General features: G+C 43.6%; 4 protein-coding genes across 4 annotated transcripts; 2 read left to right on the top strand and 2 right to left on the bottom strand.

Moving 5' to 3' along the window:
• Nucleotides 1-8,093: 8,093 nt before the first annotated feature.
• On the bottom strand, nt 8,094-14,006 carry GCM2 (glial cells missing transcription factor 2; the record flags this gene model as incomplete). The annotated part of the gene is made up of 5 exons (XM_083450313.1): nt 8,094-8,978; nt 9,835-9,960; nt 11,143-11,255; nt 12,774-13,026; nt 13,920-14,006. The coding sequence occupies 5 exons, from the start codon at nt 14,004-14,006 to the stop codon at nt 8,094-8,096; spliced, it is 1,464 nt and encodes a 487-aa protein (XP_083306439.1).
• Nucleotides 14,007-20,001: 5,995 nt separating this feature from the next.
• SYCP2L (synaptonemal complex protein 2 like) lies at nt 20,002-51,297 on the top strand (the record flags this gene model as incomplete). Its single annotated transcript, XM_083450312.1, has 31 exons — nt 20,002-20,031; nt 20,422-20,556; nt 20,744-20,867; nt 21,427-21,552; nt 23,993-24,078; nt 24,185-24,273; nt 25,065-25,099; nt 26,134-26,276; nt 26,645-26,697; nt 29,208-29,253; nt 30,063-30,155; nt 30,244-30,304; nt 30,777-30,929; nt 35,826-35,934; nt 36,387-36,492; nt 36,916-36,977; nt 38,257-38,308; nt 38,690-38,739; nt 40,109-40,157; nt 40,797-40,956; nt 43,178-43,227; nt 43,816-43,930; nt 46,022-46,095; nt 46,838-46,907; nt 47,502-47,636; nt 48,173-48,297; nt 48,434-48,528; nt 49,041-49,140; nt 49,218-49,288; nt 50,530-50,599; nt 51,238-51,297. The coding sequence occupies 31 exons, from the start codon at nt 20,002-20,004 to the stop codon at nt 51,295-51,297; spliced, it is 2,727 nt and encodes a 908-aa protein (XP_083306438.1).
• Nucleotides 51,298-52,610: 1,313 nt separating this feature from the next.
• On the bottom strand, nt 52,611-100,661 carry ELOVL2 (ELOVL fatty acid elongase 2). The gene is made up of 8 exons (XM_083449623.1): nt 100,393-100,661; nt 78,081-78,144; nt 74,935-75,122; nt 66,636-66,713; nt 62,415-62,586; nt 60,492-60,616; nt 58,954-59,088; nt 52,611-55,804 (listed from the first exon to the last, which is right to left on the bottom strand). Exons 1-8 carry the CDS (start codon nt 100,393-100,395, stop codon nt 55,679-55,681), a joined length of 891 nt encoding a protein of 296 aa, XP_083305749.1. The 5' UTR covers nt 100,396-100,661; the 3' UTR covers nt 52,611-55,678.
• Nucleotides 100,662-114,247: 13,586 nt separating this feature from the next.
• On the top strand, nt 114,248-121,092 carry SMIM13 (small integral membrane protein 13). Its single transcript, XM_083449728.1, has 2 exons — nt 114,248-114,919; nt 120,435-121,092. The coding sequence occupies exons 1-2, from the start codon at nt 114,844-114,846 to the stop codon at nt 120,617-120,619; spliced, it is 261 nt and encodes an 86-aa protein (XP_083305854.1). The 5' UTR covers nt 114,248-114,843; the 3' UTR covers nt 120,620-121,092.
• The last annotated feature ends 5,653 nt before the right edge of the window (nt 121,093-126,745 follow it).

The raw sequence follows: 126,745 nt of genomic DNA, 5'->3' as shown, positions 1-126,745 counted from the left end.
CACGGGGATTCGAACTGCCGACCTTTCGATCGGCAAGCCCTAGGCACTGAGGCTTTAACCCACAGCGCCACCCGCGTCCCTCTGATGAAAATAGGAACGTCCTATTTCATAATACAGTCAAACCTCGGTTCCCAAACGCCTCCATTTGGCATGTTTTGGCTCCTGAACTCTGAAAACATGGAAGTAACTGCTCGGGTTTTCAAACGATTTCCGGAAGCCGAATGTGCTATGCAGCTTCTGTATTGAGGCTTCCACTTTCAGTTTTCAGTTGTCAAACATTTTGCAAGTCAAACTGTCTTCCAGAATGGATTACGTTCAACAACCGAGGTTTGACTGTAATAATAAGAATAAGAATACCCCGTCCATTTGACTAGATTGCCCCTGCCACTCTGGATAGCTTCCAACATATATAAAAACATAAAACAATAAAGCTTGTCTACTACTACTCTGTGTATTTATATGGATGACGTGTGAGGCTGTGTACACATTCCCCTTTTGCTTTGGCTCAAGTGTACTCCAGCTTTTGGGTAAAAAGGTAAAGGGACCCCTGACCATTAGGTCCAGTTGTGGCCGACTCTGGGGTTGCAGCGCTCATCTTGCTTTATTGGCTGAGGGAACAGGCGTACAGCTTCCGGGTCATGTGACTAGCATGATTAAGCCGCTTCTGGCAAACCAGAGCAGCACACAGAAAAGCCGTTTACCTTCCCGCCGGAGCGGTACCTATTTATCTACTTGCACTTTGATGTGCTTTAGAACTGCTAGGTGGGCAGGAGCAGGGACCGAGCAGCGGGAGCTCACCCCATCATGGGGATTTGAACCGCCGACCTTCTGATCGGCAAGTCCTAGGCTCTGTGGTTTAATCCACAGTACCACCCACAGCTTTTGGGTACCTGAAGCCAAGTGCACACAGCATTAGCCACAAACCACAGGATCCTTCTGTTTATTGGTGCATTTCCCCTCAAACTAGCTTCCATCTGATTTAAAAACGCAAGCTGTTGGTTGTGCTTGTGCAGATGGCAGCTTCCTTGTACAGTTTAGGAGTTCTGGGGCGGGGGGGCTGCAGGGGTGGGAAAACAAAGCAGGTAACGTGCATTGGCTAAAGCGAAGCCACTCCTGCGTCCTCTCTGTACAGCAGATTAGAAGTGAAAATTCACTTGACTTACTTTTATTTTTGCATCCAACTGTAAACCTGATCAGCTTCTTTGCTGCAGATATAGGCTTATGTTGACAGACAAATTGATTCTACAGCAAGTCAACTGGAAAGTCAGGGTAACAGAGTCAGTTTTCTGGAATCCAGAGGATAAACTGTTGAAAACAATATAACTTGCCGTTGAAAAGATGTTCAAAAGAAGTCTTAAAGCTAGTGCCATAAACCAAATTAGGCATGGAGCCCTACTGCTATTGTTTACATTAAATGTGGTAACACTTAATTCCCGGTTTAATGAGCAATTTAAACAAGGAGGAAAAGTTTAAAAATTAGCTATTTGGAGTTCAAATGGCTAAAAATACATTGCCGGTTAAATAGCACTAACAAAATACAGTATCTTCCATACACGAAAATTTCAATCAGAAATCAGACTGCTTTTATATCTCTGGATAAAAACAGGAAGCTTTACTGCTCTGTACATCAACAAGCTAAGAATTCCTAGGAAACAAGCATTTTCAAAGTCTTATCTTACCCTGCAGCCACTGATTATTAGATAGGTTCAGTCATTTGATACCAGGAGCTGGCTCAGTGTTTATGCTTCAATACCATCTCAAGGTAACTCTATTGTGCTACAGATTCAGTACTGCTAGTGTTGTTTCACCTTATGTTTTGCTTTATTGCATTTATAACTATGCATTATTGCATTTATGCCTCATTTTTGCAGGATATCTTTGTGAGAAGAAAAGGCTAAGGAGTAAACAAATCCAGAGTGGAGTCTCTAAGACGGGTGGATGTCACCTTGTACGCCTCCTTCCAGTAACTGCCGCAGCCAAACTGGTGCCAAAAGTATTGCTCTGCTTTCCTTTGGACCATATCAGTGAGGCCGAGAGAAGGGGAGTCTTGTTGTCTGGGCAGCCTGGGACCTCCCTTCGCACTGCCCAGGCTTGTGCCCCATGGAGGTCACTACGGTGCTGCTAACACTGTAATTTGACGTCACCCCTGGAGGTGCACTCCATTGCCTCTTGAGCTTAAGGTGGCATCCATATTTTTCCACCCTTCCCCATTTTATTACCACAACAACCCTATGAGGTAGGTTAGGTTGTGAGTGTGTGACTGACCCAAAGTCACCTAGTGAGCTTCATGGCTGAGTAGGGATTTGAATGTGGGTTTCCTTGGATTAAAGTGTATGCAGAATGTAGATGCATATCCTGTCCTGACAGAAGAAATTATATTTGTTTTGTTAATCCAAATATGAATGGATATGGAATGGAATCCCTGTCTATTGAAATTGGGATTTCCCATAAAGTAACCTTTTTATGGCACAATCCTAATATATGGCTACTCAAGACAAGAACCATTATTTTCAGTGGGTGTAGAATTTCAGCTTTAAAGGTCTTTCCTTTCCTTCTACCACCACCCTCTCTCTCTCCCCGCCCCCCTCACACACATACCACATTTTAACTAATACTTCTTTTTTGTCAGAACTTTACTAACATCTCTATAGGCAGTCTCATTGTAGATTAAAATTACATTCATATTTCTCTTGTTTTTATTGCATTATTCTCCTTTTTTGCATTTTGTTGTGCCACATCATATGTCACATTTTTCATATTTGAAAGCACTTCTGAATAGGAAAAACTGAAACATGGGGCATCTGATGATACAGGGAAACACTGGCCTGTCACAGCTTGCAAGTGACAACAGTGAACTAAATACTTGCATGGCTGTCTCCTACTTTTTGAGCCCTTCAAGCAGCAGGAATAATTATAAATATATTTCTATCAACCAAGTGCCTTAGCTTCAAAGATACTAAACAAGCTTAACGATATCATGTACTCCACCATCAGATCTATAATAGCCAGTCTCTGACAAGAAGAATTACTATTGATGCTTAATCTTTAAGTAGCAAAGGCATTGGGCAGTAGTTCTTTAGCAAGCTTAGCATTAAGAATAAATAAATATGATGTTGGTGTATTTGAGCTTGTGTGATCATGTTTACTGCACATGCCTGTGTTGCTCTTCATGGGTTATCTACCACACAGTTGCTTTTTGATGTTGTTCTTTGATAGCAGTTCTTAGGTTTCATAGATAATAGGTCAGTTTGACCTTAGAAGAACAACCTGCCGATGTTTCCCAAAGCAATGGGATGAACAACATGTGCCGATCAGTTCGCACGTCATTTTGCCCCACAGACATAACAGCAGCAGCGTTCCTTGCTCTTGCTGTGAACCAGGAAATGAAACAAAAGATAATAGGCAAGAGCTAAAAGATCCATGAAGAGCAACACAGTTTGCATTTTTTACAAAAGAAGCTGGAAACACAACATCCAAATGTGCCTGCTCCCTGACTCATTTTACACTTCACCGTGTTCACATTATGGGACACCCAAGTTGGCTCCTATTTTAACCGAATATAACTTTTTGAAATGGACTTCAGGCATATTCCCCAACCAAGTTAATAAATAAAATACGTTGTTTAGTTTGAATTTATTCGCTATCCTACATTTCCTCTAAGGAACTCCAGGAGCTGCATGTGGTTGTGCCCCCTTCCCTTCAGCCTCATGGCAAATTGGCTAGACTGTGTGACTAGCCCAAGCTCACCTAGTGAACTTTGATGTCCGAGGGAGAATTTGAACCTGGGTCTCTCCTAGTCTCTCCTAGTCTAGCACTCTTAGCTCAAGGGTAAGGGAAGGATAAAGGAAGGGAAGAGAGCCAGTGTGGTGTAGTGGTTAAGAGCGGTAGTCTCATAATCTGGGGAACCGGGTTCGCGTCTCCGCTCCTCCACATGCAGCTGCTGGGTGACCTTGGGCCAGTCACACTTCTTTGAAGTCTCTCAGCCCCACTCACCTCACAGAGTGTTTGTTGTGGGGGAGGGAGGGAAAGGAGATTGTTAGCCGCTTTGAAACTCCTTAAAGGGAGTGAAAGGCGGGATATCAAATCCAAACTCCTCCTCCTCTTCTTCTTCTTCTTCTTCTTCTTCTTTAGGCTGAGGGCCACATCCCCTCCGGGGTAACCTGCTGAGGGCCACATGCAAGTGGTGGGGAGGACTAGCAATGTCATGGTCAACACGGGCCAAGTTCTTTACTGTCTTCACGACTGCGTCTAGCTGAGAAATAACGGTTGCAGTAGCAGTGCAGATTCCACAAAGCAAGGAACATTAGACTGCATTCCAGTGCCCACTTCCATAGCACTAAACCGTGTCCTTTAAAAACGGTTTCAAACTGATTTGGGCTACCACATAAAAACGAGACACAATTGAAGATGTTTAATTTTATTTCAGGAGCCTCTTAACTACATAGCAGCTGCTACTGAATAATTCTGATAATGCAATTAGCTGCATTAATTAGAAGGGGAAATAAACAGCAAAGAAAACAAGCTCTCAACAAATACATGAAGGACAAAGGCTGCTCTGATAATCTGTCTGTTGTGAATGTGGTACGGATGAGATCAATATACTGTATTATTTTTCCCAATTTCTATTCCAACCTTTCCTGCAGTGACCTCAGGGTGACACATGCATGAGTGCAATCCCATGTTATCCTTACAATTACCCCTGTGATATAGGCTCAGGGATGGTGTAATAGGCCCAGTGAGCTTTATGGCAAGTGAGGATTTGAGTCCCAGTCTCTCCAGTCCAAGTCTGACTTGCTGCCGAGATGCTAACACTCTGGATCAGTAGATCTTGTAAAAGGAATTTGTTGTAGGGAAATGGCAACCCATAGTGAATCAACAGGTAAATATTTCCAGGCACTCTGCAAAGAAAGACTCTGTCCGTGCCATACTTCATGATGCACGAAAATGAGCCCAAATTCATTTTACTGTTTTGATCTCACCTGCTAAACTGGCTTCCCATTCATGAGCACTGTATGGATCAAGAAGAATGGTTTTCCTGCAACCAAGCTTCCTTAGGAGAAATATGGTCGTGTGAGCTAACCTTACACAACCTGGAGATCTAGATGGCACTTGTATATGTCTTAAAATAGTTCCACTATCACTGTTTCTGTTTTATTGATTCATGAAAAGGTGCTTTTAAAAAGTGCTGGGGATCCTATGAGACTCTGCGTGTTGTTGGACTCAGTGGCGTAGCGTGGGTTGTCAGCACCCGGGGCAAGGCAAGTAATTTGCGCCCCCTAACGCATGGATTTTAGCAGGGGGCAGAGAGCTGCGAGTGCGAGCGCGCGTCCCCCAGATGTTGCGGCTGGTGCGGCCGGCCCCCCCTACACCCCCCACGCTACGCCACTGGTTGGACTATAACTCCTGTAATCCCAGATCACTGGCCATATTGGCTGGGGCTGATGGGAGAGAGTACAGCAACATCTGGAGGACCACAGGCTATTGAAATGGATATTACAAGCCTTGCAAGCTTCCTTTCGCCATTCTGCTTAATTGTCTAATCATAGAATTGTAAAGTTTGAAGGGACCCTGAGCCCAGCCCTGTGCAATGCAGGAACACGCAGCTGTCGTACAGTACCACCAAGTTAATGACTTGTTAAAAGAAGATGAAAGGAAACTGGGATTTGAGGATAAGAAATCTAAGTTCAATATCGATATTGTAGAAGGTAAAAATAAAACGCTATCTAAAATGTATGATTTATTATTGGATTGGTATACGAAAGACGAAGAGGTAAAGGAAGCCATGATCAAATGGGCTATCAATTTTGGACATAATATTGAATTTGAAGAGTGGCAGGAACTATGGAATGTAAATATGAAATTCACGGCTTGTACGGCATTAAAGGAGAACCTATGGAAAATGATTTATAGGTGGTATCTCACGCCGGTGAAATTGGCAAGGATATATAGAACAAAAAATAAGAAATGCTAGAAATGTGGAGAGGTGGAGAGGTGGAGGGTGACCTCTACCACATGTGGTGGACCTGTAGTGAAGTGAAGGGCTTTTGGGAATTAATTTATAACGAACTTTAAAAAAAAATTAAATATACTTTTCCAAAAAAGCCTGAAGCTTTCCTACTGAGATTGATTGGTAAGGAAATTGAAAAAAAAGATAAAAATCTTTTTTTATATGCCACGACGGCAGCTAGAAATATGCTAGCTCAGAATTGGAAAACGGATGTAATACCCCATATAATGGATTGGCAGGTTAAAATGATGAACTATGCTGAGCTGGCTAGACTATCAGGAATTTAAGAGACCAGGACGATCAGAAGTTTCAAGAAAACTGGAGTAAATATTTGATGTATATAAGAAATAATTGTAAATCTTTAAAGACACTGGTAGGGTTGGAATAACTCTTACAGCATGTGGCAGACAAGCGGTATATAGAATACGAGATAAGAGATTTTATTTGATATGAATATATGTATGCTTAATGAAAAATCAAATAAAATTTATTGGGGGGGGGGGAGGAACACACAGCTGTCCTATAAGGGATTAAACCTGCAACCATGGCATTATAAGCACCACACTAGCCAACTGAGCTTTCCAGCCCGTCCAGTGAATGAGGGCTGTTCTTTATGTCTGTTCTTTATGTTAGTTTCATTTTGTAGCTTTCATTGACGAAACTGATTGGAATATTTGTTGTTGCAGTAAAATATAGTTCTCCAGCATTGTTGTTGCTGCAGTGAAATTCAGCCCTCCAGGAACACAAATTCTGTTCCATGAAAATTATAGTGATGTGTGCTTCGAATCAGAGAATTGTAGGGTTGGAAGTGATAAAAAAACTTAAATAAAACTGATTCAATTCATAAAATATCATCATGTATTTGGATGAAGGGCTGTATAAAAATGCAATAACTAAAATAAATAAAATTGTTTGATTTCCATCTTATGTCTTCAAATTAATGTCTGACATAATAGCTTAATAAATTGATTTTTGAAGGTGATTTTGTTTATTACTTGTTAGTTGATGGTTTTTTCAGCCTTTAAAGAGTCACATTTTGATAGAAGAAGAAGAGGAGGAGAAGTTTGGATTTATCACTACCCGAAGGAGTCTCAAAGCAGCTAACATTCTCCTTTCCCTTCCTCCCCCACAACAAACACTCTGTGAGGTGAGTGGGGCTGAGAGACTTCAGAGAAGTGTGACTAGCCCAAGGTCACCCAGCAGCTGCTTGTGGAAGAGCAGGGAATTGAACCAGGGTTCACTAGATTACAAGTCTACCACTCTTAACCACTACACCACACTGGCTCTCAATTGATAGCATTTTATGATCTTTATGATAGCATTTTATGCTGCCATAAAGACTGAATAGGTGCTTTCAACAGGGATGTGGAGCATGTGGTCCTCCAGATTTTGTTGGACTTTGTCTCCCATAAACACAGACCATTGTCCCTGCTGGTTGGGGATGATGGAATTTAAAGTCCAGCAACATCTGAAGAGCCATATAGGTTTCCCATCCTTACTTCAAAACCTAACCATAACCACACAAGGAGCTAATGTGAAATAATATGATTACAAAGGGCACACACATACTGATAATTTATCATATGCATGACAGATTAAAAAGAATAGAGGTTCACATGTGTTTCCATTCAGCATGCACCGCTGATGTTCTCAGTGATCTGCACTCACAATACTTTAAGCTGGAGCGCTTTTGAATAAAATACCAAAATTTACAACAGCATTTTGAGCCTATATAATTCTGGTACTGTATGTATTGTATACGCCAACATCTTAAATTCTTGCAGATCTTCAGATGATATCCAATGAAGTCATTTTGAGATTTCAGTGGACCTCTGGTATGACTGACATTGCATCACCCTTTAACCTAGCCATGACTTAACTGCTGTGTGGTTTCTACATTGTGACTTTAATGTGTATGTTTAGAATGAATAACATGAGCCACAGTGTTGATCAAATCTCCCAAAGCCAACAGATTTCCCACAAAATATTTTATAATCTATTGGTTTAAAAAAAAAACAAAAAACCCTTATCTTCTCTCTCTCTGTGTGTGTGTGTGTGTGTACACAAATCCTGCCACACCTGAGGCTTAGTATTCAGTATTCTCAAATTGGAATGTTTGTCCTTCATATCCAGTATAAACTTTTCCTGCATCAGTACTATCCTGGCATTCATTCACTGATGCTATATGCTCCTCCTTATCAATTGTCAGAAAATGCTCACCAATCTCATTTGGTTTGCCCATTCCCCAGTGGTCTTGAAGGCTTATCTCTCGACAGACATTCCCTGAAATGCTTTCTGCCAAGGAACAACTCATAAGATCTTTTGGATCATATAAACTGTCGCCATACTTTGCCACAGGAGGCTTGTAGGCTTCAAGGAACATCTTGGTAGTTGTGGTTATAACAGTTTGCAAAGGATGACCTTCCAAAGAAGAATGACTGCTATATCTGCAAGCATATTCTTCACTGTAATGGGGATGGTTAACATTGACTTGATTCGATTCATCGCCAATCCTTTCTCCGTAGTTAGTTTCAGCTAAGGCCTGTTTTAGTCCATGATGTTTATGGGTGCCATCAAAGTTCTTTTCATGGGTATCTAGTGAATTTACATGGTACTGAAGTCCATTCAACACAACATGGTCAGCATCCCCTGGATTATCCATTGGATCTTTGTGAAATGTATACAGACTGGAATTGATGTAACCAGGAAATGAGCATTCATAGCCACAAGCTGGTTTAGATGTATAGATTTTGGGGCTCGGACGCTTCTGAAGTGGTGATAACACATCATCTTGAAAGCTGGCTGCATCGTAGGTAATGTTGTAAGGTTCTATATTTTGAAATAAATGGTGAGGCTGAGCTAGGAGTGGCAAGCCGGTATCTGTAATTATGTTGATTTTTTCTGATCCTTCTTCACATCCCAGATGATGAATATAATGAAAGTGACTGCTGTTCTCAAAACACATTCCTGTCTGATGAGAAGATAAATAAAAAGACTTCAGGAGAAATGGCTGCATGCACCCATGAAATATGGCAAATGGCTATTTCAGTTGTTGCCAGTTGTGGTTCAAATTAATTTTGCTGAGGTTTTTCAAATGAAGCATCAGATGATGGCTTCAAATGGCTAATTGACATCAGAAACGCCTGGAACTAGTGCTGATGCTCTGTACACATCTTGGAATCACCATAAACATTTGTTGGATAATTTTCATTTTACAGTGGTACCTTGGGTTACAGATGCTTCAGGTTACATACGCTTCAGGTTACAGACTACGCTAACCCAGAAATAGTACCTCTGGTTAAGAACTTTGCTTCAGGATGAGAACAGAAATTGTGCTCCAGCGGCGTGGCAGCAGCAGGAGGCCCCTTTAGCTAAAGTGGTGCTTCTGGTTAAGAACAGTTTCAGGTTAAGTACAGACCTCCAGAATGAATTAAGTACTTAACCTGAGGTACCACTGTATTGGTTTATTTATTGGTTTATTTCAAGCCTGATTTTGAAGTGGGCTATCTGCACCTCCTACTTCATAAATTATTATGTGATATTCCAGCATCACTGCCTCCACACTAGCGTTGCTCCTCACCCCTGCATATTAGAGAACTCCCCAGCCCTTACAACAGATATTGCTTCTCTTGCTAGCACTGGACACCCCCCCCCCCCCACTTCCCTGCTTTGCCAAAGGTGAGGAGTGAAGCAGAAGGACATAGTGGCTAGGTAACTACCCTTCTATCCCCATGCACTGCAACTCGCAAACACTTATGCCTGGATAAAGTTGTTATAGTCTTTAAGTTACCACAAAGCTCTCTGTGGTTCTACAACCTTATAGTTACCTGAAAATCCAGAAGTCTTTTTTTCTGAGATGAATGAGAAGGTGGTGTTTGCTTTTTAAGGGCACTTCTTCTGATCTCTGTTTCTGATTTACTCTCCGGTCTAGGGTGATCATGTATTCCCTTGGCCTGGAGAAATACGGACACGTGAACAATGTTCTTAGTTACAGGAAACATATGAGCATAGAGACATTCCAACCCATCCATAAACTAGTTAATTTGGAGTGATCTTATAACCAGTTTAATATGGTATGAAGGTCATTTTCTTCTGTTGAAAGCCATGGTCAGGAACATTTATAAGTCTGACCTTGTAACAAGAAATTGCTTTTTTAATCTATCTGGAGTTTTGTTAACATCTGTGGATTGAAGTTTGTATCATTTATAAAAAACGAAGTCAACTTTTGTTGTGCAAGCCTCATTGAAACGAACCAGAGAAACTGATTAAAGTGAGTGTTGGCAGTCTCCCCTGGCTCAGATGGACAGCTTATTTTCACCAGGACTTGTGCATTCAGGTCTAACTCTGTAGTACCGAGCTGAGATCAGACACCCCCCTGTTGAGCCGCAGGCACCTGGGGAAGAGCTTTGCATCCCAGCAGGCATTTTAAGTAAGTTGTATTAGGCCTATGTGGCTTCTATTGATTTAAACACCATATTATTTGATTAGTGCATTGTTCTATTGGTTGATTTGTAAACTGCTTTGAGACCATTCATGGTAAAAAGTGGTCTATAAATATTGAGAATGAATAAATAAATAAATAAATAAATGAAATAAGTAGTGAATGCTGGATCAAACATAGGAAAGAATCCAGAGAGCTGCTTTGGACATGCCAAAGAGTTGAGACATACCCATTGTGCCATAGGATGACAAACTCTTTGAAATGTCCTTCCATTTCAAAAAAGTTTGCCATGAAACCTTGGGGCGACAATTTAGCTTCAAAGTCTTTGGGGCATAAATTGTTCATATAATTAATTGGATTCCGGCCACCATGTTTTTGGACCTTGAAATCCATGGCTTGGAATTATGTCAATATTCAATATATCAAAGAACCAAAAGTTACATGGCCTGCCATCTTATCAATGCCAGCCTATTGTTGCAGACCCTCAGTGAGTGCAACATAATTAATTTCATTCAAAAGCACACAAAAAATGAAAAGGCCGAGTACAGGTGATTATCACAAGCAATTCCAGTACGAATTCCTTCTATGTGGTGCACAAATATGATCACGGATTTTCCATCCACAAATTCCAAATCACTGAAGAGGGAAAAAAACACAAGCTGCTCAAAATCCAAAAGCACTATTTATATTTTACCTGGAAAAATATTGCCTTGCCTTCATGTCTCCAGAAGTTAGTTACTGGGTAGCCACTGTGCCCCCGGCAAGGAATTAATTCAAGTGCTGAATTGCAGTTTGGACAAAGTTTTTCTGTGAAGGATAATAGGTTAAAGTGATGAACAGAAGGGAAGTCAGATTCAATCATTCTGTATTAAAATCTCCAGGCAGAATTATTTTTGAAGTAGATTTGATAAATGGTGGAATTATTAACTTAGAACCTCTAATGTACAAATCTCTTCAGAACTGATGTTGCTTGTAACTTAAAATGATTTATGAATCTGATAGCCTTCCACATTTTATGTACTCTCCAAAATGGAACCCACCACCAACTCCTCCCCTCTGTAGCATTCCAGGAGCTTCCCATTGGTTCATTGTGTGTCAACACTTGCCACTCCAGCAGTATTGCCTACTTTCCCCCAACAACCCAGAAGGGGAAGTCCTACAGGCAGGGTGGAATGACACGATTGTAAATTTACTTTGCAAAGAAATACATTAGTAGGATGGTGTATAATAACAACGGTGACTTGGGTTTAAAGATGTTTAAAAACCCTATTAATTGCAAGTGCTCTCAGTTGCCAGAAAGAAAGGTTGGACACCTAGAGCTGGCTCAGATATCTTTGGCATTTGCAGGATGCTTACAACATGATTTTTGACATCCATGAGGCAAAAGTGATCCTATAAGTACAATGCAGAAAGAAAAGTTACACCTGGAACAGTTATGCCTGCAGTTTTTCTAGGGATAGTATTGAAAGCAGATATTTGATTCCTGTTGGTTGTTACTCACAGATTCAAGATTATTGTTGGGTCTTCCTTGAATTCCTCAGATAAATTCCTTGGAAAGTGATGGAAATTCCAGGGTAATTTTTAAATAGAAAAATGGTTTGCAGTTACAGGATCACTTCAAAACATCATCCAATGAGTGCCAAAAAAATATTCTCTAAGAGGACTCTACAGTTTTATCTTGGATCTCCAATGGCTTAGTTGCCAAATGTTTTGGCTCCGGAATGATCGAAAACCGGAAGTGAGTGTTCTGGTTTTTGAACTTTTTTGGGAAGCTGGACATCCGATGGGGCTTCCGATTGGTTGCAGGAGCTTCCTGCAGCCAATCAGAAGCCGTGCTTTGGCTTCTGAATGTTTTGGAAGTAGAACGGACTTCCAGAATGGATTCCGTTTGACTTCCAAGGCATGACTGTACTTTTAAAAACACTGAGAAAATATTTAACGGAGCTGTGTTGAGGCTTGAAATCTCCTGGACAGATTTTCCTTGACTTTTTACATAAACCACCTTTCATCCCAAAACAGATTCCAAAGTGATACACAAAGAAATTTAAAATGGCAGAAATGTTATAAGAAAAACCAGCACAATAAAATTAAGAGGAATGAAGCCGTCCAACCAGCTAAAAATGCCACCATCTAAAATGCCTCTGTAAATAAGAAGACTTTAATCTGGCATCGATAATGTTATAGCATGGATGCCAGGTGTACCTCCCTGAGGATGCCATTCGACTGAACTCTCTGCTGTAAACTCCACAAAGGTCCCCTATGGCTCCCAAATCAGAGCAAGATACAACAGCCGTTGGGTGGATTCCCCCATCACAATTCTCTCACTTTGCTGCTTCTGGCGAGCCTTGTCGCATATGGCAGGCCGGAGCTGCAGCTTGGCCCCATCCAACAGGGTGCAGTCCCCGGCACATGCCACCACACCGAGGCAGGACTTCTTGAGGATCTGGCAGTTGTGGTTGTTGGTGTTGCGCATGGCCCACCCGCTGAGGTGGCGCTGTGCGTTTTTATCCTCGTTGGAGTAGATGAGCCGCAAATAGCCGTCAGGCCACTCCTGGAAGGAATCAAAGTGCTTGGGCTCCTGCATCAGCGGCAAAGGGATAAGAGAAAGAGGAACGGATGGAGGCTATATTAGCAAAGCATCTCATTAAGGTGAAAACCAGTCTGGGCCTTTATCATTTTTACACACACACACACACACACACACACACACAATGCATTAACAAAATAATGCAAGCAGCGGCTCAAATGCACATGTGAAGATCCACCATGACAGCAACTTCCCAAAACCGTGTCCAGTTCAGCTCCACACTTAGATCCCAGATTAATGCTGCAAGTCTGCACATTCCATTGAAATCAGTTAGATTTATAATTGTGGGCTTGTAATTGTGCAAATGTCACAGGTTCAAGCAGCTAATGCAGTTTCCTTGTGACTTTATTGGTGATGAACAATGCAATTCTCCTCTATGGGCTTTATTATTCAAGTTATGTATTTTTTTCCCAAAAAAAGAGCTTCAGTGGAGAATATTTTTAAATAGAAATGGGCAGTTAATATAACTCCACTGGCACAAGCACACACATATACAATATCATTTTGTAGTCCTCTCCTTTTTTAATTTTCAGGGGTGCTTTGCTCCCCTTCTCTTCTTCTGGAGCACATATCCAGCTGGATCTACAAAGTAAGAGGGAGAACAAGAACAGAAACACCTCTGCACCACTCCTAGCAATTGCCTATAGATCAACCATCATACCATTATTGCTTGTTTGTTGTTACAGGAGCATCCTGCAAAGATACAGTGTAGTTTTGGGTGTGCTTTGTTGGGGTGTACAGGGCCATCCTATGCACACCAACTCAAGAAAAAGCCCCAATGAGCTCAGTCAGGCTGACTTTCAAGTGTGTTTTGCAGCCTTAGAAAACTAGCCCACAAATTCATTCGAGTGGGTTTCTTCCAAACCTCCCTCCTTGAACTGTACCTGTGGTAACTTGGGATCATTGATATCCCAGGTTAACTTCATCCCATAGGAGCAGGTGTAGTCTGAGTCCTTTGACATGTTAACCATGGATCTAGGTAAATAATATAACAAAAAAGATACAGAAAAAGGTAAAGATTAATCTGGAGATAAAGGTTAACCTTAAGCTGTAAATAAGGCTAGAATTATCTTATATTTACTTTATTTTTTATTTACCAGAATTTATATATTTCTTAATCATCAAAACCTCTAAGCTGTTTACCTAACATATAAAATGTGCATTAAAGGCAGATGTTAAAATTAGCCTTCTTTTTTCAAAATAAAATCAGCAGTTTAAAAAACCACTCCAAACTAAAACATCCTATTAAAATACACATCATATTTAGACATCTGGGTAGGCTTGCTTAAATGAAGAAGTATTTAGCAGTGGTAGAGAAGGTGCTTGTCTAATGACAATGGGCAGGGGGGGTGCAAGGGAGGAATGAACATTATGCAGCACTTGAAAAATGTCCCACATATCCAAGTGGTTGAACAGGCATCTGTGGCGTAAGGTGATCCTCATTACCCCAGCTAAGAGGAGGGGAGGGGAATATAAGAGAATCATGCAATTCCTAAGGCCAGGCAGCAAGTTCATGGTTGATGCGGGAGTTGATATAGATGATTTCTGCTCCCAGTTCACCATTTTCACCCATGGCCCAACAGTCCTCAGCAGCTGCTGTGGAGTGGAGGTTAAAGGGCTGCAGTCTCCAAATCCCTACTCAGCCACAAAGCTACTTAAATGCCCCTGGGCCAGTTTCTATTTATCAGACTGGTCTACCTCACAGGACTGCTATTTGCAGCGGGTGGGAGAAATCATGTGAGGGCTCCTTGGAGGAGAGGCAGACATAGATAAATACCCCAGCACTTCCCTTTGTAAGGTGCCCATGTCTCTACGCAGCGGTTCTCAACCTGTGGGTCCCCAGATGTTGTTGGACTACAACTTCCATGATCCCTGAGCTCTGACCTTGCTAGCTAGGGGTGATGGGAGTTGTAGTCCAACAACATATGGGGACCCACAGGTTGAGAAAGGCTGCTCTACAGTGATGGCAAAAGAGAACAAACTGAAAGGGATGAAGGTGAGGACGAGAGGCAGGACAGGGCAGGAGACAGAATCAAGGGTGTTGCACAACCTGCCTTAAACAGCGGCGTCCTCGCCTTGCCTTTGCGCTTGGCCGCTGTCCGTCTCTTGTGGTGCTGAAATGGAACCCGCTGTTGCCCTTACCCTCTCGAGCTCCGCTTCTGATCTGCTGCTCACTCCGGGAAGGGGATCTTTTTTGTCCCCGACCTTCACCCTCCCACATAGCTGTCCTCCGAGGTGTTAAAAGCACGTGGGGGGGGGAGGGCGACTCCTCCTCCTACTTCAGCCTCGGAGCTGAAGGCGCAGGAATCCAGTATTCTCCGCCCCGCACACACAAAAATTAATTAAACAAAAGTACAAAAAAACCAAGCCCCTCAATAGGGTGCCGATCCCCAAGCCAGCAAAGGTGTCCTCTGAATGGGAGGCTGCAGTGCGAAATCCGCTTACTCAGAAGAAGTCCGTTCGCCTGACTGCAGTTTAGTAACTACTACTATAACTTATAATTTATGATGATTATCATTACGCATTTCGGCATTTTAGCACCCTCTTCGGCCAAAAACAGCTTCCAAATGGCGCTCCACGAAACCGCGTTGAGCTTTAGCGTCGGCTCAGAAGTTCTGAATAGATTTCCAGCGCTGAGTGGATTTTAACCCAGCTGCGCGCTCAAGTCGAAGAGGGTGTATGGTTATCTAAGTAGTGCTTAGGCTTGCCAACCTGGCGCCCTCCAGATGTTTTGGACTAGAACGCCAGGTGTTTTGGATGCTGATGGGAGTTGCGGTCCAAAACATCTGAGGGGCACCAGTTTGAGCAAAAGCTGAACTACAGGAAATATTAATTGGAGGTTTTTAAACCGAGGTTGGCTGGCCATCTGTCTGGGATTCTTTAGCTGAGATTCCTGCATTGCAGGCGGTAGGCCCAGATGAGGTCGCTTCCTTGAGGTCCCTTCCAACTCTACAATTCTATTATTCACTGTCCCTGAAATGGTTAGATACAAAGGAGCTTAACAACGACAACGAAGGCAGCTGGAGTTGGAAGCGACCAAGTATAATCCGAATCATGTCTGCTTAGAAGCAAATCCTATTGAATTCCATGGGACTTACTCCCAGTCAGGTAAGTGGAGAAAGGACTGCAGCCTGAATTAGAACATGAATTAGACCATACACCATGTTGGTTCTCTCATATCCAGTGGTAGAAAACCGGAAGGCAAGCTCCCTTTAGTCTTGTAATGCTAATTCTGCAATGTGACAAAATTCCATCACACCGATGGCGGCAGGCAGGCAGGCAGGGAGGGAGAGGGAGCCATTTCCGCACGCTGACAACGAAAAGTATTGTTTCATAACGATTTTGCATTTTTCCTACGATCTTAGTTGGTTCACAGTTTTTAAACCGATAGGCAGGTAACACATCTTTGAGTTAATCAAACAAATCTCTGCTCTGTTCTAAGATACAAAAGCCTAGACTCCTGAGCACACTGAATACTTTCCTGCCTTCTCTTTTTTTACTTTCGATTTTGGGTTTTATTCGCCGATACCATCCTGAAGACATTTAAGCCAGCTCTCTGGCACGTAAAACGACGATCCAATACACAATTACCTGGGAGTAAATCTCATAGAACTCAGTGGGTCTTACCTTTGAGGAGACACGTTAAATAAAGTCAGCATTTGATGCTCAGCATTGTGCAGGGCACTGGCTGCGATCGTATCCGATGCACACTTACGTGGCAGGTAACGTAGGCGTTATTAATTTCAGCCCTCTGAAATTTCAGATTTGCTAAAATACCCTAAAAACTTTACAAGCTTGTGGGGTATTTTAGCAAACCTACAGGGCTGAAATTAATAGCGCATTTATTCCGCCGAGGTCTCGATCCCTAAACACACTTGCTAGGGAGTGAGTCCCAATGAAGAAAATGGGATCTACTTCCAAGGGGAAAAAACGCGCGCAGTATTCCGCTACCGCGCATTCTCAAAAGCAGACGACGCGGCTGCATACAATCAGCGGACTTGGTTCTGCCTAGCACAAACCTCTTGGAAAAGGATCATTCTGTTAATAAAATATATCACGGGGTATATTCTGCCTTTTATATATATTTTTGATTTTTGTCCCCGAAACAAGCATGCTAAATAAACTCAGCGTAATAGTTGCGACAGAGTTTGTTCTAAAATTATGCACTGCTAGGATCTGTTTTGTTGTGGCCGATATTAAAAGAAATCGCCTCCCCTCGACCATTTGGCAAATATAGGACGCGAAACTTTATAGATTTTTGTTCTCCAATAAAAATAATAAAATGCCAGTTATTTTATTTGCGGATTACTGGAAGGAGAATCATATTGACAATGTTCTTCCTTTGTCTTTACTTCCCTCGCTTTGCGTTACGTTCTTTCAATTTTTTGTGAGCAGGATTTATCATAATGCTAGACCCGATTTATGAATGCATATTTTTATTTTATTGTTTTTATTTCATTGGCCGCTTTTCCATCTGTCTGCCTGTCTGTTTAAAGCATGAATAAAATAAAGGCGGGGCCTCCCTCCAGTGACCCTGGAAGCGTGTTTTCTGAAATATGTTCCTAAACATCTTTTAAGGCATAGATTGTTTGTTTAAAATTAACCTCCATAGTTATTGTGAAGCAAAACTAAGTGGCACCTGTTGAACTGGTCACGACGCATCCATAACACCGTTTTACATGCGCCGGTTGGTATTCAACTAAGTTTTACTCAAGAGTCAGAGTAGACTCGTTAATGAACATGCATAAAACTTAGTTGAATACCATCCATTATAGCTACTCTGTAAAAGAGCAGTCCTATACTTCAGTGTAGTTTGCTCCAAGGTAAACGGGTATAGGATTGCTAAACCTAAAGCTCACAAAATGGCTATAATGGGCGAGAAATCCGGTTGCGTTAGGCTTATTTTTTGGCAGGATCCTAAGATCTCCAACACAATGGGACTTCCTTTTGAGCAGACAAGTCTAGACTTGCCCTTAAACTGCGTTCTTGGTAGTGGTGCTCTCAAGGGAGTATGAAATTCCAATTTTCCTTTGTGATTGGAGATTTTAATCTGCCTTGGATACAGAAAATATTAACTTTTGGGCTTCAGTCATATACGGTATAGGCACGCCTTCACTTAGGAGCGTCATTAAATTCAGTAGGTCTGCGTAAACGTACTGCAAAATCTCTTCTGCGTTTACAACACCTCCACCGAAGTGACCCTTTAAATCCACTCGAGAGCCCAGCTCTGTAGGCTCGTCTTCCAAGCAGAATGAAAAGCGCACAACTCTTTCGGGACTCAACGATCCCGCTTCCTTCCTCTCCCTTTTAAGTCGGGGACAGAAGTAAGACTTCCTCTCCGCGGGGTTTATAAGGCGCACCGGATTGCAACCGGGACGCGGAACTCCATCTCTTCTCGTTCCTCCTACTTACAAAATAATGCCCCCATCCTAAACGCATAATTGATAAACCAATCCTAGGGACATATGCGCAGCAGCAGGGAATAAAATCCCCCCTGCACCCCCGGAATCAATGCCTACTAGGAAGGGATGCATAGCTTTCCTTTCAGGAAATCGCCTCTTAGAGTAACCCCTCCGACGCAGTGGGGGGGGGGGGAGTGGATCCTGCTCCGAGCGCGCTCAGCAACCCTTAATTCACGCCCTTGGGCGCAGGTGGCAGCATCAGCTGCGCGTGGAACGCGCGTCAGACGCTGCCCGAACGCTTATTAAGACCGCGCTTGGCGCGCGCGCCACTCATTCCTGGAGGATTTGGAGCCGGCCATGCAGGATCAGGTCGGTGGGCCGCTTGCAGGCCCGCGGGAGGGGCTCTGTTGACTGGTGTAAAGACTGGTTCTCCAGCATAGTGCTCATGACCGTTGGGGTGGCAAGCCTGTTGTGGGCTTTTGTTTGGAGAGTGGGCACCATGGGCCTCCCCGTGGGGGATCCTTCTCAAGTACACATGCGTCTGATTAGGCGTGACCTGAGATTAACCCCTTGGAGATGCATAGGGCCACCTTGCAAAACGCTCAAGGTGGGGGTTACCCAATGAGCCTCAAAGGTCTTTTTTTCTGGGATTTTGGTTGACTTTTTCTTGGCTGCAAATGGGTGGTGATATATTTTTTTGGCTGGGGACACATTGAAAACCTATGCCCCATCTTTTAATCAAATACTACCAGGAGTGGCTTATAGCTGGTGAAATACCCTGCAGGAGGAGGAGCTGCTTCTGAACACCAGCTGCTGGAAATCACAGGAGGGGAGAGAGCTCCTGTGCTCTGGTCCTGTTTCTGGGCTTTCTTTTCTTAGGTAAAGAGACCCCTGACCATTAGGTCCAGTTGTGACCGACTTTGGGGTTGTGGCGCTCATCTTGCTTTACTGGCCGAGGGAGCCGGCGCACAGCTTGACTAAGCTGCTTCTGGCAAACCAGAGCAGCACACGGAAACGCCGTTTACCTACCCGCCAGAGCGGTACCTATTTATCTACTTTCACTTTGATGTGCTTTCAAACTGCTAGGTTGGCAGGAGCAGGGACCGAGCAACAGGAGCTCACCCCGTCGCGGGGATTCGAACCGCGACCTGTTGATCGGCAAGTCCTAGGCTCTGTGGTTTAACCCACAGTGCCACCTGCGTCCCAATCCTTCTTTTCTTATGTTCACTTAAAAACAATTCTGGCACAAGTTCACTGATGCTCTTTGAGGACATCTCCAGTCTTTTTTGCAGTGATCGACATAAGTACTGGAATTACCGAGGTGGTAATTGGGGCATTGGGGAGAGGGCCATCTCCTCTACCTTTCCTAATGGTCTTGGGGTGGGCAAAATTGGTGAGTATGAGCAGCTGGGCAAGTGAGCTTCCATTAAGGGCTCCCCTGCCATTTCTGCCCACCATTTGAGCTCTGGGTAGATATTTCTAATCAAAAATTGTATGTTTGAAATGATTGTGTGTGTGTCCCCCTCACATATAGGGAGAAGAGAGTAGAGAAAATGATGGTGACATGCCGGACAGATCTGAATACTATGTAAATATCACCATGTGCACAACATTGTTCAGTCACCTTAAAATCAATTGTCTTTGTTTTAGAGACACTCATCTTTTCAGCATATTGAGGGCCAAATGAGCCCCACTGGCAGAAGCTCACACAAGATTTGTACCATTGTCCTCCCCTCACATTCTTCCAAATTGGCTTGTGTGTGTTTCAGAAGAAGCGTCAGAGAAGAGTGTGGGGAGAGAAGAGTGGGGAGCTAAAATGCTTGTGCTGATAGAGCCATTTCCATAGCGCTATGTTGAATTTCTCACTCTGTTTTCAAAGTTGGTATGGACCAGGAAGTGGCTAGATCAATGGTGGGAAAGCTACCGTAATCTGTCCATAATTGAGAGGCTATTCAGAAAGTTGTTTGTGCATGTTTTATTCTAGCTAGAGTCATTACTGAGTGATGCCTTCAAGGGAAAAGGATTTCAGAAAATAAAAGAAATACTCCAAGGGAATGATATTTATCCTCAGAAGTACAGCAAGCAACTATTAAACCAACTGGACAAAGTTCTAAAAAAGGCAAGTAGGAAAAAGCTCCATTGTTTCAGCTGCAATTCTGTAGCTTCTTTCTGAAGAGTAAGCCCCATTGAACTCAATGAGGCTCACTTCTGAGTAGACATTTATAGGACTGCACTGTTAATCTCGTAAAATTCAGTCCATTGAATTGCTTGTTTATGCCGTAATGCGGGGTTTCCCTCCATCCTAGGAACTGGACAAAAATGAGTTCACAAACGTATCCCTATTGTTGAAGTGCATTCAGCAGTATTGTAGAAGTGATCCTCGAGATGGTGTAAATTTGCTTCTTCAGGAGGGATTGATAGCAAAGATAAGTATCCCTATGCGTGAATGGCTGTTTAAGTGCTCTGCTGTGTATAAACCATACTAATGCTCCATGAAACAGAAATTTCCTTGTTCTAAGAACTGGTGTTCTTAGCCAAAAGCTGACCAAACCAAACTTCTAAATAGCCCTCCTTTCCATTGCGGATTGATTATCTCCCCCCCCCACCCCCACCCCGCCAAAAAAACCCCAAACCATTTAATTTTTTTGCAGTCAGTTTGTTTGACCTCATTTTGTTACTTGTGGACAAGGATGACAATCTTCCTTTTTTGTTTTATGCAGCTAGGCATGGTTCTGTGAAGATTTGTGTTATTTCATTGGAAGAAGAAATTGGTTTCATAAATTGGGAATAACCCACATAAGATGGGCAGGCAATATCCATGGGCAGCTTTTATCTTACTCTTCAACCCTCCCTGTATAATAAAAACACTTGTGGGTCCCCATAACCATGTAATTGTCTTCTTTCTCCTAGCTGCATTTCTGTAAGTAGAAAACTAGCTTTGAGACATTCCTTTGACGTTGCTTGTGTGCGTCTTGTTTGTTTTACATGGTCATTTGGTTTGAAAGAACCAGAGAATTTCTGAGCCTGATAGAACCAAGTGAAAGTACATTCTTGGTCCACCTTGTTGAAGACTTCTTCGACACTGCCTTGGTAAGTACACAGAGACAAACGTGCTGTGTTGCGGCCTTTTGGCAACCATATTTGTGCGCCACAAAGCGGCTGGTTATGAACCCCACAAATCTCCCTTTTCCCTGTAGCCATGCCCATTTGTGACCTTTATTTTGAAAAAGTGCTTTTTGGACTTGACCTTTCCCCATGTGGATGTAGGGATGGGGGAGCCTGTGACCTGCCGGAATTTGTCAGACTCCAACTCCCATGAGTCCCAACCAGCATGGCCAAAGGTCAGGGATGATGGGAGCTGTAGTCCAACAACATCTGGAGGAACAAGTTCTCCAGCTCAGCGGTAAGCTAATGCTTTCCTTGTATGGACTGTATGGATGCAGCTTTGTGCAATGCTAGGACATCATGGTAATGTGGAAAGCCATCCTGTGAGCCTGTTAAGATGCAAAGAATAATGTGAATGTCCAGACTCTCCAAGTGTTCCTGTTTTCCAGGGACAGTCCTAGATTTACAGAAGCCGTACCAGCTGATTTAATCCCAGATTGTCCCACTTTTTCATTAAGATGTCCTTATTTTAATCAGAGAAATGTTGGAGGGTATGGAGTTTTGTCACACACACCCCTGAGCCAAAGAGATAAGTAACTATACAACCTTTAGAAGGCATCTGTATGTATAGGGACTTTTAAAAAAATGTTTAATTATGTTTCTATATACGTTGGAAGTTGCCCAGAGTGGCTGGGGTAACCCCGTCGGATGTGCGGGGAATAAATATTATTATTGTTGTTGTTGTTGTTATTGTTATTGTTATTGTTATTGAATACGATGTCCCTTTCTTTATTGGAGAAATGTTGGAGGGTGTGGTTGTGCAAGCTAAGGCTGATTTTGATAAATGCTCCCAGTGACAAACTGGACAATGGAAGTTGCTTCTGGGCTTTCAGTGCCCCATGTGCCTGCAGGAACATTCTGTTCACTTCCCATATGGTTCATCTGCATTGTAGCAAGTACCCATGCCAGCGCCACAGGGTGGCAATGCTAGTGAGGCCAGCATCCATGACACCTGTGGGACAAATGTGGGATGCTGCTTCAGATTTTCCTGTGAAGACCCAACCATGCAATTTTTGCTGGAAGCTATGTTGTTCAAAGTACATAGCAGTTGGCCCTAACTTGTCATCGTACCACGTAGTATTTTTTTACAATACCTGCATGGAAAAATGGGAATGTAGAAAATGCATGTGAAAATCTGTACATGGTTGAAATGCACTGCATGAATGACAATGATAATACCGTAATTCAGGACTCTGAATTTGAAATAAAACTCAGTGTTGAGGAGCGGAAACTTGTTCTGTTTGAACCTGGCCGGTATTATGGTTAAGCACACTTTACAATGCTGTGATATATTAGTGCTGGTGTGTAAGTTTTATAAACTGGGCAGTATTTTGAATGTGCTACAGGTAAAGGTATTACCTTTGAGTTATATCTATTCTGTTTCTCTTCCCATCCCCACAACATCTTGCTTTCAGATTATTGGCAAAAGCAACTCTGAAGGTCAGTCGCTAAATACCTTTAAGTATCTGATGTTGATTTATTATCAGAGCAGTCCCAAGGCAACATGACAAAAGACAAATACAAAAATGACATTTTAAAAAAAGAAATGGCGGTTTGAAGTAGAGAGAATTTATGGCTGTTAAATTCATATGATTTGTGACTACAATACCTCTCCAGGAGTAAATCCAATGGAACACATTGAGATTTACTCCTGTATAAACATGCAATGTTTTCGTTGAGCTTTCTAAATTGTTTTGAGTCCTTGTGGAGAATAGGAGTAAACAAAAGGAGTGAGGCCGCCAGGTTTATTTAGACTGAATTAGACAACCAATTAATACTTTGAATCAGTGGTTCCCAATTAGCTAAGTACTGAGGAGCCCCTGTTTTTCAAAAGCCATGGACCCCCTAATTTGGAAAATTTTGATATCTCTGTGGTAGTTTTTGTTATGTGAATGGTGCCACGGACCCCCTGGTGTCTGAGGACCACCAACTGGGAACCACTGTTTAGATCATTCTAGTGGATCCCCTCCAGTAAATCAGACTGAGAGATTAGGATACTGTTGTCTGTTTCTGATGCTTTGCTGTAGTAAGGATTTGGAATGGGGGACACACTAGAAATGGATTTTCCTTCTGTTGTCCTCCGTACTGCGAAACTCTCACACACTTCAGTAATGCACAAATATATTTAATTGACTAAAAACCAAATTATTGATCAGCTAAAAATGATCCAATCTGTGTACAGCTCTAATAAAAATGCAGTAGGTATTTAAACTTCTACAATGAGGGAGCGAAAAGCAAACCTCTTGTACAATATTACAAAAAGCAGGTCACACTGATTTGGGAAGATTGCTATTCCAATAAGAGAGACTGTGGCACTGCTTTGAAACTTAGAGGTCTTGCTGCCTAACTGGTAACAAATGTGTGTTTCTCACCAAATTTCTCTGTTACAGGGAAAAAGCAGTTGCTGGAGTCTTTCATACCATATTTGGGACATGTAGCTGCTGATTCTCATGTGAGCTGTTTCCTGCGACAGGAGGTCAGTTTCAAACAAGGAATATGTGGAATGATTTCTAGGAAGTAAAACAAAGTCGTTAGTTACTTATTCTTGTCTTCCTACATTTCTTACACTTCCTGTATCAAAGGCTTTGAGAACCTTAAACACTCTGCTGGATAACATCGGAAAAGAGGAGAAAAAGAAGTTTGCCGGGTCTGAAGAGATGTGTCTGCTTATGTAAGCATCTTTGTAACGTGGACTTAATCCTTGTGTGTCTTCTGTGCTCTGTTAGGTGCTAGGAGGGAATCTTTCCCCTCTTCTTTTCCAGAATTTCTTATTGGATCTACTTAACAGAAAGTTTGAATTTTTGCTGAAGTAAATGAGGAGACATTTGCATCCAATAATGTCTTGCATTAGTGCAGTGTGGCTAGCCTATGTGGTCCTGCAGCTGTTTTTGGACTACAACTCCCATTATCCCTGACTCGACTAGCCCAAACCCACCACAGGCTACCTAAGAACATAAGACTAGTCTATTGGACCAGGCCTATGGCCCAACTCGTCCAGTTTTCACAGTGTTACTGGGAAACATATGGAGACAGTTTCAGTTTTTGTATACCGCAGCACTGTGCCTGTAGTTGTAGATCCGTATGACTGTTCAAGTGAAGAACTTCCTTTTATGAATGGTGTATTTGAATATGAGGGAGAAAGGCATTTGGTTGCTGTGGCCCTAAACTGCCACATTGCTTCAAAAAGATTAAATTGGACAGTCTTGGCAAAAGTTCCCTTTCAGTCCACTCCTGTTATGCATGTTTTGTTTCTCGATTTTGACCGTTCATACCTTATGCATGTTTTGTTTCTCGGTTTTGCATGTTTTGTTTCTCAGTTATGCATGTTTTGTTTCTCGGTTTTGACTGTTCATATCTTATGTCTACATATTTAATTCCCAATTGTTTCTCTCTCTCTCTCTCTCTCTCTCTCTCTCTCTCTCTCTAAGGCTTAAAGCTCATTAATGGGTTATGTCATTTCAGGAAAGAACTTGCAAAAGCAATTCTGGATGTTGGTGGTAAGAAAAACTTAGCATCTTTGTTGGGGCTGGGAAAAGTCCAGGTACCTGTTTTGACGAGGCCTTAGACATCTGATGCTAAAATCCAAGAATACGGAAACTCCTGTGTAGAGTGGTGCTTTTCAACTGATGTTAGCTGTAAAACTAAGCTGCTGCTTAAGAACTGAGTGAACCACATGTCACCTGATGTCCCAGTGAAATGTCGTTACCAGTTTTTGCCCACTCAGATGATCAGCTGATCATCAGGACTTACAAAGCACTTTTACTTGCCTCACATCGAATGGCACAGATGATGCCAGGTGGGCAAAAACAGCCTCATGGGCCAAATGCAAAGACCTGGTAGGCCTGATTAGTCCCAGGGAATGCTAGGGTGAGATTGCTGTAGCTTCCCTGCCCTCACTAGTTGCTCTAATATCTGATACACCCCATTCTTCTTCTTATTCCTGTATTGTGTTAAAATGTTAAGGGAATACTGACTAGGCGTGGGTTAAACTGCTGTCTCTAAAGAACAAGAATTAATCTGAAACAGCTCTTCTTCAGAAATGCTATGTGCAAACAAGTATTTTGATATGAATAACATTTTAAGCAATAGGTTCTTTGGAAAGGTGAGATCTCTTCCCTACGTGCATTAGTGGCACTAGTTATAATTCCCATGGTTTTTTGTGGGACAAAAGTGGCAAACCTTTGCTGAGTCATAGCCAATGAACCTGTAATGGTTGCACATGAATATTTGACTATTCTCAGAAATGCAAAAGTCATAAGACTGTAGTAATAAATCACATTTTCCTTTAGCAAGATAAATAGTGTAGCAATAGCATCAAACTTCCCAGGGGGGAAGGAGGGAGGGAAAGCATGTTGCATTTTGAAATATTGGAATAATGGACTTGGGCAAAGGCTGAATATAAAGCGGAGTAGTTCTTGATCTAAACTTGTAGTGCAAGGAAGGGTGGAAGGAAGTTTTTCATCACTTGGTAAGATACTTTGCATATGGGATGCTGAATATATTGTTTTCAGTAACTCTTTTCTTTGTGCAGACTATGACATCCAGATTGCTATTGTGGAAGCCCTGTTCAGGATAATGTTGAAAAAGCTGAGAGACGATCTTGTTCACAACTGGTTTGAAGATCAATACCTTGCTAAGGCTTTTAGAGAAATCAAAGAAAGAGATTTTGAGACAGTAAGGGCTTTTGTTTTTTCAGCTTCTTGTTCTTGCTAATCTTCAAATGTATAGCAACAGCGGAATTTTTTGTGCGAAAGAGTATAGCAACTGGTTTCTCTCCCTTTTCACTGAATTAATGGATGTAATCTGCATTCGGTGCATTCTCAGTGAAGAAAATCAAGCATCGCTGGTTGTCTTTAAAACAACTCCGAAGCTGATTGATTTGTGATACTCAGGCCTTCTGAACTCATTTTGCATTTGCACGGTGGCTTATGTGCCACTGGGAAGAGCATGCAATGCTTATTTTTTTTAAAAATGGAATTGGCGTTGGAACAATTTTTGAAAATAATTGTCACATTCTGCTTTCCCTTTTCCCCCTCTTGAAGGATTCCAGGTTATTTCTTAACAAATTGAATGAAAGACTTGGAGATAAAAGAAGGTAAGGACTTGCCACGAACATGCTCACCTGAGAGAGTTTGAGCACCGATTTATCACAGGCTTTTGCAGGTTTTGTTTACCGACTCTATTTCTGGGCTTATCCACAGAAGTAACTGGGCACCCCAGACTCTTTCCTCCCCACCCAATGTAGGCATGTCCCTTCTGAGGTGCTGCTGAGGCAAACTTACTAGGAGCCCAAGTTCTCCCATTCAGGCCAGTAATGCATAAACTCCAGTGTCTAGGCATGTGAAGTTATGTTGCAGAACTACACCAGTCTTGAGCACTGAAAGCACAGAGGTAGAAAGATGTAGCGCTACAGATCATGTCAGAATGGATGGCAGTTTGCTGAGTTGGTCTTAAAAGCTTCAAAAGTTACAGAGCTAAGAATCAGCATGCTGTCACCTTGATACTTAAATGAGAGACAATCTGGATGGTGAGTTTTTCAGTTGCTCTCACTCATGCACACATGGAGGAGACTTTGGGAGTGGAATTTTCCTGTGGAAGGCTTATCCAGTTGAGCCCAAAAGTACAGGGCTTAGTCATGTACAAATATTGGGTCAGCTTAGTGGGGGAAGTCATCTTTGAAGCTGGCCCTGCCAATAATCGGGTTTAGCTAATTATGTAGAAATATTATTTCATGGTTTCAGTATTGGGCATTTTGGAAAGTAAGGTCTTAATACTTAGAATCATAGAATTGCAGAGATGGAAGGGAGTCTGAGATAATCTAGTCCAGCGGTTCTCAACCTGTGGGTCCCCAGATGTTGTTGGACTACAACTCCCATCATCCCTGAGCTCTGGCCTTGCTAGCTAGGGGTGATGGGAGTTGTAGTTCAACAACATCTGGGGACCCACAGGTTGAGAAAGGCTGATCTAGTCTAACTCCCTGCAATGCTGAAATATGCATCCCTCCCATACAGGGATCGAACCTACAACCTTGGCGTTATCAGCACCACACTCTAAGCAACTGCTGTCCTGTTAACTTAGAGGAATCTGTTTTTTAAAAAACAATGATGAATATTCAGGCTATTGAACAGCATTTTCACATTAAGTAGCGCATTTGACATGCTTGGAATGATTTCTGAAATTTGTCGGTAGGCTAAGGCCATAGATGTGAAATAAATTTACTTATGAGTTATGTCTGCTTCCCAACATACAAGTGTCCCTTTGCCCAAGCTTCTAAACATCTTGAAAGGGCAAACTTTCTTTCGGAGGAGATGGGAGATGGTTTATTCATTTGTTTTTCAATGTTTTTTTGCCCTGATTCCATTGTTGTCGAAATCCCCAGCGGCATGGAAAGGGCTATGTGGCCACGTCAGAAGCTGGAAGTCGTGTGTGCATGTCTGCTTCCCATTCTAGTGTTGTCCCCCAGTGCGACGCTGGCTCAGGAAGTATCCATATTGGCAACCTCTTTCACTTGATACGCTGATATGATTGCCTTGGTAGTAGTGTGGAAAGGAAAGGACCTTACTTAATGAAGTGTGAATTGCTGATGGGGCATGGGAAGAGATGCGGGCCCACCTTGTTTGCCATGGCAGATGGTGTTGATGTGAGCTGGTGCTGACCTGCGTTGAAGTTCTCCAAACAGATGGGCTAGCTTAGACTCAATCACCACCTCTCATGTTCAGTCTTGCTGTAGGTCATTGCTAACTTGGAGGCCTGCCACTGCAATTGTACATTAAGCGGCTTCTGATGCTGTGAGAGAACAGCATGGGCACGTAGACCACAGGGAGTCAACGGGTCACCCTCCATACAGTGGTACCTCGGGTTACAAATTCTTCAGGTTACAGACTCTGCTAACCCAGAAGTAGTACCTCAGGTTAAGAACTTTACCTCAGGATGAGAACAGAAATGGCGCGGCGGCAGCGGGAGGCCCCATTAGCTAAAGTGGTACCTCAGGTTAAGAACAGTTTCAGATTAAGAACGGACCTCCGGAACGAATTAAGTTCTTAACCCGAGGTACCACTGTATATTGTTAGATTTCAGGTCCCATCAGCCCCAACCAGCATGCCCTGTGGTCAGGGGTGGCAGCAGTCTTAGTCCAGTAACATTTTTGTAGGACACCAAATTGACTACCCCCTGGCATGCATACGGTTACACATCTGGGACATGTTTGTACTCATCCATTTCCATGCTCAGGCTTGCCAGCGCTGCTTGTCAGGCATTTTCTACCTGTTTGGGCTGTACTTAGCATTGTCTGCTTTAAATAAAAATGTTGCGAAAGTCATTTATTATTATTATTATTATTGAAAGATTTTTCATAGGTAACAAAAGTACATTCGGTGTCTGTGTTTTAAGCATCCTTCATACAAATCAATGACAGTCATTTTGAGACATTTTTTGTTGTAGATAATGTGGGCTGGGGGCGAGGTGGGGAGGCAGAGGGGAAAAGGAGAGAAAGAGGAAGTTTTGAGGGAGACGAGCTATTTCCATAGCTATGAGATGGGGGAAGCAGGGGTCGGAGCAGATTGTATTTGAGACCGATATCCTAGTGGCGAATTTGTTCTTTTGCAGGGTTTACTCAGTTCCATGCAAAGCTGCTGTTGCTGATACGAACATGGTAATGCTTAAAAATCGCTGTGATATTGCATGAAGCTTGATAATGCTTAATAGGGCTCCTATGGCCTTCTTCAGGTGTTTTGCATCTGAGCAATGTAAATACATGAGAGGGAGGTGGTGGGGAGCAGCATGCCACCTCCATTGTTGTCTTGGTTGCTGTCTACAAGTGGGAGGGCAGACTTCTGAAGCTAGAAGCTTCCTGTCCTCTTAGAGGCTCCCTGAGTGTTTTTAGACTTCTCATTTTTCCAGGGACCTAAAATCTACAGGAGGCTCTCCCTTCTATATCACAAAAGACCACAAGAAAAGAGTCCTTGATCCTGCTTGAAATCAGAAAAAAACTATTTGCTGAATTGTCAGTGTCTTTTTTATTCTAAGCAGCTAACTCTTTAACTATATTAAAGCTGGCTAACTTGGAAAAACCTTCATTTTACACTGCAGCTGTCCATGTGCAGCAAAGGCTAAGTGGCCTCGTTTCTCTTGCAAGCCACCTTTGGGGGAGATGTTTTGGGAGAGATGGAGAAAGGAAGGCTTAGCCACTACCCCTGCCAGTTGGTGTTGGGACCCCCATGGTGGTCAAAGCAGTACTCATGCAAGGGAGAGGGGGACAGGCATGGCTTTGTAACGTGTGTGGCTTGTTTCTTGTGTTCCCTAAACCATTAAGCAAGCTATTTACAATTTGTAGAGGGGTATCCATGTTAGTTGCAGCAAAAACATCAGTGTCTTACGACAAATGTGGCTTAAGTCCACAGGTTATCGAGTTTTTCCTTTCTTTCTGAAAACAAGCAGAAAAGTTTCCCATTTCTTTCCAAGTTACAGAAACCAGCTGATGACAAACTAAAGGAGTTTTGGATTGACTTCAATTTTGGAAGTGAGAGCATTACTTTCTACGTGGATAGCCTTGAGGTAAAAAGAAAAGAAAAAGATACTGAGCCCCGCTGCTCTTAGCTGTACTAAAATAACGGACACAATTTTACTTCAAATATCCTTTCAGGGTGGTCTCTGGGAGTCGGTGAGGTTGGCAAAGGAAGCAGTTAGTAGCTATCGTCTGACAGGTGAGACTCTTCATACACTCAAAGGAAACATGTGTGTGTAAACTGAGCTTGTGCGAATGGAGAGAAATCTTAGTTACTGTTGACAGGAAATAGACTTGCTGTATGAATCCAGATGTGAAGCAGGAAGAGTGTTTTAGATTCTTAAAGTGTTTTGTGGGGAAACATGAGTGGCTTCAGATTCAAGAGAGCCTTTTCCTGGAATTTTCTTGCTCTGCTCTCCCTAGTTATCCCACACTGTGTAGATGACAGGAGCGGCCATATTGCCATAGGCAAATAATGGTAACTTTTGACATGTAGGGAGAAGATAGCAGATACGAAAACACCATGAGGTTTTCTTGGGTTTGGAGAAAGGTTAAACCATTCTTGCAGCTGCAATTGTTTTTGTGGTCTGCCTTTGTGGTGCCTTATTTATGCTGTTTGAACAAAGTGTTGGCATCTCCTAGAAAACATGCATTTTTCTTTTTTTCTAAAGAGGAAGGGGGAGAAAAGATTCTTAAAATGGTCTTGAAGGATCCCACGGCCATCAACAAAAAAGAAGTAAAAAAGATACAAATTCACTTTGATAGCCAGTTTGATGTGTTGACACAGCTCTTCAATGTAATGGGAAAGGATAAAGTGATGGCAAGTATTTCTCCCCCTCCCTTCATTTGACCTTTGTTCAGAACCCTTCTGTGGTCTTGAATTTTGTGTGTCGTGTTGGTTCTCTTTATGGACGTTAATATAATAGCCAAGTGCTCAGGTCATTTGTTAAATAAGCACAACTAATACCTGCTCCATTTGCCTCATGTTATAAAGCATTGGCTGGTTGCTTAATAATAACAACAAAATTCAAGATTGGAAAGCTGCAGATTCTGAACTTGGCAGGCATTTTTTTCATTTCCTACAACTTTTATCCATGAGCGAGTGCTTTTCCTGGATTAAACTCTGCTTTTCCAATAACTTAATTGGACAGATAGTGCTTGACCAAGATGATGATAACTGCAGTGGAGATCAGCCACAGCAAAGTACAATAGGTGAGTGTCTTTTGAATGCGCCAGTATTAGTATCCAAGTCAGATGAGATGCTTAATTGTAGCCTTCTTGGGTCCTCCAGTCATTTGATGCTAGATGTCTGGTACCCAAGGAGAGGGTGCTCTTCCTTGTGGCATCTTGTGGTTGTAATTCCAGGTGCATCGCAGTGAGGATTGCCTGGTGGCAACTGTGATTACTTTTTTGCTGCTGTGCAAAGTCGTCTTTATTTGCTTAGGCAATCAGCATGTTTTATAATAGCTGGTCAATTATGTGTGTCTTACAGATTTACTGATTTTAACTGTGGCTGTTGCTTCTGTGATTTGTACTGAATGCTTTTTTTGTTGTTACTCATCTCCCTGAGAGGTTTTGTACTTGAGGGCAGCCTGTAAATTTACTGATAGTCTATTAACTGGTGTCAGCCATGTATGTAATATCCTCAATCTTACCTTTTGCCATATCCTGTATACAAAGATCCCCATCTGTACAAGAGCAGCAATTTTAGCCAAAAAAAGAGGACTCTTTCTAGCCTTTCCCCCTTTTGTGTTGGTTTAATTTCACAACTGTTGCGTGCTTCTTCCTTGCACTTTCTTGGCTATTGCTTCGGGAGACTTGAGTGTGGAAGCATCGCTATTCTTTTTAATATCACACACACTCACACACACTTATTGATGTAAACACATACAGAATACAGCCCTTGTTTTTATTCAGCCCTTGTTTTTTTCCACAACAGGGTTGCATTGCTTCCCCTTCGCCTTTCCACAGCTGGCATTCCAGAAGCATTCCTTTTTAGAGTTATGCCTCCCTATCTTCACAGGGAGAATTAAACAAAGGGTAAATTGAGATTTGGGTTGGGCTTTCCCTTGGTCTTGGCGCCACGCTTCATTTGCAGTAAGAGCCATCTCTCTTCCAGGGTATTGGGGTCAAGGGTGTTTTTTTAAACACATGGCTTGTGCAAATGTTTCTGATGAGAGAAATAGTTTGTGCATCCGAAGCATCCCAACTGAACATGCCCGACTGAGCCGGTTTTCTCAATAAAGAAGTCATTGACAAGTCAAGATGGACCATGGCAAAGAGGGGCCAGAAGTGAGGGGTCTATGTGTGTGGTTGGAGGCTTCATGTCTCTTCTGTTTACATCCTGAGTATGTTTACATCAGGGACTGTATGGGTGGCACCAGAGCTAATCATGGAGAAAAAAAGTCTTAATCTGGAACAAATGCCTCCTTCCTTTAGTTTTCACCAGGCATAGGCAAACTCCGGCCTTCCAGAAGTTTGGGACTATAATTCCCACCATCCCTAGCTAACAGGACCCATGGTCAGGGATGATGGGAATTGTAGTCCCAAACATCTGGAGGGCCAGAGTTTGCCTATGCCTGGTTTTCACCATAGCTGCCTTTTTAGAGCCTCGTTCAAGTCTATTCTGAGTTTGGTGGGGTTCATGTCAAGTATTTTTCTTCCTTACTACAACTAACTAATACAGCTACAGTGCTGGAAAGCAAGTGAAATTAATCATTTGTGACCAGGCTTTTTTTCTATCCAGAATGGAAGCCTCCCCTCCCCTCAGGTGAACAGCCTCAACAAGCCTCTGGCTGGCGAGGAGACACCCAGAGCCCGAAGATGATCCTCTTTGAGCTCTGGGGTGGGTCTGCTGGGGAAAGTGCATTCTGGCACTTTTTCTGGGGGGAAAAGCACTGTTTGAGACTATAGTGTGACATAGAATGTAGAATACACACACATATATGCATTACACTTCATATAAACGGTAGACAGCTGGGGTTGAGGCTTTTTCCTGACCAAACCATACAATTATGAAAAAGCTTATATTGTATCAAATTAAATGTGGCTCCTTCTGATAGTTCTGAAACTGCATAGAAAGAAGGAAACGTTTTTAAAAGCTGGGGAAAAGAAAGAGGAATTTTAAAATGGGAACTCTGGAAGGATGGTAAAATGGGCAGCTTCTGGAGGTATTGGGGTGTGTGGAATAAAATGCATTTGCACCCTTAGGCAACAGCATGCCCATGTTTGGCCTAGAAAATTTGTCTATACTGCTGATTTTTTTATTATCATTTTTTTACAGTGGTAAGCAGACACGTGGAGAGTGGAAAAGATCTTGAGGGTTCAGATTCCTTACTGAACGTTTCAACATTACTGTCGGTTGCAGCTACATCCGTGAGCATATTTGGGGACAACATTTGCCAGATGGGGTTGTTGCAGTTGCTGGGTGCCCAGCTTTCTGTTCTTTCCTTTGCTGCTGAATACAAGTGAATACAAAATTACATAGAGCCATGTGACATCATAGCTCAGTCGGTAGAGCATGAGACTCTTAATCTCAGGGTTGTGGGTTCGAGCTCCTTGTTGGGCAGAAAGATTCCTGCATTGCAGAAGGTTGGACTTAGATGACCCTCATGGTCTCTTCCAACCCTACAATTCTGTTATTCCGTTCCATGAACTACCCATCAAAATCCAGTATCCCCAACCCTCATAATGTCCTCAGCTGACAGCTGCTATAAAATTGTCAACTCAGCAGCCATATATGAACGAGAGAGGTAAAATGGTAGGAACTGAGAAAATAAAGAAGGTGTTGGGAAAAGTTGCTGTGTGTCAGAAGAAGCACTGCAGTAGCTGAAGCAAGGTGGCCTAAATGGGGTTGGGGTGTTACTGTTTGAAGAGTTACTTTAAAAGTTCCCAAAAAAGTACATTGCTGCAAAGAGGGGGGCAAATAAAAACCCCAACAGGATTTGTTGGGACAGATGGGGGAGGGAGGAGGATCTTGATAATTAATTCACTATATACTTCGGAAAGTTGTTTGTTTGATATGCATTTGTATGCCTCAATTTTGCATGATGGTTCCTGAGATCAAGGAACAGGTTTTCATCTATGTTTGGATACAGTGGGAGCCATTTTGAAACAAGTCTATGGCCCGAACCTTTCAAAACAGTGCTGATTTTGGGGGGTTTTCTTAGAATTCCTGAGCAAAGCCAGGTGTGAACCTGCTAGCAGTATAATATTTGTTTATCCTGGATAGCTTTCCCAATAAGTCTATACAAATGCTAGCGCACGTCATTGTTTGGCCCTGTATATATGAAGGAATGTCTCTACCCCCATCGTCTAGTTCTGAGGGCCTTCTGACAGTTCCTTCACTGTGAGAAGGGAAGTTATAGGGAACCAAGCAGAGGGCCTTCTTGGTAGTGGCTCCCGCTCTGGGGAACGCTCTCCTGTCAGATATCAAGGAGATAAACAATGACACAGTTTTCCTAAGAGATCTGAAAGCAGCCCTGTGACAGGAAGTTTTTAATATTTGATTATGTTTTTAAATCTGTTGGAAGCCACCCAGAGTAGCCGGAGTAACCCAGTCAGATGGGCAAGGTACAAATAGTAGTAGTAGTACAGTCATACCTTGGGTTACAGATGCTTCAGGTTGCGTTTTTTCGGTTTACGGACCACCAGAACCCGGAAGTACTGGAACGGGTTACTTCTGGGTTTCGGCGGTCGAGCATGTGCAGAAGCACCTAATCGCAACCTGTGCGTGTGCAGACTCGCCGCTGCGGGTTGCGAATGTGCATCCAGCACGGATCATATTCGCAACCCAAGCGTCCACTGTAATAGTTAATAATAATTAAATGCAAAGGGTAAAGGGACCCTTGACCATTAGGTCCAGTCGTGACCGACTCTGGGGTTGCGGCGCTCATCTCGCTTTATTGGCTGAGGGAGCCAGTGTACAGCTTCCGGGTCATGTGGCCAGCATGACTAAGCCACTTCTGGCAAACCAGAGGAGTGCACGGAAACGCCGTTTACCTTTCTGCCGGAGTGGTACCTATTTATCTACTTGCACTTTGACGTGCTTTCAAACTGCTAGGTTGGCAGGAGCAGGGACCGAGCAGGGGATTCAAACCGCCGACCTTCTGATCGGCAAGTCCTAGGCTCTGTGGTTTAACCCACAGCGCCACCCGCATCCCTTGTATTAGTTATTCATCACCTGAAAGAAGAAGAAAATCTTGTTATGTAGGACTTCCCTGATTTTGCCCAAAGGCAAGTCTGCTTAAAAGCCTGTTTCCATCTCTAGCCTGGAAAAATACATTTCTAACTGGTGTAAATATCTATTTTCTTACATCTCCCAAACAGACGTTTATAAATGTACTCTGTTGATGCTCATCCACCACTCCTCTCTTTCTAGCAGAAAACCATTGCTCCTTCAGATGCCACTGCAACTAGAGAGAGTCAACTGACAGGAAAACAAAATGGCAGTCAAGGTCAGAATGGTTCTTGCTGTTTCCTGTTCCAAGGCCTCAATCCTAACCATGTCTACTCAGAAGCAAGTCCCGCTTAATTCAGTGGGGCTTGCTCCCAGATAAATGAGGTTAAGATTGCAGCCTGTGTATGATTACTTATTATTTAAACCAGTAGGACTTGTTCAGAAACTGAATGAATTTAGGGTTGGGTTTCTAGCCTTGGATGGCATTTTAATGTTTATAAACTCTGCTGATTTAGTTTTCTCTCCCTTTTTCAATTGAAAGCTTCTGGTGATGTAGGTGCAGTTTCTGGAACAAATGCTTTGAAAACTCCTCCGCCATTGAAGACAAGTGCATCGAACACCTCTCCACAGAGACGAAAGGATAGGGCTGTGTAAGTGCGGCCGTAGAGATCTCTATTAAAAGACAGTTTTATTGTGGAATGTTCAGTTGTCTGATGGTCCATTTGACCGCTTTGCAGCTTCATCAGTTTATATAGAAAGTGTCATGGGGGGCCCAATTTTTTTAAACTTGTGCTTTGTACAGGAAAAATTCCAAGGCATCTTAGCATGGTCACTCTCCCTCAGCTAACCTACTTCACGGGGGTTGTAATAAAAAAGAATGTACATTTGTGTGTTGCCCTATTTGGAAGTCAATAACATTGGACCTAAGTATCTTTACTTCAGAGAAAAATCCCACTGAAACTGGCTGGGCTTCCTTCCCAGCAAACTTGTGTTAGGACTGACATTTAAGAGAACTTTCCACAGATGCTATTTGGTTCAGTTGGCCTTGGGATGACAGCTCTGGCATATAATTCTTGCCTGCCATTCTTCCTGCTGCTTTTAGTGAGCCAGGCATTGAAGGCGAATCCCATCTGCAAGGTATACAAGCATTTCCCATAGACGTGGATTTAACCCTTTCGCCCAGTTGCAACAGTACGGATTTAGTGAAGGTAACTTGCATTTTTAAACTTGGTTTTCTTAGCAGGTTCCAAAGGTTTTAATTCTTTGCTTGTGTTCTGTTTCACTTGATTAGCTTATTGATTTTTTTACTTATTTAAGGGACTTGCACCTCACCTTTTGAGAGGTTTGACGGGGGCGGGGCTTAGCACTGTATGTAAATGTGCAGTGGGCTGGAATGGAAGAAATTGTATATAATTGATTTCTGACAGTTAAAACACTGTTATTCCCTTTGATAACTGGCCCTACTTTGCTCGGTAGTATTCTTTTTTCTAAAAAGTAACCCAAGAGACTTACCTTTACCGGTGTGAGGTAATTGCTGTTGTTTCATTATGCCCACTTCTAATTAAAACAAAGCAGACTAGGTTCCCATTCTTGAATCTGTGATTATCTGACTCTCCATGTTTCCTTTCCAGGATGCTCTGCTGGAGAAGACAAATGCCGTCAGAAGTTCAGCCAGACAGATCACAGAGGCAAAGTAAGGAAGTTTTGTTTGGTATGTTTTAAACCCAGGGGTTGACAGCCTAAGGCCCATGGGCCACAAGCAGCCCATGGGGGTCATTTATTCGGCCCATGGACCCCTGCTGCCCGCTCGGTCGGCTCCCATGCACTGTGCTAAACCAGCGCAGAGCAGAGCAGGGACCGCCTTCCGCGACGCTGGCCGGCTTCCCATTGGCTGTAGTAAGCTCCTGCAGCCAATGGGAAGCTGCACATGCCACCTCCGCGCCAGAAGGAGTGAGGGAAATAGCGTTTGCGTGTGTGCGCACACACACACTCTGGCCCACTGTGGCATCTGCGGGACCATGAACCAGCCCAAGCCACAAAAACTTTGCCGACCCCTGTTTTAAACAGACGAGGTGAATATTTTAAGTTAACATCTTATCCACTCATTAAGGTTTCAAACATCCGCAATACTCTGTTCATGGCAGAAGTATAATATTTTTAAAGTAGCTCCTAAGGATCAGAGGTTACCTTAACTTTTTTAATACGTTTCATGAGGTGATTTTTCATGTTCAGTTCTCATGGTGACAAACTATCCATATTCGTTCTCTGTGAAGCGAGAAGAAGTATTTTGCACATCAGAGAAACCCACAGGAATCTGCCATGGCCTGGTATGAATGATACCAAGAAGCACTAAATTGGTATAAATCCCTATGTGACTGGGGTGGACTTTGGTAATCTTTGCTAATATGGTGCCCTAAGGGAGGCCAAAATCTGGCACAAACAAATGGATCTTCTCAGTTATGGATTGTCTCAATTGTGCACCCTCTCAGCTTGGCATCCTATGTGGGCAGTCCGCCCACACCACCCTAAATCTGGTGTTGACCATGTAAAAATGTACCCCAAGAAATGTCAGTCCATCAAGAATCATAAGGGCAGGAAGTGGGAGAGCCCATGCCTTGCAAGCAGACAATTCCAGGTTGAACCCTTGACGCTTCCAGTTAAAACGAACTAGACAGCAGATGCTTTGGAAAACTTCCACCAGAAATCCTGGAGAACCACTTCTGGTCAATCAAAATCAAGCCTGGACTAATAGTCTGCCCAATATGCAGCTTCTTGTTGTCCTAAGAGGCCATCATGCTGGAGGCGGTGTAGGGGGTACCTGAGTTCAGCCATTGATTTGGAAAGCTATGGCTGCAGCTCCGTTGAGCCGCCCATCTTTGAATTTTCATAGCGACTTTGAAAATGCTTCCTGCTTTTAGGTTATTTTCACAGGAGCAAAAAGTTCTGTTTATCTGGAAATGTTCACTTTGCAGGAAGGATGCGTACGAATTTGAATACACGTCTGATCCTGCCACACATGAGATGGTGAGACACTTAAGTTGGAGAAATATTTTGAACAGAGTTTTTGGTGAACAAATTATATCGTGAATAGTTAATATAAATTGTGCCCTTCTCTTCCACCTTCCCCACACACCTAGTAGTTAGTGGTGTTTCTCAGACACCCTGAATTTGGTTGTTGTTTTTTTAAAGAGGAAGATTTTGTGCCCTAGGTTTACTACTTGCTGGCAGTAGTAAATTAGAAATGAATTCATAGCTGAGACTTCAAACGCAGCCTTGGAGGAAATTTGGTGAGATCACTACAGGGCCTAGTAGAAATATTGTGCTGGGGTTGGGAGTGTTTTTCATTTTTAAAAAACCAAACCCCAAAAAAACCTTGAATGTATTTTCAGTTCACTTTGTTTTCAGGTCTCTGAAATGAAGCAAAAAGTATTTGTCCAGAAGGCTGCTTTACCCAGGTATAGTTGGAATCTTGCACTAAAATTCTCTTGGGGCTGTTATACAGATTTAATTATGAAAGTATATCCAGATGAGATGCTGGAAATGAGAAGCAAAATCAGAGAGATGCTGCCTGAGAAATGGAATGAAATGGAAACACTTAAGAGTATTTTAGTTGTGATCCAATTTGAGCAGTGTGGAATCTTCCACTGAGTAGTAAGCCTTTGCTTACTTGAGGAGCTCTTGATCACTGAAATTATGGGAAAGGGTTCTGGGGTGCGAGCCAACGCTGTGTTGTCATGACTGAATTAAATTTTGCTTGTGTTTTGATTTAATGGCCTGCTGGCCAAGAGTGTGGCTCCACCCCTTACAACCCACCACTGCTTAATGAATTCTGCTTGTTTGGGTCAACCCTGGGAGGTAATAGTAACAACAACAACAGCAACATAATATCCGATTAAAGTAGGGGTATCGTATTATTATTATATTATATTATATTATATTATATTATATTATATTATATTATATTATTATAATATTATATTATATTATACCCCGCCCATCTGGCTCGGTTTCCTCAGCCACTCTGGGTGGCTTCAAGCCCATATAAAATCATAAGTTTATAAAAAGATTAGATTATGCAGATCATGGCTAACCCAAGGATGTGAATCTGGGAATCCCAGTCTGATGCTCTAACCTAGTGTTTCCCAAACTTGGGTCTCCAGCTGCTTTCGGACTACAGCCTCCATCATCCCTGGCCATTGGTCTTCTTAACTAGGGTTGATGGGAGTTGTAGTCCAAAACCAGCTAGAGACCCAAGTTTGGGAAGCACTGCTCTAACCTGAGGGCCACGTTTCCCCTTGGCCATCACTGGCAGCCCAAAGTGGGTGTCGCAACCTCACACATTCACGTGCATACCTCCTCATACATAAAGATCTTGCAGCTCACCTTTTCCACTTACGAGTGTGCCGATCAGCTGAGGTGGGGATGCTTGTTTTGATGATGGGAGAGGACAAACCTCTCCACCCACTCAGCACTGGACTGCCTTCTTGGTTTTCTCTTTATTTTTGCTTGGCACTGCCACAGTCAAAGGTGTCTTGTAGGCATACAGGGGGTAGGGGGGAAATTGCTTGGGAGCACAGAATCATATATAAGGCTGTGGCGTTGGCCACCCCTTCCCCCTTTCTGGCTCTCCACCAGGATATTTTACCGCTTGAAGGTAAAGTTGCTGTAATTAGCAGGGAAGTGTGGGCGGGAGCTGAGCTTGGGAGACTTCTAGGACTTCAATATCTAAGCATGTGTAACTCAGGACTCTGTAGAGTCGTCCTAAATCCTTTGGAAGCCTCTTCTGCCATCTCTTTAATATCCTGATTTTTGTGTTGTGCGCAGGAGTTCCAGCAAAGGAGATCTTGATCGGAGCAAGTCTAAGAGAAGACTGGTAACAAGGCCCATTCTTAAGTCTTCATGGGAATAGGGATATCAGAAATGGAAGGGACATAGTTGTCAGGCATCCAGAAAGAAATAGTAGTTCTTGAAATGTGTGATCAGCCATGGGGCTTTTTGAGCACTTACTTGGCTTCTGAGTTGGAATAATTTATCATCATCATCATCATCTGGCTGGGCCTTCCCAGCCACGCTGGGTGGCTCCCAACAATATATTAAAAACAGAACAAAACTTCAAACATTAACACCGTCCCTATACAGGGCTGCCTTTAGATGTCTTCTAAAGTCAGATAGTTGTTTATTTCCTTGACATCTGGTGGGAGGGCGTTCCACAGGGCGGGCGCCACCACCAAGAAGGCCCTCTGCTTGGAAAGGTCCCCCCTCCACCCTGTATTGTGAAACACTGTGTCTGAAACTAGAGTCGCTGGCATAACTTTTTTTTAAAAAGCTAGTTCTGTGTTTAATGTTGATTTTGAGATGATTTATGCATCTAAAATGTTTTGATGTGACATCCCCATTCTTTATTGCATGAATGCAACATTTACTTTAAATGTTTGGATGTGACATCTCCATTCTTTATTGCAAAAGATTGGTAGATTGAACTAACTTCTATCTTCACCTCTGTTTTTACAAGTCTGCCAGCTACAGGAATAATCTCCTTTCAGAGAGCAACCAAGAAACTCCAAGCAACAGTGAGAGTGAGAAAAGCTGGGTCCTTGACTCTCAGAAAAAGCTGGTGTCAAAATCTGCAGACTATACTCGGAAAAAGAAGAGGGTCAGGAGCAGATTAAAAGGTGAAAATGGGGTATGCAGCACAATTTTGAATTAGCCACCTGATGCAGGCTAAATGAGAGATGTAGCCAGATTCTGTTTTGGTTTGGAAATGAGCCCTGAAAAGTTCAGCAGGACTTGCACCCAAGTAAATGTGGATGGGGCTATAGCCAGAGCCTGTAAGGATAGATACTTGTGGCTCTCTAGGCTTCATATTATTCCCTGTCTGGGTGTGGCTAAAATAACTGTATTATTAAGAAAAGCAGGAAGAATGCAAAGTGTGACTTGAGAGTGTGCATAAATGCGACAGTATGTGGATTGGTAGTTCGCGTTCCAGTTAGTGTTAGGGGGTTGGAGTGGGGAGACAGGTCTATTTCCTCTTTTTTTTTTTTTTTTGGTTATAAAGGACTGTTGCATTTTGGGGTGGGTGGAACAGGGCTATCCAATCAATTTTGGGGTATGGAACAGGGCTGCCCAATCAAGGAAACTTCTGAAGCCATGGTTTCTTAAATAAGGTGCTCCCATTAGGCTTTACAGAGCATGCATCTATATAGAGAGTTGACCATAGAATTGTAGAGTTGGAAGGGACCACGAGGGTCATCTAGTCGAACCCCCTGCAATGCAGGAATCTTTTGCCCAGAGTCTCTTGCTCTATACTGGCTGAGCCATATGACGCGCCGAAATAGGAAGATGCCTTAGAGCTAGCCAGGCCATTGAAAATGATAGTAAGAATTATTTTATTTATACCCTGCCTATCTGGCTGGGTTGCTCCAGCCACTCTGGGCAGCTTCCAACACATGTACAAACATAATAAAACATCGAACAGTAACAACCTGATGCAAGATTTTAAAAGTCACAGTAACTTTAAAATAAACAGCTTATATCAAACAAAGCAACATTCAACAATCCATCAGAAACTAATAGTAAACAGTAAAATTAAACATCAGCAAATAATAATGAAACAGCTCAATAATATAGCTCAAGATGTTCTACATTTTAGGGCTTTAAGTCTGGGACCTTGTTATGTACTGAGTTGAATAGGATCCAAAATGCAGCAGTCTGATTGGTCCGAGAACAATAGGATTCAGAATGCAGCAGTCTGATTGGTCTGAGAACAATGCAGCAGTATGATTGGTCTGCAGGAGCCACCCAACCCAGCTCCAGATGGAAGTGAATCTACAACCTGATTGGCCTACAGGAGAATTCCGGAATTAGCCAATCACGTGCAGCCCATTGTGTAAATAATGTATATAAAGCAGATACTTTGGCGGAACTTTCATTCCTCCTCACCACTATGAGCTGAATAAAGAGCATGAAATCCACTCTCGACTCCGAGTATATTTCAGACCTTCTACATGCAAAGCAGGTGCACTCACCACTGAGCTACGGCCCTCTTTTTTTAGTATCCTGCCTGGCTGGTAGATGCCCGTCTCATTTGCAAACGTCCAAGTTTTTCCTTTCTGAAGAAAGATACTGGGCTAACTAGAGCATCTATAGAGCATGGTGGTGATAGCTAGTGAAAGTTCAGTAGCCGGTGTTATACGTGTGCATGTGAGGAGATGTGTCTGCTGCCGTGGAGTTGCAGTCACATGACGGTGGCGCAATGTGCCTTGTGGATTGATGTGAGGCTGGGTTGCTGCATTTTACGTTCTCTTTTGCCAAGGCAACAAAGCATATAACTACCTTGAAGTAAATGTATATTTCAAACTAGCTGAGTGGTTTATATATTTTGTGTGCTGCAAAATGAAGTAACATCCTTTGCTTGTCCATGTGGGGTTGTTTTTTTGCTTATCTCTCACAAAGGTCAACCACTTTTAATCTAACATTATCTCTGAACTTACCCAAGAATGCTGAGGTTCTTCAGTTATTGAAATACAGGTTAAGTACTTAATTCATTCCGGAGGTCCGTTCTTAACCTGAAACTGTTCTTAACCTGAAGCACCACTTTAGCTAATGGGGCTTCCTGCTGCCGCCACGCTGCCGGAGCCCAATTTCTGTTCTCATCCTGAAGCAAAGTTCTTAACCCGAGGTACTATTTCTGGGTTAGCGGAGTCTGCAACCTGAAGCGTATGTAACCTGAAGCGTATGTAACCTGAGGTACCACTGTATATGAAGCCTTACTCAATCAGCAAGAGCCATTCATAAGTATTATTTCTAGTTTTTTAACTTCAGCAGATTAGAAAAGCTATCTTGTGTTTCTGCTGTTCTTAATGAATACCTTTTGTCTGCCCCTCCCTCACTTAGTATTGCCATTGTCTTCTCCAAGTAGTGGCAGTGATCACCATGGAAAGAAGGTAAGGAAATGCTCAATTCTAATATATATATATTGAGACCAGGCTCTTGCAGTGTCAGAAAGCCTAACATTTCTGAATCATCTAGATCTGCTTACGTAAGAAAATCTTCATGTGCCGTTTCCGATTCTTAGAAATAATATGGCTGAATTTTAATCAAACTTAAAGTGATAGCAAAGAGTCTCAGTCACAAGTCTATAACTCAACCATATATCCCAGTGACAGTATGAAACGAGAGATTGCAAAACACTTTCTCACAGTGAGGTTTACGGTAACTTGATTTCTTTCTTACTACTCCAGAAGCTGCCTTTATTCTATGGGTCTGCCTCACTCAATATTGTTTAAGCAGATTATCTCTCTAGAGTTTGAAGGGAATCAATTCCAGCCCTATAGATGATGGTGAATCTGGAACCTTTTGCATAAAAAGTATCTGCTCCACTAGTGAGCTCTGTGACCTTCCCAGTAGAGTATGTTTCATGAGCTACGCGGGTAGATAACTTTTGTTTCTTAAGAGCCTGGGTTGCACATTCACTACTCTGCTGCTAGACCTTTCTCCCATAGTAGACTTGATGCCTTTGCCTTCTCTTCCAGGTGGGGAGTTCACCAAGGGGGGAGCAAAGGATGGAGCCAAGCCCAGAGCTGAAGGACTTTGCTGCAATGCAGCCACCAATGGTTTCCTCAACCCCTATATCGCATGTTAGACACAGTAGGTGGTTCCTCCTAATATACCACATATCTTTGCGATTCTCAGGCTTTTGTTTTGAGAGGAAAAGATAAGCCAGTGGATCTCTGGAAAGCATAAGCTTCACTCTATATCCTCTCTTAGTAGTTCTTGCCTTGACTGAGAGCTGAGTCCTCAGCAGGCATTGCAGTGTCATCGCAACTTGTGGGGGGTCACGTTCTAGGGGTTTGTGCATTACAGCAAAATTGCATTAAGTCAGGACAGCTTCCAGGACTGCCCCCGTGCAACCATCCCTACCTGACTGAAGCCAGTATGCTGAGCAGGCCTTTGCCCTCAGGCCAAAACAATGAGTTTTAAGCCCTCCATCTTGCTTACTGGGCTCTGGCGAGGTCGCGTATGAGCTCTGCAAGGTCTTGGGAGGCTCCCACAAGATCTCGTGGGGCCGTCTGAGATCCCACGAAATCTCTGTGGAGTTCCCCAGAGCCTGGAAAGTGAGGCAAAGGCAGAAAACCCCAGTGCAGAAAGAGCTTTTTAAGCCCTCCGCCTTGATTTACCGGGCTCTGGAGACTTCTGCAGAATCTTGAATGGCCCCTTCCAACATCCCTCCCCCACTTTCCCACTCCCTTTTCATTCATTTATTTTTCAGCCAAGTGCGTAAACATGTGATTGTGTAAGTAAAATCAGCGTAAATTGTGATCGCACTGTACTAAGTGGACAGAGATGTAGCTAGGCTCCCTTGTGTCCTTGGCAAGGAGTTATATTGGCACCCACTCTTTCCCTTGGCAACCACCAGCTCTCTTTGCCTTTCTTCTTGCACCCCCCCCCCCCAGGCTTGGGCCCTTGGCAGGGGCCAACCTGGCTAGTCCCTAGGGATGCTGCTGAGTGTGGAGTGGTAATGACTGAAGGGGGTCTGTATTCACTTGAATGCACTTGGAAGTCTCTCAACAATGGGGAAAGACCATGCCATGGCAACCCCCAGTCGCTGAGAATTGTACCTCCTCCTCCATCTGCATAGCACAATCCTAAAATCTGTTTCTAAGGCCTGTTTCTCAGAACAGATGAGCTGGCAAGCCTATGTCTGGACTGTACCACTTGGGGCTTTACACAGTGGAACAACAACAACAATAATATTTGTATGCCACCCATTTGACTGGACTGCCCCACTCTGGGCGGCTCCCAACAGAATTCTAAAAACATGATAAAACATCAAACATGAAAAACGTCTCTAAACAGGGCTGCCTTCAGATGTCTTCTAAAAGTCAGATAGTTGTTTATTTCCTTGACATCTGAAGGGAGGGAGTTCCACAGGGCGGGCGCCACTACCGAGAAGGCCCTCTGCCTGGTTCCCTGTAACTTTGCTTCTCGCAAGGCCATTTAGAGCTTTAAAGGTCAGCACCAACACTTTGAATTGTGCTTGGAAACGTACTGGGAGCCAATGTAGATCCTTTAAGACCGGTGTTATAGGATCCCAGTGGCCACTTCCAGTCACCAGTCTAGCAGCCACATCCTGGATTAGTTGTAGTTTCTGAGTCACCTTCAAAGGTGGAATACTTTCTCCGTACAAAAATAAAATAAAATCCCTGCAGATAGTAAATAGCATGTCAAGGAGAAGAGTTGTAATCTAACCGTCTTGGCATGCTAGTTTCCTATTATTGTATTGTTTTATTCAGTTGTGGGGGAAACAACATTCCATCCTACAAGTCCCCCCTTGCTCAATTGAACCCTGACTTTCAATCTCTGGTTTGTGGGTTTGAGCCCCACATTGAGCGAAAAGATTCCTGCATTGCAGAGGGGATTAGACTAGTTAAGCCTTGTCATACCTTCTAACTCTACGGTTCTGTGATTATTCTCCCCCCCCCCCCCTCAGTAGTGCAAAGTTCTGCGTGGTTAAAGGTTTGTCACCTCATCTGTGATTTGGGAAGCTGTGGTCACAGTAAAATGTGACTGAATGTGGGGGAACCTTTGGGTAGTGGCTTGTCTGTCCAGATATACAGACTTCTAGGTAGATGGAGCAGCGCTTCTCATTGACGCTTTCATGCTATTGTGTTTTGGCGAGATTCTGTGGACATCAAGGACCTGCAGATGCATCTCACAGATTAATTGCTTCTTTTTTAGATGACTTGGAAATGGCGGACGACACTTTGCCGAGTCACTTTTTGCCCAATAGCTCAGAAGCTGGAGAAAGCAAGGTACAGTTCCCGGATGTGTGGGTGATATATTTGTGGTATTTCACCTGTTTGCACATGAAATATAGATAAAAGTGTGTGTGTGGAAACAGAAACGCTGCACTTGTTATTTGCAAACAGGGAGCCACAGAAACCAGAAAGAATGCAAAAAGAAACTTGATCTCAGAAGTGCTCGCCAGACAGATTTACTGCGGCTCAGCATGTTTCGAAACACAGCTTTCTTCTTTGGGAGCGATCTTAAACTTCATTCAATTCTGTAGGGTAGCTGGAACAACATGAATGGCTGCTGCTGTCTTCCTGGCATCATGGTAGCACTATTTGCCAGATAAGTAATATGCGGACAAGCTGCAGAATTTGCAAAAAGATTTCAGATTGCTCCTGAAGAAGACACCCATGTCCCCAAATGGGTTGTGCTGTGGCAAATGAAAATAAGTTTCTCACTGCTTTGCACTATTTCTTACTTTGTAATTCCCAGTTGTAATACAGTCGTACCTTGGTTTTCGAACAGCTTAGTTCTCAAAGGTTTTGGCTCCCAAATGCCGCAAACCCAGAAGTGAGTGTTCTGGTTTGCAAACTATTTTTGGAAGCTGAACGTCCGACGGAGCTTCTGCAGCTTCCTATTGGCTGCAGGAGCTTTGGAAGTCAAACGTTTGACGTCCAAGGTACGACTGTATGGGGATATCATATGCCTTTTTTTTTATTACATACTGCAGTTGCTGCATTGTCTTGCTTTTGCTCTTCTTAGAAACATGAAGCTGCTTCTAGTACTCTGCCCATGGAAGATGAAGTCTCCAAATCCAAGCGGAAGTTTTCAGGTAAAGAGGAAGGGTCTCCAACCCCCAACCCCCTCATTTACAGTATTCTGAGCCCAGGGATATGAGCAGCCACCACTATTGCAAGGCAAATAATAATAATAATAATTTATTATTTATACCCCGCCCATCTGGCTGGGTTTCCTCAGCCACTCTGGGCAGCTCCCAACAGAACACTAAAAACAGAATAAAACTACAAACATTAAAAACTTCCCTAAACAGGGCTGCCTTCAGATGTCTTCTAAAAGTCGGATAGTTGTTTATTTCTGTGACATCTGGTGGGAGGACGTTCCACAGGGTGGGCGCCACTACCAAGAAGGCCCTCTGCATGGTTCCCTGTAACTTCACTTCTCGCAGTGAGGGAACCGCCAGAAGACCTTCAGAGGTGGACCTCAGTGTCCGGGCTGAACGATGGGGGTGGAGACGCTTCCAGGTGGTGAAAGTTTGGAATCTCATCGTGGTATGGACCTAAGTTCACTGAAGTCCCTTGGGACTTAATTCAAGGAGAATGCATGTTAGCATTCGTCTATCAGCAAGCAATGCCTTATAAGAACCTCCAGCAACAAAGAAATGGGTTTGGGATTCTGTCTTTGATAGATTTGTCAGCTGGTAGCAGTGGAAAGTGCTCAAAGCTCACCAGGAGGCAGCCCAGGGATGAGTGCTCTCCTACCATTCCTTTTGTACCAAGAAAACTCTTCAACTCCCCGGAGATGGAAGAGGAGACTCGGGAAGGTGACTACTTTGAAGCAGAAACCAGCAAGCCTTTGCTGCAGCTGTACTGAATTGAATTCCTTTCACATTTCCTAATTCCCCTACTTCCTGTGTTTTGTTGACAGTGAAGATCTACCTGTGTTTTCCAGAACATTCCACTGCAGAGGTTTCTCCTTTGTTTTTATAGTAACTCTGGCTTCTAGCAGCCATTGATGCTGAGGCTTTTTTAATGTACTCTGTGATTGGCTTTTATTATCAGTTGCTCTCTGGAAAGGTGGCCAAGCTAGATTTGATGTGCCGTGTGGTTTTGCTGTGTGTGTGTGTGTGTGTGTGTGTGTGTGTGTGAGTGAGAGAGATAATTAACTAAATTTATATCTTGCCCTTCCTCCTAAAAAAGCCCAGGACAGCAAAACACATTGTAATGCTTCCAGAGTATTCCTTTAAAAAATGCTGCAGTTTAGTAGTGATTTCCCCAAGATACTGAGCATACACAAAGTTCTTATATAGTGTGTGTGTGTGTGTGTGTGTGTGTGTGTGTGTGTGTGTCTTTCTTGCAGGCCATAATTTAGAAGAGTTAGAGGAAGACGTATTTTTCTCCAAAATACTTGAGGATGGAGCTGGCGATTCGGAGGTCATTGCTGCGTTTGAAAGCTTCACACACATATTGAAGAAAACGTTTTGGGTAACTAATAATTTGCAACATCCTGCTTATTTTAAGTGCACCACGGGTTGCTTACAGACTGGCATGAATATTTCAACATGTATCTTCACCTGCTCCAAGTATTTTCCCCATTCTAATTTGCTGGCATTGTGACTAGTCTAGGTACAAGAGGATGGCGATTTATACCCAAAACGTTCTGAGGACGTCTGAACAGCATATTTTGGCATTATTGAATCAGATTCATCAGGGCCGGTACGTGGCATCCATCGAATAACTGTGTGGCATCTCTTCTGCAGTAATTGCTGTCAAAAGCCTCAAGTCTTATCATGCATGTGACTTGTTATTGGTACAAATGCAGGAGGTTTGCAAGAAGAGACTGCTGGGGAGTGTTGTTCACTGAAGGGAAGATGTCTATTCTTTTGGTACAGAGGTTTTCCTAGGGCTAATGAAGCAGGCTTGGGAGCATTGTTATCTAAGCCGCTTCCTCCCTTATCTCAATCGATGAAAACTGTTTTCCAGCTTGTGTCTTGCATTTTATTAGGCTTGCTTTACTAGTCCAGCCCAAGACGTGTCCATCAGGAAGTCACAATGGCAAAGGACCTAGCTGCAAGCCAGCTGCCTGATGTAGTAGATGGTTCTCCTTATACTGTTTTCCATGTTGTGTTTGCATCTTTCCCCCCAGCTCTGTCAATTCTCATTAGTGAGATGAGTGTCAAATGCTGCTTTCCTGAAGCGGTAAAATGACTTATGTTTGTCCGCAACAGGCTGAATGAACTGGAACACTTCCACAAGACAGTTACCCAGGAACTTGCCAATCTCGAGAAGAGAACTCGGTTTCTTTCAAACCTTGAGAAGGATACTTTGGTGTGTGTATTTCTTTTCCGTTTTATTTGTTGTCTGTGGATTGATTTAACGACTCACGTTGAGAACGTTTGTTTCAGGAATTTTGGACTAAGCAATCCAGCAAACTCAACAGCAAAATGAACAATTTTTGTATTCGTCAAATGCAGAGGTATTTATCATCATGCTGTCTGTCCAATGTGCACTGCTTTAAAAATTCTGCACTGTTTTCCTCCGTCTGTTGGGCTTGCTATCTTCTGGGTACTTTAGCGCATGCATCTCTACATCACTGATGGTGTCTCCAAATGGCACAGCTGGAAGAAGCAAGCCCAGTTGACTGGGCGTTCCTTCTACTGTACTTTTCTTTTCACACAGCCACCCTGGACTGAGTGGGTGGGTGTATATCTGCTCATGCTTTTCCAGATTATTTTATTTGAACAAAGATGTGCCTCTGCTGCCAGGGACATTGGATTCCCCCTGGCAATTCTCAAAGCTGCAATAAATTGTAAGTTTGGGGAAGCTGAATGCCCCTCATGCAACAAGACCACAGCACAACCTGTGTGTAAAATGTAAATGTCAATTTCCTTATCCGTCACCACAATTTCAAAAGCCATTTATGAAAAATAATATAATGACATTAAAAAAAAAAGAACCAACCCATGCAGAACCAGTAATCCACAGAACATTTTACGAATCTCGGCTTCTTGGCTCCTGTTTTTATTTTTAAAAAATGTATAAAAGAGGAATAATAATGGTGATGCTAAGGGCCAAGTTGCGTCTTACATGAAATGCATATTTAGTTTTGCTTGTGCATGTGGTTTGGGGTGTCGTTTTCTTTCTTTTTAAAAGTAATAGCCATGGTACACACCACCACCACCCTGTTTGGATTGAGGCTTGTGTAGGGGTTAGTTCTGTAGTTCCATCCCTATTTCTTTCATGGTTAGGACTTTGTGGCAGGAGGAGAAGGTTAAACCTTCCCTGATCTCCAAAATCCATGTGGCCCACTGTTGAGGATCTCATCCTTGCATTCATGGATATACTGTTGGGAAAGGAGACTCCACCAGAGAAGAAAGTTTAGGGTCAATCAGGCTGAAATGTTTGGGCCACTTTATGTAGTGGGTGCAGCGTTCAACAGCCCGTCACTGTCTTAGATGTCAGGGTTGCCCATCCCAGGATACAGCTGTCATCATACAAAGAGCTGCCTTAATACTATTGGCAACCAACGTCATCAGGCAGCATCATGAGCTGTTCCCCCCCTTTCTTTCTTTCTTCCTTCCTTCCTTCCTTCCTTCCTTTCTTTCCTTCCTCCTCACTTCGGCCTTCACCCTGGGTTTTGACTGCAGCTTGGGGGAGCATGAGCAGTAACTTTAGCTGCACCAAATTCAACTATACCCATTTTGGTTTCTTTCATAGGATACAGTCCATGGATTCAGAGCTGGCGGGAGCAGCAAAGAACCTGGAGGACGTAGCCCCAAATGGAAAGGTAAGGGCTGTCGCTGGGCAGATTGCCACACATTGCATACTGAACAGCAGGTGTGAGTCTTAGGAACTACAAGGAGAAGCAAAGGCTCTTATGGAGCAGGCAAGATGGCAGTTCTTTATCTAACTGTTTAACACCTTCATTTATAGTCAGTACATCTCTGAGCCAAACCATGCCTTGAGACAAATCCACAGGCTCCCTGAGAGGAGGTGGCGGCTGCTTTGGTATAAACTGTGGCTTGCTTTAGCATGCCATCTGAAGCTTGGCTTCAGACTGATCGCGGCCTGTAACCAAGGTTTAGTCCTGGTGTAGTTAATGGGTTGGGTGTAAGTTTGAGAGTACTAATATTTCCTTATCCCTTTCCATAAAGGGTTTGCCGTGGTCATTTTTTGTAGAACGAGGCTTCCCACAGTCATAATGGCTTTTATCTGTTCCTGTGATGTGTTGGTCCCAAATGTATGAAAATACATTTCGTACATTGTAATCAGTGGCAGTGGGACTCAGAGTAGACCTATTGAAGTTAACAAGCCATAGGTTCATTTATTTCAGTTGGTCTCCTCTGAGTAGTACTCGGTGAATATAGGCAAGGACTGTGCTGTAAAGCACTAATAGATTTTGCATGCTTTTTTTCTCCCCCGCAGTTTGAGGAAGGAGAAGATCATGAGGAGAGAAGCAAGACTTCTGTCATTGCCTCCGACTGATTAAAATTAATTTAAGCTGACCCGAAGAGCTCTGATCAATGCTGACGTGTCTGAATCATTTCTTAAAATATGCTGGACAAATGCCTTCAGTCCATAACTATAAACAGTTGTCTGTTAACATGTACTCGATGCTTAAATGAGTTTTGCTCTCTCTCTTTCCCACAAGGGGGTGGTGTTGAGGGGTTTCTGGTGCCAACAATTTGTGAAATGCATAGCGTAGCTGATATTTCAGTTGATATCATTCCTTCCCATCCTTATCTGTCATTTATATTTTATATGCAGCCAATTGTGTTAGAAATCTTGTAAACACAAATTAAAGATAACCTTCTCCTAACAAGAAGCAATTGTTTGAGTGTCCCCGCCCCCCAATTTCTTATTGGATGAAAACTCTTTTTATTATTTTATTATGATTTACCTCTTGCTTGACTTGTCTAAGAAGGGACTAACAGATTGAAAAATGTATTTGAAGAGTGAGGTCTGTTGGACACAAGTGATTCCATCTAGCAGTGTTTGGTGTGGCCCAAATTGTAGCTCAGTTTTGCCTGCCTCAAGTGCCCATGAAAGGGGTTTGTGTAGCACAGAAGATAGGGCAGCACAGTTCTTAATAGCCGTAACTGCCAGGTTTTAATAATACTGGCAACATGGGTAGAAAACAACTAAGGGGGGGTATGACTTCACATTTAATCAGCACCTCAAAAGGAAATGGGTATGAGTTGTCTTGCACTTCTACCTGACAGAGTGCAGTTTCCAAATTACTTTATTAGATTTATATACAGCCCTTCATTGCAAGATCTCAGGACGGTTCACAAGATAAAAATACAAGGTAAAAGCACAAATAGTTAAAACAGAAATAATCAAAATAATAACCCCCGCTCCCACAAACACATTTAAAAGGCTGTAGAATATTAATCAACCAAAGGCCTGGTTGAAGAGGGATGTTTTCGCCTGGCACCTAAAGATATTTAATGAAGGTACCAGACGAACCTCCTCCACTAACAGGGAGCCACTGCAGAAAAGGCCCCTTCTCGTATTGCCACACTCCAGACCCCTTGGGGAGGGGACACATGAAGAGGGGCCTCAGATGATGAGCACAAGAGTTTGGGTCAGTTTATATGGGGAGAGGCAGGATATAATGGGAATATAATAGGGCATGTAATGGGTGATAGAATGTGGCTCCTCCCCACCCCCCAACTTAGTGCTGAAAAAAAACAATTAACACCCTTACCCCACCCCCGTTATGCCAAATCTTGGGTATTTTCATATTCCAAGCTATTGCACTGTCACATAGCAAGAACAGAAGACCGCAAAACGCATTGACTGTAAAACGTGTTTTATTTTCAACAGCAAACACTGATACAGGAAAATAATTTCAGAAGTTGTTATCCTGATGGTTGTTCAGAATAGCAGCATGTTACTAGTTTTTGCGTATTCAGACATAGGTACCTGATTACGATTTTATCAAGTGGTTTTAAATCTACAGTGTATTTTTCAGCCCTTTGAAAGATTGAGTAAGGCAATGTTCCTCCCCTTCCCTGCCCCCCCCCAGCACATCCTTAAAAAATGGAACAAAAACCCTTTAAACCCAGGGGTGAGGTGTGCAGTTGCTAACACTACCAACAGCCTCCAGTGCCTGCCAGCCTGGCCAAGTTGGATGGGAGTTGGGGCTTCAGCAACACCAGCAATGGTTAGCCACCCCTGCTGAATGTTCGCTGCACAGTAAACTCTCATACCTGAACTAACAAATACCAGGAGATCTGAGAGCTCCTCGGAATGGCTTGTCATTTTTGGATGAATTTCACATCCCGATGCAAAGGTTTTCGGGCTCTGTTTGGATTAAAAGTGTGTCTGTCTCAGGTTAAAATTCAAACACCTGTTTGTTCCAAGAGTTGTTTTCAGCAGTCAGCAAGTGTTGGAAGTCAAGTGGAACCATGTCTCCTGGAGATGAAGAAATCAAGCACCCATCACGGCTTCAGCAGGTTACATATCTGCAGGTTGCTCCTCACACAGATGGGGATTGCTGGTGAGAATTTCTATGCTAGAACTCTAAATTCAAGTGGATTTTATTTGAGTAAAATAGAGGCAAGGAATTAGTCACTTCAAGGATCTTTCTGGCAACACTCAAGTGGTCATTTGGTTTCATGTAGTGCTGTGTGGGTACTACCCTCTAGAGGGGAAAATTGTCATTGCTTCCTGGCTTCCACTTGAATTCCTAAAGGTTGATGGTTTCTAAGAATCAAATGCTTAGGGTGCTTTGATGAATCTTATTTTCTTACACCCAATATGATACTGTTTTTACCCATCAGTGGCAACAGTTCACCTTCATAAAGGCATGGTGCATATATTTGCTGCGCCCCCCCCCCGGTCTTCTAGCAAAGCTTTTTTTCTCCCCAGAGTAAGTCCTATTGATTTCAGTGAGAATCATTTGCAAGTAAACATGCTCAGGGTCATAGTCCTTGTGCTAATGCTGAGCTTTTAGGATTCTGTTGTGTCCTCCAGACACAACTATTTTTTCCTTTTCCCAACACTTCTGCCTCCAGGTTTTAATATGCGCCGATTACATTTGGAGCCATCAGTCGTACAAAGTTAGGGTGCCAAATTGTCTAAGGTGGCCAGTCTTGCTTGCACCAACTGGGAGAGGGGTGGCCAACATGGGAATGAAATAATGGATGTGTGGAATGGTAAGTGTTTTTCTTACGCCAACTGCAGGCAGCAAGGCTGAGCTGTCTTAGCTGCAGCGCTGCTTCCTCCTGCTGATGTTTTGTCATAGTACAGAATCAAGCAGCTGCTTGGTAGGCTGAATTTCTTAGGTTCATACTGGGAATAAAAGCTGCATTAAACCAAGCTCTGTCACTACCAATGTCCATCAGCAGCAAATGTTAAGTGTCCCACAATATAAAACTGTTTGAAAGGGGACTGTATGCTTTGATGACACTTACGTGTGGCAGAATCTAGCTTCTTACCACTGTAATGGTAGGCCATAGCATCCGAGTGGCAAACAGGCTTAATCCGCTGGTAACAGGCCACACTTAAAACAGGTATGGTGGCTGCTAGAATAGAGTAGAGAGAGAAGCACTTAAATGTCGGAGAAGGTAGCTCAAGCATGTGGGCTTTGTGGACCCACAGCAAGAAATTAAGAAGGTGCAAAGCTCATGAAGTAGGGGTTCAGCTTTCAGAACAGGGGCTGCTGGTGGTACAAGTGATCCGACTTGTCATATTTTAATGCTAAAACTCTGAGGCTGCAATCCCTCACGCAGGACACTAAGTCCCATTGAAATGGGTAGGATTTATTTCTCAGCAAACCTGTATAGGGTTGCCTTAAAAGTCTTATCAGCTGTGCATTTTTGTGCTGCAGTAATGATGCCTGCCTGCCTGTAAACAAGCCCCTCTTCCTGGTTTCCACCTTATTGCTTCATAGGAAGCATATTATGGTGCATCTAGTGAACTTGTATTCTGCAGTCACACAGATTTAAAACCAGGGGGGTTAGATATAAACCATACCTTTCTTGGTTAACCAAGGAAGCATTATGAAGGGGAAAAAGACAATAGCAAGGTTGCAGTCGGCTCTGTCAGGTGACTGATCGCTGCTTATCATAACGGGTTATGCCCCAACACATTTTCTGCAAGGTGATCTGCAGCTGGTATACCTGTTGCAGCACATTTTTAAAGGGTGGCAGCAGGTACACCAGCATTTGGATGGTTTCAGGGTGGACAATGCAGTTCAGGTGTTCTTAGTTGGCACGTGAAGTTGGAGGAAATTCTGGAGCACCTTACACTGCCCCTTGCTAGAACTTGGAATAGGGGTAATCCTCCTACCTCTCTTTATCCCCATGAAGATAATAACAAAGTTTTTTAGTATACAAGTCACTTTTTTTCCTGGAAGCCAAGGGGGAAACAAATTTAGTGTCACCATGCAACCATACTAAAACACACACTTCTTCCTAAGACAGAGATTATATACTCTCTATGTCTGCACAACTAATACCTGTGAACCTGCCACTGGTTTCAATAGGTAGGATTTTGTTCAAAGCACCACCACCACCCCAAACCTTCATCATCCCAAGGAACAACTCTTGTCAGGCATTCTGCCCATGATTAAAATTTACAAAATGTGGCTTTGTTTTGGCTGGGTGAAAGAGACAGCATGTCCTCACCGTTTCGATGGAGGTATTTATCAAAACACTTGAAACTACGTTGTTAAAAACAAGTCATCAATCGTGAGTTAAACAAGGGAGTAAAAATTGCTAAACGTTAAGGAAACAGAGTCAAATCTCATACTAAAGCTGTGCACAACTGCCTGGTCAACTCGTGTTTTGGGGGGGCTTTAGCAAAAAAAAAAAAAGAGGAAGGATTTTGTACACTACAGTATAATAAAATATATTTCTTATTGTGCTTTTTTGCTCAGAGCACCATTAGCTGCCATTATGTAGTCTTTATGGAACCCGTTCTTGACTTCTGTTACTAGAGAGGCCTCTTTTGTATTGGTTCTTGAAGGTCTTTTCCGATATGTCTGGAAGGAAAAACAGAAGTAATCAAAATTAGGGCCATCCGCTTCTAAGTAGATTTGAATGTTTTTAGCCATAGCCAAAGTTCTTTTTCCTGCAGTTAAAAAGCATACAACAGCATGACTTCTGTTTTAACAGTTTCCACTATTGATAGTGCCTCCTTATTCAGTATTTTTTCCAAAGGCTTTTGTCTAATGTACTATCATCTCTCCTCACAAAATAAACATACTTGGAGCTGTATCCAACTAAGGTTCACATCAAGTAGACCTGTTGAAATCAATGGACCTGAGCCATTAATGAGTCTACCCTGAACAGGACTAACAACTGATGCAACCCCAATTGAATACTAGCCTTCATCAAGCTGGTGTTATGGCAACTGCTATAACATACTGGTGCTGGCTGTAGAATATCATACTCAACAGAATGGAGTAGATTTGTTTTTTCTCTGTTTGCACTTAAAATGTCACACCTAGGGGGAAAATGCATTCATTATCCACAGAGAAATCTCTTCCGGAAGCCCAGAAAACGGATTGACAGTTGAGAAGAACAGAAATGTGCTCCTGGACTTACACAGAGAAACTCATGGCAGATGCATTTGTTTGAAATACATGGTATAATGCTGGAGAAATTCTGGTTTTGTATGCATTTGCTTTTGCCACTACTTAACAACTCTCTTTTAACAAAACCTCTTCCTTATAAGTTACCTAAACAAACTCAATAGACATCCTTTATAGAGGGCTAAAAAGCAATGGATCAGCAAAACCACTAGAGGTCAGCAAGGCAGCAGCAGTTGCCCGACTGCCCGCCACTGACCTTATCAGCCCTGCTGTGGCTTACTGGGAGGAAGAGGTGGAGGGGTGGTGGTGCAGTGCAAACCCATCAAAGGCCACATTGCATTGGCTCAGCCAGTGTGTTTGCAGCAGCCTCACCCCCCTCAGCAAGCTATAGAGATGCTGCTGACCACCCAGCCAACTGCTACGGAGAAGAACACCTACAAACAATCTTAGATGTAGATCTATTGCATCTAGAAGTGATTTTATCTACACCTGACTGCAAGAAGAACTGCTGAGCTGCACTATGCAATAAATTTAGAGCTGTTTTGTAGTGTTTCCCCACCCCAGGCTGTTGCTCCAAGTTTCTTTTCCCATTTAAGCATTGCTGTGCAAGATTTCACAGGAAAGTCCTTTCATTTGATCCTTTCCCACACTGGGATCCAGTGCCGAGGCCCTTCTGACAGTTCCCTCATTGCAAGAAGTGAGGTTACATGGAACCAGGCAGAGGGCCTTCTCGGTAGTGGCGCCCGCTCTGTGGAACACCCTCCCTTCAGATGTGAAGGAAATAAGCAGCTATCTTCTCTTTAAAAGACATCTGAAGGCAGCCCTGTTTAGGGAAGTTTTTAATATTTAATGCTGTATTGTTTTTAACACTTGATTGGAAGCCGCCCAGAGTGGCTGGGGAAACTCAGCCAGATGGGCGGGGTATAAATAATAATATATTATATATAATATTTATTATTATTATTACAAAGGTTGAATAGAGTATGTCACAGTAGTTTCATTCTGTCATTGGTGTGCTATTTTTCTGTGACACAACAGCGTAAAATTCCAACCTAGTATGTAGAGGATAAAAGGGGTTAGCTATGCTGCTGTTCTTTTTTTAAAAAAATAAATAGGCACATAGATACTTAATTGGGAGACCTCTGTATAATGTTCGTGAAATTACTGTGGGCAGAGGAGGGATGTGCTTTGCCACCACCTTTTTTTGAAAATGCAGGGTAAGCACTCGAGCGCTAGATTTGCTGAAATGTGAACAGCGCTGCTCTTACAAGCAGCACTGAATGTGCTACCGTCGCAAAGAATTTAGATAATAAAATAAGTAAATAATATAGTGCAACTTTGAGTACAAGAAGAACGCTGTAACTCTTAGCAGAAGAACAGCCTTGAAAAAGAAAAAAGTGGAGCATGTGAAACAAGTTAATAGCAAAGCAAATTTATTGCACAGAAAAGTGATGTGGAAATGGTGCTTGTGCTCTCTCGCTTAAGAATCTGTGGCTGGAACTAATGTTGCCCTTGATTCTGGCCCATTCTGCACCTGGAGAAGGGATAAGAGCCACTGTAGTGTAGTGGCTAGAGCAGGCATCCCCAAACTCGGCCCTCCAGATGTTTTGGGACTACGACTCCCATCATCCCTAGCTAACAGGACCAGTGGTCAGGAATGATGGGAACTGTAGTCCCAAAACATCTGGAGGGCCGAGTTTGGGGATGCCTAGGCTAGAGTGCTGGACCAGGATGTGGGAGACCAGGGTTCAAATCCCCTCTGAGCCCATGATGCTCACTTGGTGTCCTTCGAGCGGGGGGGGGGGGGAGTCACTGTCCCCTAGCACAACCTGGGAGGGGGGAAATTGGAAGGAGAACCCATGTTACCTTCAGCTCTTGGAGGGAAGGTGGGATGTAAATCTAATAATAAAGATAATACTGGATTAAATATTTCAGCCCTGCTTCACCAAGAAAGGTCTGCCCACAGAAACAGCTTCTACATATGCAGCAGATGAACCTGCACTGCGAAGCTCAGTTGGGTGAAGCGGCCAGATTATTTTCTTTTGATGTGGATGACAAATGCACATTCCTAACTTGGCCTGCCCATCATTTTCCATTAGGACTCCACTGCAGCCATTGAAGCATAATTTTTGCCTGTATTTGCTGCCTACTTGCTGAAGCTTTGTAGTATAGAGTTTGCTGGATTCTGCTGAATTGGTGGACACACTAGTGGACATCTATCTTTTCATTATAAGTGAAGGTTCGGTTTGTTTTTGCTGTCACGTTTCCTTTCCCCCACGTTTCACGGGAACTGAATACCGGCAAGGAGCCTTGCAACAAAGGCTCTTAACATTGCAGAATTGGACACGCCAATAAGAAACATTATATCACACTGCAGTGGATGTTGCATAATTGCTGACGGCATGACTGTGCTTCCTTCACCTCAGTGCCCCCTCTTCAAGTTCAACTCAATGAGCAATTTGAGGAAGATACTTAAAGTTTGTTTTAAAAACCAGCATGGGGCGGAAACCAAGCTTGACACCGTTAAAGCTAGGAATGCCAAGTTTCAAGACACTTTCATTAAGCATATGCAGCTATCCTTTTTCTTTTCAACTTACCTGAACATAGAAGTTAATAAACAGAATGACCAGTGTGGCCATGTATGAAGACTGGAAGATGAGGCAACCAAATGGAAATCCACATGGCTTCACAACTGCACTGAGCGTGTGTGTAATCGTGAGCAAAAACTGGATCTGTTGAAGAAAGAAACATCAATGCCCATCATTTTCAGGATTAGGCCTTCCCCAGGTGAAATTCATACCCCTTTCTCATGGATGATGGTTGTGTTGTCAATCTGCTCTACCGCCGTTCACCTACATTTAATATCCAGGTTGTTAATGAATGTTTAAAAAATGGCAGTTTCCCTTTGGAATGGCTGTTTCGCTGGAGAGAAAAGCCAGGGTAACTCCACATCAATTCTGTTCAGAAAGTTACAGGTCGCACCTTGACACCATAGCGGCAGTGTTTACTACTCATACCTGTTGACGTTTGTGGCAACACCAAAAAAAAAAAAAATAGGCCATTAATGTATTAGGGGTTCTTACATATTCTGTTCACCTGGCCTTAATATCTTGAATAGTTTGCCACAAGGATCCTGCTTAGTGCAGGAGAGCTGTGATGTCTGATGGCACCAGCCTGGAAACTCTCTGGGTAATGAAGTGTCACTTAATGCATGAGTTTTCTACAAGTCAAGACAGGAGCATGGAGCAGCCATGCTCCAAATTGCAACAGCGTCGATGTGACGGGCATAACACTATCCCTCAAGAGCACATCAAAGAACATGCCTATATATCGTCTCAGCACAGAGCAGCTCTGGCTATTACAATGTTGCATAGTGGGGGCAGGATGAACAAGTGCAATGGCCAGTTATATCTGGAATGTGACTTGCATCTGTGCCACACAGGTTGTCCTTCAAATTTGAACCTAGGCAAGGCTCACACTAAAACATGGGGCAGTGTCAATGAGTAGAGGGATCAACTACAATTACACTGGGGCCACTTCTGTTCCTGCCAGCACTTGGTATTGCTCCTGTATAGCATATTCCCCCACCCCACCCACAAAAAACCCCAGTTCTTATAAGATCCTTGTGGCTTTTCAAATTGATTTACTTCCATCACACTTCTCCCAAATACTGGCCTAGAGCAACTCATTGCCTGGCTGTGTGTTCCTTGCTCCCTTCTTCCAAGACATAAGGTCTCTTCATGGTTCTCCTGGTGGAGCAGCTACACTGAGATGGCCCCAAGCCTGATTCTATGTAGAATTAGGCATACACATCTTAGAAGATTTGTGCTGCAGATAAACCCACTACATCACACTGATTCCCACATGCAGCGTGAATGTGTAAATGCATGATGCAGATGTTCATATACATGTTTGGAAGCTGGGATGGGGCTGTGGCTTCTTGCCATTGTGCTAGTGTCCCTGGACAGTGGAAGAAGAAGGAACATAATCTGCCTTGAAGAACTAAAAGCTTCCCCACCCTCCACTTCGTATTCCATTGCAAACTGGCTCATTGCTAGCTTGACCTTGCTACAGGATTTATATATTTATTTTCAGAACTATGGTCAGTACAAGCAACAAAATGTTGTAAGCGTACCAGTTGTGCCTGAGTGAGGTATTTCTTCCACCATAGATATTTGCGCATGGATGGGATGACGGACAGTCCATAGTAGGAGTACATGAGGACGTGGATAAAACTGTTCAGGGTGGGTCCAAAAAAACCTGTGATTGAATTGAACACATTGTTAAGACTTTGCTTCTGAGAATCAATACTATGGTTCACTGGCAATGTAAAGAATTGGCAGGGTTTCCTTTGGCGGCCGAGCTCAGGGCCTCTATTACCATGCCATGGGAGTGTTACATAATGATGGTTCCGTGAGTTTATGCTGTTTTCCTTCTTGTAGCCTATATGGGTTTCTTTCTAACCTTGTTCAAGTGGTGTTGGTTCTGGTGGTGAGTTGGCTCACAACTGCTGCTGGGGTGGCTGAAGCTGCTTGAAGGGACAGATAGTCCAGGCAGCTGGTTCTTGGCGCTGGACTGGGGAGGCGACAGTGAAGCCATATCTCTATGGCGTCAGGTGTGGGATGAGCCTAACCCTACACCTGAGGCCATAGAGATGTGGCTGCACGGAAAGGGGATTTGCAAGCACCACTAAGCAAGTGGTGCCTGCAAAGTTCTGTGCATAGTTCTCTACAAGCACTGGCGATTAGTGGGGCTTCGCAGGCTGTGTATTTGCTAGCATGGTTCAATTCCAAACTGCAGGCAAAAGCATGCAATAGGATGTCATTCGGATGTCAAATGATTGACAGATAGACTGCCCCACCTGTCAAACTTGATCTGTGGGGATGGGGAAGATAGCACCTTGCTCTAGCCTTTGAAAAGTTTCTCACCCCAATATAATTATATGCAAGGAGAATAAAAGGGGGGGATAGAAACCAGGGGGGCAGGGGGAAGTTAATTAATAAAACTTTGGATTATATATGTATATATAAAAAGAAAAAATGTTATTTTCAAAAATGAAAAATATTTTTCTTTTAAAAAAGAAAAGTTTCTCACCCTTGCTCTATCCTTTGAAAACTGCAACCGGTTCCTGTGTTAATAGGTAAAGGTAAAGGGACCCCTGAACATTAGGTCCAGTCGTGACCAACTCTGGGGCTGCGGCGCTCATCTCGCTTTATTGGCCGAGGGAGCCAGAATACAACTTACGGGTCATGTGGCCAGCATGACTAAGCCGCTTCTGGCAAACCAAAGCAGTGCACGGAAACGCCGTTTACCTTTCCGCCGGAGTGGTACCAATTTATCTACTTGCACTTTGACATGCTTTTGAACTGCTAGGTTGGCAGGAGCAGGGACCGAGCAATGGGAGCTCACCCCCTCATGGGGATTCGAACCGCCAACCTTCTGATCGGCAAGTCCTAGGCTCTATGGTTTAACCCACAGCACCACCCGTGGCTAATTAGCTCAGAGTCATTTCCTTTACTTCACCTCACTACAAGGGGAAAATATATCTATGAGTCCCCTCCAACCTTTGCTCTGCCAGAGGACTGCAGAAAATTATTGCATCCTCAGTATTTCTCTTTGCACAAAAGAGACTCAAAAAGGAAGAAGCAGGGGCTTCTGCACAATGCTCACAACCCAAGATCGGGATGGTATGCATGTAAGATTTGAACTAGTGATCTCAATGAATGTGCTGCAGTATTCTAGCTGTTCTGCACACTTTAATCCATCATATCATCTGCAGGATACAGGAGGTGTCTGAGGTAGATTCTACAATATACTAAATGCAGCAGAACATTTCAAAAAAACAAAATGGCAACTGAGTTGCTGCTGTGTGTTTACTTCAGACACAGAGTGTGCCTAACAGCTTACTCAACATTTTGTTCGTTTACTAAATGAGATTCACCTCCACTTTCCCCCAAATGGCAGGACTGCATAGATCTGCTGTTAGATCTAGCACATATAAAGGTACTCTAGGTATGTTGCTTGGTTACATTTTAAGTCCGCGTCTCCGAATACTAACTTTGTCCGCAAGGTATCCAGTTCATGACGCACCACCAGATGTTAAACATAGTGGCGTGATGATAAACGTGAAGGAAAGTAATCTGACTGTTTTTCTTCCGCAGAACAAAGAACATCGTGTCAGCAAATTCAATGACTTTGGAGAAGTAATACCACCACAACACCTTGGCCACCTGCAGGAACAAGACAGATGAATTAATATCTCTCTTCTTGGAGGAGCATGTTCTGCTATCCTTGAATAATCCTTTACTCAGGCAAAACTCAGATTTAAGATATTTTCCTATGGCTTAAAACAGGGGCGATGAACCTGCCCTTCTCAAACTGTTGTTGGGCTTCCACTTCCACCATCCCTGGCCATTGGCTGAGAGTCCATCAACATCTGGACTGCCTCAGATTTCCCATATGTGGCTTACAGTAATCCAAAATTGGGTGCTGCCTGGTCCTATGCAGATGCAAGCCCCCCCCTCCCCCCGTATTCCATGGGGCTTACTCTTTACAGGCACAGGTCTGCACTTAAAGGCTCTGTGTCCTAGCTTTGCTTTTTGCCTTGGCGTTTTCTCCATGAAAATTCGCATTTTAGTGCTCAATCACAGCAAACATCAATTCAGGTTTTCTGCGGGTTGCTGTTCGCTCCAATTGAGCTTCAAAGAGGGGGTTTTAAAGAGCAAACAAAAGGCTTCCCAGACACAGAGCTTTTAAGCATGGACCATGTCTGGAAAGAGCAGTGTGCACAAGCCCAGAGAGTGCAACAGATTCAGACTTCGTTCCTAGAGGTAGTCTTAAACACAAGCCATTGGAAGTAATCCCCGTAGATTCCAGTGGGATTTAATTCTGAGCAACTACAATTCCTGTCTTAGAAAAGGAACCCACTTAGTATGCAATGCTGAGTCCCTGAGCAGCTGTTGTTTATTAATGCCCTCTCTCCTTTGCATTTTCTCAGCAAGGCTTCCAAATTACTCCTCAGAATCACGATCTAGCAGCAGAACTATGCAATTCAGGGTGGGCTTTGCAACAGGGTATCAGGCTCTAATAATGGATAATGAATTGAGCAGAACAAGTAAATTGTGCGAGGCATTTACATATGGCCCTGCATGCCATTGACTGTGGAGAAATTCTTACACACGGTGGGAGTAAATACAATGCTCTCAGCTTACAAAGAACGTGCTTGCTATAATCAGAGGCTCCCTTATGTTGGGGCAAATTGTTTGTGCAGTATTTATTTACTTACTCTCTCCCTGTTCTGCCAGACTAAGTTTCTGTAGTACAAGAGTGCCGCGTACCATATTTTGACAGGTGGCATATCTCCTTGAATCCCAGCTTGGGAGAAAGGAGAGCTATAAGTACATTAAATCTCTACTATGGCATTTAATTGATTTTATATTCCACCTTTCCTCTGAGGAGCTCAAGGTTCTCCCCTTCCTCATTTTATCCTCTCAACAGTCTCATGAGGGAGCTAAGGCCATAGGTGCCAACTCTATGGGGCTGAGGATACCTGAGCCCCCCTGAAATATGTGGGGACGGGGCTGAGCCCTCCCCCCCCCCCCAATATTGAGGATCTTGGCTGCTGCAGGCCTTGTCAGACCTCCCTGCAGTGGCAGAGGGCCCCGCTAGGCCTCCATGTAGTGATGTTGGGCCTCTCTATGGTGATGGAGGCCCTGTCAGCCTCGAGGCCTCCTCCTGACACTTGTGATGTCACACGTGTGTGCTGCACTTGTGACATCACGCGCACGTGACAAAGCTCCCCAACGTCAAGCATAACTTGGCACATATGATTAAGACTAAGAGTCATTGACTAGCCCAAGGTTACCCATGGCTGAGTGGGAATTTGAACTTCTGTCTTCCAAATTCTAGTCCAACACTGTCCACTCTTAAGATTTCATTGGAGATAATAGGGACCGTCCTTTGCATTCACTCATTTGAATGCTGGTGGGGGGGGGGGGAGCAGGGACAACAACCCTGCATGTATTTGCACAATAAGCATCCATCTAGAAGCACCATCACTTCTTCTAGGTACCAAATTCCAGAGTTTAGCTGTGCCCTGAGTGCATAATTCAATTAAGCCAACTGCCTGGGGACCAAGTACTGATATGTTAAGAGCACAGGCAGGCAAGCAAACATCAGAGAGGGTTGTTCGTTTGTTTTTTGTTTTAAGGAGAGCCCTTGCTATGCCAAACACTGCCTTTCATCTGGGTCACCTTAACTTCAACTGAGCTAGTTGCTCAACTTTTGGAGGGGAAACAGCACAGGTCACAGACACTTCCCCGAAACGCAGTGGGCAGAAGATCAGCAGAGATGGTTCTTTAGTGCTTGCGCCACCCAGACCAGCAGTCTGAGCCTACAGCCGCAGCTCCACCACAATACAGTCATAGCATTGCCACCAGCAACACCAGGGGAAGGTACAGAGATACCACAGGCCTCATCACCACCAGCTGCACTCCTGCACTCTGCCCTCAATGAAGCTGAATTGGGGGAGGATGGGAAGCAGAAGGGAGGGTGATCATTTGCCTTCACCTAACGGTAGGGCCAGCCCCGATGCCACTTGTTGCTAGAAAATCCATAGGAAGCTACCTTTACTGAAGCAGACTAGTGGGTTCCTCTAGCTCAGGGTTTCCCAAATTTGGGTCTCCCGTTGTTTCTGGACTACAATTCCCATCATCCCTGACCACTAGTTTTTGCTAGCTAGGGACGATGGGAGCTGTAGTCCAAAAACAGCTGAAGATCCAAGTTTGGGGAGCCCTGCTTTAGCTCAATGTTAGTTACACTAACTGGCGGTGGCTCTCGGGGGTCTCAGGCTGAAGTCTCCAGGCATTGCCTGAAGATGCTGGGGACTGGAGCAGGGTTCTTCTGCATGCATAGCAGATGTGCTACCCACTGACCTATGGCTCTGTTCCTGTCTATGCAACAATCTATGTCTAGCTCCCCCAGCCTCATTTCCCCTCCAACTAATCTCCATAAAAATGCTTCCCCACGCCTCCTACCCCAACAACTGTACTCCCTTTCTTCTTATAAAGTAATTCCCTACAACTTAGTTTGCGTCAAGACGCACACAGGCTCAACCCTGGAGCGTTGTCTTCAATGCCAGTTCTTGAGTCTGTAAATAGGCAGGATTGGAGGTGAAAAACCATGGAGGTTTTTAAGCAGAGGTTGGACAACCATCTCTCACATGTGATCTAGCTGAGATTCCTGCATTGCTAGGGGGGGGGGCTGGACTAGATGACTCTTGGGGGTCCCTTCCAACTCTATGATTCTATGCATGTGAATAGTGGCTTTGAATCTGGAGGAGCAGAAACAGCAAGCCAAGAGTAAAAGCATCTAATGTGAATTCAGCACCAAGGCTTTGGGGAGGAAAGTTCAGAGGGAGGTGAAATCGGCAATTGCAGTTAGAAGAATACCTTTCGTGCCAGTTCTTTTTCTTGTCTCACTTAGAACTCTAAGATTAAAGATATAAAGAGTATACAGAGAGAGATATACACAGACCCACATACATGTACAAGTTTGATAGGCAGTTTCTTTATGGCTACTCTCCGATTCCAGCTTTCGCTACCAGGCATGTAAATAGTGCAAAAAGGGAAAGAGAAGGAAAACATGGCTTCTTTTCTAGAATTGGGTCCTGGCTGAATCCAGACAGCTGCTGAAGAAGGCGCAGCATGAGAAGAGATACATGGAGAGGTAGGAAGCATTTTCTTAATTTTGAAGGGGGGTGGAATAGCCTCTCTTAGCTGCAGAAGGTTGTAAGCTTTTTCCTTTTGAAAAACTATTTTTAGGAAATGCTTGCTTGAATTTTCCCATTAATTTTCCCATTTTTAATTTGCCCGTTAAAAAGCACCAGCGTAAGCTGTACACCAAAGAGATCGTCATGTGAAAAAACAGCCACAAACAAACCCACCCCAAATTGGACAAATGGACAAAATTTAAAAGGCAGAGTTAAAGATTAGCCATAGAATGATAAATGCATTTTTAAAAAAATTCTACCAAGGTATAGAAATGTGGCAATGGTGCAGTCCTCTATATACCTATCCAGAAGGAAGCCCAATTGAGTTCAGTGGGACTTGCCCCTAAGCTAAGTGTGTATACACAAATACAGCCTAAGAAAGAACTGTGAGACATTAAGGTGCGGCTAGCCTAGTCTTTGCCAGCCTGGTGCCTTCAAGATATTTTGGAATATGACTCCTGCCAGCCTCACAGCCACCTTTCAGTTCTTGGGTTGCTTTTTGTTTCTTACCCGGATGTCGGCTTCTCCTGCACTGGTCAGGTTTTGACATTGTAAGTTATAACCTCCTTCCCAAGTGGCAAGAATTAGCTGGAGAAGAAGAAAACAGATTATGTTACTCTGAATAGAATTTCCCATTGTTAATAATTATTAATCACTGCAAGCATGTGGGGTTTTGAAGGGTAAATAGCTTTCAGCTTTACGCATGGTAACCTGTTCTCATAACTAAAGATGTGCAAAATTATAAGTATGGGAGAGGAATTTAAAATCATGAAAGAACAACAACAAAAATCACCAGGAACAAAATGGCAGGTATCTTCAAAAATTTCAAACATAGTCTCACTACTAACACCCTAAATAAATATCTACTTTGTGTCTGATCCAGACTAAGTCAGTCTTAGATCCCAAGGAAATAAATGAGATGACTTCTTCATTACTGAAGTCCCATTGGTTAATTAAAGGTAACTAAGTCTGAATTTTCAGTTTCGGGGGGGGGGGGTAATCACCACTATGAGCTCTGCTCAGATCTAATCCAACCTTCGACCTACAAGCAATGTTTCAAACTATTCGTATTAAGCATTTTACCCATCACTCAAAATAATGGTGCTGATCTAGAGATTCCTGCATGTAACAGTAGACTGAATATGTCTACCTGTATTCAGGAACCATCCCAGTCTCCAGGGGCAGCCTCTGGTACTATGGTGCCCTGAGCTAGGCCAAAATTTGGTGCCCCCCTCCAGGCCTTCTGCTGTTTGGACTTTGGGAAGGAGGTGTGAGGGCTCGGGCAGGGTCCTAGAGCCCTCCCTGCTCCTTCCCAAAGCTAGAAAAAAGCTAAGTAGGTTTTGGGGAGGAGGAAGAACTATAGGACCCTGTCACAGCTTTCATGTCAGGGCCCAATGTGGGGAAAACTGCCTCTGCACTCTTGATTCCCCCCCTTACATGAAGAACTACTTTGCATGTGTGAACCTGATCCCTAAGGAAGTATGTTTCCATGTGTAGTATGCAGGATTAGAAAAAGCAATATTGCTTTGTAAGTTCAGCTTTGTAAGCTCAGAAGAAAATGGGCATTCCTCTAAAAGACAAGCAATAATTATTAAAGGAGCTGAAGAAGCTTTGAAAGACAGGCATGAACCCCTTCCCCCTTGGTGGATTCGTAGTAGTTCTTTACAAACATGTTGCAGGGTTCTTTTTTTTTTTTTTTAAGGCAGCTTGCATAACCATTGACTCTCCCTATATTTCTGTGACAGAGCCATTGTTGCCCACAGTGTTGCCACTCATTTCCTTTGCCTGCCCAGAAAAACTGGAAAAAACATGCTTACAATCAAAGAGCGGGACTAGATTGGAGCAGAAGTGGTGGAAATGTTGAATGCACGTTTAATGCAAAATACCCCCCTGCAAATCAGTTTCAATGGGAATGAGGCACAAAATGGTGAATGCCTGCAGCGTAAGAAGCTCTCTGTCACCTCACACTTAACTGTCTAGAAAAAAGAAAAGGGAAGTATGTGTCTCCAGCCACTACACGACTTCTGAAACTTCTTCATTGGCATTTTATAACATTATGGATGAAATTCTAAATACTGGCCTCTGAAGTAGGGGGTGAGGAACCTTTTTCCAGACTGAAGGGACTCAGCTATGCAGCTGCAAATAAATGTTTTAAGTGTGTTGTAAGGTGCATTATACAAATGTGACACTAGCTGGTGATGGCGAGATGTGGCAAATTCAATATATTTTTCAAAACGGTTTTTTTTAAAAAAGCATTTTCACAGCTTTTTTTATATGTGTCTAGATTCCACTTGGGTCACATTCCTTTCTGGGCAACCTTTGGGGACGGTGGCGGGGCAGGGGTGCCAACTTGAATAAAACAGGGGGGCAGGTAAGCCCCAACCCACATAGTCAATCACAAGATGCAGTGCGCACACACCAATCATAGCTGTCAACCTTCCCCTTTTTTGCGGGAAATTCTCTTATTCAGCGCCGTTTCCCACTGCTTCCCATTGCTATCCCGGATTGTTAGATATCCCGTAGGCTGTCCCCGGGACAGGTGAGGCTGCTGATCCCTTATTTTCAAATCTGAAAGTTGACAGCTATGACAGCAATTGAATGGCAATTTCCATCAGCTTTGGCAGGGCCTGGCCCTCTCAAATATTTTACGGGGGGCAGGAAAGGGACCAAGGCCCCTAGGAGTTGTCACCCGGGACAGGGCATATGCCAGTGGAAGGTGGGGCCAAAGTGAAAAGAGAGCGGAGCAACAGATGTAAATTTTACCTTGGCATAGCAGGCTCACCTATGCACACACTGAGACACCCCTCTCTAGCTTCCATCCAGGCAAGGAAGAAGCATTAGCTAGATAGACTCAAATGACTGAATTCAGTCCCATCAGGGGCTGAGGCTTCCTCATACCTGTTCTAAATATTGGTTTTATTCTGCTGCTGCAGTACCCCTGCCGCCATTACTGCTAAGAAAGCCAACAGAGCCATTTTAACCATAGCATCCTTCTTTTAAGAATGCATGTATGTATAGATGCCTTACTGGCAGCAATCCTGCACATACTTACCTGGGAGTAAGCCCCATTGGAAAGAATGGGACTTCCCGTGTATAGGTGTGCATGTATAGGTGTGCGCTGCCAAACCATGCTTTACTAAAGCAAGGTACTGTATTCCCTTTTTTAAGGCCTGCAGGGCTCTTGAAAGCCAGGTTCTTGATGCTAATTGCAAAGCTCAATGCCAGTTACTAATTGCCAAGGGCTTGCAACTCATTTCCAACTCTCATCACTTTCCACAACAGTGCAATTGGTGAACTCCAGTTGGTAATAGCATGACAAACATAACTGAGCACTGCACTTACTCTGCTGCCAGAGCTGAAACTGATATTGCCCATTAGTAATTCCTTACGCTGGCTATTTGCCTGAGCAGCTTTTCACTTGTCCTCTCTTTGGAAGCAGAAGACAGATATCCTTACTCAAAGGCACACTACGTGCTAACACATTTGAGAAACTTTCACTTAATAAAACAAAGCGGCGACCTTCAACAACTCTATCTCTTTTGCCCTTCATCATCACCTTGTATTGCTGTAGGCATTATTTTATTTTTTAAATCTAACATTTAGTTTATTCTAAATACTGCCTGCTCAGAGCATAGTGGAGGGTGAATAGGTTGTCCCCCCCCCCCCCCAGTGTCTGGGAAAACCCCAAGACTTCTGTTTCAAGAGTTGAAAGGCAAACAACCCTGTTTTCTTTACAAAAGTAACTCACTGATGTTCCAACTTAGAAGATGACAAGTCAAAAGGATCCACTCAGCACTGCAGATGTGGAAACACCATTCATTTCAATGGAGGTTTGCTGAAGTCGAGCTGAGGGTGGACTGGACTGCAGCAATTTTTTTAGGAATTATACCTTTACTCTGCCAATCCAGGGAGTTAATGAAATGGGTCATTATCAAACACAGTTCCTTTAACTCTGAAATGTCACATGTCTGCAGTCAGAATAATCCGGAGAGCAGTGGCTTGCACCCAGCTGAGTGCAGGAGAGGCAGATGGGAAGAGTAACGTGACCACTGCATACCGACAAATATATTTGATGGAAACTGAAGGAGCATAGATTTCTTATTCATTAGAGCAGCCTGCATATCATTTCACTCGCTTGCAGGGTGGTGTGAGGTCACGAAGGCAGGCAAGAAGGCTGGGGACTTTGTCTTCAAAACAGAGCTAGGAGGTCCCAGTTAAGGGCCTGATAAAGCTACAATCCTACTAATTCTACAAAGAAACACCTGCTCTCTCCCCATTTGTTACATTCCACCAGTTTCCTCTATGCTAGGGATGCGTCTTCTGTGGCTGTAAGGAAGCCTTTGCCAACTTGATGGCTGATACTCTCCAGAGGTTTTGGATTGGGGGTTGAAAGAAGTGTAGTCCAAAACACCTGGTTGGTGCCCAGCTGGCAAAGGCTGCAGTATGGAATGTACTGCATCAGAATTTATTTGACAGGGTTAAATAGACAGGCAAGTCTTCACTTCTGAATCGTCTGAGTGTTACCCCTTTTTATTTGGGCAAATTGCTTTTGCATACCACAAAGAGGGGCAAGCTACTTATTCCCCACTAAAACCAGAGACAATACCTACATGCACTAACGAAGTGGGGCAGGCCACCTGCAAAATTCACCATAGGAACTATTGCAAAAATAACCACAGCCCTAGAACACTGCAAAAGTTATGTCTTTTGCAAGCGGTTGGAGAGAGTAATATTTATTTCCCATCATCTAACGCAAGGCTGCATACCTGCGCTGATTCAGCATGCAGTTTATTAAGAATCTGCCAAACTTCAAGCTATACTGGTTGGCTAATTCAGAGAGTGAAAGGAAACTAAAGCTCCCCCAGAAGTGCATCGAACTTGCCACTGTGCATTCCTAAGCTGCACAGGATATAAATGCTTACAGATTAGAGGCTACCTTCTGCCCTTACCTGTGTGGCTGGTTCTCTTGCCTCATTCTCTGCTTGCCTTCCCATCAGTCTTTCTTTCCACTCTTTCCCTGCATCCTAATTTCAACCATCCCAGTCTAAATTTCTTAGTTGTGACCGTGTGGGTGATCTTGTGATCCTGCCAGGTACCCAGAATACCTATACAGTGGTACCTCGGGTTACATACACTTCAGGTTACATACGCTTCAGGTTACAGACTCCGCTAACCCAGAAATAGTACCTCTGGTTAAGAACTTTGCTTCGGGATGAGAACAGAAATCATGCTCCAGCAGCGTGGCAGCAGCAGGAAGCCCCATTAGCTAAAGTGGTGCTTCAGGTTAAGAACAGTTTCAGGTTAAGAACGGACCTCCGGAATGAATTAAGTACTTAACCCGAGGTACCACTGTAGCCCAGTGCTGCAGGAGCAAGTGATATCTGAATGACAGCTTTAGACCTTAGTTTTTAAATCACCAGAAAAGTACATTCAGGGCTGCATCTTAAGTGTCCAGTCCTAAACATTTGTCTGTTTCTAAAAAGCTATCTTAACATCCCTTCAATGGTAGAACAGCGTTTTGTTTTGTGACAACATCCCTTCATAAGTTGTAGTACACAATCCATAATAAATGATTATTATTATTTCCTGAAGGCAGCTCTGTATAGGGAAGCTTTTTAAATGTTTAATGTTTTATTACGTTTTTATGTATGTTGGAAGCCACCCAGAGTGGCTGTGGAAACCCAGTCAGATGGGCAGGGTACAAATAATAATAATTTTTATAAGCATATTTGTAGCATGTTATCTCAGCTATCATGATGTATAGTTATGTTTTGTCATTAGTTCCTGAATAATGAAATACTGCAAAATTCTGCACAACAGCAAAACATCCTGATATTTAATTTTAGGGGACAAATTACCTCCACTCGTATAACCTAATGAACAAATCTCCATTGTAATATGAGTAAATGGCCTCTGTTTGACAATTCAAGTATAAATAGACTCTGCTCACAATAGCAGCTTTGTTCTAAGCATAATTACCCTGCCTGTTTGAATATATGTGGGAATATGGGAAAGAAAACACCCTTAATTTGAAGTCACTTCCGAATATTGACATGGGGAAGTGAAACTATGCTGAAGATGGCAGTATATATACTTTTACTGGCTGGCTTGAAAGAAGACCTGGCAAAGTTATCTGAAGGAGAAGTTCAAGCAAAGTGAACAGGCCCGAAATAGCCACTGCAACCCGGCAAGAACTCCATGACAACAGTCCAAGCATACAACTCAAGTACCACATATGAATACAAACACCCTCAAGTGCAACTGCTTCACAGCTCTCTGAATTTGATGGGAGTGTGTCTGCATATGTAAATGAAGCTCCACATGCAACCACATTGGAGGCCATTGAAATAAAAAATAAGGTCTTATATAATAAATGTTCATAAATGTACCAAGCAAACACGTACATAAATATATAAACCACATGTCTGAAGCAGCACAGGAAAACAGCCCTGAAACCATTTTGACTCCCAAACTGACCAAATGTTTTCTCTGCAAGGTTGAAGGAAAATGGAAAAGCCTGCCCATTGTCTTTTCCTTCACAAATCCTGTCTTACAGGTATGTCTGTGTATGAATAGGATGAGCCTGTGACCTGGCTCAGGAACTAAGTATTTGTCATTACAAAAGACTGGCCAGGCTCCCCAGGGTATCCAATCAAGTGACCATTAACAGGTCTGCTAGACAGGAGATAAACAACGCACTCAGATTTCTGTTGTAGACTGCCCTTTCTGTGATGTAGGTATGAGGTTTCCGGGGTGGGCAATTTAAAATGTCTATATAAGGGCAGGCACACCTTTGCTCAGGGTCCTTCTCCTTTCCTGAGTGTAAGGGGAGCACCCTGTTGTAACACCCTGTTGTATCTGTTGTAACAGATCAGGCTTACGAGCTGCTTTGTTTCTCAAAATTCTCTGGTTGGCCTCTGGAGAACTTACAAAGGCCTCTTGTGTTCCCCATAAGGGAATAAGGACAGGTGTTGGTTTATTACACCATGCACTGCAGGTGTGATCTGAGCTGGCTGAGGACCCAAGAAAGGTTTGGTATAGGCTATTGGGGTTTCCCTGTCAGCTCTATTCCTGTTATGTACTAAGCTTGGATCCTTGTAGGAATTGCCTTAGAACCTGAGGGTGAGGCAAGACTCTTCTGTTTGGCATAAGCAAAGGGTTTATTGAAACCAAAGCCTTGGGTTTTGGCTAAGAGGTGAAGTCTGCTTCTTTTCAGATGGATTAGGAGGGATCCATGGAAAGAACCAGAACAGATCTTGCAAGCAAAAGCTGGAGGTGGAGGGCGGGGAGAGAGACAAGGCCCTACACTTCTCTTTGTTCAGGAAGTTAGAGAAAACCCAGCACTCCAGAGTTCCTGCTTCACTGAAGCCCTGCTTTCTATGTAGGTTGCCTATTTTTAGATGATCTTCGAAGAGCCACTGTTTAATCCGTGGTTTTAGATGGGCTGCTGAGATATAATGCAGCCCGTACTTAAAGACTGCAGCTAGCGTGCCCCAGAGACCTCAAATACTTGAACACAGCGGAAGTTACTCTATATGCTACAGTAAATATCCAAAATAGGGTTGATGCTCCAATACTGACAATGTGGTGACTGTCAAACATGGGCAAACAGTCCCACGCCAAGAAGTGAGGGGGGTGCCTGAAAAAAACCAAATGGAGCTACACAAGTAAATGCGGACAATAAACATGTAGTTGCTCACATTCACTGGCCTGCCTTTATATGTTCAGAAGCTGCCTGAAGGATTTGCAACATCTTGGCATCCAGTGGCACACCTGAGTCAGAGGTATTTGTCTCTGGCAACCTGAATAATGGGATTTATGGAAAGGAGACTCCTGATCCTCCTCATGCGGTCATGGGTTTTCATATGAGAACTGCCACTTCCCACATGTTCTGAAGGCAACCATCACAGTTTAACTGGACTAGTGGTTGACCTGTTAAAAACACTACCACCAGCACAGATGTTCAGTGCAGTCCTAACCCTGACTACACAAATGTAAGCCTTATTGTATTCATTGGGTCTTACTCCACCAGTAAATAAGGTTCAGACTGCAGCCTTAGCTAAACAGGAAGATATTATTACTCTGGCCATGTGTTACCTAATATACGGTAATGACTCTCAGGCTGGGGAGAGGTTCTAGATTCCACCCTCCACCCTGCCTGCCAGAGTCAAATTTAAATGCTTGGAATGCAGGGAGGAAGAAAGCATTGTGTGGGTTTGTTTTTGCTTTTGTTTTGCAGTGTGGAGAAAAAAAGTGAGTGTTTGAGAAAAAGCTCAAAATGATCTTCTCCCAATGCAGAAAAGTGTCCACTGGGGCTGTTTTGTACATAATTTGTGTATCATGTGTGCCCTTCGGCGATAGTGCTTCAGATCCTCCCCCTTTTCCCCTCTTTTGTAAAACAAATGGCTAAAAAATGGTAATGTTAGGCATCTCTTATGTTCATGCTTCAAAATATAGTCCATTACAGACTCATTTCTAGAAGTCACCAGAATGTCACCTAGTCCAGTCCTTGCACATATGTTTCAATAAAGCTTCTATAAGATCACTGAGATCACAGAAGATCAACTATGGAAGCAGGAGCAATAGATGCACCCTGCATGTAGAGCAAGGAATGATTCAAACTGTGCATGTCTGGATGGCTCAGGCAGGTGAGCCATGTTATACTGGCGAAAATAAAGAGCAAAATATAGAAAGTAAAACACTAGGATTCTCAGAAAATATGACCTGTGAAAAGCAATTTTACCAAACTGCCCAATCTGTTCAACTCGGAGACCAACAACAAAACTGGGCCAACACTGAAAAGACTCACCTCTATAAGCATGTAAAACGAAAGCATGGTGACTCCAAGGTTATATACAATGAGAAGACCCCTGAGTGACAGAGCAGGCCTGTTCTTCATAAATGTGGTACCCAGCCATATGAAGAGTAGATACGCAACAGTGAGGGAAAAAGTGGGCAAGTAAGAATCCAGCATGAGCCATCCTCTGACCCTGGGATCTGAAGAAACAAAGCAAAGCAAAAAGCCTCATGAAATCAGCACATATAAATATTTCTTGTTCAATACAGACCAACGCCTTTTCAGTCTCCCAGTAATACCCACCCTCCACTCTTTACAACCTTCTCCTAGGATGCTCTTATAATGTGGGGTTTTTAGTTTGTTCTTGCTCTTGTTTTTATTATGTCCCCTGCCCCTAGTACTTTTATGTTGTGAACCGTCCTGACATCTATGGATGAAGGGTGGTACATACAATTTTTAATAAATAGCAGCTGATTATTCAATTAAGTTTAATGGGTGAGAACTGAAATAGCACAAGCAAGTGCAACAGGGCTTCTCTTGCTTCTCAACCCCCTACAGAACCCATGTGCCCCCAAAATCTGCTCCAGAGGGCTGAAGGACTATCCAGAGCAGAGTTTGGGGGCACAAAAGGGAGTTGGAGGGGGGGAAAGAGAGAATGCACAAGCAGATTTCTGCTGTGGAGGTGGGCAGACATCACTGGATGTCATCCAATATATTTGCACATTACCAAAACCTCAATAAACGATCAGATTGTATAATGCTTATAATATAAGCCTTTGATTTTTTGTTATCATTATTACCATTTGTTAGAAGAAGTCACCTTCTACGTCTTTTTTCACACAGCAGTACACTATCCAGAACCAGAATAGCTTAAAAACCTTAAGAGGCATTCATCATTCCTGGATGCAAACATAAGTATGTCCTAAACTGGCAGTTATGCCTTCCAGTAGGCAGGTTAAGGCCTAATGAAGTGCTGTCAATTTCAGTCAAACTATTCACAGGTGAATGGTAAGACCCACCTTATTTTTATGCCCATAGTTTTACATTGTTTTTAATGTTGCCTTTTAATGCTGTGACCCACCCTTGGAACTTAGGGTGAAGGGCGGGAAATAAATAAATAAAAATAATTGAAAGGTTATTGGTACAACAAAAGATAACCAATAAGCTTCACAAATCAAAGCAAGAGTTAACACCTGTGTATGATGATTCAGTTAGAACAGGCATGGCCAAACTTGGCCCTCCAGATGTTTTGGGATTACAATTCCCACCACCCCTGACAACTGGTCCTGTTAGCCAGGGATGATGGGAGTTGTAGTCCCAAAACATCTGGAGGGCCAAGTTTGGCCATGCCTAAGTTAAAAGTTACTCTAAGAGAACAAGGAGGAAGCTTAGAATCAGAAAAATAAGATCATACCTTATTTGACCATAGCAAGTGGGGCTCTGCTTAATAATTATTATTACAGAGTCACCTGGCCAGTATCTGATCCCCATTATTTATTGTCCCCAAACCACAAATATTGTCGATTGCACACACCCTGGGTAGCTGTGGCAAAGCATCAGTTCATTTCTATTCTAAGCTTGGACTTTCACACCTGAATCTTTATGCGTTTCCTTGTAAAGCTATAAGTCCTTACATTATCAACTAAATGCCTTTGGCGCTTTCTTAAGGTAGCTGACCTGAAGCTTTTGCACAAGTGAAGCTGTCGATGACTAGGGATTTTTTTTTTTTTTAAGGTGACTCATCCCTTCCTGCTATCCATGCTGCATTTTCCTTTTCTTTATCGGGCCTTGATGAGTGCCAAGCATAACTACCTCAAAGTCTCCCGATATGGGTGACTATTTGTGCAAAGCCAACAAACTATACTAGCAATCAACTTGGATAATACCGTCCTTGCTGTGGCTGTGACGTAATGACTGCAATGCTGCAACGATCACTTGTTACACTTCTGAACCTGCTAGGTAACAGCTCCAGGTAAAAGCACCCATAAGGAAGCACCCTTTTGAAACAAACAACAACAACAAAACATCCGCTATGATTTTTTTTACACATTTGACACTAGCCCATTTAAAAGTAAGAGGAGGAAACAGAGGCAAGTGTGTTGCAAACCAAGACCCTGTACTTTAAGAAAGTGTGTCAAAACAGAACCCTGTGATCTGCAGAGGTATCCATCTCTGCACCAGATGATAAGGACAAAAAAGACCAAACGGCTATTGCTTCCAAGCCCCGCTTCTCAGGGGCATCTGAATTGCCACTATTTAAAACACAATGCTGCAGTTGAAATAGACTTTTATCCTCACCCAACAAAGCATTTTGCCTATTCACGTTTCTAGCTTCACACCATATTCTGTTTAAGCTCTTTAAGTTGACTAAAAAGCAGCAAGAACACGAATTATCTCAAAATTCAACACAGCACAATGCTCCCTCTATGCTTACCTAGTCAATAGCTGGACTAGTCAATGGCTGGATATGAAATACGTAGTTTCCTCTTCCCACAATGAAATCCTGATGGTTCTACTAAATCCTGGCAGTTTCCCTTTTTGTTGTAGCCAACAAAGCAAATGTTTTCACAATTGTATCCTCCTATGACCAGGTAAAAGTCATTCACATCAACTTGCTTTCGCTGGAAACACTGCTTTCTTCCTGTCAAGCAAGCTTCCCCTTTCATCAAATGAACAAATTGGCACAGGTAGAATTCATTAGACTTAAGTACCTTTAAGTCCCTTGGGAGCTATAACAAGTGATTTTTATTAGCCACAATGAACAATTGCTCCAGCTGCATTTCTGAACAGAAAGATTTATTTTTTTAAGCACTGGCAATTTGGAGAGCAAAAAGTGTCACTATCTTCTTTAAACTAAGGGCTACCTTCCAAATCTTTAACTAAAATATTACATGAGGAAAAAAGAGGGTGATATATATATATTTTAAAAAGCTTATGAAGTGCCATGTAAAAGAATTCCCTGGGAGTAAATAAATGACATATGCTGCCTGTTATACATTCCACTAGGAGTTATCAGAACCAGCTATATATTCTTTTTGAACTAAATGCATTTATCTACCAGTTTTCTTTAATCACCATGGTACACATATTATAATGACCCTCCAGCAGAGCTGGTGCAGGTGAGGAGAGCCTGGTAGCACCATGAAAAGAACACCTACCTCTAGCTCCAAACATATAGTCCACAAACTCATTTACTTCATGGTCAAATGCCTTCAGATGTTCCTAAAAAGAAAGCAGAAGGAAACAAGGGTCAGGTTTGTTATGTCCTCATTTACAGAGATGTACAGTCTCTTGGGCTTGCCGATCAGAAGGTTGGTGGTTCAAATCCCCGCAAGAGGGTGAGCTCCCGTTGCCCTGTCCCAGCTCCTGCCAACCTAGCAGTTCAAAAGCACAGCATTGCAAGTAGATAAATAGGTACCGCTCTGGCAGGAAGGTAAATGGCGTTTCCATGCGCTGCTCTGGTTTCGGTGTTCTGTTGCGCCAAAAGCCGCTTAGTCATGTTGGCCAGAAAAACTGTCTACAGACAAGCACTGGCTCCCTCGGCCAGTAAAGTGAGATGAGTGCCGCAACACCAGAGTCATTTGCGACTGGACCTACGGTCAGGGGTCCTTTACCTTTACCTTTTTCAGCCACGACAGCTAAATTGACCTCCACATGGAGTACCAACATACATCTGGGTATCTAATACTAGCAGCAAACAAGAGGGAGAGGTTGCCTTTCTGCATTTCTTCATCTGGGTGGTCATTTTTGGAAAAATAATGTTGGACAAGATGGATCCTTGGGCTGATCCAAAAGGGATCTTCTTCATAGGATCTTAATGCAAACGTAAGATTGGCGGTAAACAACAAAGAGACTTGAAGCACTTTAAAGACTAACAGATTTATTATGGCACAAACCGATCTAGAAACTTCTCCATTTTATGCATGAAGTGCTAACCTCAGTTGACAGGCATATATGGATCCACTAGTACAGAGGGGAGGAATTGTAAACAGTGAGGTTGTGGCAGTGAAATGCAAAAGGTACTATTTGTGAGAATTAAAGCTCCAAGGAAGACTCAGAGTAGAGCCACTGAAATTAGTAGACGTAACTTAGTCATGTTAGTGGGTCTACTCTGAATAAGCTTAATTGATGACTGCTCCCCAATGAGCAATAATCCCAATGACCACAAAAGCAGTATCTGGTGATTCCACAATAACCTTATCATTCCTAAGTAAAAGCAGGAAGCAATTGTCTCTATTCAAGTCCAAATGAATAGAATCAAACTGTTATAATCCAGCTATTTCACACTTTCAGAGTCTCCCTCTGAAATTCCTTTATAGGAGAATGGCAACTTTTAGGCGAGCAGCAAAATATCCTGAGAGATTGAAATGTTCTTTTGCTAGTTGCTAGGAGTTGCCTTTTCTGAGGTCAGATGAGACTGGCAGAGATTCTTTTCTGCAAAAGAGCCTCAAAAGTATCTGCCAACACAGGCTGACACTATGGAGGGTTTGAACGGGCAAGTCACCATGTAAGCTCAGATGCATGATCTGCTGTGGCTGGCAACTGAAAATTACAAGTTAGGAGGGTGTGGGGGGCAAATCAATAAAAGCAAACAAGTGGTTCATAACAGGAGTTGACCTAGGACATTGCACCAATGTCATGTTGATACTACAAACCAAGATAAGCCAACGAGGTGCTGCAGTGATTTGCGAAATGATTATGCAACAGCACAAAAATGAACACAGAATAGACAGAGCATGAGAGGATGAGGGCAAAGCTTGAGACGATCTCCTAATACATTATCCTACAGGCCTTTCAGCTACTACTGAAACCACCTGTATGGAGGACACAACCCTATGCACTTAATGTACTGCAGTAACATGTTATAAGTGGCAGGCTTGTTCCACAAGGGTTGTCAGAATAGTAAGCTTCTGTGCAAATTCTGCCAGCTACAGGTATCAATTGGATCAATGCATTCTTCAAACACTCTTTAGGGAAGACCATATTCTGCAGAGGATCTACTTACACAGTTTGCATTGTTTAGTGAAATCTGCATGCACAAAAGAAAAAAAGCAGGATAGATGCCCCAAAGATGCTGTTGAAGATACGTTCAGTTGAAAGATGGGGAAGCATTAAAGTACCTTTGAAAGGTATAGTGATTGTGGCATGGTTTGTTGCATTTGGAGACCAATGTATGTTTTCTAGTTTTCTTGTTTAATTGTACTGCCATTCAGCTCATGGTTTGGCTGTTAATCATCATTACATACATGCCATTGGTCCCAGGGCAGCCTGTATATCAGAATGCACTGTTTGTATTCTAAATAGTTAATTTGAGACTCCTTTTTAATACTATTATCTGGTTGGAAATACCAGTCCGATTCTACAAAAGTGCTACTGATTTAACAGAAAAAGAGAAATCGTTTCATTCAAAACTATACTTTCACTTGCTCTATTAAGTTGATTTGGGATGCGGGTGGCACCACTGAAGCCTCTTGGGCTTGACGATCAGAAGGTTGGCAGTTCAAATCCACACAACAGGGTGAGCTCCTGTTGCTCTGTCCCAGCTCCTGCCTACCTAGCAGTTCGAAAGCACGCCCGTGCAAGTAGGTAAATAGGTACCACTGTGGCAGGAAGGTAAGCGGCATTTCTGTGCACTCTGGTTTCCGTCATGGTATTCTGTTGTGCCAGAAGCGGTTTAGTCATGCTGGCCACATGACCTGAAAAGCTGTCTGTGGACAAACGCCAGCTCCCTTGGCCTGAAAGCAAGATGAGTGCAGCAACCCCATAGTCACCTTTGACTGGACTTAACCATCCAGGGGTCCTTTACCTTTAACCTTTTACCTTAAGATGATTTAACCTATATCCATAAGAATATATCTTCAAATAGTTTGAGTTGAAACATTTGCCTGCAGCTGCCCTACATTACTATTAAAACATTTTAAATGTACACCTAGAAATGTAAGGTGCAAATGCGATAAATACAAATTTCCAAATATGTCTATCATACTAAAACTTATCAGGGAACTGTGTTCACAAGGCTAGCTGGTTTCAACAAAAAATAGTTTCAGATGAGGAGCTGAGTCAGGAAGCATGGAGTGTGAGAAAACAGAGAACCTCAACTTTAGCCTTCTCTTACTGCTTCTGTTTCACAGAGATCCCATTGTCCAAAGTTTTAACATGACATTTTAGAAATGTAACAATATTTTGTTCATCTCTATGTGGCTTATAACAAATGTAAAATCAAAGCACAAAAGCTTGAATTTATTATTAGGTAACATAAGTGGTGTTTACACAAAATAGGAACAATATCACTATTAACATGAATTCTAATGCCAGTGGACAAATCTCTGCCCAAGGCTGAATTTTAATACATATGAGGGACATGTTGGGTTATTGGTACTGGTGGATGAAGGTTGTGAAATGCAAAAGGGGAATTCGTTGGGAAGAAAAACTTCTGCATCTATAAAGAGGCTTTCCTGTAAAAATGCTATTTTCACTTGCTGTGCACATTAACCACATGAAATTATTTTCCACCAAGCTTTTTTTTTTTTTTTTTTTTTTGGTGTGAATGAAATCTATACAACTGCTGCTTTCCCTTCAGTCCTTGTTAATGAGTGAACTTGTTGAATTTAGTGTAATTGCTGTGACTGCAATACTAAGCTACTTGGCATTGCACAGCGAAGAAGAGACTGAGATGCAAAGCAGGAAGTCCCCAGCTCATTTTTCACCTTTCCATGAACTCATTAGGTGCCCTTAGACAAGCTGCTCTCTCTGTCTCAGCCTTTCTACAATATGGGGAATACTAGCAATTTTGATTCATTTTGTGATGTTGCTGTAAGGATTGCAGCTATCTAATGAATTATTACTTTATTTCCCATTATTTGATTACCCAGCAACACTTGATGCAGCTGATGCTGAATGTGTGAACTGCCTCCATCTGAAAATGCTGCATTTAAAGTGACACAGGATCACAATAATGTTCTATATGTGGTATGGCTTCAGATCCATGATGGTCTATTCACACACACATGCAAGTTATCACTTGATGGCACAGTCATCAAATGACAGGTGTGCATGTGTGAACCAGCGTTATATGATCTGGCAGTATTCCACCATAGCAAAATCTCTCACTGAAAAGTTCCCTCCTCCATCTAGACCAGCTCTCAGAGAACTGAAAACATTAATCTTAGTATAAGTAAGGTGCAGGGAGATGTGTCATACTCAGGTCATTTCCTCAATCTCAGAGATGAAGACTTACTATATAGAGTTTTTATTTTATACACATTGGAAGGAAAAGTTATGTAACAACAGAACTATTTCCCACATGACTGAGCATATAATATCTCCTGAGATATGAGGGGAGAAAAAAGAGACAGGATCACGTAAGAAGGATGTGGGTTTTTTTAAAGTTTGCTTTTCTAACTCAAAATGTGTCACATGCAATTAAGATCAAGCTATTCAGTGCTTCTCAATTTGTTTGTACTCTAAAAGCTTTTCTTAAACCTTTTTTTTAAAAAAGCTAACCACTTTCTGTCTAGGTTTTTACACAGTGCAGATGCTTCTGTTTCTCAACTCTCCCTGAACCCAAAAGGGAACCATATTCAGTTATGCTATTTAAGCTGAATACAACAAAGTGGAGCTATGATGTTCCACGTTAGTGATTAATCAGAGCTCAAAAAAGTAGGGTGTGTGTCTTTTCTCTTGAAAAACTCCCCAACTCTGCTGTCTGACTCCTTTTGGTCATCTGCTGTGCATGATGGCAAATCTACATGTTACATACAAATGGGTGTAATTAAACCCTAATGGCCATATCACTAATAGAACAGCAATGTTGGGAGATAGGACCAGCCCAAGAAATTTAGTTGCCCGAGCTGAGGAACAATATAGTGGCACCACCCCATTCCACAGAAAAATGCTGACCAGGCTGGCAGCTCAATCTGACTTCATCTATCACCCAGGGGGGCAGGGAGCAGGTTAACGTAGGGAGGGCAGGCTGTTCACAAGGAGATCTATCCTTCAATTCCTCACTGCTGTTCCCTCATTGTTTCACCTGATGCCTGCTTGCTGCCCAGGTCTAATTTTACTTTGGAGGCTTATGGAGTTTTCTAATATTTGTGTTTACTTACAAATATGCAGGTTGAGCCCCAGCTTAAGCAGTCAAACAGAGGGCCAAATCCATTTCCCCAGACAGAGATGGCACCCTAAATGCTGTTAGCTTACCGAGCCCCCAAACACAGCTTTTTCTAGGGTTACACTGAACACAACCTGTTTCTACACATTTACAAGAGTGTAACACTTCTTGCTTTGTACAGTGGTACCTCTGGTTAAGACGTAATTCATTCCGGAGGTCCATTCTTAACCTGAAACTGTTCTTAACCTGAGGTACCACTTTAGCTAATGGGGCCTCCTGCTGCTGCCGCCGCCGCGCAATTTCTGTTCTCATCCTGAGGTAAAGTTCTTAACCCAAGGTACTATTTCCGGGTTAGCAGAGTCTGTAACCTGAAGCGTTTGCAACCCGAGGTACCACTGTACTCCTGGACTATTGTGTACAGAGGCACACAGACTGCACAGTTGTTGAATGTAACGTGTGAAGGCTCCTCCTGTAACTTCTGCACTCCAAAACTGTGATCTGTGTTTTCCTATATACAGACATAGATGACATAATCTTTACCTAGGAGTTGGGGGAGAAAGTCGGGCCCTGTTTCAGGTATCTCCCAGCCCAGTGGTGGTGAACCTATGGCATGTGTACCAGAAAGGGCACTCAGAGGCCTCTCTGTGGGCACATGTGCAGGGCTGTAGCTCCTGTGCTGGGGAGGCGGGAGGAGGAGGAGAGGGGGGCTTGCGTGCAAGCAGGAGGGGAGGCAGGGATCTCTCAGAAGTGGAGTGGAGGCTTCACGCTGAGAGATTCCCACCTCTACTCCTGCTTGCACCCAAGTAGGAGTGGCATCGGGCAGGTCTGTTGAGGAGCGCCTGGCTGCCTTCAGGTGGTGCAGGGGCTCTCAGATGCAGCTTCCGGGCTGCCTCCACCTTCCCCAACCCCAGCAACTATTCAGCCTGGCTGCCTTCACAGGGTTGCAGGGGATCTGATGCGGAGGCGGGGGCTCCTTTAAACTTCTCCCTTGAGAGGAATGCAGCCATGAACCCCTCAATGGACAGTGTGACGGAGCCTGCATCTCCCCAGCTGAGCAGCCCTGATCCAGCTCCTGTTCCCATGCAAGCAGCAATGCTGCGTAGCAGAGCAGCCCGATCCCATTCCTACTTGCCTGCTCGTGTAACAGAAGTGTGGCACTCAAAACGGAAGTCATACTCAGAACAGAGCACGTTCAGCTTCTGAAAAAAGTTCCAAAACCGGAACACTCATTTCCAGGTTTGAAGTGTTCAGGTTCCAAGTAGTTCGAGAAATAAACTGTTAGAAAATGAGGTACCACTGTATTTATTTTTCTCAATTTGAACTGTATTTATTTTCCCCGATTTAAACTGTATTTATTTTTCCCCTTGGTGGTGATTTTCTTGAGTCAAAATGAGAGTACCCCTAAACATATTTTTTTAGAAAAAAAGCACTGAGTTATACCATAAAATTATATATCATTGGAAAGATAATTTAATGAAGAATGTAATGCAATAACTTTTATGAAAGATTATTACAACAGCAGTCCAGTAATAAAGAAGAAACGTGAAACGCACAGAAAAAATGAGATATACAGGTTAAATTGCCGTGTTGGCACTTTGCAATAAATAAGTGGGTTTTGGGTTGCAGTTTGGGCACTCGATCTCTAAAAGGTTCACCATCACTGTCCTAGCCATTCAGAAGACTCAAGAAGATCCTGCTATTGTGAGCAATCTGCCAATCTCTCTAACAAAGGAGGTACTTGTTAACTTTGACAGATTACTTCTGGCTCCATTAACCCTTTCATGTATAACCCATTTCCAAACTCCCAACTGTGTTTTTGCAAAACACAGTGGTTTTTAAAGAGAACTGATCTGAGTCAATAGGAATAAATTAAAATTCCACACTGAATAGTGTTCTTCTAACCAAAATGGGGCAAGGTCCACTAGATTAATAGCCTCATATGCCTATTACTATTACAATAATATTGCTTCGGAGGAAGGCAGAGTGGCTAACATTCTGAGCATTGCAATTTTGTAAATTGGGAACTTGTGGCCAGCCTTCTTCCTGAGTGTGAAAGGGTAGGCTTCTATGGATACTGACCATCCCTGGACCTGTTTGGGAGAAAGGGACCCAAAAGCAAGTGAGTCTATAAGCTTATTTCCTCTGTATGCTTCCTATTAAGAGTGCATATTTGCATCCTGATTCTATTCTGCTTCCAAATCCGGAATTTAATTGCAAGACTCTAATTTAAGTTTGAGCAAAAGAAAAAGAAAAATGCTCGTTCGTTCTTTTCCCTTAGTGCATATTTGCTTAGTTTTGCTGACTCTTGTTCCTGCTCAGATGGTGAAACTTATGAATCAACTAGTAGAATATCCTAATCCAGTGTTGTATTAATGGTGGGAAGGCACCTGGGGACCTTGAGTGGAAGGTGGCACTGAGGGGATATCCACAGATACCAGGTATTTCACAAAAAGCATTCCATACATCATCTCTACCTGGAAAGACTAAAATGAAGTGACATTGATCAAAATGTCACTTCATCAAAGATACGTTGGTATCTTGGAGCTCAGAGTCCCAGCACTAAAGCTTTTCCTTCAAAATAAATAAAAACGCAAAAACAGGATTTGTGTGTACCCTTTATACTAAGTAAGTCATCTCTGTGGTCAGTGTTTCTGTGTGCAGAATTCCTGCCTGGCAAGGGGCTGGACTGGATGACTCTGGGAATCCCTGCCAACTCTACAATTCTATGATCCTAGTATTTACTAGACGATTGTCTAGCACCCATTCCACAGTTATTTTACTGTCTTTTTTTAAAAAAAGAAAACAGCCCTGTTATAATGAAGTGTTGCAAACATATGTATCACACACAAAATCTGGCCAAATTAAGAAAATATGATGTTTACAGCTCTGGAATCTCCCTGCTCTTAACACTGCAAAATGAGCCTGGCCCGGAAAGAAGATTAGTGCAATCCATTTAAAAGTAATCCTATTCTATTCTACCTACTTCATAGTGGAACATCAGCTTAATTTGTAATTAAGGAAGATTTATCTGGGGAGAGTATCTGAAGAAGCCTTCTTCCCCAATCTGGTGCCATCCAGATGTTTTGGACTGTAATTTTCATCAGCTGCAGACATGCGGGCTGAGGCTGATGGGAGTCTTAACCACTGGCGGAGGAATGGGGGGCGGGGGGAGCGCACCGCCCCCAACACCATCGGGGAGGGGACTACCATTGCGCCCGCCCCCCCCCCCGGACATGCTTGGTGGATTTTCCCCCACAGCGCTGGGCGCCAAGCCCCCACAAGCAGTGTGTCATGCTCCCAGGACACATGCCATGCCCCCATGGGTGGCACGTCACACCCCCGGGATGCATGCCACACCCCCACGGGCAGCATGCCACACACCCCAGGACGCATGCCACACCCCCGCAGGTGATGTGCCATGCCCCCCGGGACGGGCGCCAACCACGCCCCTGACTGCTCTCCACCCCGGTGCCAGAGCATGCAGCTTCGCCACTGGTCTTAACGCCTGAAAGGCATCGGACTGGGGGAGGTTGGTTTTAGCTCACCTCACCTCAAAATGGATATTGTAGAGTTGGAAAAGCTTCAGAAACAGGCAACCAAAATGATCAAGGAGATGGAGTGACTTTGCTGTGAGGAAAGGTTCCATAATTTTTGACTTTTTCCATTGAGAGAAAGGGTGACATGACAGAAATTTGCAACTGATGCATGGCCTGGGGAAAGTGGATAGAGAAAAGTGTTTCTCCCTCTCTCAAAACATGTGAAATTGTGTGGCATCCCATGAAACGGAATGTTGGAAGGTTCCAGATAAATAAAAGGAATTATGGTACTTCTTCACACAGTGCATAGTTGAAATTACATGTATTGTTTTCTCACTGAATTGTATTTTACATATTGAACAAATATTGTTTCATGAGATTTTATGTTGTTCACTGCTGAATATTATCTTATTAAGCAAGCTATAAATTTGTATAATAAGTAAATGTGTATAGTAAATAAATAAATCACTTCTATTGTTTATTCTTAGAATTTAAAATGTTGGCTTTCTACTTGAGTGCAACATCAAAGAAATCTACCAACAACTTTGAGGCTTACGCTAGCTACAAAAAACAAGTTAGATGGCTGCTACCATGAAATAATGGGTTTTAAAATAGAATACATTATTTTAACAAACTTTCACCCTGCCCTTTCTGCAAGGAGCTTAGCCCAGCATGCATAGTTGCTGTTCATCTTCACAAATTGCCCTCTTCTTAGGCAGGGAATGTGTGTGACGCGCTCAGCACTGTTAGTTATTTGTAGTGTATTTGTAGCATAAATGTATTTCACACACACAAAAAACGATATTGGGGAAAAGAGGTGGCAGTTGGCAGTTTATTTTGTTAGTTCTATCTTTAACTGTGAAAGTGAGAATTGTGGGGATGCTGTCCGGAGGACACTGTGAGGACAGGCAAGTTAATGGGTGAATAACTTATGCATTGCTATGAAGGAGTTTTGAAAGCAAAAAAAGGACTAAATCCTCTCTTGAGCTCAAGGGAGAGAAATGCATTCCATTCATGAATGCATATGTAAATAATACTTGTTGTTCAACTGGGGCCAGCATGACAAGTAAAGATTTATCTCCAGCTATTTGTAAGGCATATATTTCTATCTTCTCCTTCTCCTTTGGCGATCACTCGTAGCCAAGTAAGATTGTCTTCCATAAACATGGTTTTATATAGCGTCACCTAATGAGCTTCATGGTTTAGGGAGAAATTTGGAACTGGGTCTTCCTCATCCTAGCCCCATGATCTACACCAGGAGTGTAGACCTAGGGGCCAAACAGCAGTCCTCTCTGATCCTCAAGATTCTCTCCAGGCCACATCCCACTCACTGGCCCTGCTCAACAACCTCCCTGAGTGCTCTTGCATGACTGGAAGACATTGCTTAATTACAATAATGTGCTTCTTGCTTGCCTGGCTGGAGGAATGTGCATATAGAAACCTCTGGCTTTGGTGTGACTGCAGTGCAGCCTACTATACAAGGAAAGGTTGCATTAATTGCTCTGGTTACTTTTCCTTCAGGCCCTGCCCACCAGTCTCAAGAAAGAAGCCCCTGAAAAATTGACTACAACCAGGGCCAGCCCACCCATGAGGCAAGCTGAGGTGATTGCCTCGGGTGGCAGGATTCACAAGGGCAGCAGGTTCCATTGTAAATCTTTATTGCCCCTTGTTCCTGATGAACATCTTCCCTCACCCATTCATCCCTGGTGGGAAGTGGGGGGCACTGTTTTGTGGTTTGCCTCAAATGTTTGGGCAAGCCCTGCCTATGAGGGAGCAAAGCCCTTAGGCTGAAAATAATTCCCTGGCTCTGTTCCATCCACTAGGCAATGACCTTTGTCCCCGAAGACTGCTTGTGATCTTGTTTGGTGATTCCTACAGTTATAGCAGCGGGCCAGTGTGGGAGAAGTCTTGCTGTGCTGCTAGGTTTATCCCCGAGTGCTGCAGGCTATGAGACACGTTGCCCTTACTGACAAATGGAACCATAATTAAGTAAAAATTAACTGACCCACATCGACACAGCATCATTCTTAGAATATTTTACAATTATCTGACGATCAGAAAAACTGAGCGGTCAATTGATTGCTAGTTGCTTTTCGGATGGTTTTATGGATTTTGATATCGTATCAGTTTTGCAAGGAAATCATGTATGCATACATCTGTGCAGCTAGCATAACAAAATATTAAAAGAGTAAGCTGGTGCATGTTATGTTGCTGACACAGACAAATGCACATTAGTGCGTATGTTTAGGCACTGGATGTTTAGGAAATTATGGTGCCTTTGGCGTATCTCCTAGCTAATAGCGCAACTGAATGTAAAATCTCTGGCACAAACAACAAAAGCTATTATGCTACAGCCAGGACACATTCACACAACCAGCAGGCATCTGGGCACTTCAGCACATACGCTTGGCATGGATGCTTGTGGCGACTGCCAGTCTGTAGTGAGGTATTACCACACACAGTATTCAGCTTTCAGCATGTTTGGGGAAGCATCGGTGGGTTTGGGTTAGAGGTAAGCATCCCAATGTGTGCTGTATTATAAATAAATCCCATGCTTGGCCATAGATTTACACTGCACTCGGCTTCCACATACACATCCTGGATAGCTCAGTTGGTTGGAGCGTTGATCCCCGTGTGGGAGAATTGCATATTCCTGCATTGCAGGGGGTTGGACTAGATGATCCTCAGGGTCCCTTCCAACTCTATGATTCTATGAAATACATGCACCATTCTATGAAATACTGGATTCCGCATACTGTGACTATCTTGTGGTTAGAGGGTTGCCTGAGCAGCTTCAATAGACCTGGCAATTTTTACAGATGGAAAATAGTTTGCTAACTTTTACTGCTCAGGTTCAGTTCCATGCATTCAAATTTAATAGCAGATCAGGTATGCTTATCTAAATTAGTATCAATTTCTACACTTTCCATTGCAGTCTATATTTACTCATACAAGTGTAACCAAGTATTTCTAAGCAGCCGGGCTGAATGACAACACTGAGTTAGCTAATGGTAGAAGCAATGCTTTAAAATGTTTCCATTTTATGAAAACTGAAAAGGAGCGGGGGGCGGGGGGCGGGGAGTATGAGAAAAATAATCCAGTCAATGTGATGCAGGGTAATTATCCATTTAGGAGCGGTAAACATCGCTAATCAGATTAACTGGATTTGGACCTTAGGAAAGTCTGCTCTTTAACCATGCAAGCCTATGTGTGTCTACTTGGAAGTAAGCCCTGTGGAGTTCAGTGGGACTTATTTTCAAGAACTGCAGCCTAATGGCCACATCTATTATTTATTATTTTATTTTATTTATAAGGTTCATATCCTGCCTCTCATTACATGCAATATCGAGAGGGACACAACCATTTGCAACAAAATATAAAACACTTTAATCATACACTCATACTTCATTCATTAAATATAGCACTCAAGATAGTGATGCAACTCAGCACACTTTAGTAAAAGTGAATACTTTGTTTACAAATGCTGCAGGAACAAAGGCAGCAATGGTCCTCTAAACGGGAAATCAAAACAGCAATACAGTGGTACCTCGGGTTACATACGCTTCAGGTTACATACGCTTCAGGTTACAGACTCCGCTAACCCAGAAATAGTGCTTCAGGTTAAGAACTTTGCTTCAGGATGGGAACAGAAATCGTGCTCCGGCAGCGCAGCGGCAGCAGGAGGCCCCATTAGCTAAAGTGGTGCTTCAGGTTAAGAACAGTTTCAGGTTAAGAACGGACCTCCGGAATGAATTAAGTAATTAACCTGAGGTACCACTGTATGTAACTACATCTCTTTGTTTCTTATGCTGACTATGCTCCATATATGGTTCCGTTTGTTTGGTTATGTGTACATATGCTTACGATAAATAAATTTTTGGAAATGTTTAAAAGGGAAAAGGAAGTGCAGAAGGAGGAGGTCGAAGAGAAGAGAGGAAAGCAGGCAAGATCTACAACAGAGCAGGGGATCAAAATTCTGTACACTGGTATAGATTATGTGCACATGATGAGACTTGTTGGCCAGCATGGGACCCCAAATCTCTCACTCCACACATTCATTTGTACACAGATCGATGTCTGAATAGGGATGGTGCACTCTAGGGCTTAAGCGTATGGGCCATGATCCAGGAAGTGTTTAGCTGAAATCTTTTCTCAGTCACATACTCATTAAGTGATCGAGGCTTAAGCAAGCCCCTTTATGTCACATGTCACCCACCATCTTACATCTGCAATAGGGAGATGATGATGATGATGATATTGTCCTCTCTTGTATGGTTTCCGTAAGGATTACCGGAAGAATGCATAGGTGCATTCCAACACTCTAAAATGCTACATAAATAATGCATGTGTTTTATTAGTTAGACATTGCAAAAAAAATTACAGTGGTACCTCAGGTTACATACGCTTCAGATTACATACGCTTCATGTTACAGACTCAGCTAATCCAGAAATAGTACCTCGGGTTAAAAACTTTGTTTCAGGATGAGAACAGAAATCGTGCTCCGGTGGCGCGGTGGCAGCAGGAGGCCCCATTAGCTAAAGTGGTGCTTCAGGTTAAGAACAGTTTCAGGTTAAGCACGGACCTCCAGAACGAATTAAGTACTTAACCCGAGGTACCACTGTATAGAAAAAGTTTTGAACAAGTATGTCAAAGTCATACTGTCCATACATTTCTGTTAATTACAAATGGTGATGGTACCAATTTTGATAGCTTTCTGTTGAACAGAGCTTTCTGTTGAATGAGTTAGTGTTATTTATGCCATTGATAAATTGAGATTATCTTGCTATTTGAAACACATTTTGGATTACTGCAGGAGAATGGAAAAGGGGTGGGAGTAATTTTATCCCATTGAGGATCTTTTTCACATCTTTCATTTTAACACATTTCAGACACTGGGCGCACAGCTTGTGCACAGGATATCTATGCTAGTTCAGCAATTGAACTTTTTAAATAGAAAGAGAGGGAGAGAATGCCTTCAGTTTTACAACAGCTCCCTGTCTAGCCTTGAGACAAAGGCGGCTCTATGTTTAAGAAGGAGGTTTCTTGGTTGCTGTCCCAGCTGCCTGCAATGTAACACTGTGTCCCCAAGACTGGGATTAATGTACCAGGGGCTCCTCCTCCTTTTGCTGCCAGGCAGGGTCAGAAAGGATTTTCTACCACACATCCCCTTTACTGTACTGGGCAGTATTGCCACCTTAAAGAGCTTGCTCTAGATGGAAATGCAATTATTCCCCTGCTTACTCATTTAAACATTTGGCTAAGATGTCATATTTCAAAGAAGCCAAGTGCTTCAGAAACCAGAAAGCCATGCATTAAGCACTGCGTGCGCACATTAGCTTCCACATCCCCAATTCCAACAGTAACCTTCCACACTGCTTGGGAGGAATGCTTCCATAATCTCCTTCATTATGTTATGCTCCTTCATCTGTTTCAGCTCCACTTCTACCTTTCACTTCTACCTGGCTTCTACCTTTCACTTCTACCTTTCACTTCTACCTGGCTTAGTGAAGGACTGAGTCTCCTATTAGCTACATTCTTTCAGGAACCCTTTCTGCAGAAAAGCCTTCCCCAGCCTAGTGCTTTCCAGATGTTTGGGTCTACAGTGCAGTGGAGACTGGTGCATTGGAGTGAACGGGGCAGTGCCCCACAAACCTCACTCTGCCTTCAGCCAGCCCCCACCTTCTCAGAACCAGCCTGGGGGGGGGGGAGTGGCCCTGGCTGTCCACTTGCCCTTCCTCAGTCTTGATGTTGCTCTTGTGGAACTCAACAAGGAGGATGGAGACAAAACTAGCATTAGTTGGTTTTGCTTGCAGTTGGCTGTGATTCTTCCTACAGTTGGCATCCCTGCCTTCTTCCCTACCAGTCCCAATGGGTAATACCACTTCTACAGTACCCACCGGCCCCATCAAGCATGGCCCATAGTCGGGAATGGTGGGAACTGTGGTTCAAAACTGATGGAGGGCAGAAGATTGGAGAGACCTTTTCTAGAATTACAGCCACCAATCTATCTCTACCAGCACTCTCATGTTTTTTAACAGTAAATTCAGTCTTGATCAGACAAAGCCCTAACAAATGACTCAAGGATTTGACTAGCCTTCGACAGCAGACTTCTCATAAGCTACATTCCTCTTGGGAGTGAAATAGGCATCTAATCTGGCTACGGTTGTGCTTGTTGCCCTCTTCAGCAAAGATAAAGGAATTGCAAACATTGGGCGATATTCAATGTTAGCCATACTCAAACTATACCCATTGAAACCAACCAGTTGGATCCAATTGGTTTACTCTGAGAAAAGCTTACATGAATAGCAGCCATTGTTGGCTTCTTTCCCCATAACATAAAGTGATGAGCTTTATGTGAACTATTCCTCTGATGCCGGGCAAAAGCAAGCAAGCATTTTCTTCTATTTCTTCCAGGGTGCAGGATTATTAGAGCTGAAGACTTCTGGTGCAGGGAACAGTGTCATTTTCCTTGTCTGGTTAGGAATCTGTAAATTTACAACATGACTTCTGACACCATGTTATGGTCTTCCATCGATGTGTCATGCATTAGGACGCACATCTATCAAGACTCCTTTTATGTCTCTGAGGAGGAGCTCTGTCGACTTTAATGGAATCACTCTGAAATAATTAGTTACGAGAGTGAATGTTAAACATTTAAATGTCAGTAAGCATTAGAGGTCCAAAGTTTCACATAGATGTCCCATTGACTTTAATTCATGAATTGTGAGCTACTGCCCAAGGTTACAATTCTTGCTGCGATCTAGTAAAATCAGTGGGGTTGTAGTGGAGCAAACACAGTCAGAATTATACCTGGCTGTCTTTTCCAACCTCTAAACTACCACCCCTGGCTCAGAACAGAGCTAAATAAAATGTCCCTTTGTACCAGCAAATGCTTATTAAAGACACTGTCGCAATATAATTTATTCGACTTCCTACACAACTAACCAAAGCAAGCCATTACATAACAAGTAACTGGAAAGCAAATGTGGTGTGGATGCCATTATTTGGAACTTGTACTCTGATGAAAAGAATGCCAATTCCTTGAAACAGTATTTTCCCCACCCCCTTTTGGAGGTTTGTGCCAGTAATTCACTCGCTGCCAGTATGATGCTTTTTGGAAGGACTCTGTTCAGAGTTTGCAGCAGAGATTGCCGGCGATTCTTTTTTCTTAATACTGGCTGGGAAGAATGCATGTGTGAGGAAGGCAGTGGAAGCTGAAGATCAGATACTCAGTGCCACTTGAGTGGATGAAATGAATACTGGAAAATAACCCTCTCTTAAATTAAAACTAAGTGGGCCCCAGTTAGGTTACTTAAGCCTAGATTTGCAAGTACAATTACATAGGCTATTGTACAAATTAAAAAAAAAACTAGCCCAGTGAAGACTGTTGAAAGGGGTGGGTAAGGGAAGGAACAGGTAACAGAGAATGCAAGATTGCTCTCCCCCCTTTTATAAATTTAATCACTGATGTTGCACAAAGCTTTCCATGCTTCATCACGCTAGCAACTATCCCCATCCAATGGAATTCTGTTATTCCCATTTTGGTGATGGGGAAGTTGAAGTCAACAAATTTTATCTCAAGTCAACCAGCTGAGGAGGAACCCAAATCTCCTAGATCAAAGGCCAATAATCCACTGGATCGTGCTGGCTGCAAATCAATGCAGAGACATTCTTTTTACAGGGAAAAATGTCAGTGAAAAATCAAATACCTGAAGCCTTTGCCAGATAGTTCAATATGAGTGCTGTAATCCACAATTCAGCAACACTTATTTATTTAAGTGAAGCACAAGCCCCTGGCACAAGTTGTATGATTTTCCAAAATAAGAACCTAAGCCTATAACTAATCCTAAGTACGTATAACTGAAATAATTGCACATTCGGCTCCTGTTCACCCCTGCCTTCACTCCTCTCCCCTTCTTCTGTTGCCTTTTCCTGTGTTGAATTTTAGACTGAATGCTCCTTGGGGAGGGACCTGTCCTCTTGCAAAGTATCATGAATGTTGATGTCTCCATATCACTGATCCAGATCCATAGGTGGGGGGAAATCAGGGCAGGGTAGGGTAATACCTTTATTGCAAACCGTCATGTTCTCCATAACTTTTCATCAGGAATAAGGCTGATGTTGGTTAGTAGTTCCCAGTTCCTTATTCCTAGTTCCCATGAAGGGTTGAAACAGAGCTGCATAATTAGTGGTAATGAGGAACTGAAGTATCTGCATAATCGGTGGTAATGAGGAACACGCTTGTACAGTGGGTACCTCGGGTTAAGAACTTAATTCATTCTAGAAGTCCGTTCTTAACCTGAAACGGTTCTTAACCTGAGGTACCACTTTAGCTAATGGAGCCTCCCGCTGCTGCTGCTGCACGATTTCTGTTCTCATCCTGAAGCAAAGTTCTTAACCCGAGGTACTATTTCTGGGTTAGCAGAGTCGGTAACCTGAAGCGTCTGTAACCTGAGGTACCACTGCACCACTAAAAAAGCTTTGTACTTTCCCTAATCATATATCTCCAAGACCAGGGATGGTCCTCTTGAGATGCACAAGAATTCTCTGCAATCAAAATGGTTGGGTGTTGGGTTGTTTGTTTGTTTGTTTGTTTGTTTGGTGTAACGTTATTTAATGCTTGACAACACCAGATGATATACCCACATCTCCAGGAGGTTGTCCTTTTTTATACACCCCCGTGTCGCATCCAGTTCAGTGCCTAATTTTGGCACACTACACTGTCAAGGGCTCTAGGCTCTCATCTTGCCAATGTATCTGCAAAATAAAAAGGAGCTGGGAGCGTGCCCCCACAAACTAAGCTTTAGGCCTCCACAAATCATTTATCCCACACCTCCAGGTATTATGCCAGACCAAAAGAAAAGAGGAAAAAAAGTTGTTATATGGTTGCAAAGAGGACATTGGTTTATGACACTTGCTGAAGGAACCGAACTCCATGAAGATTCCAGATAACATGAAGCTCTAGCTCTAGGGCAGTATGTTCATAAGGGAAGGACTGTAGCTCAGTGGTATAGCATTTGCTTTGCATGCAAAAGGTCCCAGGTTCAATCCCTGGCATCTCCAGATAAGGCTGGGGAAAATGCCTACCTGAAACCTTACAGACTCGTTACTAGTTACTGTTGATAATACTGAGCTAAATGGTTGAATGGCTTGACTTTGTATAAGGTAGGTTCCTATGTTGGGGCGGGGAGCATTTTTCAGTGTGGGGGTTGTATTCCTTCATGCACAATGCTCGTGCCAGTGGTGAGCAGGGCCAGAGCAATGGATGCAACTCTTACCTTTATGCAGCAGGCAAAAGCACACAAAATTAAGAGGCTTCTCCACCCTCTCTCTATCCAGGCAAGCAAGAGGCATTGTCACAGTTCAAGGTCACATTCCAGCAAGGCAGAGGCACTCAGGGAAGGCATGAAACAGAGCCAATCGGGTGTCTGGCTTGCGTGTATCCTGGGGACAATCCTGAAAGCCAGACAGGGACCCCTGGAGGGCCACATCTGGCCACCCCATCCTATGTAGCTGTGAAGAATCTCTTCACAGTGGGGGTGAGGAAACTTGTGGTGTGAATTGGTCCTTTGTCACTAGACAAACCGATAGTTATCATCATTCACTTTTGACAGGCAATGCTCATGGCATGTCTGGGGTGTCCCACAGTTTGCAACTGCTGCAGAAAACATTGGTGGTTCCTGAAGTCTAGTATATGGGGTGACATCCAATGGTGTCAGCCTGCCTGCACAACAAAAATTCAGTTTGCATAAATGGAGATTCTCCTGCCTATTCTCTCTTCTCCCCGCTGTAGCTCCCCAGTAATTCCAAAATCTGCTCCATTGCCTCTACTGGTCCATCTGGCTCAGCAGGGTCTCTTCTTACTGGTAGTGGCTTTCCAATGTATTTCCATGCATGTCTACTTGAGATGATCCAGTTTTAACTGGAGATCCTGGGGGAAATCAGGCTCATGGCTCAGAATAAGCATGCAACTGAGGCTGAGAACGCTGGTTAATATGGGAAGTATATTCCATAAACAGCAAAACAAAACAAACAAACACCCTGATGTATCCAAAATGATTCTCAGGCTTGAGTGGGGTGAAACATTGTATCCCGATTCTCACAAATACTTTGCATGGCTATATCAAAAGATACAGTGTAATAATACATGCTTACTACAGAAACTGTATACAACTTTCAAACTAACGATTTCCCAAATAAAACACAGATACTGGCACCTTGACCTTGGGCATCACTGCCATTTCAGCGAATTGCACTTGCTTCCAAATGATGAGTTTATGATCAGCATGTAAGATGGACAAGAGAATTTGTTTTTATATGTGTTTCCAGGTTTGTAGAACTTTGCAACCTGGGAAGCTGCTTTCCATCACATAACTGTGATCACTAAGAATCTCTTTTGTCATTTCGTTGTAGTTCAACTACACATGTCTCTCTGTAAAAAGTGTGTCCATCTCATTGCCTGCATTGATTTTCTCCAATAAGTTACTGACTTAAGAAAACAACTGCAAACAAAAAGCCATGCTGCCATTTCTGAATATGCTTTGGATGCAGCGAGTTCCCTCCATGGGCAGGAAAATGGCACGTATTACCTTCCAACTCTATGATTCTATAAAACACATAAACACTGCCAGGATAAATCACAAGTATGGAATATATTTATGCTGTCCAAAATATAATTTCCCAAAAACTACTTGGGTGTATGGAGAGTTCAGAGTAACTGGTGCAAGCCAAAAGTTTCAGGTTTGGTGTTAGAATAAAAACTCAGTAGCACCTATATGTGACCTGGTTCCCAGTTGATGTGCACTAGGTTGTTCATTATATCATACATCATTAACTTCATCTTATCATTAGTGCAGTCCTTGTGATCCTCTGGGACACAGGCTCAATGGTGTAACTACAAACACACACGAACACATTACTGATAATTGGGTTAGCTACTGAGCCACCTTGAACCTTCGTTTTCTCATCTGTATATTCATTGAGATGACTGATAGGCCCAGCTAACATGAGGCTTCCAATCCCCTTTGTGGATCACCCTTACATTTCATGCTCTTACATTTCAAATTACATTTCAAAAGCTGTAAGCTTGGCAGGGTTTTTTAAATAAAAAAATTACACGCACAAAAGTCACCCAATAAGATTGCATTTTTCATTCATCTGTTAGCTCCCCACTTGTAAAACCTGCCTTAGTTAAGAAAGATTTGAACCCAGGTGAGTACCTTTTTAAAGCTATCAACAGTGCAGACCTGGGTTTGTTTCTTGGAATTGGCACAGCGAGAAATGTATACAATAACCTTTAAGGGGTTTCCAAAGCTTATCTGATTCTTGTTTCATGTCATTCTATGAAAGGCATGAAATCTATTAGGGATAAAGCTATATACAATTGGAATTTTATCATAAACACACCCTTTCTCCTTCTATTCTTACTGCAGTTTTTCTGTGATGTGACTGTAAACTGTTACAACATTCATTAACATGGCTTTCAGCTAATTGTCAAGAATAGGTATTGTAGGTCTTGGAATACTTATTATTTCTTTCTCATTATGTACAGCTTAGTGTTCTTTTAGATAGATGGGGGGGGGGGAGAGACAAATCCCATTTTAGCTTTGTTACTGTCAGAGGTGAATGGCTACTACCTGTCATCTGGCTACAATGGTCCTTTGGTCTGGTAACCGACCTTCCAGATAGTAACTAAGGGCTTTTCACACAGTAAGACCCAAATTTTGACCAAAAATATATGTCATTGTCCTCATTTTGTCTAACAGGCTGAAAACATTCCCTGAGCTGTTATCCTAACATGAGTATTTAATTTTGCCGCAAAAGAATACATATACAATCTGAACACTCACATAAAAGACCTAATCCAAATATGGTCATGAAGAACCCGACTGAATAAGGGTAATGGTGGTGAAGCTGGAATGCTAATACTCTAACATGCATTTGTTACATTCAGATGGATTTGTTCCCAAAGCTAGTAGCTAGATCTGAATTTCCTAGCATTTTCTAAATAACTTGGATCTGCAGTAGGAAGGAAGGAGCAGAGTGCTGCCTTTTAAATCTGTTGGGCAATACTTTTATTGGGATCAACGAAAACATCACAAAAGTGTGGAGCTGTTGTGATATTTTGATTGATTCCAATAAAAATATGGCCCCACAATGTATGGTGGGTTTTTTTTTTAGGAACCTGCATGTCTACTTTGGTTTTTTATGTCCCTTTAAACTGGCCTTTCATCTTTAATTTGCATACTACTAGAGTAGGTGGGGAAGAAGTAATTTGGAAGTACTATTGGCAGCCAAGGATTCCTCCTAGAGTTCTTCAAGGCTTGCCTAAGCTGATGTTAGGACCAGTTTGTAACTATGGAGTGGTATAAACTAACTGCTTCACCCATTTCTACAAGAGTTAGGTAAAAGAAGTTTCTTCTTCTTGTCACCCTTACTATAGTGGCACCATGAATGTTTTCTGTTCAAGTGTGCACAAAGACAGAAGATCTGCAAGGGCAGCTGATTAAGGCTGCAATCCTATAAACCCCTTTATCAGAGAGTAAGCCCTATTGAACTTAATGGCACTTACTTCCAAGTAGACTTGTATAAGATTGCACCATATAGGAAGCAAGTGTGTGCATGAGTGGAGGAGCTCTTCATCTACAGAGAGCAACACAAAACTGCACCCTGATTCTTCATAGGGTGCATTTTGAAAAAATAAGCTGTGGGGCAGAGAAGGAGGGGAAGGAGGGAGCTCAGTGTCTTCTGTTGGTGAAACCAGTATGTAAAATATGGCTTCCTTGAGGTCAGTGTGCTTTTGTTAATGGGTCTGAGAGCAACAAATGAACAACTGTGAATCTGTATGTGTTGAGAAACAAACACCTGTATGCAGATAAGAACATGTGTCTTTCTGTGTGTGAGGAAACATTAGTTGGGGAGGTCAGGTGTGGGCGGGGAAGAGAGGATAAAGTAATGTGGGCACAGCATTTGTTGCCTATAGACACACACAGAGAGAGAGAGAGAGAGAGAGAGAGAGAGAGCTGTATATATGAGATACAGTGAGAGAAATGGATGGTGTTCGCCTGTGCGAGGCTGTGTGGGTGTGCTAACAAGAACAGTGTGCATATCAAGAAAATGCGGTGCATATGTTGCGCGAGGTACATTGTCTTGCAGAGAACAAGCATTTGTGTGCAAGGAAAAGGCTCAAGGTGTAAAAAAAAAGAAAGATAGCTTTGTGCTAGATGTGAGACAAAGGATAAAGTGGGCACAAGAGAGAGAGAAATGGGGTGTAGGAGCGTGAGGCAGTATGTCATGTACAGGTGTGAGGAAAAGTGCCTGCGGGTAAGGATGTGGGAGAAAATGAGAGGATGAGGCAGAGGAATAAGAAGGAGGGGGTGTGTGTTTGAGGGCAGGGAAGCATGTGTGAAGGAGAATGAAGGGAATATGGGCACCTGCGTGCGTGTACGTGGGCAGAGATAGAGAGAGGGGTGCTGTGTGTGTATCCTTGGCTTGCTAAGCGTCTACGAGGAAAGCATGAATGGCGCGCGCGAGGGCGCACAGAGAAGCGACGGCTGTGGCAGGTGTTGGGGTGCGAAAGGCGATGCTGTGTGTGGGCGCCTGTGAGGAGAGAGCCCGGCTCCTGTCCGTGGGGTCTCCTGGCTTCTTTCTCAGCCCTCATGGCTGAAGAGGGAGCGGGAGAACGCGCGCGCGCGCGAGAGAGAGAGAGCGCTCTCCTCCTCCTCCTCCTCCTCGGAGGGATTTAGCGTTTCCCGGCGGGAGAAACGCGGCTGTCCGCTCCGGGCGCGCCAGAAATAGGCTGGTCCCTTCACTCCCTCACTCACCATGTTGCCGCCGCCGAAGGGGGTCTCTGGGCGGGAAGGCGGCGCGGCGCGCTCGGCAAGGCGAGGAGGAGGCGGCGCGGCGAGGCGCTGTCCAGGGTATCCCGGCTCTCCGTCAGCTCGGCGAGCGCTCCAGCGAGTAGCGGCTCCTTCCCCGGCCGGGCGTGCTGGGCTTCCCGCTCTCTCCGCCTCCGCCTCTCGCTCTGCAGCTTAAGGCCAGCTCCGGCCTCCCCATGCTCCGCGCGCCCGCCCCGCCCCCCGGCCACGCGCGAAAGGCGAGGGGCTGCTGGGGTGACTTCAGAGAGGGGGCGGGGCCAAGGGCGGCCCCGGGGGAGGCAGGCGCGGAGGCTCCTCCTCCTCCGCCTCTTCTCCCTGCGCGAGCCGAGAGCTCAGCTTGCGCGCGCCAGCCGGTGGGTTTGCAAGGGCGCGTTTGATGTTTGCAGCCCCTCCGCGGGGCTCCTTTGGCCCACTTGGCTACGGGGCTGCTGCAAGGCTGCCAGCCCGTTTCTCTTGCAGGGGCGGCGAGTTTAGCGACCTCCAGCTGCAGATCTTGAACGTTGCAATAGATTCCCTGACTGTGGTGCCGTGCTTAGAGAGCAGGGTTAGGCACCTGGGAGGGTTTGAATCCCTTCTCAGCCCTGAAGCTCACTTGGGCTGTCTTCTCTTAGCCTAAACGACCCCGCCGTGTTGTAGTTAATGAGGAGAGGGAGAGCTGTGCACCTTGAGCTCCTTGGAGAAAAAAAAGGGGGGTACAAACTGCGATCGATCGATCAATAGATAGACAATTCTGTATTAAAGAGAAAGTTGCAAAAGCAAGCAAGCAAGCTGCGGCAGCTTCGAGGGTCCCTCGCCTGCAACTCCTGTGCACTCCTGTGGGTACCTGGAAGTAAGCGCCATGGAACTTAGGGCCCCTTCATACGTGCTTTCCATTGCGTGCTCACGGTGGTTTGTGCACGTGGTGGTATAATCGCAGGAGTTACGCGCGGTCCCCGCTTTCCACACCCGTTTGTACAAGCAAACTTGGGGGAAGGAGAGAGGATGTGCTGCCATGGAGCTCACCTAGGGTCCATTAGCATCCTAACCTGCCTCACAGGGTTGTTGTGAGGATAAAATGGTGAAGGGAGAACTGTGTGAACCACCATGACCTCCTTGAAATTGGGCTATTAATGTAATTTTTAAAAATAAAGAAATGTTGCAGAACTGCAAAAAGGCGCCAGTATGGAGGTGTCTGCAATGGGGCTTATTTCTACCTTCAGACAGTTACCTAAGATTATTACTTTAGTAGGAATATTTGGCCTTTTCAAAGTAATGCAACTTGTACTGTGTAAAGGCAACTTTTGGTACTGTACCACTGAGGCACAGAAGCAGAACTGGTACGAGACTCTTTTGTACCCCAGACAAGGCTAACTTCTTTCAAAAACACATCCTAAATTACTCACTTCAATTTTCAAAAACAGACATCTTGCAAAAAAAGTGAAAAGCACCAAACTTGAATCTGCTAAATTTATTTTAAATTGCAGTAAATAATACAACAATCTTTGATTAGCTTCTCAAATACAAAAGAAAATGTTTTAGCACACAAATCATTTTGAATAATCTTGTGAATTGTGGTGTTAAAATTTAAGTTTCAATTTCAGGCACATCAAAATCTCGCTTAGCATATGGTTTTCCCTTTGCAAATTTTGCCACTGGTTCCTTCAAGTTGAGTGCTGATGCTTGGGCATTTTTCATGGATATAGTTGCCAAGCCAACCGGTTTCTTTTGCAACATTGTTGAGCATATGTAACTTTGTAAAAGTTTGAGTTTTGAGAAACTGTGTTCACCGCTTGCCACTGACACTGAAAGTGTGGGAATGATGCTTAGATCAACAGAAACGTTAGGCACATTATCCAGGAGTTTTTGTTGTAGTACGAAGAGAAGTATTCCTTTTGGCGGCAAAGACTTTGGAAGTTTTCAAGTTATTGCTATAAGTTCACAGCACAGATCTTCAGCATCAATATATTTGTTTCCATTGTGCTTCAATTATTTTTCCAAATTCTTGCAGGCCTTAAGTGCAAATTCAGTAGATTTGTTGTTGATACTGTATATATTGTTGCAGCTGTTGGAATCTATCTTTAGCAGATTGTATGGCCATGTCTAATCAGCATAGTAGAAACCTTCCTTAGTAACTTCAAGGAAGCTTTGTTACTGACAGTGGTCACTTTAGAATTTCTGCTGTGTTTCTCTGAACATGAAGGGTAAGGTTTTATCTCATTTCTGATAAAACTGAGCACACCTCAGCAAAGCAAGGTCCAAGGCTGCTGCCCACATGGTCTGTATGGCTGGATTATAGAAAAGCAAAATACCAGACCCAATGTGTGCGATCTTTGCTGCCTCACCTTGTTCACTATCAATTGCTGGATGTGGCTGGAGCCTAGCACTGGATAATGTAACTGGGTGATCATAATAGAATCTTGAGAATATCAGGTCAAATCCAGTAAATCTAGTAGACTACCTGGGGTGCTGGATTTATCATAGGCTACCTATCTAAGGGGACGCGGGTGGCGCTGTGGGTAAAACCTCAGTGCCTAGGACTTGCCGATCGTATGGTCAGTGGTTCGAATCCCCGCGGCGGGGTGAGCTCCCGTCGTTCGGTCCCAGCTCCTGCCCACCTAGCAGTTTGAAAGCACCTGTAAGTGCAAGTAGATAAATAGGGACCGCTTTATAGCGGGAAGGTAAATGGCATTTCCATGTGCTGCGCTGGTGTTGGCTCGCCAGCTGCAGCTTCGTCATGCTGGCCACGTGACCCGGAAGTGTCTTCGGATGGCGCCGGCTCACGGCCTCTAGAGCGAGATGAGCACGCAACCCTAGAGTCGGACAAGACTGGCCCGTACGGGCAGGGGTACCTTTACCTTTACCTTTACCTTACCTATCTAAGGGGTAAGCAACTTGGTTCATGGTTGATGGAAGTTGCAGTCCAAACATCTGAGGGTGCCACTATGGCTGTCTCTGATCTACCTCCGCAGTTAGCCACTCAAAAGCTTCCACATATGGTACAAATTTCACTTTAGACAAAATGATGGTGGCAACTTGGAAAAACAGAGTTCCTTGTCTGCAGCTCCAAGCCTCTATATTGCATCTGGTGTTGGACAGCTCCATGTATGCAGTGACCATGGTCAAACCACTGAGCCCTCTTGGACTTGCTGATCAGAAGGTCGGCAGTTCAAATCCTGGCAATAGAGTGAGCTCCCATAGCTCTGTCCCAGCTCCTGCCAACCTAGCAGTTCGAAAGCATGCGAGTCCAAGTAGATAAACAGGTACTGCTATGGCATGAAGGTAAACAGTGTTACCATGTGCTCTGGTTTCTGTCACAGTGTTCCGTAGCGCCAGAAGTGTTTAAGTCATGCTGGCCACATGACCTGGAAAGCTGTCTGTGGACAAACACTAGCTCCCTCGGCCTAAAAGTGATGAGTTCTGCACCCCATAGTTGCCTTTGACAGGACTTAACCTCCCAGGGGTCCTTTACCTTTACCCTCACCTTGCATCAATACCGGTTGGAAGCAACTATTTGCCTTTCATGTGGACTTTCCTCCCACTGTCTTTATCTCCTTTTTCATGACAGCAAAGGGTCTGCTTACATCACCAAAGATTAAAGTACAAAGATAATTATAAAGCTCCCAATTATTTGGAGCCAGCACTTTTTAAAGAAATGCACCAAATCTGCAATGCCTGAAGCTGGTATATGCAAAACCTATGTATTTCATTTCTTAGGTTAATAACTTGACCAGACATAATCTCTGCAAACAAGCTCCAGTAATAAGGACCAGTTTAGAAAGATTAAAATAAATCCCAAAGACTTTAACTTGTAAACTTCTGTCACTTAAGATTGCTAGGAAGGAGCCATAAATGGGCTCATTTTTTGAGACACTTTTCTGAATAGCTCTCCAGAACAAAGTGAGCAAGGGTACCCTTAAGGCAAGCTTCATATTCCCAATTTTTAACCAAGGCCTTGTGTGATGTCTACCAGGCATTGTTCTTCACACTGAAGTTTGTTCATGGGAATTTGTGCCCCATGAAATCATAGATTTGTACAGTTGGAAGAGACCCCAGTGTAAAGTGGCTTCTAACCAATTCAAGAGGCCAGGTGAAACTGTGCAGTGGATGTTAGGAAGGGATTTCCAAGGAGGATATTTGCCTATTAAAGGCAACCTGTTCCAGACATTGGAAGAAGCTGGCAGAAGATGTGGAGGTCGGAGTGTGAGAAACAAACAAAACTGGTGATAAATGGAACACAGCATGCAGAGCAGGACATAGAAGAAGAGATCTTAAATCTACAGTTACATATTGTGGGATTGTCATGTAATTTAGAAATTTGATGATGATGATGATAATTCTTAATAATCAATCAGATTTGTGTTACATACTGCACCCCCCTCCAGTCCTGGCTGGTATTGCTGCTCTAAGTAGTACAATCACTGTATTTCTTTCTCCAAATTATTCCATACCTTCAAGCCACCTTGGGAGGGAAGCATTCCCACCCAGATGAATTTTTTTTCTGCTGCAAGGAAGCATGTCTTAGAAAACTGGCCAGTTTTCTCTTCGTTTTTGTTTACTAAAAGCTCTTTGGTAGATTTCTGGAATGAAACAGATGGCTAATGTTTTCCATGCATCTGTGTGAACACTCAACATGGGGCTGTGCAGGCTTCGAACATTTTGCATGATGGTCTGTACTGTGTTTTGTTTTTTGTTTAACAAAAGTGTAACTTGGCGTAATAACTATAACTGTCTGTGTGTCAGGAAAAAAATTATCTGTGTCTAGAGAAAAACCTCTGCACCCCAAGCACACAATAACCTATGCACTCTCTCTTTATCTCTCTTTCACCTCTCCACCTCCCAATGGGTTTTCTGTTCATCTCAATATTAGTTAAATGTTGTTTCCTTGAGGTATGCATGTGTTATTGGGAAGGATATGATGCCATGAAATGGTTGGTTAATGTTCTGGTTTGCACGTAATTGTGGGGGATAATTAGTGATCCAAATACCATGCAGCTTTTCATGACAGAGCAATTGGGAGGGGGGTTGTTGGGATTTTAAAATGCAGTTTTTCTGTTAAAAGTTAGTGTGAATGTTGCTTGATCAGAGAAGTGCTTATCTACCACCGCTTGCCAGGCAGAGGATAAGGCAATCTTCCCTTCAGTTTTCTGGGCATGACTTTTAAACTGTGTGCTTGTATCAGATTGACACAGATGGGTTTCCATCAGGGCCCTAACGGGGTAGTCATATTGATTTTTGTTGTACTCCACCTCTGCCTTTCGATTGCTGCCAGTTTTTATTTGGTCTTGCTTTTAGATGCTAACACAGGACTCACTTCCTTGCTTGCTAAGGAAACTTTCCTTTCGGATATTGGGCAGTTTGGTAGTTTTTTGTTCTGCTGCTGTTGTCTGTTCAGTTTCCTTTCCCCCAAAGATTTTTCTTCTACAAAATCACTACAGTGGTACCTCGGGTTAAGAACTTAATTCGTTCTGGAGGTCCGTTCTTAACCTGAAACGGTTCTGAACCTGAGGTACCACTTTAGCTAATGGGGCCTCCCTCTGCCGTTGCGCCACCGCTGCACGATTTCTGTTCTCATCCTGAAGCAAAGTTCTTAAGCCGAAGTACTATTTCTGGGTTAGCAGAGTCTGTAAACTGAAGCGTCTGTAACCTGAAGCGTCTGTAACCTGATGTAGCATTGTACTGGGGGAGGGGGAAGGACCAAGATCTCAGCCACACCGTCAAAATCCATCTTTCAACTAACTGGCAGTAATGCAGAATTTTTTCCAGAACTGATTACAGTGGTACCTCAGGTTAAGAACTTAATTTGTTCTGGAGGTCCGTTCTTAACCTGAAACTTTTCTTAACCTGAGGTACCACTTTAGCTAATAGGGCCTCCTGCTGCTGCCACGCTGCTGCCGCCGCCCAATTTCTGTTCTCATCCTGAAGCAAAGTTCTTAACCTGAAGTACTATTTCTGGGTTAGCAGAGTCTGTAACCTGAAGCGTCTGTAACCTGAAGCGTCTGTAACCCGAGGTACCACTGTACATGGTAATTTGCCTGGCAGCATGCACCAGCCATATCAAAGTCCTTCGGTTATCTCTCTTTTGCCCTTCTCAAAATTCCACCTATTTGGCATTATGCATACTTTCATCACAAGGCCTCACCCCTCTGCCCCTCATTTGCCTTTTTGGTTTCTCTGCTGTTCTATTTCTGGTGGAACCTTCCTCTAATTTCATCTTCCAGTTCATTATTTATTTATTTTTTCAGGTTTGGTGCTTAAATGCATAATTGAACCAATACATATACAGTGGTACCTTGGGTTAAGTACTTAATTCGTTCTGGAGGTCCGTACTTAACCTGAAACTGTTCTTAACCTGAAGCACCACTTTAGCTAATGGGGCCTCCTGCTGCCGCTGCGCCACTGGAGCCCAATTTCTGTTCTTATCCTGAAGTAAAGTTCTTAACCTAGGCATTATTTCTGGGTTAGCAGAGTCTGTAACCTGAAGTGTATGTAACCTGAAGCGTATGTAACCTGAGGTACCACTGTACATTCAGCTTATAACCGCCCATTTTAATTCATTTTATTGCGAAAGAAAGGTACCCATTCCTGGTGCTCTAGGAATGCAGTCTACTTTCTCTGTCTACTGTATATTTCCTGTGCCTCTTTGCCTTCTTTTTTTTTAATCTTCTGCCAGTTGGTGCCGGACTCTGGAGGAGGTCCAGCACCACTGAACACATTCTCCGGACACAGTCTCTGACACAGAAGCTCCCTTATGTAAGCAGTCACCTTATTATGGAGAGCTGGTCCTCTGCCAAACATGCTGGTCCTTGGGGCACATGGGTGTGACAGAATTAACTACCACTATTGGAGTGCTTGACGCGGGTGGCGCTGTGGGTTAAAGCCTCAGTGCCTAGGGCTTGCCGATCGAAAGGTCGGCAGTTCGAATCCCTGCGGCGGGGTGCGCTCCCGCTGTTTGGTCCCAGCGCCTGCCAACCTAGCAGCTCGAAAGCACCCCTGGGTGCAAGTAGATAAATAGGGACCGCTTACTAGCGGGAAGGTAAACGGCGTTTCTGTGTGCAGCTCTGGCTCGCCAGAGCAGCGATGTCACGCTGGCCACGTGACCCGGAAGTGTCTCCGGACAGCACTGGCCCTTGGCCTCTTTGAGTGAGATGGGCGCACAACCCTAGAGTCTGTCAAGACTGGCCCGTACGGGCAGGGGTACCTTTACCTTTTTATTGGAGTGCTTAAGAAACACACACTGGTCCTCATGCATGTGTTTCCAAGGGACCAGAGGGCAACTGCTGTGGCACTATGTGTAGGTGTGGTGGTTGGCTTGTGGAACTGTGCAAAGTGCAAACTGGCAACAACTTGTGCTGCAGCAACAACGTAGTACTTACAGCCCTCCATTTGACTGAACACTTGCGGACAGTGGTTTGGAGGGTGCCTTGTCATTTTTACAGACTTCTGGATTGATATACCCATAAGGTGCCTATGCAAAACTGGCGTCCAACCATGCTTGTTTCCCCATGTGCACCTCTGGAAGGGAGGCACCCCATCCTTAACATCAGCCATCGCTAGAAAGGGGGAAAGCTCATAAGGAGTCAGGGTGGTGCCACTGAAAAATAAAATAATAACCTGCAAGCTGTTGTTCCCAGGCTGATCTACATGGACAAGTTCTAGAGACAATGCACAATCTCAGGACAGATTTATAGATATGGTTTTTGGCGCTCGTTCACATGATTTTCATGCCAGCATGAACACATGACATAAATTATGCGGGTTGCTATACTGTTGAAAATAAGCAGCTTTCCATTGAGCCTACTTTAATTGCTTATTTATCAAACCGTTCATGTGTAACCTCTGTCCTAGTTTGACCTCTGCTTCATCCGAAATTCTGTGCAAGAACGTTGAGCACTTCTTTTGCAGGAGAGGATACCCGAGGGCAAGACTGCACATCACTAATGCAATGTATACCTTTACGAAAGCTCACTGTGAATGCATAGTAAAGCAAATAATGATGAGTAAATCAAAATCAAGACAAAAAAAGAAGCAAAAAGTAACAGAAAAAGCAAATGCAGAAGAAGTAATCAGACCACCTTAGACGTTCTGCTTAAGCAAATTGTCCTAGACAAACCACGAAAGGGCCATAGCTGAGGCAACTTGATGAACCTGCATTGTGTTGTTAATGAACCTGTATTTAGTTACCGAGTAACATCCCACCTTGAGGGTATCCCAAGGTACCTGGCAAGCTGCAAGCTCTGTTCGGCCACTTAGAACTTCTTGGTTGAATATTGTTGTGTCTATGCCGCCCCTTAGTGGGCTTTTGAATTATAACACTCTCCTCCTTGAGTCAATGTTTAGGTGAAAAGCTCTTTCCCTCCAGATGTTGTTGGGCACCAACTTCCACCACCTCTATCCAGCGTGGCCAATGGTTAAGGATGATGGCCTTTGTAGTCCAGGAACATCTGGAAGGCCACAGCATCCCTGCCCCTGGCTGAGTGCCAGCAATTTGGATTCTTCCAACATATGCCATGCATGTTTCAGGAACCCTACAGAATTCTCACAGCTCCCATGCCAGGGGGAGAATTCAGCAAGTGAGCGGATTTGATTCTTGATAGAAATGCATTGCCCAGAAAGTTCAAATATCATGTTAGGGAAATTAAAAGTTAGGGGAAAGTCATGAAAATGGAATAAAATGCTGGAAGCAGAATGGGGTACATTCAGGGATATATTAAGGTTTATTGGAGATGGTTGTGAATGGGAAAAAACAATGTGTTTGGGTGACACGATGGCTTCAACATCACCAAGTAAATGGACTATTTAAGAAATATAGGATATATGGCTTTATAGAACAAAGATGTGAAACTGAATGAAGACTGTTAGAAGGTAAAGAAAAGCTGATTTTGAAAATGTATAAAATGTTATTAGAATGGGAAATGAAAGACGAACTGGTTAAGTCAGCAATTATACATCAGGTTAAACATTTGGGGCATAATATTGATATGGCTGCCTGGGGAAAGTTGAGAGAAGTAGATATGGAATTCACTGCCTGTTATACATTCAAGAAAAATTATTTGAAAATGATATACAGGTGGTATTTAACACCTAATAAACTGACCAAGAAGGGACACTGGTGGCGCTGTGGGTTAAACCAGAGAGCCTAGGACTTGCTGATCAGAAGGTTGGCAGTTCGAATCCCCGCGATGGGGTGAGCTCCCATTGCTCAGTCCCTGCTCCTGTCCACCTAGCAGTTTGAAAGCACATCAAAGTGCAAGTACCGGTAGATAAATAGGTACTGCTGCAGCAGGAAGGTAAACGGCGCTTCCGTGTGCTGCTCTGGTTTGCCAGAAGTGGCTTAGTCCTGCTGGCCACATGACCCGGAAGCTGTACTCTGGCTCCCTCAGCCAATAAAGCGAGATGAGCAGCGCAACCCCAGAGTCGGTAACGACTGGACCTAATGGTAGGGGTCCCTTTACCTTTACCTAAACTGACCAAGATGTATAAGACTTTTATCAAGTAAATGCTGAAGGGTCCAAAGGGTCATTTTTTCATATGTGGTGGACTTGTAAAAAAGCAACAGGCTTTGGGGAATTGAAGAAGATGTTTAAAATAGTTGTTCACAAAAGGCCTGAAGCATTTCTTTTGGGAATAATACGGGCAGAGGTCCCCCCCCCCCATCTGGTTAAATTGTTTATGTATAATGAGGGTGAAAGAGGAGAGCGCAAAATATGGTCTGAAGCTCAACAACAACAAAATGAAGATCATGGCCACTGGGCCCATCACCTCCTGGCAGATAGAAGGGGAAGAAATGGAGGCAGTGAGAGATTTTACTTTCTTGGGCTCCATGATCACTGCAGATGGTGACAACAGCCACAAAATTAAAAGATGCCTGCTTCTTGGGAGAAAAGCAATGACAAACCTAGACAGCATCTTAAAAAGCAGAGACATCACCTTGCCGACAAAGGTCCGTATAGTTAAAGCTATGGTTTTCCCAGTAGTGATGTATGGAAGTGAGAGCTGGACCATAAAGAAGGCTGATCGCCGAAGAATTGATGCTTTTGAATTATGGTGCTGGAGGAGACTCTTGAGAGTCCCATGGACTGCAAGAAGATCAAACCTATCCATTCTGAAGGAAATCAGCCATGAGTGCTCACTGGAAGGACAGATTGTGAAGCTGAGGCTCCAATACTTTGGCCACCTCATGAGAAGAGAAGACTCCCTGGAAAAGACTGTGATGTTGGGAAAGATTGAGGGCACAAGGAGAAGGGGACAACAGAGGATGAGATGGTTGGACAGTGTTCTCAAAGCTACCAGCATGAGTTTGACCAAACTGAAGGAGGCAGTGGAAGACAGGAGTGCCTGGCGTGCTCTGGTCCATGGGGTCACGAAGAGTCGGACATGACTAAATGACTAAACAACAACAACAAAATGCTATCACCGCAGCCAGAATTCTGTATGCGCGGAAATGGAAAGAAGTTTCAACACAAGAGGAATGGACTTTAAAACTATTCAGCTATGTGGAGATGGCAAAATTGAGAGCAAAAATAAGAGACCAAAGAGACAAACTGCTTGTGGAAGAATGGAGACCCTTCTCAGACTATTTTAGAAATTACTATAGTCAAATGAAAGCATAGGCAGGACTTGAAATATAGTAATACCTCAGTTGCCGAACGTAATCTGTTCCGGAAAACCGTTCAACTTCCGAAACATTCAATAACCAATACGCAATTGGCGGTTGGCAAATTCCATTGAGAAAATGGAGAAATGCACCTTGGAAGCCATTCAAATTCTGAGGCGTGTTTGAAAATGGAAGCATTCACTTTCGGGTTTTTGTCGTTTGGGTTCTGAATCGTTCAGCTTCCGAGACACTCAAAAAACCAAGGTTCCACTGTATAAGCAAAGGAATGAGAACAATAAAGGAATGTAGTGTAAGATATATGTTTTAGGGGAAAAAAGTATTGCATTTAAGACAGTCTCTTTGTTAAGCTAATGGCCCTATACAAGCCTGTTAAGACTCTTTTTTACATAACAAAAAGAGTTGTCCAAGTACAGGGTGTGCTGCCATAGAAACAACAAGCTTAGTGTCACTTCCAGAAAATGAGACGGGTCTTAACTCCCTCACCTGGCTGTAGACCAAGGTATAGGAGATGTAAGAAAACAATAGGCCAAGGACCAGACTGGTCTGCTCTGGGAAGACGTAGCTGGGAAGACATAAAGGCCTGACTTGCTCTCTGTACCAAAACAAAAGCCATGGCTTTTGCCTCTCCTCCTAGAAACCCAATCGGAGAGCAAGATTTGTTGGAATGTTAATGCTGTGAGACCTTCCAACTTATACTCAGCCTGGATGTATGTGTAAGTAAAAGCATGTGTTACAATCTCTGGTCTCCTTTATTCCAAGGAAACCAAATGTGAGGAATGTGCTGGCACCCCTGAATTTTCCCACTACTCAGAGACTGGGGCGCACACAGCAGCGAATATTATTTTAAGAGAGAGGACCTAGCGCTTTGCTGCTGTGTCAGAAATGGACAGAAGCCAAACTGCAAATACCACGTAACGTGAATTCTTGTTGCCTTCCTCAAAGCATAGAAATGAAAACGTCAGGTCACAAAGAGTTTGCTAGATCCTGCTGCCACATTATATACTAAACAAACACAAGGCACTGAGGTTAAGGACAACAACTGGTCCGTGGAAAATCATTAATCAGAAACAAGGTTGCTGCTGTCCTTAGCTACCCTGGCAATGAATCATTGGAGGCTGTTGACTGAACCTGACCCCGTCTATTCAGTGTGTTGGAGTGGATTAACAGCTGCCTTCTTATCCATTTTATATTATCGTAACGATTATAGCCATATTTGCCTTCTGTTATGTATGCCTCCTGCTGTCTGTTGCATTTCACTGTCATGTGCAGTGTGTTCCTAAACAGATACATGGGATTTGTTTTCCTTTCAGTGGCAGACACTTATTTCTTGAGATAGGTATTTGGCCGCCAACTAGCTGTTGTGGGCGGATGTTGTACTTACTTTCTTATTCTTCATGTGCTTTTAACTAGTTTTAAGTTTTTTTTCCTAGTGCTGTCTTTAATATAATGGTTACTTATTTAATTGTGCTTTTCAAAATATTTCTATTGATTGTGTGTTTGTAGCTGGATTTGTTTTAATTCATGCTGTGAGCCACCTTGTGTCCTGTACTAGGAGAAAGGTGGGGCACAGAGTTGGAAGGGACCATGAGGGTCACCTAGTCTAACCCCCTACACTGCAATAATTTTTTGCCCAACATGGGGCTCAAACCCACAACCCTGAGATTAAGAGTCTAATGCTCTACCGACTGAGCTCTTTCAGCAGCCAAATAAAATAAAATAAATGATACATACATATGTCTCTATCTATGAAGTAAACCCCATTGTGTTCAGTGGGACTTACAGGTTGGTGAGTATAGCATTGGCAGTTTAAGTCCCGATAGTTTTTTTAAATGTTCATGTTTACTCATTTATACTACACATGCCTAATGAGGATAACACTTCATGTATTGAACAAAATGGGATCAAGTCAACGAAAGCTCAACAACTTTGCAGGTGTCAGGAATTTTACTTTTTGAAATATGGCAACCCTACTCTCGCCTAATTCTCCACGGTGGTGCCTAGTTTGGGAATGATCTCCCCATGGAGATCAGGTGGGTCCCAATTATGGCTTGTTTCCACTGACAACTGAAAGCATACCTGTTTATTCAGGTATTTGCCAGACCTATAATACCACTCCTACTATTTGATGCTTTTACTCAGGGGTAGGGAAACCCTGGTTCTTGGGCCAATCTTGGTCTGCCAGAGGATCCAGTTAGGCCCATGAGACCATTTCCCTCAAACCACGCTCACCTGCCCATCAGCTGATGTCACTAGTGACATCAGCTGATCGGCGGAACTACGGATTTTAATCCTGCCTTGGCTATGTGCCTTGTTCTCAGGAGGGAACAGGTTTGCACAGCCAAGGCGGCAGGATTTAATCTCTGCTAATCTGCTTTAATTCATCACTGTGTGTGACTAACCGCTTTAGAATAATGTAGTACATAAAATCTACCAAAACCAATAATTAAGATCCAAGAAAAGAACCCTATCCAAAACCACTCAATTTTAAGCATGGTTTTAGTAAGTTGGCAGCCCTAATAAGAAGGAGCACTCTGTCCAATTTTTGTATTTGGTATGCTTGTTAGTGGCATTTAGGTTTGTGATACAGTATATTCATTCTTACATACGATGCTTTTAAAAGTATTCATCAACCCTCTCAAATTCCATGCTATCGTTTCACGATTAATAAGGCTGTGTTTGTAACCCAGTGAGTTTAATTTTTGCATGAAGATATTCAACCTGGATGGACACTGGGGTCTGTGGCCAACCAAGTTAACAGGGGGGATTGTTTTCTGATTTTCCTCCCATCCTCCTCCCTTGCAAAGATACTGTGTACATTTAAACACCGGAGCCTCTTGCTCTTCTAGCCAGGTTGCAGACATGGAAGAAAGAGTAAGTGGTTTTAAATGTGTGTGTATGTGAAAGTTCAATTTTTTTATATCTAAAACGCTCTCCACAGCCATCCGAAGCGATTTGGAGAACCACTGCCTTGATTTAGAAAACCACTGCCCTGATTTGGATCTATGACAATTCTCTACCGCCCCCGCGTCTTTCAATCAACTTGCGCCAAGAGCGGTGAAGGCGGGCCTTCACCCGCACGGCCCGATGGGAATCGAAGTCCCAGTCGCTCTCTTTCTCTCGTGCGCCGCCAGGGCTCTCACCCCTACGTTAAAACCACACTTCCCATGATGCCTTCGCTGAAGAGTCAGGAGAAAAGAGAGAGACAGCCATGTCCGGGTGATGGGAGGCTGAGCTCCCTCCCTCCTTCTCCCGGCTCTTTTTTTTTGCGGCTGCCGGGGGTGTTTTCAGGGAGGGGGAGAAACCACTCTGCGGCTGGTGGAGGGGGGCGACGGTGTTGGCGCCCTTGCTCCCCCCGCGGAAGGAGCGATGGAGCTGCCGCCTCTCAGCCTCCGGGCCGGGAGGAAATAGCGCTCTGCCCACTCTCAGCTGCACGTCTCCCTTTCGGGACCACCGGTGCAGCCGCTCCTCTTGCTTTCTTAACCCCGCAAAGCCCTGGGAGCCCCTTACCCTGACTAATTTTTAATCCGTGTAGTTTGGGCTTCATTTATTTCCCCTGTTCCACCCTTCGAGCTCCGGGTCTCCTGGAACCCTCGTCCTGCGGAACTCCCTGCCTCTTGATTGCCAACGCGAAGCCCTCGGGAAAGGGGGCAAGCGCGCTCCAGCCCATCCGTTTGCTTGTCGCGGTGGATTCCCCACTCCTGGCGGGCAGCGATGTTGCTGTCGCCTCTCTCCTTCTCGTCGTCTTTCCCGCAGTTAACCCAAGGGAACCGTGAAGAGCAAAGCCCCAGCTCTTAGTTGCGAAAATGTGGCAAAGCATTGGCCTGTCCTTGTTGGTCGTCGTGGCCGCCCTCGCTTGCTTTCTGCTGCTAGTGCTTTGCGGTGAGTACTTTCTATTGATCTATCTTCCAGTAACCAGAAGTGTCTTGCTTTTCTCCTCTCTCTCCGTTCCCTTTCCTGTGGTGGGAAAAAAGGAAAGAAGAGAAAGGTGCAAAAGCATGAAACAATAATGATTTCCCCAGCCTTTCTTTGTCCGCTTTGATTTTGGGAATGATGCTAAATTATCATCCTCATTGTGGTCCAACTAGAAAGCCACAATAAGCCTGGGGGGGATGTGGGTTCAAATTCCCACCCAGTCAGGAAGGTCGCTGGGTGATCTTTGGGCCAGCCATTGACCCTCATCCTTACCTACCTCACAGGGTGGTTGTTCTAATAATAAAACGGAAGGGGAGAACAACATATGCTTCCTTGAGCTCTTTAGAAAAAAGGCAGGATATAAATATAAGTGATAAACATAAAAATAAACAAGCCACACTCTTATTAGGGGTGAATACTCAGACAAGAGGCCCTTAAATGGATTCACGTTAAACCTGTTGTTCTAATTGTGTGGGTGTGTTAGGACACACACACACACCCTGGATTTGTGGTGAAGCAGGTGAGTGGAGGAAAGAATATGGTCCCCTTTCCCTTTTTTACTCAAGAAAAGATGAAAACCTAAACACTTACTAAAAATATAATTCCAACTGAGATTGTAAGATGTCACCAGAGTTGATTATCTAGATTTCTTTTCAAAAGACCAAACTGATAAAAAGGACTTTGGCGGCGTGGAAGTTTGCTAGATGGTGTCTATCTTGGTGTCCAGGCAGTAGCTTATAGTCCCAAAACAGCAGCAATAAAGAATCATCCTCCAGCTTCCAAAAATAGCCAGGAATGAAGTTAAGAAGAGTCTGTGTTATCTGAATGACAGTGTGTAGTTATTTAACCCTTAAGAGCTTGAATGGAAGCAGTTGGTGGTTTTTAAGACAGCCACAGGTGCTATGATAGCTGCCATCCATTTATTTTTGCCCTGTTTTAGCTCTAATCATACAGGTTCTGCAACTGGAAAAAGCACAGAAAGAAAATTGCCTGGCGGGGGTGATAGTGGGATGAGCATGTGCACCACTGGGGGGGGGGGCACAGTTGCTGGCACCTCTGGTTAAAAGGATCAGGTAGCAGGTAATGCGGGAAGCTGCTGTCCTGCTGTTCTACACATTTAAAGCAATATTATACCACCTTAAGTAGCCATGACTTCTCCCAATGAATCCTGGGAGCTGTAGTTCCTTAAGGTTGCTAGAGAGTTGTTAGGAGACCCCTGTTCCCCTCACAGGACAGTTCTCAGGGTGGTTTTAATAGGTGGCCGTTCTTCCCATGGAATTCTGGGAATTGTTGCACTTAGAGGCCTCCTAAGAATTCCCAGCACCCTTAATAAACTACACTTCCCAGGATTCTTTGGGAGAAGCCGTGGCTGTTTAAGGTGGTATGGTGCGGCTTTAAATGGATAGTGCGGATGGGGCCCTCGGGGTTAGACAGTCCTTGGCCTGATCTGGTATAAGGCAGCTCTTCATAAAAATGAAAGGAATGTTGAACCAAGTGCTGAACAAAGACTTACAAAGCTTAGAGGGGTGTCACATTCTGCAGTCTCTTAGGACTCAGTGAGCGTCGTGTAAGCTCGTCATGAGCCTATTGTCGGGGTTCAGTCCTGCCCAGCTGAAAGCTGAGGTCTCCTAAAAGGAGGAGAAAGGGGAGCAGTGCCCAGCAGATTGCTATGCTGCCAGCAAAGAGCCATTTGATCTGGACATTCATTGCTGAACCAACAGCTTTCTTGCAGTTCCAAGCTCCTTGATCCAGAAATATGGATCCTTCACAACCCCTAGGCACCACTGCTCCCTTCCCCCTGCCTTATCGCTGGTGATGGTATGTGACAATGACAGAAGTTAGTGAACCCTGCAGGGTTTTTACATTTGCAATGAAGCCACAACACCTGGTGCATTAAAATAAGACACTTGCAAGATTTTTGCCTGGGTGACTAAATTGCCGTGAATGTTTTTCTTTCAATACCCATGTGGGTCAAATTGAAAGCACTTTTTCTTAGAACAAACTTTACAGCTGTAGATGTTAAATTCATACATATGCAGCGTTTTTTTGAAATGGAGGCATGGTTTATAAAATTGGGGGGGGGGGAGGCAAATAAGTGGCTGAAAAAGCTGTGCATGTTTTGACTTCCAAGGCACTTAAGGGGTGATACGATAGCAGTTGGAGCTGGATCCTTATCATTAGACAGAATGGCATGGCTGCCTCTGGTGCATTGAAGGATGCTATCCTGTAGCTATTGTTAAGTAAGTGTCCAGATGGCTTTATATGGAACGGGGAAGGGGTTCCCTTCTTGACAGGAGATTCCCCACCACATTCTGATACTCTCACAATTCATGGAGACACACAGCTTGTGTACAAACACCTGTTAAATACAGTAAGCATGCAGCTTACATGCATTTATTTGTGCGCATTCAGCTTTACATACATGGCGATACAAATAAATAATAAAGGGGGCGAGGTTCCAGGAAAAATGACTTTGGCAATCCCACCTACCATTGCAGCCGATGGGTTTTGACCATATACAATTTTGGCTTTAGGTGCGATCCCCATAAAGTAACCCCCACGTAAGTTGCAAGATTCCTCTCACAACAAGAGTTGGGTAGAAAATTGCCAAGTGCAGCTTTTGCTACCTCTACACAAGTGATAGATGAAATTTTCTCCTTTTAATGCAAATCCTAGACGTTTTAGAGTCGCTTCCAACAAAGCATTTTGAACATGGCATCAAGTTTGGGGGGAAATCTATATTGCTGATACCTGAAACTGGAAATCTTTTCCAATTTTCACCTGTATTATGCATGGAATGTAATTTCCTGACCTTTTCTGTATTCACTGAAGGCCTTCATTGATGGCAAACAAAAGCTTGTGGACGTTGGGAAATTTAAATTTAAATTCATGTTGCTAAAGAGTATGGGCAGGGAGCAGAATGTCTTGGGCTGGAACTGGGAGCGGCCTTCAAATATCTGAAAGGCTGCCACACACAGAAGATGGCTTGTTCCCTGTTACTCCACAGGGCAGGGCTAGAACCAGTGGGTGGATGTTACAGTGTAACTGATCTTGGCCAAACATTAGGTGTAACTACCAAGTCAAGTCAAGTAACCTTTATTGGCATCACATAAGAACATTCAGAATAGATAGGCCAATGCGATCTCATCGCCCACCCCCCCAACGGCACAGTCACCCGCCAAAGGGCAGAAGAGGTGAGCAATCCACCTCATCACTGTGGGTTTCCAGCACGGGCAGGATCCTGTAGCGTACTTCGGCGACAAAAAAATCAAATAGAGGAACTTAGCTACTGTGTTGTTGAGCTCCTGGTCTCTCCCCTGTAATAAGAAGCGCATAACCTCCGTCTCTGGTTTCCATGCTGGATACATAGATGGTCTAGAAATTGTTGGCGGAGCTCATCATACATTTTACATTTAAGGGCCATGTGAGCTAGAGTTTCCACCAGGTGGTAACAACCTAGTGGCAAGAGCTGTTTGCCAATGGAAGGGCCTGCCTTGAGAGGTGGTGGGGGCATCGCTCTTCCTGCAAAGTTCTTCCCAGATCTTTGATTCTAGGAACAGAACACAGACTTGTCACGGGAGTTGTGTTCTATGGTGCTTGCCCTCCTCTCCTTGTGTTGCTCTGGTCCTGCTGTGACTGAGATGGATGCAGCTGCTTATCCTCAGATGCTGAGATGAGGTGTTCCGGATTATTTCATTGCCAATAACCGAAAGCAGCTGCTTGTGCCCCTGTAGGAATTTGGCAGATGCTTTTAAAAGATGCTGGGTTTTGTTTACATTTGCTTTGCTGCTTTTCCAGGTGACCTGCTCAAGCTTAACTCTTTCAGCATTTGGGTGTTGGGTAAAAGGAGCTTCTTTCCACCCAACCACCAAAGGCTTTGAACATTAGATGGTGTCTTGTGACAATATATTATTTGCTTCCTGCGGACAATTGATCTGTGGCATAGATTTTTTTATTTTTTAAAAAACATAGCAACCAGGAGGTGTAACTGGATAGGGAAAAACAAGGGATTGTAAAACCACAAAAACTGATGTGAGCATGTAGCCGGCAGGTGCAGGAGCACCTGAAAGCCTTTAACAACCAGCCTCCTGTATACCTGAAGGAGCATCTCCATCCCCGCCGTTCAGCCCAGACACTGAGATCCAGTGCCGAGGGCCTTCTGGCGGTTCCCTCATTGCGAGAAGTGAGGTTACAGGGAACCAGACAGAGGGCCTTCTCAGTAGTGGCGCCCACCCTGTGGAACACCCTCCCTTCAGATGTGAAGGAAATAAGCAGCTATCCTATCTTTAAAAGACATCTGAAGGCAGCCCTGTTTAGGGAAGTTTTTAATATTTAATGCTGTACTGTTTTTAACATTTGATTGGGAGCCGCCCAGAGTGGCTGGGGAAACTCAGCCAGATGGGTGGGGTATAAATAAATTATTATTATTATTATTATTATTATTATTATTATTATTCAAAGTTGCTCGCTTTTACTGTCGCTATGTTTGCTTTTGCAGTATGGCTGTCCTTTTTGACAATCTGCCTTTCAGCTTCTTTCATCATTGACTTGAAATCTATGGATTTTACAGTCTGGATTTATACAACTTTCTGGTCTCCCTGGCCCTAGTTTGACACTCTAACCACTATACCACGCTGGTTCTCAACAGTTACCGTAGATAGGTTGTCTTGCCTTTCCTCCAGGTAGCTGAAGGCAGCACACATGTTCCCATCTCTGCATTTTATCATTACAACAGTCCTCTGAACAGGGCAACAGGGCTCCCCCCAGGGGAACTTACAGGAACTCAGTTTCAGCACCTCTCAGTTGGGTGCCATTGCCATTATAAGACAACAAAGGAGTTGTTCACAGTGATTTCCAGCACCTCCTTTTCTAGGAAAATAGCACTGCCTCTGAAGTTTTATCATCCTACTGGCACTTGGAGACATATCAGTGTAGACAAGCATGCCCCCGATCTCTGGACTCCAACCTCCTGCTTTAATTGTTATTCCATTTTAACAGGCTTGTTTTATTGCGCATGTTAAATGTGCATGTTTAAAATGTTTATTAAAATATTGCACATTTAAAACATTTGATGTTTTGATGGAATTGTGTGTATTTATTGTGTGTTTTCAATTAACACGCATTAATATTTTGTAATTGTCTTTTATACTTGGAAACCGCTTAGAAGCCACTTTGCTGATTAAGCGGTATATAAAACAATAATGGTTGTGATGATGATGATGATGATGATGATGTGTGGAGTGGGGACTTGAACCTGAATCTTCCCTGTCATAGCCCAACAGTCCAGCAGCTACATCACACTGGCACTTAAGCTTTCTGTGTGTAACAAAGGTAACATAAACATCTACACATACATCTATTTGTGTATGAGGCAATGTGTGTGTGTGTGTGTGTTTAGTTGCCCTGGCACAGCCTCTTCTTGTTTTTCTATGTAGATGTTCACAACATCAACTTTTTTTTCCTTTCCTGGCACCTTCTGTAGGTTGGTACGTTGTCTGGCACCTCTTCCTGTCACAGTTCCGGTTCTTACGAGAGCTGATAGGAGACACAGGATCTCAACAGGGGGATAATGCTGTGGTTGAGCCTGAAGCAGAGCAGGATGCGCCAGCCGCTCCACAGAGGAGATCTGTCCGGCAGCGAAGGGCACCCGCTGAAGAAGCAACTTAATTGGATCTTCCTGGGCAATCCTCAAGAGATGGGCAGCCGGCGACTCTTCTGTGGCTTAGTAGTTTGGTGTTGCTGATGCGCCAAACGAGGGCGGCCAAGGATTTGTGAATTCCTTTACTCCTGGAATTTAACAATGCACTGCTTCGGAAGAGGTTCCGGCGAGATTTTAATGGAGAGCAAGATGGGACCGAAGAGAAACAGGGAGAGCGGAGCCGAAATGGCTCCTCCCTGCTCGGGAGAAGAGTCGGCCGGGAGTGCCACTCCTGGGTCTGTTCCTCAGTGGTTAGGCCCAGCGTGAATCTGTGGATGAGCTTCCCAAAGCTGAAAATGGTTACTGACTGCTTTTGTGTAGGACTGCAACTCATCGCAGGTGGCATCTCTTGCGACCCTTCATTTCTACGTCTTGCAAAGAGGAAGCGTGTCTTTACTTGAGCCTTATCCACTTACACAAGGGTGTTCTGCTTTGGTCAGTGACCTAAAAGCAGTGGCGTAGCGTGGGGGGTGCAGGGGGTGCCGGGCGCAACGTCTGGGGGGGGCGCTCGCACTCGCAGCTCTCTGCCCCTACCTGGCTCCATGGGTTAGGGGGCGCAAATTACTTGCCTTGCCCCGGGTGCTGACAACCCATGCTACGCCACTGCCTAAAAGCGTGCCTCTGTCCATAGGCTAAATTCGCTGTTAGGCTCATGCGGAGGCTTTGACAACTGACTTAAACATAAGAGGGCAATGAAACACAGCATTTTAGTTTCAATGCACAGCAGTTCCTTGTTCTGCTTTGCTTTTAATCTTAAGAGCTCATCAGGCTTGTGCAGGAGTGTGTATGTGTCGTCAAACCCTTTCTTATTTCCATAATCTGGAAACAGGAGTATCTGTTACAAACCTTTCATGGAATGTCTTTTTTTTTAAGGCACTAACTAATTAGTTTGAAGTAAGCTCCTTCTTCTTTTTTGCATCCTTTGCACCAAAAATCAGTTGAAACGAGTTACAGACAAACCTCTGGGGGGCAGCTTTTTAACCATAGTCTCGTCCTATTGCTAAATTGTATGACTGGGAAATTTGCATCTTTTGTTCCTCAAACAAATGATCAGTTTAGCAAATGCTTCTGCTTTGCCTTCGGGCAAAGGGAGCCCCCACTTGATTGACACTGCTTTCAGTATTGCTAAGCGCATAAAACTAGCACCTGTAACTGTAGTAGAAGATAACTGATACTGACTTTGAACCAGTGGTAGGTAAGAGATGATGATGCCCCCCCAGGATGCTCATGGCTGACTTTTCCTTCAACTCCAGGATGTGTCTTGTTGAGTTGTGTTGACTTTCTTCTTGTTCAACTCCTTGCAGTTTTGCTCATCAATGACTATGGAAAAGTGTCTTAATGCTTGATAGCAGCTGAAATCAAGCCCTCCTGAAGACTCTCATCTATAGACTCCTCATCTTGAACAGCAACCTTGAGTGACCTCCTTTAACATTTGGGTCAAGAGCCTCGTTTGTTTGGGGTTTTTGTTTGTTCCTTGTCTTGTTACCTGTGTACACCCTTTGGAAAAGCAAAAAGCAATTTGAAGATGACAATATTCACAAACCCATCAATGGCTCCTATCTTCCCACCCTCTGAAGTGGTTGCCCTGCTCTTATTTTATTTTCTTGGAAACTCCTCTCTGTTCTGTTTTTAATTAATACCTATTGGAGCATGTAATGAACATGGCAGTACAGGCCTGTTTCATGTACTGCACGACAGCAAACCTGGGTCTGTGCACGCAAAAAAACGATACTCTTAAACCTGAAGACGTTGCAAATGAAAACCCTGGTGTATCAAAAAAGATTTCTGCAACTGGCTTCTTTAAGGTGGATATGGTGGGAGGAAATACTTGAAATTAAATAATGCCAGTTGTTTTCAAACTAATCTGCCTCATTTTCTCCCCCCTCCCAATCCGTCCCACAAATGGTTGCCTTATCAGATTTATATAACAACTGTCCACTGGATGATATCAGCTTTATAAAAAAAATGCAGCTCAAAACTTATTTGTCCATGAAAGCCAATGACCGATTATTCCCTGTCTCCCATTAGACTCTGTGTTGCACCTGCTGATTTTCAGGGTTCACCAGACATTTTCAAATTTGGGAAACTCTCATGAGCACCGCACTCCCGTGTAATGTAACCATGCCCCTACTGTAACCTATTCTACTGGCTCCTGTAAAATGCTTCCTTCAAGACTTCAGTGGAAGCAAGCAGAGCAGCTCCTGGAAAGGCCTGTGGGTGCCACGTTGGTGACCCCTGTTTGAAGTTTTTATCCTGTTTCTGATGGCTCTTGTTTTTCTCTGTAATAGATATTCTGAAAAGGCTTCACTTAGGGAGGAAGCTAAGATACATTTCATTCAAAGATGTGGAAGGGCACCAGACACCCTTCCTGCAGCTTGGTGAAATGTCCGTACCATAGCTGCATGTCTGGAAAGCTAGTGCTTGTTATCTGTTCCCTCTGAACCAAGGAATGGATCACCCACCGGGCAGTTTCAGGAGTGGGCAAAATTGTGGCCGTACAGGGCTGTAATGACCTCGCCTTCAAAGCAAAGAAGCACAGGGACTCGGAGTTGATGAGGACTTAATGCTTGCCTAGATTTTCCTTCAATGTAGCATTCAGCGGTGTGACACAGAGGGCTCAGGGAAAGCTTGTTGACACGGTGCCCTTCTGGCTAGATTGGTATCCATTGTCCAGCTCACTGCTTCTTGAGCAGGACACCTGTAATCATTTCCTCCTGACATTTTGGAAAATGGAGAATGCTATCCCCTAAGCAATGCTGCTGCCCCAGTCTGTTTCATACCAGTAGCACTGCGCCTGCCGACAATGTAGCACTCTTCTAGCTATGTTTGCACATCACATGCTTGGTCCACACCAAGTAGCTTCCGCCTTTTGGATTATTCAATCAGTTACAGGCCAAGTACTCTTCCCGCTGAGCCCCTCCTGCATCCCAGTCAGCCTTGGCTGTGGTGAAGAGTTTGATTGAAATGCTACGCACGTTAGCTGTGTACTGAGTTCTTGAGCATTTCCTGCAGAGATGGAGAACCTTCAGCCCTCCAGATGTTGGTGGGCTACCATCACCCTTGACCATTGGCTGTGCTGGGCTTGATGGGAGCTGGAATCCAATGATGTCTGGACGGTCCAAGGTTCCCCAACCTGTGCCAAAAGGTTCTTGAATGAATTGTGATGTCAGTCAGAGTCCCCCCAAAGGCCGAGGCAAGATCCCTGGAAGTCTGGTTGGAGGAGGAGGGCTGTTCCCCTGAGCTGGAAATATTCCTTTCTTAATGGAAGCATTGGTGGGGAGATATGACTCTCCATTGACTCATGCCATAAAGAGCAGGTGGTGATGACCTCTGGATTCTCCCAGGCCCACAAACGGCCCCAAAGCAGAGACTGAAGAGCTTTCAGTGACAGTGGACTGAGGTAGTTGAGTAGGGACAGGCCAAAATGCTTCTCCGGCGTCAAAGTGGCCAACCTCAAGCAGATCCGATCTGTTTCTCCTTAATGCAAGCTTGCATTTAGTACAAGCAACAACAACATTATCATTCACAAACCTGCACCAGGGCTTGGACTTGCCCAAAGACTAATAGAAAGGTTACCTAACTTCAGGTACTCTTTAAACTGATCCGTGAGTATGAGTTGACTCAGTCACGTAAGAAGTGGAGGCAGGTTCTAGCCACAAAGGCTAGCTGGAGTGGATTGAAGTGGTGCAGCTGAGTTAAAATAAATTGCACCTTTAGCAGATAAAGGGTTTTCTTCAGAACCTTAGAGCACGTTGCACAACCAAGGCTTGTGGAAGTTATGTGAGACCCAGTGAAATTCCGTGCAGGTTTACTTGGAAATTTATCGCTGTTCTCACTGCTGCTTACTCAATGATAACGACAGAGGGTTGCAGCTTTTGGCCTATGCAAGCATTGGCAAGTGACTATGTGAAAGTGCTTCATAGGAGATAGGGGCATGGGCTCTCTATATAGCTTGCCACTTACAAGAGTGGCATTGTGCGTGTCACTTTGCACGTAGTGTCCAGTTGTGACACGTGTCTTGCAATTGGGAATTTTGCCTTAAAAAACAAACAAACCTGCTCTTTGTCCCCCGTTTCACCTAAAATTCAAGCTATTTCATCTGGACCCGTTTAAGAAAACCCATTTTAGCTGTTGCTCATATTTTCTTCAAAGATTATGGAATTTTAATACGTGCAAGGGAGTTGAGAGTTTTATGTTTGTCGCTTCCTCTGTTAGTATTGCAACCATTTTAATGAATATGGCATTCAGTAGTTTGACCCACTAGCTGCCGACATCCTTACGACTTCTGCAGATGAGTTGGGTAACCACTCAGCATGCAGACATAAACAGAAATAATAGGAGATATTATTCCTCCCCCCCCCCCAATGAAGATTGCATTTAAGATCCGTTTGCTTACAAAATGCTCCTTTGTCTCTACTGCGGTGCAACTAGTGGGTGTCACATTGTGGAAACACTAGGTAGCTTTGTAAAATAACACATTCTGAATCGTTCATTCACAGCACTGCTGTTGCAGTCATCTCTGGGACATGCCGTTCACTGCATCACAGCTGTTAAGTAGTTTTGCTGCTCCCGGTGACATTCGCAGTGAATTAGTTTACACCTGCAGATGTTCCAACATCAGTCATGGCCAGCGTTATACGTAGATGGCCGCAGTAACAAAAAATGAGGTTTCCTGTGCTCATTGGTTAAATATGTATACTGTACCAAATGTTTTTGTGTGTTCTGACTCCATCATGCTAACTATTTTCTCTTTTTTAATTATTATTTCTTAAAACTGACTCCACCAGTAACTTGACAAATAAAATATAAACAACCCAGCTTGATATGGGTGCCCAAACGTTTTGCATCTGGATTTTTTTTGTACACCGATTCATTTATGGCGTGCCCGCTTCCAAAGGTTTGGAGCCGGGGTAGGCAGAAGGTAGATTGGGATTTACTGGTAGGTCTCTGGGTGGTTGACAAGTGGATCAGCAAGGCTTTCTGACAGCCAGGCAGTGGCAGTGAGGCTGGGAGCCTGGCATTACAGTAGTACCTCTGGTTATGTACTTCATTCGTTCTGGAGGTCTGTTCTTAACCTGAAGCACCACTTTAGCTAATGGGGCCTCCTGCTGCTGCCGCGCCACCAGAGCACAATTTCTGTTCTCATCCTGAAGCAAAGTTCTTAACCCGAGGCACTATTTCTGGGTTAGCGGAGTCTGTAACCTGAAGCATATGTAACCTGAAGCGTATATAACCCAAGGTACCACTGTATTTGGACCAAAGGAATGTCTTGGAGTTAAATGGCAGTCCCACAAGCAACACATTGCGGTAATCTAACCCTCATGTAACAGGAGCATGAATAACTCTGGCCGGGCAACCTCAGGCCAGGAGAGGCCACAACAATTGTTTTTCCTACAGTGCTAAACAAGATGACATTCTAAATGCGTATTTTGTGATAAATGGTTTAAAAAAGAAAAAAGATTCTTGCAGCATATAACAATATCATACATAAAATATCCCACTCTAACCCAGAAGATGGAGTTTAGGCAACACATCCAAAATAATGTACGGTAAGTTCCTACCCTGCAGCTCATGCTAACCTAAAAGTTTTAGAATGTGAGGGAAATCCTTTATTTTCATTTTTAGTCATAATAAACCTGCACCAGTCAGTTGCAAAAGAGCCTTTATGCTTCATACATTGTGCTAACTTTATTTTATTAGTCGTTTTCCCCCACAAGCATTATTCGCCCTAATTTATTACACCGGTTTGTTCAAAGAAGCTCCCCCCCCCCTTTTCTTCCCATATCTCATTATGAGCCAGGCTGCCACTAAGAGAGACCTTACTACGGATTTGCACCCGGGGTGTTATCTCCTGTGAACGGATTCAGCAGCGCCAGCTCTGGATATCTGAAAGTGTTTTGTCCAGTAACTGCTTTTATTTCAACAAATAACTTCCCCCACATAGTTTCGTCGGTACATTTTTTTAATCATTACTGAAAAGATCGGGCAGAATGGCCTGCCAAAGTGACACAGGTTGGAAATGGGCAAATCTGTCTGTTCCTACTGTATAATAGCCAAATCAGAAGAGGGCACCTCAGATAATCAGCAACCTGCAA

Source organism: Podarcis tiliguerta (genome assembly GCF_965153285.1).
Source record: "Podarcis tiliguerta genome assembly, chromosome: 7".
Lineage (NCBI taxonomy): Eukaryota > Metazoa > Chordata > Lepidosauria > Squamata > Lacertidae > Podarcis > Podarcis tiliguerta.
This window is presented reverse-complemented; position numbering and strand designations above follow the sequence as displayed.

Coding starts and splice junctions, on each gene's coding strand:
- ELOVL2 (XM_083449623.1), bottom strand. Junction 62,587..66,635: donor CAGGAGAAGCCGACATCCGG/GTAAGAAACAAA, acceptor TTGTTCCTGCAG/GTGGCCAAGGTGTTGTGGTG. Junction 55,805..58,953: donor TTATTAACTTCTATGTTCAG/GTAAGTTGAAAA, acceptor TTTTCCTTCCAG/ACATATCGGAAAAGACCTTC.
- SMIM13 (XM_083449728.1), top strand. CDS start 114,844: ATGTGGCAAAGCATTGGCCTGTCCTTGTTGGTCGTCGTGGCCGCCCTC. Junction 114,920..120,434: donor TCTGCTGCTAGTGCTTTGCG/GTGAGTACTTTC, acceptor CACCTTCTGTAG/GTTGGTACGTTGTCTGGCAC.